Genomic DNA, 128,766 nt, shown 5'->3' with positions numbered 1-128,766 from the left:
ATGACTCAAAATATCTCGGCAGGACTCAAAGTTTCCAGGCATCTATATCATAATTTAAAAAAAAATAAAAAAGGTTTGGTTGTAAGAAAACAAACCCGTCGATTTTGCCGAAATTTTTACCAAAGCTTGTCCTTCGTCGAAGAAGATAATCTCTAAAAGGATTTTCTCCGAAAAAGTTTCGTTTGCAACCCAGCCCCCTTTAAAGTTAAAACAATATTATTAAATATCTCAGAAAATATTGATTTTAGAAAAAAAAGTTTTAAATAAAAAATGAATCTCAGAAAAAGCTCTACAAAAAATGTTTCGTAAGTTTTTTGAGTTGACCTATTCTTTTGGCTATTATGACTCAAAATATCTCGGCAGGACTCAAAGCTTCCAGGCATCTATATCATAATTTAAAAAAAAATAAAAAAGGTGTGGTTCTAAGAAGACAAACCCGTCGATTTTGCCGAAATTTTTGCCAAAGCTTGTCCTTCGTTGAAGAAGATAATCTCTAAAAGGATTTTTTCCGAAAAAGTTTCGTTTGCTCCCCAGCCCCCTTTAAAGTTAAAACAATATTATTAAATATCTCAGAAAATATTGATTTTAGAAAAAAAAATTTCAAGTAAAAAATGAATCTCAGAAAAAGCTCTACAAAAAATGTTTCGTAAGTTTTTTGAGTTAACCTATTCTTTTGGCTATTATGACTCAAAATATCTCGGCAGGACTCAAAGTTTCCAGGCATCTATATCATAATTTAAAAAAAAATAAAAAAGGTGTGGTTCTAAGAAGACAAACCCGTCGATTTTGCCGAAATTTTTGCCAAAGCTTGTCCTTCGTTGAAGAAGATAATCTCTAAAAGGATTTTTTCCGAAAAAGTTTCGTTTGCTCCCCAGCCCCCTTTAAAGTTAAAACAATATTATTAAATATCTCAGAAAATATTGATTTTAGAAAAATAAATTTCAAGTAAAAAATGAATCTCAGAAAAAGCTCTACAAAAAATGTTTCGTAAGTTTTTTGAGTTAACCTATTCTTTTGGCTATTATGACTCAAAATATCTCGGCAGGACTCAAAGTTTCCAGGCATCTATATCATAATTTAAAAAAAAATAAAAAAGGTGTGGTTCTAAGAAGACAAACCCGTCGATTTTGCCGAAATTTTTGCCAAAGCTTGTCCTTCGTCGAAGAAGATAATCTCTAAAAGGATTTTCTCCGAAAAAGTTTCGTTTGCAACCCAGCCCCCTTTAAAGTTAAAACAATATTATTAGATATCTCAGAAAATATTGATTTTAGAAAAAAAAGTTTTAAATAAAAAATGAAGCTCATAAAAAGCTCTACAAAAAATATTTCGTAAGTTTTTAGAGTTAACCTATTCTTTTGGCTATTATGACTCAAAATATCTCGGCAGAACTCAAAGTTTCCAGGCATCTATATCATAATTTAAAAAAAAATAAAAAAGGTGTGGTTCTAAGAAGAAAAACCCGTCGATTTTGCCGAAATTTCTGCCAAAGCTTGTCCTTCGTCGAAGAAGATAATCTCTAAAAGGATTTTCTCGGAAAAAGTTTCGTATGCAACCCAGCCCCCTTTAAAGTTAAAACAATATTATTAAATATCTCAGAAAATATTGATTTTAGAAAAAAAAGTTTCAAATAAAAAATAAAGCTCATAAAAAGCTCTACAAAAAATTTTTGATCTTCCTTTGGCTAGAATATCTAGGCAGAAGTGAAATTGACTATTTTTTCCGCACAGAACAATTAAAGGGAAAATTAAATAACATTTTTTTAGAAAATTTACATTTTAATTTCTCACAAAACGAATAGTCTACATGAAATCAATTCAAATGAAATATAAATAAGAATTTTACATTTCACCTGCAGCCGTAACTTGACCACCCTGTAATATATTCAACTTATTCAACGATATCTGGATAACTTACAAGGTGGGAACGTTAAATGATCCGAAACTTTTATGCTACCCAATGGCGCCTTACGTATTCGAACTTCCTTTATGAGAGGTCATAAAGTGTTAATAATAATGGTCATTACTGAGGTTTAAATTGCTTTTCTGTCACCTTATTCATTAAAAATAATGTGGTTACAAGAATTCGAGCACTTACAATATCCACACAAACTGAAACTAAATAAATTATCAACCAAAAAAACGCCATATACAGTAAATAAAAAGAAGAAATTTTTAGAACATTTTAGAAGTTTCTAGATCATTTTAGAAATTTCTAAAACGTTCTCGAACATTCTAAATCATTTTAGAAATTTCTAGAACGTTCTCTAACATTCTAAATCGACCATAATAAATTACACTCATTTTAGAAGTTTCTAGATCATTTTAGAAATTTCTAAAACGTTCTCGAACATTCTAAATATCTCTTAATAAATTGCACTCATTTTAGAAGTTTCTAGATCATTTTAGAAATTTCTAGAACGTTCTCTAACATTCTAAATCGACCATAATAAATTACACTCATTTTAGAAGTTTCTAGATCATTTTAGAAATTTCTAAAACGTTCTCGAACATTCTAAATATCTCTTAATAAATTGCACTCATTTTAGAAGTTTCTAGATCATTTTAGAAATTTCTAGAACGTTCTCTAACATTCTAAATCGACCATAATAAATTACACTCATTTTAGAAGTTTCTAGATCATTTTAGAAATTTCTAAAACGTTCTCGAACATTCTAAATCATTTTAGAAATTTCTAGAACGTTCTCTAACATTCTAAATCGACCATAATAAATTACACTCATTTTAGAAGTTTCTAGATCATTTTAGAAATTTCTAAAACGTTCTCGAACATTCTAAATATCTCTTAATAAATTGCACTCATTTTAGAAGTTTCTAGATCATTTTAGAAATTTCTAGAACGTTCTCTAACATTCTAAATCGACCATAATAAATTACACTCATTTTAGAAGTTTCTAGATCATTTTAGAAATTTCTAAAACGTTCTCGAACATTCTAAATCATTTTAGAAATTTCTAGAACGTTCTCTAACATTCTAAATCGACCATAATAAATTACACTCATTTTAGAAGTTTCTAGATCATTTTAGAAATTTCTAAAACGTTCTCGAACATTCTAAATATCTCTTAATAAATTGCACTCATTTTAGAAGTTTCTAGATCATTTTAGAAATTTCTAGAACGTTCTCTAACATTCTAAATCATTTTAGAAATTTCTAGAACGTTCTCTAACATTCTAAATCGACCATAATAAATTACACTCATTTTAGAAGTTTCTAGATCATTTTAGAAATTTCTAAAACGTTCTCGAACATTCTAAATCATTTTAGAAATTTCTAGAACGTTCTCTAACATTCTAAATCGACCATAATAAATTGCACTCATTTTAGAAGTTTCTAGATCATTTTAGAAATTTCTAAAACGTTTTCGAACATTCTAAATCATTTTAGAAATTTCTAGAACGTTCTCTAACATTCTAAATCGACCATAATAAATTACACTCATTTTAGAAGTTTCTAGATCATTTTAGAAATTTCTAGAACGTTCTCTAACATTCTAAATCGACCATAATAAATTACACTCATTTTAGAAGTTTCTAGATCATTTTAGAAATTTCTAAAACGTTTTCGAACATTCTAAATCATTTTAGAAATTTCTAGAACGTTCTCTAACATTCTAAATCGACCATAATAAATTACACTCATTTTAGAAGTTTCTAGATCATTTTAGAAATTTCTAGAACGTTCTCTAACATTCTAAATCGACCATAATAAATTGCACTCATTTTAGAAGTTTCTAGATCATTTTAGAAATTTCTAAAACGTTCTCGAACATTCTAAATCATTTTAGAAATTTCTAGAACGTTCTCTAACATTCTAAATCGACCATAATAAATTACACTCATTTTAGAAGTTTCTAGATCATTTTAGAAATTTCTAGAACGTTCTCTAACATTCTAAATCGACCATAATAAATTACACTCATTTTAGAAGTTTCTAGATCATTTTAGAAATTTCTAAAACGTTCTCGAACATTCTAAATCATTTTAGAAATTTCTAGAACGTTCTCTAACATTCTAAATCGACCATAATAAATTACACTCATTTTAGAAGTTTCTAGATCATTTTAGAAATTTCTAGAACGTTCTCTAACATTCTAAATCGACCATAATAAATTGCACTCATTTTAGAAGTTTCTAGATCATTTTAGAAATTTCTAAAACGTTTTCGAACATTCTAAATCATTTTAGAAATTTCTAGAACGTTCTCTAACATTCTAAATCGACCATAATAAATTACACTCATTTTAGAAGTTTCTAGATCATTTTAGAAATTTCTAGAACGTTCTCTAACATTCTAAATCGACCATAATAAATTGCACTCATTTTAGAAGTTTCTAGATCATTTTAGAAATTTCTAAAACGTTCTCGAACATTCTAAATCATTTTAGAAATTTCTAGAACGTTCTCTAACATTCTAAATCGACCATAATAAATTACACTCATTTTAGAAGTTTCTAGATCATTTTAGAAATTTCTAGAACGTTCTCTAACATTCTAAATCGACCATAATAAATTACACTCATTTTAGAAGTTTCTAGATCATTTTAGAAATTTCTAAAACGTTCTCGAACATTCTAAATCATTTTAGAAATTTCTAGAACGTTCTCTAACATTCTAAATCGACCATAATAAATTACACTCATTTTAGAAGTTTCTAGATCATTTTAGAAATTTCTAAAACGTTCTCGAACATTCTAAATCATTTTAGAAATTTCTAGAACGTTCTCTAACATTCTAAATCGACCATAATAAATTACACTCATTTTAGAAGTTTCTAGATCATTTTAGAAATTTCTAAAACGTTCTCGAACATTCTAAATCATTTTAGAAATTTCTAGAACGTTCTCTAACATTCTAAATCGACCATAATAAATTACACTCATTTTAGAAGTTTCTAGATCATTTTAGAAATTTCTAGAACGTTCTCTAACATTCTAAATCGACCATAATAAATTACACTCATTTTAGAAGTTTCTAGATCATTTTAGAAATTTCTAGAACGTTCTCTAACATTCTAAATCGACCATAATAAATTGCACTCATTTTAGAAGTTTCTAGATCATTTTAGAAATTTCTAAAACGTTTTCGAACATTCTAAATCATTTTAGAAATTTCTAGAACGTTCTCTAACATTCTAAATCGACCATAATAAATTACACTCATTTTAGAAGTTTCTAGATCATTTTAGAAATTTCTAGAACGTTCTCTAACATTCTAAATCGACCATAATAAATTACACTCATTTTAGAAGTTTCTAGATCATTTTAGAAATTTCTAAAACGTTTTCGAACATTCTAAATCATTTTAGAAATTTCTAGAACGTTCTCTAACATTCTAAATCGACCATAATAAATTACACTCATTTTAGAAGTTTCTAGATCATTTTAGAAATTTCTAGAACGTTCTCTAACATTCTAAATCGACCATAATAAATTGCACTCATTTTAGAAGTTTCTAGATCATTTTAGAAATTTCTAAAACGTTCTCGAACATTCTAAATCATTTTAGAAATTTCTAGAACGTTCTCTAACATTCTAAATCGACCATAATAAATTACACTCATTTTAGAAGTTTCTAGATCATTTTAGAAATTTCTAGAACGTTCTCTAACATTCTAAATCGACCATAATAAATTACACTCATTTTAGAAGTTTCTAGATCATTTTAGAAATTTCTAAAACGTTCTCGAACATTCTAAATCATTTTAGAAATTTCTAGAACGTTCTCTAACATTCTAAATCGACCATAATAAATTACACTCATTTTAGAAGTTTCTAGATCATTTTAGAAATTTCTAGAACGTTCTCTAACATTCTAAATCGACCATAATAAATTGCACTCATTTTAGAAGTTTCTAGATCATTTTAGAAATTTCTAAAACGTTTTCGAACATTCTAAATCATTTTAGAAATTTCTAGAACGTTCTCTAACATTCTAAATCGACCATAATAAATTACACTCATTTTAGAAGTTTCTAGATCATTTTAGAAATTTCTAGAACGTTCTCTAACATTCTAAATCGACCATAATAAATTGCACTCATTTTAGAAGTTTCTAGATCATTTTAGAAATTTCTAAAACGTTCTCGAACATTCTAAATCATTTTAGAAATTTCTAGAACGTTCTCTAACATTCTAAATCGACCATAATAAATTACACTCATTTTAGAAGTTTCTAGATCATTTTAGAAATTTCTAGAACGTTCTCTAACATTCTAAATCGACCATAATAAATTACACTCATTTTAGAAGTTTCTAGATCATTTTAGAAATTTCTAAAACGTTCTCGAACATTCTAAATCATTTTAGAAATTTCTAGAACGTTCTCTAACATTCTAAATCGACCATAATAAATTACACTCATTTTAGAAGTTTCTAGATCATTTTAGAAATTTCTAGAACGTTCTCTAACATTCTAAATCGACCATAATAAATTGCACTCATTTTAGAAGTTTCTAGATCATTTTAGAAATTTCTAAAACGTTTTCGAACATTCTAAATCATTTTAGAAATTTCTAGAACGTTCTCTAACATTCTAAATCGACCATAATAAATTACACTCATTTTAGAAGTTTCTAGATCATTTTAGAAATTTCTAGAACGTTCTCTAACATTCTAAATCGACCATAATAAATTGCACTCATTTTAGAAGTTTCTAGATCATTTTAGAAATTTCTAAAACGTTTTCGAACATTCTAAATCATTTTAGAAATTTCTAGAACGTTCTCTAACATTCTAAATCGACCATAATAAATTACACTCATTTTAGAAGTTTCTAGATCATTTTAGAAATTTCTAGAACGTTCTCTAACATTCTAAATCGACCATAATAAATTGCACTCATTTTAGAAGTTTCTAGATCATTTTAGAAATTTCTAAAACGTTTTCGAACATTCTAAATCATTTTAGAAATTTCTAGAACGTTCTCTAACATTCTAAATCGACCATAATAAATTACACTCATTTTAGAAGTTTCTAGATCATTTTAGAAATTTCTAGAACGTTCTCTAACATTCTAAATCGACCATAATAAATTGCACTCATTTTAGAAGTTTCTAGATCATTTTAGAAATTTCTAAAACGTTTTCGAACATTCTAAATCATTTTAGAAATTTCTAGAACGTTCTCTAACATTCTAAATCGACCATAATAAATTGCACTCATTTTAGAAGTTTCTAGATCATTTTAGAAATTTCTAAAACGTTCTCGAACATTCTAAATCATTTTAGAAATTTCTAGAACGTTCTCTAACATTCTAAATCGACCATAATAAATTACACTCATTTTAGAAGTTTCTAGATCATTTTAGAAATTTCTAGAACGTTCTCTAACATTCTAAATCGACCATAATAAATTACACTCATTTTAGAAGTTTCTAGATCATTTTAGAAATTTCTAAAACGTTCTCGAACATTCTAAATCATTTTAGAAATTTCTAGAACGTTCTCTAACATTCTAAATCGACCATAATAAATTACACTCATTTTAGAAGTTTCTAGATCATTTTAGAAATTTCTAGAACGTTCTCTAACATTCTAAATCGACCATAATAAATTGCACTCATTTTAGAAGTTTCTAGATCATTTTAGAAATTTCTAAAACGTTTTCGAACATTCTAAATCATTTTAGAAATTTCTAGAACGTTCTCTAACATTCTAAATCGACCATAATAAATTACACTCATTTTAGAAGTTTCTAGATCATTTTAGAAATTTCTAAAACGTTCTCGAACATTCTAAATATCTCTTAATAAATTGCACTCATTTTAGAAGTTTCTAGATCATTTTAGAAATTTCTAAAACGTTTTCGAACATTCTAAATCATTTTAGAAATTTCTAGAACGTTCTCTAACATTCTAAATCGACCATCATAAATTACACTCATTTTAGAAGTTTCTAGATCATTTTAGAAATTTCTAAAACGTTCTCTAACATTCTAAATCGACCATAATAAATTACACTCATTTTAAAAGTTTCTAGATCATTTTAGAAGTTTCTAGAACGCTCTCGAACAATGCATTCGTTTTGGAACTTTCCAGATAATTCGGGAAATTTATAGAATATTCTACATCGATTACAATATTTTGCACTTGTTTTATAACCTTCAAAATCATTCTAGAAAATCTTAGATCTTTCTAGAACATTCCAAATCGATTATAATAGTTAAACACACAAGTTCCCATGTGTTAGAAATATATGTTTCCATATTTTCACCACCCACTTCCGTGACCAAACTCCCTTACTATGACCTAGAGACCAAAGGGTATTTACCACCCCAACGGGAAGTTTATTGGCATTAATGTTGATAGACTATGTAAAATAGAATAGTGACTTTACATACAGTGTGTAAAATGCATATAACTAATATTAAAGATAGAAAGAACAAGGTATGGAAGCTTGTTAGTTCCAGTGGGTCTAAATTGCTGATGAAGAGACAACGAACATCGTCAGGTAATGGTGGGAACAGCAAGACTTTAAAAACGAGTAAAAATAGAAAGACACTGATACACCGATGCTCTTTCTTCTTCTTTTTATTCATTTTTAACATTTCATGATCTGTTAGTTTGGCAGCTTTCTCTGTATCATTTCCTGGGATCTGGACTGCCAGTTACCTCCAATGGAGTTCCCTCCATCTTTAATATTAACCGTAATATATCTTTCTCTTCGTTCTCCATTGTTTTGGAAGACGGATAACAAGTATGACGCCCTCAATATTTCTAGTGTTTTTCATAATGAGCGAAATACACGAAATTTTTGAAATCTTTGCAGGGAAATCAAATTTACAAGGTTGCCAAACAAATAATAAACATCGTGACGTCTTAAAACATATGCTGTATAAATTGTGTACTTTTTCAAGCAACTACCGCCATCTCTAGGTCAAGTAAGGTACTTCCGGGACCATCTTCATGAAGGACAACTCGAAAACTGAAGTATTAACATCAGTTTAAGTTTGCGCGAGCTCTAATTGTATTAATACAATAATAATTTTTATTTTCTATGTGCTAGTTTTTTCTTCATACTAAACTTCCCGTTATCTATAATCTGTTATTTGAAAAATCGTTTCCCAATACTAGCAAATTAGATTAGTTATATGTCCATTAAGAAATTAATTTTCAAATCGATAATTGAGGCGTTGAATAGGCTCGTACATACTTTTGTTATTTGCTATTCATACGCGGTGTCCTAATAAAAAATACCCGCTCTAAATAGATTAATAGAAGTATACAGGGTGTAAACATTAATGGAAAACCCGGAAACGCTATGAGGCAGAATCTTGGAATGCTCTTCCGAGTTCGAAGAATTTTGTATGAATGTTTCTCCTGACCATTTAGCTTTTCTCTTTTATCATTTGATCTAGAAAGATTGTCTCGTTGAATTTGGGGAGTTCCTCTTCAAGATATAAAAATCCATTGGCATCTTTTGGTATATCTTTTATAAAATGTCGAGTTTTGAAAGCAACGGTGGTAAAAAAGTCATCGGGGTTTATTAAAGTTAGTTAGAGTTAGTACAAGTTCAAAATGTCAATTTTAAATTAAAAAATGGGGCGCCATATGGAATTCTGTGTTTGGAATAACTTATCGCAATTATTTGTTGGTGCACGGTGGTTAGGCGCACCTACTTGTGATATAAAATATTTTATTCGAGATCGTAGTTGATTTCAAATCACTAAAAATCATCTATCATACATTGGAGACCAATTTCCATTGGTCGGTTTGGCTCAGCAGGATTAATAGTTGCATTGTCTCGGGCAAAAATAATTTTGAAGCGTTTTTTTTTTGGTCTTTCTCATGGAACTAATAAATGGGTCGGATGTTAATAGTAACCTATGATAAATATCTAAGTTGCATTCTTCCCTCGAAAACTTGTGAGCAAAGTTTAGGGCCTCTGCAGCTTCTTCCGAAAGTTGCCCTATCGGCAACAACGAATTTTCTATTATTGAAGACCTTATGCATCGTTGGAGTCATAGGGCGCTTGATATGGCTTCTAATATCACTTTTAATCTAATAATCAACTCATAACTTATCCCAGTGATTTCTGCAGCCAATTCGGGGTTCTCGAAGAATCTTCTGCTGGTATTTCCATCGTTTGTGTTTCCGAAGTTACTTTTTGGCATATCGACTAAGAGACCTGTCTCCTCTCTAAATATTTGCTGAATATCAAGTTTCTTCTGCTTTTTTAGATTTTTTCCTTCTTCGGTTCGTCTCTCGCGATATTTTTTCACGGGCAATTTATATGCTAAGGAGCTTCAGGGCATATATCATTTTTTTTTTGTTAAATCATCAAAATCTTTTGACGTAGCTCCACATAAATAACATCTGCTGGTCGATTTGGTGTCTGTAGCTGCATTGCAGACCTTTCCGTCAACCATAGTCATTTTAAAACTATGTTGAAAAAAATTGTGTGTGTGTGTGTGTGTGTCAGCTCCGACGCACGACTGGAGTTTACTCCTTAAGTTCGATAGTCTAACCAGACGCAAAAAGAGTTTATTCAGCTTGATAAAGATTGGTTGATTGCCAGAATATTTGGGGCTTCCTTCATTAATTTTTTTTTCAATTTGTAAGCTCGCTGTCTCTCGGCTGGAGTTTTTGGAGGTTTAGATTTTTTCCTAGTCAAAAAATATAAAAAAACAAATTAGAAAATTTATAAATGCATAATTATAAAAATTTTAACCGACTTTTTTATCATTGTGTTCCGCTAAAGTGAACTGAAAGTATTTTCAAATAACTATGGCGGAAAGAGGTGTAGATGATATTGCCGGAACATCTAACAAACACGTGGTTGCAAGGTACGTTATAATTCATGTATTATATGTATGAGCATGTGCAATTTGTATTTATTAAATATTTTAATAATTATCGATGTAGTTCATATAAATATATATATTTGAAAACGACACATAAAATTAGATAATCAACCCAATATGAATTATCGAGATTATTGACTATTGTAAAAAGTTTAATGTAAAATATTTCGTCGATTAGTTATAATAAATGTATATGAAATGAATAAATTGAATAAATATATATTTATATATGTATATTAATTCATTAATTAACAAATTTACCCTTTTATACAGTATCAATCTTTTTTAAGTTGAATAAACTCTTTTTGCATTTGGTTAGACTATCGAACTTAAGGAGTAAACTCCAGTCGTGCGTCGGAGCTGACACACAATTTTTTATAATTAATTTTTTATTTAAAATATAATATTATCTTGATAATTAACAAAAATGGTTATAAAAAGATAATTATGTCACTAAATCTTTTACATACAATAATAAATAGTACATGCAAATTATTTAAATAAGCTAAAAAACAACTTTTCGAAAGAAAATTATATAAAAACATTATTATAATGAAAAAATATTGTCGATTTTTCTGATAATATTATCGAATTATTGACTACAGACTATTTAAAAATTTTTTATAAAATAAATTATAATAACGTGGAAGAATTTATAGACATCGACAAAAAATTAATTTTTAGTTAGGTTACAAATTTTCTATTTTATATGGATGCGCTCGATAATTTATATTGGGTTGATTATCTAATTTTATGTGTCGTTTTCAAATATATATATTTATATGAACTATATCGATAATTATTAAAATATTTAATAAATACAAATTGCACATGCTCATACATATAATACATGAATTATAACGTACCTTGCAACCACGTGTTTGTTAGATGTTCCGGCAATATCATCTACACCTCTTTCTGCCATAGTTACTTGAAAATACTTTCAGTTCACTTTAGCGGAACACAATGATGATAAAACGTCACAATGACAGCAATATAAGTATGTCGACACTGACAAATTAGAAAGTTGCGCATCATAGGGTGCGCACCAAAAACGTAACGAGGTCATTCATCGATAGATTTTACTCCTCACATTTTTCTCATACCGGGCCCCTTATATATGCAAATCGATTCTTAAGGAGTAAACTCCAAAAGAAAATTCTCTCCATTGACGTCAACTTTCGTCAAGTTTAATGAGTTTACACTATTCTTTACATAATTGATTTTCTTCTTTTGTGTTGTCCGTAGATTCTTTTACGAATCTAAATCTTATTGGACGGCAATATCTAGGTGAAGATGGAGTTGGCTTTTGCCACACGATTTTACTTTTATCCTTACCACAAATAATGCGTAGAGGCACAAAATATAAAAATATTAGCATCAGATTCATCTTCGTTTGAGAGTCTTTGTTTAAACTGGGCTTGTTGAGAGCCGTCGTCACACGTCAAGATTAACAGTAACGAGTTCCTTTCAACGGCATCAAGTGTGAGAAAGACTTCTTCTAAGAAGAGGGATAATCTGGTTACAAAGATTGTAGGTTTCCTTCTGCGCAGGTAGACGTCACTCGTAATGACTCCTTGGGTGGGTATCAATCTTCTTTGGCATTCAATAATAATTCATGATGTGGATAGAATCTTTTGTTCGTTGCTCGAATAATTTCGTACTGTCTTCTGGTCAAATCGGCTTCAACAAACATTGTCAGTGCTTGCAGAGGAGTAAGGGGCTCTATTCCTTGAAAACTTTGAATGTCTGAATCACTGGCGGACGCAGAAGAATTTGTAATGTCTTTTTAAAACAGTAGACGCGTTTCTTTTTCCTTCTGTTTGTAAAATTACTTGTGCCGCGTGAACAATTACTTCTTCGTCGTAAGATGCGCGGACTCCTTCAGTTTTTCTTCTCTTTGTTCTTTCGCTAGATTCGGTAGGTCGTCCTGGCCTTTGATGCGTGTCTACGGGGATCTCAAATGTTCCTTCCAACCAAGAATTATTGGCCGCCAAAAAGTTTTCAAGTATTCTATGCCACCTCTTTATCAAGTCACATTTAAAATACGAAAACTTCTTTTTTATCACATTTTTATGTTCTTCTGTGTCCCCGTAACACACGAGTAAATAAATAAAATAAATAAGTTGACACGAGTCGGCCAGGTAAACCTATAACAATAAAAAAATAATATGAACACAAAAACATAAAATCCGATTTTTTCCTATTTTTGTCAAAAAAATTTCAAACTCTGTTATTTTTAAAACTAGCAAAAACTAGCAGCTGATTTTAAAGAGTTTTGTTTATAAGACTTTATTCTGTATGATGAAATCAAAAATGTAACTCGGAAAGGTGCGGAAGTAAAGTTTTTTTTCGATTGAAATTGAAAAATAAAGAAAAAACATTTCTAAAAAAGGGGTAGATATTATTGACGGCTCATCAAGTCATTTATTGACAATATATTTAATACAATTTCATATTAATTTAATAAAGGCTTACCTGTATTATTGGTATCCGTCACTTAAACAAGCAAATATGACACGACACATAAAATATTCACCGAAGAAAATGATATACGAAAAGGGCGTCAAGAACTTTCACGTGCGACAATCAATCGATTATTGGAATTTCGACTTATGGCCGCCTAATTCCTAGAAATCTACGTATGTGCGACGTTCGACAGTATGCAGTTCAATTAGAAACGTTTGATTGTGTTTCAATAAATAATTGTAATTTATGGTAATTTTTTTCAGAATGTCTTTTTATGGCACGTACAACGATTTAAAAATCCACATATCTCCTAAACCATAAATTTGATCGAGTTGAACAAAGAGTAACTTTTCGTTAAAAATCGATTTGAAAATTCATTTTTGCTACTTTCAGTTTGTACAGATTGTCCCTGCAAAAGTTACGGGTTGTTTTTTATGTCACGTCATCTAGTTATTCCCGATTTTTTTTCAATCAAGTCCCGGTATAACTTAGAGATTTTGAACATTTCTTATTTTCATATTTTGTTGAATTTTTCAATGGGATATACAAAAATATCTGGAATTCACATTTAAATAATGACTAATTTTGAGGATTTATAGAGAAAACATATTTATACTTTGTATTGTATATTTTTCTTACATTTGTATTCAAACATACACATTCTTTCAATTCAATAACTATTTACCAAAAAAAAATTTATGATAATTTTCTTCAGAATGTCTCTTTATAGCGAACGGTTTAATTGACATGTACAACGATCTAAAAATCTACGTATCTCCTAAACCATAAATTTGATCGAGTTGAACAAAGAGTAACTTTTCGTTAAAAATCGATTTGAAAATTCATTTTTGCTACTTTTAGTTTGTACAGATTGTCCCTGCAAAAGTTACGGGTGTGTTTTATGTCACGTCATCTAGTTATTCCCGAATTTTTTTTAATCAAGTCCCGGTATAACTTAGAGATTTTGAACATTTCTTATTTTCATATTTTGTTGAATTTTTCAATGGGATATACAAAAATATCTGGAATTCACATTTAAATAATGACTAATTTTGAGGATTTATAGAGAAAACATATTTATACTTTGTATTGTATATTTTTCTTACATTTGTATTCAAACATACACATTCTTTCAATTCAATAACTATTTACCAAAAAAAATTTATGATAATTTTCTTCAGAATGTCTCTTTATAGCGAACGGTTTAATTGACATGTACAACGATCTAAAAATCTACGTATCTCCTAAACCATAAATTTGATCGAGTTGAACAAAGAGTAACTTTTCGTTAAAAATCGATTTGAAAATTCATTTTTGCTACTTTTAGTTTGTACAGATTGTCCCTGCAAAAGTTACGGGTGTGTTTTATGTCACGTCCTCTAGTTATTCCCGATTTTTTTTCAATCAAGTCCCGGTATAACTTAGAGATTTTGAACATTTCTTATTTTCATATTTTGTTGAATTTTTCAATGGGATATGCAAAAATATCTGGAATTCACATTTAAATAATGACTAATTTTGAGGATTTATAGAGAAAACATATTTATACTTTGTATTGTATATTTTTCTTACATTTGTATTCAAACATACACATTCTTTCAATTCAATAACTATTTACCAAAAAAAAATTTATGATAATTTTCTTCAGAATGTCTCTTTATAGCGAACGGTTTAATTGACATGTACAACGATCTAAAAATCTACGTATCTCCTAAACCATAAATTTGATCGAGTTGAACAAAGAGTAACTTTTCGTTAAAAATCGATTTGAAAATTCATTTTTGCTACTTTCAGTTTGTACAGATTGTCCCTGCAAAAGTTACGGGTGTGTTTTATGTCACGTCCTCTAGTTATTCCCGATTTTTTTTCAATCAAGTCCCGGTATAACTTAGAGATTTTGAACATTTCTTATTTTCATATTTTGTTGAATTTTTCAATGGGATATGCAAAAATATCTGGAATTCACATTTAAATAATGACTAATTTTGAGGATTTATAGAGAAAACATATTTATACTTTGTATTGTATATTTTTCTTACATTTGTATTCAAACATACACATTCTTTCAATTCAATAACTATTTACCAAAAAAAATTTATGATAATTTTCTTCAGAATGTCTCTTTATAGCGAACGGTTTAATTGACATGTACAACGATCTAAAAATCTACGTATCTCCTAAACCATAAATTTGATCGAGTTGAACAAAGAGTAACTTTTCGTTAAAAATCGATTTGAAAATTCATTTTTGCTACTTTTAGTTTGTACAGATTGTCCCTGCAAAAGTTACGGGTGTGTTTTATGTCACGTCCTCTAGTTATTCCCGAATTTTTTTTAATCAAGTCCCGGTATAACTTAGAGATTTTGAACATTTCTTATTTTTATATTTTGGTCAATTTTTCAATGGGATATACAAAAATATCTGGAATTCACATTTAAATAATGACTAATTTTGAGGATTTATAGAGAAAACATATTTATACTTTGTATTGTATATTTTTCTTACATTTGTATTCAAACATACACATTCTTTCAATTCAATAACTATTTACCAAAAAAAAATTTATGATAATTTTCTTCAGAATGTCTCTTTATAGCGAACGGTTTAATTGACATGTACAACGATCTAAAAATCTACGTATCTCCTAAACCATAAATTTGATCGAGTTGAACAAAGAGTAACTTTTCGTTAAAAATCGATTTGAAAATTCATTTTTGCTACTTTTAGTTTGTACAGATTGTCCCTGCAAAAGTTACGGGTGTGTTTTATGTCACGTCCTCTAGTTATTCCCGAATTTTTTTTAATCAAGTCCCGGTATAACTTAGAGATTTTGAACATTTCTTATTTTTATATTTTGGTCAATTTTTCAATGGGATATACAAAAATATCTGGAATTCACATTTAAATAATGACTAATTTTGAGGATTTATAGAGAAAACATATTTATACTTTGTATTGTATATTTTTCTTACATTTGTATTCAAACATACACATTCTTTCAATTCAATAACTATTTACCAAAAAAAAATTTATGATAATTTTCTTCAGAATGTCTCTTTATAGCGAACGGTTTAATTGACATGTACAACGATCTAAAAATCTACGTATCTCCTAAACCATAAATTTGATCGAGTTGAACAAAGAGTAACTTTTCGTTAAAAATCGATTTGAAAATTCATTTTTGCTACTTTTAGTTTGTACAGATTGTCCCTGCAAAAGTTACGGGTGTGTTTTATGTCACGTCCTCTAGTTATTCCCGAATTTTTTTTAATCAAGTCCCGGTATAACTTAGAGATTTTGAACATTTCTTATTTTTATATTTTGGTCAATTTTTCAATGGGATATACAAAAATATCTGGAATTCACATTTAAATAATGACTAATTTTGAGGATTTATAGAGAAAACATATTTATACTTTGTATTGTATATTTTTCTTACATTTGTATTCAAACATACACATTCTTTCAATTCAATAACTATTTACCAAAAAAAAATTTATGATAATTTTCTTCAGAATGTCTCTTTATAGCGAACGGTTTAATTGACATGTACAACGATCTAAAAATCTACGTATCTCCTAAACCATAAATTTGATCGAGTTGAACAAAGAGTAACTTTTCGTTAAAAATCGATTTGAAAATTCATTTTTGCTACTTTTAGTTTGTACAGATTGTCCCTGCAAAAGTTACGGGTGTGTTTTATGTCACGTCCTCTAGTTATTCCCGATTTTTTTTCAATCAAGTCCCGGTATAACTTAGAGATTTTGAACATTTCTTATTTTCATATTTTGTTGAATTTTTCAATGGGATATGCAAAAATATCTGGAATTCACATTTAAATAATGACTAATTTTGAGGATTTATAGAGAAAACATATTTATACTTTGTATTGTATATTTTTCTTACATTTGTATTCAAACATACACATTCTTTCAATTCAATAACTATTTACCAAAAAAAATTTATGATAATTTTCTTCAGAATGTCTCTTTATAGCGAACGGTTTAATTGACATGTACAACGATCTAAAAATCTACGTATCTCCTAAACCATAAATTTGATCGAGTTGAACAAAGAGTAACTTTTCGTTAAAAATCGATTTGAAAATTCATTTTTGCTACTTTCAGTTTGTACAGATTGTCCCTGCAAAAGTTACGGGTGTGTTTTATGTCACGTCATCTAGTTATTCCCGAATTTTTTTTAATCAAGTCCCGGTATAACTTAGAGATTTTGAACATTTCTTATTTTCATATTTTGTTGAATTTTTCAATGGGATATACAAAAATATCTGGAATTCACATTTAAATAATGACTAATTTTGAGGATTTATAGAGAAAACATATTTATACTTTGTATTGTATATTTTTCTTACATTTGTATTCAAAGATACACATTCTTTCAATTCAATAACTATTTACCAAAAAAAAATTTATGATAATTTTCTTCAGAATGTCTCTTTATAGCGAACGGATTAATTGACATGTACAAAGATCTAAAAATCTACGTATCTCCTAAACCATAAATTTGATCGAGTTGAACAAAGAGTAACTTTTCGTTAAAAATCGATTTGAAAATTCATTTTTGCTACTTTTAGTTTGTACAGATTGTCCCTGCAAAAGTTACGGGTTGTTTTTTATGTCACGTCATCTAGTTATTCCCGAATTTTTTTTAATCAAGTCCCGGTATAACTTAGAGATTTTGAACATTTCTTATTTTCATATTTTGTTGAATTTTTCAATGGGATATACAAAAATATCTGGAATTCACATTTAAATAATGACTAATTTTGAGGATTTATAGAGAAAACATATTTATACTTTGTATTGTATATTTTTCTTACATTTGTATTCAAACATACACATTCTTTCAATTCAATAACTATTTACCAAAAAAAATTTATGATAATTTTCTTCAGAATGTCTCTTTATAGCGAACGGTTTAATTGACATGTACAACGATCTAAAAATCTACGTATCTCCTAAACCATAAATTTGATCGAGTTGAACAAAGAGTAACTTTTCGTTAAAAATCGATTTGAAAATTCATTTTTGCTACTTTCAGTTTGTACAGATTGTCCCTGCAAAAGTTACGGGTGTGTTTTATGTCACGTCATCTAGTTATTCCCGAATTTTTTTTAATCAAGTCCCGGTATAACTTAGAGATTTTGAACATTTCTTATTTTCATATTTTGTTGAATTTTTCAATGGGATATACAAAAATATCTGGAATTCACATTTAAATAATGACTAATTTTGAGGATTTATAGAGAAAACATATTTATACTTTGTATTGTATATTTTTCTTACATTTGTATTCAAACATACACATTCTTTCAATTCAATAACTATTTACCAAAAAAAAATTTATGATAATTTTCTTCAGAATGTCTCTTTATAGCGAACGGTTTAATTGACATGTACAACGATCTAAAAATCTACGTATCTCCTAAACCATAAATTTGATCGAGTTGAACAAAGAGTAACTTTTCGTTAAAAATCGATTTGAAAATTCATTTTTGCTACTTTTAGTTTGTACAGATTGTCCCTGCAAAAGTTACGGGTGTGTTTTATGTCACGTCCTCTAGTTATTCCCGATTTTTTTTCAATCAAGTCCCGGTATAACTTAGAGATTTTGAACATTTCTTATTTTCATATTTTGTTGAATTTTTCAATGGGATATACAAAAATATCTGGAATTCACATTTAAATAATGACTAATTTTGAGGATTTATAGAGAAAACATATTTATACTTTGTATTGTATATTTTTCTTACATTTGTATTCAAAGATACACATTCTTTCAATTCAATAACTATTTACCAAAAAAAAATTTATGATAATTTTCTTCAGAATGTCTCTTTATAGCGAACGGATTAATTGACATGTACAACGATCTAAAAATCTACGTATCTCCTAAACCATAAATTTGATCGAGTTGAACAAAGAGTAACTTTTCGTTAAAAATCGATTTGAAAATTCATTTTTGCTACTTTCAGTTTGTACAGATTGTCCCTGCAAAAGTTACGGGTGTGTTTTATGTCACGTCATCTAGTTATTCCCGAATTTTTTTTAATCAAGTCCCGGTATAACTTAGAGATTTTGAACATTTCTTATTTTCATATTTTGTTGAATTTTTCAATGGGATATACAAAAATATCTGGAATTCACATTTAAATAATGACTAATTTTGAGGATTTATAGAGAAAACATATTTATACTTTGTATTGTATATTTTTCTTACATTTGTATTCAAAGATACACATTCTTTCAATTCAATAACTATTTACCAAAAAAAAATTTATGATAATTTTCTTCAGAATGTCTCTTTATAGCGAACGGATTAATTGACATGTACAAAGATCTAAAAATCTACGTATCTCCTAAACCATAAATTTGATCGAGTTGAACAAAGAGTAACTTTTCGTTAAAAATCGATTTGAAAATTCATTTTTGCTACTTTTAGTTTGTACAGATTGTCCCTGCAAAAGTTACGGGTTGTTTTTTATGTCACGTCATCTAGTTATTCCCGAATTTTTTTTAATCAAGTCCCGGTATAACTTAGAGATTTTGAACATTTCTTATTTTCATATTTTGTTGAATTTTTCAATGGGATATACAAAAATATCTGGAATTCACATTTAAATAATGACTAATTTTGAGGATTTATAGAGAAAACATATTTATACTTTGTATTGTATATTTTTCTTACATTTGTATTCAAACATACACATTCTTTCAATTCAATAACTATTTACCAAAAAAAAAATTATGATAATTTTCTTCAGAATGTCTCTTTATAGCGAACGGTTTAATTGACATGTACAACGATCTAAAAATCTACGTATCTCCTAAACCATAAATTTGATCGAGTTGAACAAAGAGTAACTTTTCGTTAAAAATCGATTTGAAAATTCGTTTTTGCTACTTTCAGTTTGTACAGATTGTCCCTGCAAAAGTTACGGGTGTGTTTTATGTCACGTCATCTAGTTATTCCCGAATTTTTTTTAATCAAGTCCCGGTATAACTTAGAGATTTTGAACATTTCTTATTTTCATATTTTGTTGAATTTTTCAATGGGATATACAAAAATATCTGGAATTCACATTTAAATAATGACTAATTTTGAGGATTTATAGAGAAAACATATTTATACTTTGTATTGTATATTTTTCTTACATTTGTATTCAAACATACACATTCTTTCAATTCAATAACTATTTACCAAAAAAAAATTTATGATAATTTTCTTCAGAATGTCTCTTTATAGCGAACGGATTAATTGACATGTACAAAGATCTAAAAATCTACGTATCTCCTAAACCATAAATTTGATCGAGTTGAACAAAGAGTAACTTTTCGTTAAAAATCGATTTGAAAATTCATTTTTGCTACTTTCAGTTTGTACAGATTGTCCCTGCAAAAGTTACGGGTGTGTTTTATGTCACGTCATCTAGTTATTCCCGAATTTTTTTTAATCAAGTCCCGGTATAACTTAGAGATTTTGAACATTTCTTATTTTCATATTTTGTTGAATTTTTCAATGGGATATACAAAAATATCTGGAATTCACATTTAAATAATGACTAATTTTGAGGATTTATAGAGAAAACATATTTATACTTTGTATTGTATATTTTTCTTACATTTGTATTCAAAGATACACATTCTTTCAATTCAATAACTATTTACCAAAAAAAAATTTATGATAATTTTCTTCAGAATGTCTCTTTATAGCGAACGGATTAATTGACATGTACAAAGATCTAAAAATCTACGTATCTCCTAAACCATAAATTTGATCGAGTTGAACAAAGAGTAACTTTTCGTTAAAAATCGATTTGAAAATTCATTTTTGCTACTTTCAGTTTGTACAGATTGTCCCTGCAAAAGTTACGGGTGTGTTTTATGTCACGTCATCTAGTTATTCCCGAATTTTTTTTAATCAAGTCCCGGTATAACTTAGAGATTTTGAACATTTCTTATTTTCATATTTTGTTGAATTTTTCAATGGGATATACAAAAATATCTGGAATTCACATTTAAATAATGACTAATTTTGAGGATTTATAGAGAAAACATATTTATACTTTGTATTGTATATTTTTCTTACATTTGTATTCAAAGATACACATTCTTTCAATTCAATAACTATTTACCAAAAAAAAATTTATGATAATTTTCTTCAGAATGTCTCTTTATAGCGAACGGATTAATTGACATGTACAAAGATCTAAAAATCTACGTATCTCCTAAACCATAAATTTGATCGAGTTGAACAAAGAGTAACTTTTCGTTAAAAATCGATTTGAAAATTCATTTTTGCTACTTTTAGTTTGTACAGATTGTCCCTGCAAAAGTTACGGGTTGTTTTTTATGTCACGTCATCTAGTTATTCCCGAATTTTTTTTAATCAAGTCCCGGTATAACTTAGAGATTTTGAACATTTCTTATTTTCATATTTTGTTGAATTTTTCAATGGGATATACAAAAATATCTGGAATTCACATTTAAATAATGACTAATTTTGAGGATTTATAGAGAAAACATATTTATACTTTGTATTGTATATTTTTCTTACATTTGTATTCAAACATACACATTCTTTCAATTCAATAACTATTTACCAAAAAAAATTTATGATAATTTTCTTCAGAATGTCTCTTTATAGCGAACGGTTTAATTGACATGTACAACGATCTAAAAATCTACGTATCTCCTAAACCATAAATTTGATCGAGTTGAACAAAGAGTAACTTTTCGTTAAAAATCGATTTGAAAATTCATTTTTGCTACTTTCAGTTTGTACAGATTGTCCCTGCAAAAGTTACGGGTGTGTTTTATGTCACGTCATCTAGTTATTCCCGAATTTTTTTTAATCAAGTCCCGGTATAACTTAGAGATTTTGAACATTTCTTATTTTCATATTTTGTTGAATTTTTCAATGGGATATGCAAAAATATCTGGAATTCACATTTAAATAATGACTAATTTTGAGGATTTATAGAGAAAACATATTTATACTTTGTATTGTATATTTTTCTTACATTTGTATTCAAAGATACACATTCTTTCAATTCAATAACTATTTACCAAAAAAAAATTTATGATAATTTTCTTCAGAATGTCTCTTTATAGCGAACGGATTAATTGACATGTACAAAGATCTAAAAATCTACGTATCTCCTAAACCATAAATTTGATCGAGTTGAACAAAGAGTAACTTTTCGTTAAAAATCGATTTGAAAATTCATTTTTGCTACTTTTAGTTTGTACAGATTGTCCCTGCAAAAGTTACGGGTTGTTTTTTATGTCACGTCATCTAGTTATTCCCGAATTTTTTTTAATCAAGTCCCGGTATAACTTAGAGATTTTGAACATTTCTTATTTTCATATTTTGTTGAATTTTTCAATGGGATATACAAAAATATCTGGAATTCACATTTAAATAATGACTAATTTTGAGGATTTATAGAGAAAACATATTTATACTTTGTATTGTATATTTTTCTTACATTTGTATTCAAACATACACATTCTTTCAATTCAATAACTATTTACCAAAAAAAATTTATGATAATTTTCTTCAGAATGTCTCTTTATAGCGAACGGTTTAATTGACATGTACAACGATCTAAAAATCTACGTATCTCCTAAACCATAAATTTGATCGAGTTGAACAAAGAGTAACTTTTCGTTAAAAATCGATTTGAAAATTCGTTTTTGCTACTTTCAGTTTGTACAGATTGTCCCTGCAAAAGTTACGGGTGTGTTTTATGTCACGTCATCTAGTTATTCCCGAATTTTTTTTAATCAAGTCCCGGTATAACTTAGAGATTTTGAACATTTCTTATTTTCATATTTTGTTGAATTTTTCAATGGGATATACAAAAATATCTGGAATTCACATTTAAATAATGACTAATTTTGAGGATTTATAGAGAAAACATATTTATACTTTGTATTGTATATTTTTCTTACATTTGTATTCAAACATACACATTCTTTCAATTCAATAACTATTTACCAAAAAAAAATTTATGATAATTTTCTTCAGAATGTCTCTTTATAGCGAACGGTTTAATTGACATGTACAACGATCTAAAAATCTACGTATCTCCTAAACCATAAATTTGATCGAGTTGAACAAAGAGTAACTTTTCGTTAAAAATCGATTTGAAAATTCGTTTTTGCTACTTTCAGTTTGTACAGATTGTCCCTGCAAAAGTTACGGGTGTGTTTTATGTCACGTCATCTAGTTATTCCCGAATTTTTTCTAATCAAGTCCCGGTATAACTTAGAGATTTTGAACATTTCTTATTTTCATATTTTGTTGAATTTTTCAATGGGATATGCAAAAATATCTGGAATTCACATTTAAATAATGACTAATTTTGAGGATTTATAGAGAAAACATATTTATACTTTGTATTGTATATTTTTCTTACATTTGTATTCAAACATACACATTCTTTCAATTCAATAACTATTTACCAAAAAAAAATTTATGATAATTTTCTTCAGAATGTCTCTTTATAGCGAACGGTTTAATTGACATGTACAACGATCTAAAAATCTACGTATCTCCTAAACCATAAATTTGATCGAGTTGAACAAAGAGTAACTTTTCGTTAAAAATCGATTTGAAAATTCGTTTTTGCTACTTTCAGTTTGTACAGATTGTCCCTGCAAAAGTTACGGGTTGTTTTTTATGTCACGTCATCTAGTTATTCCCGATTTTTTTTCAATCAAGTCCCGGTATAACTTAGAGATTTTGAACATTTCTAATTTTCATATTTTGTTGAATTTTTCAATGGGATATACAAAAATATCTGGAATTCACATTTAAATAATGACTAATTTTGAGGATTTATAGAGAAAACATATTTATACTTTGTATTGTATATTTTTCTTACATTTGTATTCAAACATACACATTCTTTCAATTCAATAACTATTTACCAAAAAAAAATTTATGATAATTTTCTTCAGAATGTCTCTTTATAGCGAACGGTTTAATTGACATGTACAACGATCTAAAAATCTACGTATCTCCTAAACCATAAATTTGATCGAGTTGAACAAAGAGTAACTTTTCGTTAAAAATCGATTTGAAAATTCATTTTTGCTACTTTTAGTTTGTACAGATTGTCCCTGCAAAAGTTACGGGTGTGTTTTATGTCACGTCATCTAGTTATTCCCGAATTTTTTCTAATCAAGTCCCGGTATAATTTAGAGATTTTGAACATTTCTTATTTTCATAATTAGTGTAATTTATCAATGAAATATGCAAAAATTTTCACATTTAAATAATGACTAATCACTTCCTAATATTAAAAGATAGTAAAGTTATTATAAATATTTGGTATTTTCCAAAACGCAACACAAAATCGGTTGCAGTAGAATAAGTAGAAGGAAGTACAAACCGAATGATAACAGAATCGGTTACTTAAACGTAAAACTCGAATCATTATCATTAAAATGACTAAGTTTGCTTGTGTGAGTATCAAATTATTATTAGTGATATTGGTGAATAGTGAAAATTCTGGAGAATGGACTATTTTAACGATTAACGCCAAACCGTATCTTTTGAACTCAACTGGTAATGAAAGATTCCGAAATTCAAGTACTTCGACTATTGGTTATTGCAATATTATTGATTGTAATTTTAAAAAAGAAACAGCTCCGAAAATCACTAAATCGATCATGAATGACGTGCTAAGTCCAATCATATTGGAAAAAGGTGTTTTCGAAATATCCATAAATAAAATAGATAATTTCTGTTCTTCATACTACGAATTATTGAAATCGTCAAACTATTCTACGGGATTTTACTTTTTACGCCGTCTGAATTTACTTTATATTTGGGATACTCAACTGGATTCTTTACAAAGTTGCTACAAAGGATTCGCCAGAGAATCTAGAATGAATGATTCTAAGATATCAATCATATTCGAAAACGAAAACTCCAGTTATGCACTTGAACTTCAACATCGCTTAAGAGATAACTTGTGGTCTACAAATCAATCTGTCCTTTTTGTAACTAACGTTTCTACAGAATCTTATCATTCTTCTTCCAATTACTATTATGGTTGTGAAGGATTCTTCTACATAACTCATTTCAATTTCTTCACTGCTAAACCAAAACAACAATCAACTTATGTAACAAATATTATAACAGCAGTATGTATTTCTTTACTAATTATTATCATAATAACAATTATTTTATACGTATATAAGAGAAGAAGAAATACAGTTGAACAAGTCGAATATTTCGAATCACATCTTTATGAAACGCCAAAATTTATCGAGCCCGAAGATTCGAATCCAGAAACTTTGAAATACGATTACGTTTATGCTGATTCTAGACCTAGAAATTTATTAGGAGGTTTGAAAAAACCAATACCGCCAGCTAAACCTCTCAAATCAATACAAAAATGTGATGCAGTGAAGTTTGATATCAAGACAAAAGACGATTGTATTAATTTACAAACGCAAGCAGAAAGTTTAAAGTGAAAACCTAAATTTTGTGATATCGTTCAATTAAACACTTTATTGTTATTAATATGTGGAATTTTCTCGATTCTTTTTATGTTAAATTATAGTTATTGGTAATTACAAACTTTTTTCGTCACGTGAAAAATTTTCAATGTATACGACGACCAAACAATATTATGGGAATGACAAAAAATTGACGCTTCAAGAATTATTGTGACAAATATTTTTGGCTACATTTACAGATATTATTCTTCAAAATAGAATAAATGCTTATGATTTAATTATATTTGGCTTCTGCTAGCATTCCTGGACTCCTAGTGGAACCTCTAGTTTTGTTAGTCATTTTTCTTTTTTCTTTTCAGCGCCGTCTTCTTCCTCGCCATTGAGTTTTTTCTTAAAGCTCTTAATCTTTGCCTCGCTGAATTCTAGGAATTCCTCTTTAAGATATAAAAATATTTTGCATCTCGAGGTACATCTTTAAATGCCACGGTGGTAAAAAAAGTATTTGAAGATCAACTGTTGAATTTTTTAAAAGTAATCAAAGTATTCTAATATAATAATCTTATACGGTTAGTGCGGGTTTTTTTGTAAATAAATAAAACAATAAACCAAATCACCCTCTTTAGAAAAGTAAATTTTTATTTCAAATCGTTCAACTCATTATAGTCAATATTTGAAATTCTTTTCAAGATGATAACTTAGATCAGTATCTTCAGAGACCTTATCGTGCTGACTTAGAACAAGTTTTTGTTCGATTTGGGGGCTTTGCTCGGACGAAAACAAGTTTAGAAACAAAAATAACAATCCTTCGCTTCGATTCAAAATAAACAAAAATTCGTGTGACAAAAATAGTGTTTCAGAGCATTTCAAACGACTCTCAAATGGGTTAGTTTGAAACCAATACCTAATAAGTAAGATTTATACTTTTTAAAATATATTTAAATATTGATTTATAGAGAAAACATATTTATACTTTGTATTGTATATTTTTCTTACATTTGTATTCAAACATACACATTCTTTCAATTCAATAACTTGTCCGTTTGTTTAAATGGGATTTTCTAATCACATATTTACCAAAGTTTAATCAAGTTATTGAATTGAAACTTCGAATACTTTCTTTTAATGACGGCAATACATAATTCAAAAAAAATTTTTGATTATTTTCTTCAGAATGTTTCTTTATGGCGAATTTTTCCCTTGGTATCTACAACGACCTAAAAATCTACGTATCTCCTAAACCATAAATTTGATCGAGTTGAACAAAGAGTAACTTTTCGTTAAAAATCGATTTGAAAATTCATTTTTGCTACTTTTAGTTTGTACAGATTGTCCCTGCAAAAGTTACGGGTGTGTTTTATGTCACGTCATCTAGTTATTCCCGAATTTTTTTTAATCAAGTCCCGGTATAACTTAGAGATTTTGAACATTTCTTATTTTTATATTTTGATCAATTTTTCAATGGGATATACAAAAATATCTGGAATTCACATTTAAATAATGACTAATTTTGAGGATTTATAGAGAAAACATATTTATACTTTGTATTGTATATTTTTCTTACATTTGTATTCAAAGATACACATTCTTTCAATTCAATAACTATTTACCAAAAAAAAATTTATGATAATTTTCTTCAGAATGTCTCTTTATAGCGAACGGATTAATTGACATGTACAAAGATCTAAAAATCTACGTATCTCCTAAACCATAAATTTGATCGAGTTGAACAAAGAGTAACTTTTCGTTAAAAATCGATTTGAAAATTCATTTTTGCTACTTTCAGTTTGTACAGATTGTCCCTGCAAAAGTTACGGGTGTGTTTTATGTCACGTCATCTAGTTATTCCCGAATTTTTTTTAATCAAGTCCCGGTATAACTTAGAGATTTTGAACATTTCTTATTTTCATATTTTGTTGAATTTTTCAATGGGATATACAAAAATATCTGGAATTCACATTTAAATAATGACTAATTTTGAGGATTTATAGAGAAAACATATTTATACTTTGTATTGTATATTTTTCTTACATTTGTATTCAAACATACACATTCTTTCAATTCAATAACTATTTACCAAAAAAAAATTTATGATAATTTTCTTCAGAATGTCTCTTTATAGCGAACGGTTTAATTGACATGTACAACGATCTAAAAATCTACGTATCTCCTAAACCATAAATTTGATCGAGTTGAACAAAGAGTAACTTTTCGTTAAAAATCGATTTGAAAATTCATTTTTGCTACTTTTAGTTTGTACAGATTGTCCCTGCAAAAGTTACGGGTGTGTTTTATGTCACGTCCTCTAGTTATTCCCGATTTTTTTTCAATCAAGTCCCGGTATAACTTAGAGATTTTGAACATTTCTTATTTTCATATTTTGTTGAATTTTTCAATGGGATATACAAAAATATCTGGAATTCACATTTAAATAATGACTAATTTTGAGGATTTATAGAGAAAACATATTTATACTTTGTATTGTATATTTTTCTTACATTTGTATTCAAAGATACACATTCTTTCAATTCAATAACTATTTACCAAAAAAAAAATTATGATAATTTTCTTCAGAATGTCTCTTTATAGCGAACGGTTTAATTGACATGTACAACGATCTAAAAATCTACGTATCTCCTAAACCATAAATTTGATCGAGTTGAACAAAGAGTAACTTTTCGTTAAAAATCGATTTGAAAATTCATTTTTGCTACTTTCAGTTTGTACAGATTGTCCCTGCAAAAGTTACGGGTGTGTTTTATGTCACGTCATCTAGTTATTCCCGAATTTTTTTTAATCAAGTCCCGGTATAACTTAGAGATTTTGAACATTTCTTATTTTCATATTTTGTTGAATTTTTCAATGGGATATACAAAAATATCTGGAATTCACATTTAAATAATGACTAATTTTGAGGATTTATAGAGAAAACATATTTATACTTTGTATTGTATATTTTTCTTACATTTGTATTCAAACATACACATTCTTTCAATTCAATAACTATTTACCAAAAAAAATTTATGATAATTTTCTTCAGAATGTCTCTTTATAGCGAACGGTTTAATTGACATGTACAACGATCTAAAAATCTACGTATCTCCTAAACCATAAATTTGATCGAGTTGAACAAAGAGTAACTTTTCGTTAAAAATCGATTTGAAAATTCATTTTTGCTACTTTCAGTTTGTACAGATTGTCCCTGCAAAAGTTACGGGTGTGTTTTATGTCACGTCACCTAGTATTCCCGAATTTTTTTTAATCAAGTCCCGGTATAACTTAGAGATTTTGAACATTTCTTATTTTCATATTTTGTTGAATTTTTCAATGGGATATACAAAAATATCTGGAATTCACATTTAAATAATGACTAATTTTGAGGATTTATAGAGAAAACATATTTATACTTTGTATTGTATATTTTTCTTTCATTTGTATTCAAAGATACACTTTCTTACAATTGAATAACCCTTTAATATGGTTTTTATTACCACCCTTTATTTAATTTATTTGGTTAGATTGTTTAAATGGAATTTTCTAATCAAAGTTATTGAATTGAAATTTCGAATACTTTCTCACTTTTAATTACAATACGTAATTAAAAAAAAATAAAATGTCTTTATGTATTTTGTATTTATGTCATTATAAAATAGTATTTTCAATAAAAGTAACCTGATTTACAATATTCATAACGAGTTTTTCTGAATAAAACACTTTATATGAACCTTTTTTCCAAATGAGTTTTTCTGTGTAAAATAGCCTCGATAATTTAAAATTTGGTGAAGGCTACTTACAATTCCATGCTACCTAGATCGAATATCTATATAAAAGAGCGTTTACGTTGTGGGATTGTGGCAAAATTGAACACCAAAGTGTACTAACTCTAATATATTGACATAAAATTGAGATCGAATCGATATAAATCTAGATCTAGATATAAATATAGATCGAATATCTATATAAAAGAGCGTTTACGTTGTGGGATTGTGGCAAAATTAAACACCAAACTAGCTCTAATATATTCCGAGCTTTCAAATACTTATGTATTGATCGTCAGAGAATCAATTAGTTAAGAATTGCGGATAATTTTGTAATATCTTTCGAAAAATATTATGAATCTATCAACTTCAAAGTTTAATATTCAAACTAAAAAATACGTAGCAGCTATTAGTCAAATTATTCGTAGTTGTATTGAGATTTACAAAAAAGAGCTGAAAATTTCCAAAAATTCTCGTTTCAAGAACTTTTTTTAATCTTTATAATTGAATTTATGTTTTTTTTTTTGATTTTTAGTGGTTGGTTTTTTATCGTATTGATGACCTCTTAGTCTATTTTCTAAATACTAAGATGTCTGTCCTATGTAGACAGCATCACAATTAGTTTATACTTTTTTTAACTAAACAAGAAGTTTAGGAATTTTGGTATACATCGGTATTACCTTTTTAGGCTTAAAAGAAAACAGTTTTGTAGTGAAAAACTTTTTTACATACAAACAAACAAAAGTTTTTCATCACCGATCAATATTTACAGTTTTTCATTTCGAAAAATACAATTTATTATAATCAATTTTGAAAATACTCGATCTGAAAGGATACATAACTAAAAATCACAATGAAACTCGAGAATCCAATTCAAATAAGGTAAAAAGCTGCGCTCAGTTTATCCTGAAGCGTTGTTCTCCTCGGAAGTCCAGGCAACAGGATAACGTGCTCAAACGCTCCTTGAAATCCGAACAGACATGTTGTAATTGTCCATTCTGACGTGCTTTGTAGATTTGCGCAGGTAAGTTTTATAAACAATTAGAAGTTTATTTATTATAAATATTAATATAAACTAAAAATTTACATATAAAATGAAGTTTAAAAAAATGTTTCGCCGATTTATTTGCTTTTATTTAAATACATACACAAAGTTTTATTGTATTTTTATTAAAATTGATAAATTACATTCCATTTTGGGGATTAGTAAGATGGAGAAATTAGTTTTAAAAAGTCTTTTATTAACATAAAATCAGATATTAGTTGTAATTCAATAAATGTTATATTAAAATTCATTTATTTGAATTTTGAAAACATGACTTTATGACTAAAGGCATTTTAATTTAGGATTTTAAGTAAAATATAGTTTGGCTGAAGACCTTTAGGTTTTAAACCATAAAACTTGGTGTAATTTTATTTTGAACAAAGTTTTGAAGGAAATTCTACGTTTCGGATCCCATTTTATACAAAATTTAACATAGAAATTGTAAAACAAACATCGAAAACTACAGCAAAAAAGGAGATTTGTTCAAAGAAATTGATTTCGAGATACATCTCTGGAAATTTCTTCAATTTTCCATTTCTTATATATGTAATGTTAGACGTTTCGACCTTCATAAAAATATCTGTCGTTTCGAATCTAAGTATATGAATAAAGTAGTTAAATTAATTATTTTATATTGAATTATACATATTGCTTTTTTCTTAATACATTTGTCATTTTCCCTAACCAAACTCTTTTTATAATAAAAATCGTCAAGCTCCTCAAAATACTAATTTTTTTTCAAGTCTAGCAACAGAAAATAATCCGAGAGGGTTAAATCTGGCGAATAGGGTGTGTGAAGTAGCAATTCAAACTTTAATTCATTAATTTTGTCCATTGGAATATGAGCTGGTGCATTATCTTGATGAATCAACACTTTCTTCTTAGTCAAATGCGGTAGTTTTTGCTTGATTTCTTCGCTCGAACTTTGCAATAAATTCGCATTTAAGGGTTTTCTTCAACATTTCTAGACGTCTTCAACAACAACAGCCTCGTTCAAACTGTATGTTTTCTGCTATTTCATTGTACTGATGACTTCATATTCTATTTTATAAACATTCAGATGTCTGTCGTATGTAAACAGTTCCATTATTATAACAAGATATTTATCCAATTTTTTTTATATAGAAAATTATCAATTTTTTCACATTGAATTTGAAAAACTTGTCCAGGTGACTATGGGGAGTTTTAGCACCCCATATTTTTCAATTGTAGCATAACTGCCATCAAAAATACCGGCTTAATTCTTTCCATAGTGAACTGAAGAATTATTTGATATACTTCATGTTGCCCAGTTGCCCAGTTTTATACGTAATGGCGGAAGGATAATTTTGTCCCTTAAGGGCCAGTTTCTTCTTGCCCAACCCTTTTGTTTAGCTCCACTGTACCAAAGATATACGGAACAGGGAAACTTAGTGTAACAACTTTTTTGACCGAGAAGAATGTTTACCATTTTTGTATCCACACAATCTGCTACAAAAAAAGTTATTTCAGTGTCTGAGGAAAGCGATTGTTCTTCTTTCAGACTTGATAATAATTCGGGAACCTGTTTAGAAAGATTTAAATCTCTTAGGAGATTATCTAACACAGTTTGGTTCATTTTACTCACCTTCAAAATTTTTTTGTGATGAGCTTGGTATTCTAAGAGTTGCAGGCATTGAACAGTCATGTGAGGACTGCAGTAGATGTCGAAAAACCAACTGGATACTGCCATTTATCTATATTTTTAGCGTTTAAACCGTATACATAATCGGGAGCCAAAGACTTCTTATTTTTGTCCAAGAGCATCTCAAAATACTCCCCAACTTTTTTACAATACGAGGATGTATTGATATCTAGTTAGCTTAGACCAGTTCCATCTATAAACAAAATATTGCGTTACCATAACAACGAACAATAAATTATTAGAAGTGTAAGTGTAAATTTTGACGTCAAAATAGAAAAACAAAGTTACGCAATTAAAGGAAAAAATATGTCCACCGTAAGCAGATTTACGAAGATATTCTTAATACCCTTGGTGATCAATGTCCTTCGTATGCGACCGTGAAAAATTGGACTGCAAGCTTCAAAAGAGGTAAATTTTTCATTGAAGATAATGGCCGTTGAATAATGACCATCGCGTTCGATCTGTGCTCGATTTGAAAACGATGTAGACTTCTTAAACCGAATGGTTACTACGGATGAGACTTGCGTACATTTCTACAATCCAAAACCAAAGCAACAATCGATGGAATGGCGACACTCTGGTTCTCCAAGAGCTAAGAAGTTTCGTGTCCAAAAATCTGCTGGAAAGGTTCTTGCTTCAGTTTTTTGGGATTGCCATGGAGTAATCGTGGTTGATTTTGTGGATAAGGGTAGGAAAATAACTGGAGATTACTAATCGACATTACAACGGGAAAAATTAAAGATAAAAGACGCGGAAAAGTATCCAAAGGTATTTTGGTTTTGCAGGTCAACGCCCCTACACACAAATCTCATGCTGAAATGCAAAAAATTCATGATCTAGAGTTTGAATTCACCAGTTTTGGTTCCGTTAGACTATCATCTCTTTCCTCAACTGGAAACAAGTTTAAAAAGTCGTAAATTTTCTTCGGTAGCGAGGAGGTAATAAAAGCTGTGGAGGTCTGGTTTGCACAGCAAGAAAAAAGGTCTAGAGACGTTGCAGGTTCGCTGTAACAATTGTATCCAATTAAGAGGAGAATATATTGAGTAATAAAATATTTTGACATTGAAATTTTGTTTGGTTCTATAGTAAGCTAAGAATTTTTCATTTTATACACATATAACCCCCACATATATAGGAAAAATGATCTGGATTGTTTAAACAACGCCTCATTGAACTACTCATGACGGAAAAACTTTTGAGACTAACCTTAACACGGTTAAATACGCCTTTAAAGGCCCGTTTACACGAATTTAGTGAGCAAGTATTTAGTTAAGTGTTTAGTGTTTAGCACAGGTTCACACGGCTTAAAATTAACTAAATACTTGCTCACTAAACTCGTGTAAACGGGCCTTTATATTTGAAAGGTAGATTTGATAAAAAATAAATCATAAGTGAACATTATCAACTACAAAATTCGCGGCAACAGACAAAAATGAATTTCGTAAACTAGTTTCGTTTCAACTGTCCATTCTAAGTAATTGATCATTACGTTTAGTAAACAGAAGAGGCTGGGAATTAAAATGACTGTTCAACATGATAATTTACATATACTAGAAGATCGATGTAATACAAAACTTATATAACGTGAAATTAAACGGAAATCCAATTAAGAGTCCCTGAAAATTGATGTGGAGTAATTTGGAATTATCCAGGGGATTGGGTAATTAACTAATTTTCATTTCTGATTCATGTCAGGAATGTTATTGATGTAAATGTGTCTATGGGTGAACAAAAATCATCGAATTAACATTTTTTTGGCGCCTATCATGGAAATTGTTGATAATCACACCTGTCACGTTAGCGCTGTTGCCAAGTTAAAGAAGAATATTGAAAACTAAATACTAAATAACTTGATCACTAATCTTATCATACGAAATTTATAATCTTTGTGGTGAAAATTTAATAACTATTCGTTGCTTTTGATTTAATTTGTTTCGACATTCAATTATGGATTTACACCAGAGCAACGCTTGCAAATTATCGAAATGTTTCATCAAATTAATGATTCTGTTCGTCAAACTGAAGTAGTTGATCCATTTTATTTTAGTTTACTCCCAAGCATCAACTACACTACTCGCGGAGTTGTTCGAGGTTAACCGATAGTGTAGGTACGAACTTCATGCAACTTCGCCTCGCTTAACTTCCGATCGTTGTCGGTTTTTCGATTGTTTTCGGACCAAATTTAAGCCCATATCCAACCTCACTAGATCCAGACGTCCTAAATGATTCAGTAATTGAATTAAGTCAAGTGAAGAAGCTTAAGTTCTGACCATAGTCTTCAGAGTCAAAGGACTCGAACTGAAACGGAATTTCAGCTGATTTCTACTAGAGAAATCTGAGGAATTCTATCAATCTATCGCTGTACTTGGAGACTAGGATAGTGTCCTTTCACTTTATGGAAAATTAAATGAAAAGCTCTTGATTTAAATGCTTCCAAAATCCAAAATTTTGTACTCCGATTTTTTGTTTAATTGATTATGTTTCCAGAAACGATGATAGTTTGTCAAGATGTCCGCGTATTTTCGTGTACAAGATGGAGGAAAAGCATATAATTTCAAAAATACGAGCTCTATCGCCGGAAGTATCAATTTTTGAATACGATTCTTGATATTATATCCTCAATATTTAATTTTAAAGAATCGTAACCAAAGATTATTGATCTCGGTGATACCAATTGAACAGAAGCCTCCAATTACCAAAATAAAAAATAACAAGGTCCGAATAAACGGAAAAAACTGATGTTGTTTTGATTAAAATAGCAAGTGGTTGATTAACTCGATGCTGAGTAAATCGAAAATATGGTGACATAAAGAGCATGGGCGTGCAATTGAAAATTGAAAAGTCAATATTTGACTTAAGTTTTTTATCAAACTGAACATGGCATAATGGATATTTGATTAAATTCACGCTTGGAATGCCAAATTTCAAATTAAACTCCCAATTTTCAGTATATTATATTAAAAAAAATCAAATTAAACTTGAAAAAGCCAATTTGTGACATATTCGAATGCCACTTCGAAAAATTAATGCGATATTTGTAAATACCACTTTTTCAACAAAATCATTCTGAAAAGTGAATCAAAAGAGCCAATTTTTGAAATTAAACAAAAAATTGTAATTTATTAAGCGTATTAAACTTGGAGAAGCCAATTTGCGATGAAAATAAACAAAAAAGCTAATTTTTGAACTAATCAAATGTAAAAAATTGAATTTTGACTTAATTCAATTCGAAACAAGCCTCTTCTCAATTAAATTACATTTAAAAAAGCAAACTTCAGAGAAAAATAAAGCTAGAAAAGCCAATTCATCACATTAAACTCGAAAATGTCAATTTGTGATTTAATCAAATTTGTAAAAGCAAATATTTGACTTAGCTGAAGATGGAAAAGTCAATTCTTCATTGTATGACACTGAATCAAGCCAACTTTTGACAAAATGAATCATAAAAGAACGATTTTTGACAAAATGGAACCGAGAAAAAAGACTTGATCTGACTAAAGTTGTAAAATTCAGTTTTTGACAAAATTCGACCTCAAAAACCAAATTTTTGGTCAAATTAAACTTGATGAACTCTAACAAGGGCATTTGTGAATAAAATGAATTTTGAATCGCCACTTTTTGATTATACTAAATTGATATTTGAACAAATTAAATTTAAGGATGAAAATTAAATTATCGATAGAGTTGAATTTTATAAAAACCGATTTTTGAGCTTATCACAATTCAAAAAAAAATTTTTTGGTATAAATATGGCCAATTTTAGTCGTTGTTAAGATATACATCCAATTTAGAAACAAATTAATTTCGAAAAATCAATTTTTTCGTAAAATAAATTCAGAAAATCCAATTTTTCAACTTGTAGATCTCTTTAAACCCCATTTTCTACCAAATTTAACCTTAAAACGCAAAATTTTGAAAAAATCAACCCAAAAATGTGCACTTTTGGTAAAATTAAATTTGAAAATTTTGTCTTGATAGAAATATAAACAGGAAAATGCCAATTCCTAATTAAATTGAACTAGGAATATTTTTTTATTGATTTAGTCAAATTCATGACCAAATTTAACTTAAAAAAGTCAATTTTTGAGAAAGTTAAGCTCAAAAAAACTAAATTAAACCTATGAAAACCAATTTTGGACGTTGTTAAGATATAAATCCAATTTAGAAACAAATTAATTTCGAAAAATCAATTTTTTCGTAAAATAAATTCAGAAAATCCAATTTTTCAACTTGTAGATCTCTTTAAACCCCATTTTCTACCAAATTTAACCTTAAAACGCAAAATTTTGAAAAAATCAACCCAAAAATGTGCACTTTTGGTAAAATTAAATTTGAAAATTTTGTCTTGATAGAAATATAAACAGGAAAATGCCAATTCCTAATTAAATTGAACTAGGAATATTTTTTTATTGATTTAGTCAAATTCATGACCAAATTTAACTTAAAAAAGTCAATTTTTGAGAAAGTTAAGCTCAAAAAAACTAAATTAAACCTATGAAAACCAATTTTGGACGTTGTTAAGATATAAATCCAATTTAGAAACAAATTAATTTCGAAAAATCAATTTTTTCGTAAAATAAATTCAGAAAATCCAATTTTTCAACTTGTAGATCTCTTTAAACCCCATTTTCTACCAAATTTAACCTTAAAACGCAAAATTTTGAAAAAATCAACCCAAAAATGTGCACTTTTGGTAAAATTAAATTTGAAAATTTTGTCTTGATAGAAATATAAACAGGAAAATGCCAATTCCTAATTAAATTGAACTAGGAATATTTTTTTATTGATTTAGTCAAATTCATGACCAAATTTAACTTAAAAAAGTCAATTTTTGAGAAAGTTAAGCTCAAAAAAACTAAATTAAACCTATGAAAACCAATTTTGGACGTTGTTAAGATATAAATCCAATTTAGAAACAAATTAATTTCGAAAAATCAATTTTTTCGTAAAATAAATTCAGAAAATCCAATTTTTCAACTTGTAGATCTCTTTAAACCCCATTTTCTACCAAATTTAACCTTAAAACGCAAAATTTTGAAAAAATCAACCCAAAAATGTGCACTTTTGGTAAAATTAAATTTGAAAATTTTGTCTTGATAGAAATATAAACAGGAAAATGCCAATTCCTAATTAAATTGAACTAGGAATATTTTTTTATTGATTTAGTCAAATTCATGACCAAATTTAACTTAAAAAAGTCAATTTTTGAGAAAGTTAAGCCCAAAAAAACTAAATTAAACCTATGAAAACCAATTTTGGACGTTGTTAAGATATAAATCCAATTTAGAAACAAATTAATTTCGAAAAATCAATTTTTTCGTAAAATAAATTCAGAAAATCCAATTTTTCAACTTGTAGATCTCTTTAAACCCCATTTTCTACCAAATTTAACCTTAAAACGCAAAATTTTGAAAAAATCAACCCAAAAATGTGCACTTTTGGTAAAATTAAATTTGAAAATTTTGTCTTGATAGAAATATAAACAGGAAAATGCCAATTCCTAATTAAATTGAACTAGGAATATTTTTTTATTGATTTAGTCAAATTCATGACCAAATTTAACTTAAAAAAGTCAATTTTTGAGAAAGTTAAGCCCAAAAAAACTAAATTAAACCTATGAAAACCAATTTTGGACGTTGTTAAGATATAAATCCAATTTAGAAACAAATTAATTTCGAAAAATCAATTTTTTCGTAAAATAAATTCAGAAAATCCAATTTTTCAACTTGTAGATCTCTTTAAACCCCATTTTCTACCAAATTTAACCTTAAAACGCAAAATTTTGAAAAAATCAACCCAAAAATGTGCACTTTTGGTAAAATTAAATTTGAAAATTTTGTCTTGATAGAAATATAAACAGGAAAATGCCAATTCCTAATTAAATTGAACTAGGAATATTTTTTTATTGATTTAGTCAAATTCATGACCAAATTTAACTTAAAAAAGTCAATTTTTGAGAAAGTTAAGCCCAAAAAAACTAAATTAAACCTATGAAAACCAATTTTGGACGTTGTTAAGATATAAATCCAATTTAGAAACAAATTAATTTCGAAAAATCAATTTTTTCGTAAAATAAATTCAGAAAATCCAATTTTTCAACTTGTAGATCTCTTTAAACCCCATTTTCTACCAAATTTAACCTTAAAACGCAAAATTTTGAAAAAATCAACCCAAAAATGTGCACTTTTGGTAAAATTAAATTTGAAAATTTTGTCTTGATAGAAATATAAACAGGAAAATGCCAATTCCTAATTAAATTGAACTAGGAATATTTTTTTATTGATTTAGTCAAATTCATGACCAAATTTAACTTAAAAAAGTCAATTTTTGAGAAAGTTAAGCTCAAAAAAACTAAATTAAACCTATGAAAACCAATTTTGGACGTTGTTAAGATATAAATCCAATTTAGAAACAAATTAATTTCGAAAAATCAATTTTTTCGTAAAATAAATTCAGAAAATCCAATTTTTCAACTTGTAGATCTCTTTAAACCCCATTTTCTACCAAATTTAACCTTAAAACGCAAAATTTTGAAAAAATCAACCCAAAAATGTGCACTTTTGGTAAAATTAAATTTGAAAATTTTGTCTTGATAGAAATATAAACAGGAAAATGCCAATTCCTAATTAAATTGAACTAAGAATATTTTTTTATTGATTTAGTCAAATTCATGACCAAATTTAACTTAAAAAAGTCAATTTCTGAGAAAGTTAAGCTCAAAAAAACTAAATTAAACCTATGAAAACCAATTTTGGACGTTGTTAAGATATAAATCCAATTTAGAAACAAATTAATTTCGAAAAATCAATTTTTTCGTAAAATAAATTCAGAAAATCCAATTTTTCAACTTGTAGATCTCTTTAAACCCCATTTTCTACCAAATTTAACCTTAAAACGCAAAATTTTGAAAAAATCAACCCAAAAATGTGCACTTTTGGTAAAATTAAATTTGAAAATTTTGTCTTGATAGAAATATAAACAGGAAAATGCCAATTCCTAATTAAATTGAACTAGGAATATTTTTTTATTGATTTAGTCAAATTCATGACCAAATTTAACTTAAAAAAGTCAATTTTTGAGAAAGTTAAGCTCAAAAAAACTAAATTAAACCTATGAAAACCAATTTTGGACGTTGTTAAGATATAAATCCAATTTAGAAACAAATTAATTTCGAAAAATCAATTTTTTCGTAAAATAAATTCAGAAAATCCAATTTTTCAACTTGTAGATCTCTTTAAACCCCATTTTCTACCAAATTTAACCTTAAAACGCAAAATTTTGAAAAAATCAACCCAAAAATGTGCACTTTTGGTAAAATTAAATTTGAAAATTTTGTCTTGATAGAAATATAAACAGGAAAATGCCAATTCCTAATTAAATTGAACTAGGAATATTTTTTTATTGATTTAGTCAAATTCATGACCAAATTTAACTTAAAAAAGTCAATTTTTGAGAAAGTTAAGCTCAAAAAAACTAAATTAAACCTATGAAAACCAATTTTGGACGTTGTTAAGATATAAATCCAATTTAGAAACAAATTAATTTCGAAAAATCAATTTTTTCGTAAAATAAATTCAGAAAATCCAATTTTTCAACTTGTAGATCTCTTTAAACCCCATTTTCTACCAAATTTAACCTTAAAACGCAAAATTTTGAAAAAATCAACCCAAAAATGTGCACTTTTGGTAAAATTAAATTTGAAAATTTTGTCTTGATAGAAATATAAACAGGAAAATGCCAATTCCTAATTAAATTGAACTAAGAATATTTTTTTATTGATTTAGTCAAATTCATGACCAAATTTAACTTAAAAAAGTCAATTTCTGAGAAAGTTAAGCTCAAAAAAACTAAATTAAACCTATGAAAACCAATTTTGGACGTTGTTAAGATATAAATCCAATTTAGAAACAAATTAATTTCGAAAAATCAATTTTTTCGTAAAATAAATTCAGAAAATCCAATTTTTCAACTTGTAGATCTCTTTAAACCCCATTTTCTACCAAATTTAACCTTAAAACGCAAAATTTTGAAAAAATCAACCCAAAAATGTGCACTTTTGGTAAAATTAAATTTGAAAATTTTGTCTTGATAGAAATATAAACAGGAAAATGCCAATTCCTAATTAAATTGAACTAGGAATATTTTTTTATTGATTTAGTCAAATTCATGACCAAATTTAACTTAAAAAAGTCAATTTTTGAGAAAGTTAAGCTCAAAAAAACTAAATTAAACCTATGAAAACCAATTTTGGACGTTGTTAAGATATAAATCCAATTTAGAAACAAATTAATTTCGAAAAATCAATTTTTTCGTAAAATAAATTCAGAAAATCCAATTTTTCAACTTGTAGATCTCTTTAAACCCCATTTTCTACCAAATTTAACCTTAAAACGCAAAATTTTGAAAAAATCAACCCAAAAATGTGCACTTTTGGTAAAATTAAATTTGAAAATTTTGTCTTGATAGAAATATAAACAGGAAAATGCCAATTCCTAATTAAATTGAACTAGGAATATTTTTTTATTGATTTAGTCAAATTCATGACCAAATTTAACTTAAAAAAGTCAATTTTTGAGAAAGTTAAGCTCAAAAAAACTAAATTAAACCTATGAAAACCAATTTTGGACGTTGTTAAGATATAAATCCAATTTAGAAACAAATTAATTTCGAAAAATCAATTTTTTCGTAAAATAAATTCAGAAAATCCAATTTTTCAACTTGTAGATCTCTTTAAACCCCATTTTCTACCAAATTTAACCTTAAAACGCAAAATTTTGAAAAAATCAACCCAAAAATGTGCACTTTTGGTAAAATTAAATTTGAAAATTTTGTCTTGATAGAAATATAAACAGGAAAATGCCAATTCCTAATTAAATTGAACTAGGAATATTTTTTTATTGATTTAGTCAAATTCATGACCAAATTTAACTTAAAAAAGTCAATTTTTGAGAAAGTTAAGCCCAAAAAAACTAAATTAAACCTATGAAAACCAATTTTGGACGTTGTTAAGATATAAATCCAATTTAGAAACAAATTAATTTCGAAAAATCAATTTTTTCGTAAAATAAATTCAGAAAATCCAATTTTTCAACTTGTAGATCTCTTTAAACCCCATTTTCTACCAAATTTAACCTTAAAACGCAAAATTTTGAAAAAATCAACCCAAAAATGTGCACTTTTGGTAAAATTAAATTTGAAAATTTTGTCTTGATAGAAATATAAACAGGAAAATGCCAATTCCTAACTAAATTGAACTAGAAATATGTTTTTCTTGATTTTGTCAAATTTATGACCAAATTTAATTTAAAAAATTCAATTTTTGAGAAAGTTGAACCCAAAAAAACTAAACTAAACCTATGAAAACCAATTTTTTCTCACTACACCCATTTTCAACCAAACTAAACTTGAAAATGGTGATTTTAAGGAAAATTAAACAAAAAAGTGCATTTTTGACTAAAATAAGCTTAGAAAAATCATTTTTCTTTTTATTCAGCCAATTTTTAACCAAATTTTGAGAAAATTGACCCGCGCATTTTTGTCCAATTTATACTTTTTGAAGAATTTAAATTCTAAATACTCATTTACGATCAAATAAACTTAAAAAAGTCAATTTGCTTTTGATTACTTGAATCTATATGCTTATATCAAAGCTTATTACGAATTTCACAAAAATATATACAGGGCCACTTTATTTATCTAAATTTTGATTATCTGAATAGTATCAGTTTGTACTATTATTTATTTACGTAACTATAAAAATATTGAAACAAATAAGGAAGATTTAAAAAAAAGTACAAAATAATTTAAATGGAACGAATATCAAAGAAGTAGGAAGTAAATACTGGAAAAAGATGATTGGGAAGATAAAAACCAAAAACCTCGGAGGCTAATTACCTCATTTCAATGTCCTACTGTAAGATTAATCCTTCAACTAACATCTAAAACCCCCAATCCTGGGATTATTACATGACATGATTTATAGCTAAAACAACTTTTTATCCTTATTCTGATATTTCTCTTTTTCCGACAATTCAGTTTACGTGAAGACCAAATGAAAAAGCGGGATTTTAAGCCCAACGAAAGCCTTTTATTTTATTCAGTTAATATATCGCGCCACTGACAGGTTATTTATTGGTTTATCTGTAATATCACGCCTCACTAACCGTCACCTACATATTCATTGGAAAAATTTCTCGGATCAAATTTACCACAGTTATAGGAAATTGTATTAATTAAATATGCTAATAGGTAAAAATTGATAAATGACATCGTTAATCTCTTTTGATAGTGTTGATGCACAATAGAAAAATATTTTTCACTGGAAAAATTCCCCTCGTTTCGTCTAATATAATAAATTTTATCACAAAACAAAACGAATATAAAAAAAAACGTAAAATCCGCGAATCAAATGTTCAAATGTATGCAGGACAATGCCCGTCCGCCACTATAGTTTGGCCAGCGCGAGCTTTCAACGGGATTAACTCAAAAGAAAAGTTCTGGTTAAGAAATTTCAAAGATTTCTTCTGTATAATCATTGTAAAGCTTTGTTTTGACCGCTTGGGTCGATGTTTTTGCTCACGAGTGTATTCTATTTTCTAATTGATGAAATACGTTTCAAAATGAGCATTTTCATATTCTCACGCGCGTTTCAAATAAGACATTTTAATCAAGACAGAAATAAAAGGATTCTCGTGTTTCTAACGGGATTATCACGAAATAGATTTGAAATTATAATTTTCAGGATGTCAAAATATGGATATATACTAGATACAAATATGATATTTTATCACGTTATTATTATTATCTTTGTGAGCCAGTCACAAACAAAGAGATGAAATGGTTTTGAAGTAATTTGAAAACCATACACAAGGCGCTATTGAATAACAAGGTTTTTACGTACAAAAACGTCTGTAGTTCGTCAATAAATATCTAATGCAGGTTAAATACTATAATTTATTTATAACTATCGCATAATCTATGGAAACTGATAGAATATTGATAATTAATAACCAAAATCACGTCAAAATTCAATCATAATGCATTATGTTGATAAGAAGTTTATGTACAAACTATAATTGTGACATTCTGTAAATTTCTATCTTGAGTTTGAAAGTTTTTTAGGATGGGGTGAATTTATCTTATTTATTTACTCATTTTATTTATACACCAACACTAAATACAATAAATTGTACATTATCTACAAAACTATGCACTAAAATTTACCACTTATATAATTATTAACAAACTAATTTATTTAAAAACACCGTTTACTTTTTATAGAATTCTAGAATATAAACAAACAAAAAGCTCATTTTATACTAGTCAAAAAGAGGTCACAGAAGATGTAAACAGCTTATAAAAACAATACAAAGACTTGTCGCTTTGTGATTTGGATTTTGTACCCGGTGCGTCCACCAAATTTTAGATTCTATTAACATAATCCAACAAAAACCGGCTTCGCGGTCTATATTAGTGGACGAGTTCGTAACATTACAAAAAACTACATCAAATATTCACCATAACATCTACCTGTGAAATGATTTGAAGCTGCAAGCGTTCGAAAATTAGTTATTCATGTAACAAGTGTGTAAAATAGCCTTTTTTTCGACGAATATGATTATTGTTAAACACATGAGTCAATGAAAGACCTTTACATACGAATTGCATACAATATTTTTCCTACTACTATTTTTTTGTAGTAACACAAGAATGATTAGCATATTGTGATAAAATGGACCTTTAGAAATACGAAAATATGAAAAAAATTATCGTAATACGTGAGATTTTGATGTTTATTGAATCAGATTTATTAAAAAAATAATTTCACGTTTGTATTGACAATATATACAGTTTACATCTAATAAACTAATCTAATAACTTTAAATATCGATTATTTCTACTTTTTCACTTTATGAGGGGTTTCACTTTCTATTTTTGAAAACCATCACCTAACCTAACCTAACCATCCCAAATTTTCGGGAAAAAATGTCAGATGGGAATGAATTTTGAATGATATTCGAGCCCCAAAGGATTCGTAGGCTTCTAGAAGTTCATCAAGTAACTGTTGGTAATTTGGATCCATATTGTTGCCCAAAAATCCCCTCACTACACTAACAAATGCCTTCGACGCTCTAAGTACCTTTCTGGTGAGCTTTTTTGCAAAATTGTCATCGTCCAGCAATTTTCTTATTTGTAGCCGAAAGCCTTCTCTGAGGTATTTGAATCCATCACCTTCTTTATCCATAGTGTTTACAAGTTTTCCATCAATCCAAGTTTAATGCGAAGTTCCTTCATTAGACCATCAATACCCGTACACCCACTCAACGAATTTTCCATACTGTAGAATGCAGAAGCAAGACTGTTGCTTTGATAACCCCAGATGACGTGCTAAATCATTCAACTCACTTTGAGCGATCAAATAGGATCGATGCATTGTTCTTGGGAGCTTCCAGATGATATGTTGTCTCCAGTATCTTCTAAAACAATATTTTGCCGATCTAAAGGCCCAATCGGTACTGGTAAATCTTCGTTATGGAGAACAGGTCGTATAGCAAATTTGGAAACTCGATCTTGTGCTTTCCTTTCTTAGAATAACCTTCAGGCTTTGTTAGACAAAAATAGCAGTCGTCAAAATGGTTAGTAGGTTCCAGCCTTACCATTGGAATTGCAAAAAGCGTGTTTTTTTTTCTTCCCATTCATCCACTGCACCAATGATACGCTGCAACTAATACAGCGCGCGTGGGGGGCCCACTGCTAGTCTTGGTCTCCAATTAAACTACCAAAATATTTGAAATAGACTTTTCACATTTTCGGAAAATGCCCTGGCTTGCGATTTTACCATAAATTCTCCACAAACATAGCAAAATTTGTCAGGAGAAGTTTTGAAATTGGCGGTGCGTTTGATTCGACATTTTCATCTTTATAATTCAACGGAATACTAATTTTTAATTTTATTATTATGAATAGTACAGTTCAGGTCATAAAATTTACCGTTTTTAATCATCCCTTTATAAATCTACCTACCTGATAATGTAAACAGGGATTATTTAGCTATTGAAAAGTGGTACGTGTTAGGGCTTAATAAAGACATTGTTTACGTGACTATTTTCTTGTTAAGTAAAACTAGCTTTTACCTTCGGCTTTGCTCCCATCGAATCCATTAAATAAGTATCAGAAATCATTATAATAGAAAAGAACGAACTATGTAGCTATATTAGAACCTGAGATATAGATCTTTGAATGTAGAAAAATTGCCAAAAACCTACAAAAATCCATAACTCCACATTTAATGTCCGCGCCTAGCTCATCTCCATCTCAACCGATTTAAGTGTTCAAAAACTCAAAAGAACGAAAATGTTTCAGCGAGTGTTTTTAAACCAAAAAGAAATCTGTAGTTATATTAGAACCTGAGATTTAGATCTTTGAATGTAGAAAAATTGCCAAAAACCTACAAAAATCCATAACTCCACATTGAATGTCCGCGCCTAGCTCCTCTCCAACTCAACCGATTTAAGTGTTCAAAAACTCAAAAGAACGAAGGTGTTCCAGCGAGTGTTTTTAAACCAAAAAGAAATCTGTAGTTATATTAGAACCTGAGATTTAGATCTTTGAATGTAGAAAAATTGCCAAAAACCTACAAAAATCCATAACTCCACATTGAATGTCCGCGCCTAGCTCCTCTCCAACTCAACCGATTTAAGTGTTCAAAAACTCAAAAGAACGAAGGTGTTCCAGCGAGTGTTTTTAAACCAAAAAGAAATCTGTAGTTATATTAGAACCTGAGATTTAGATCTTTGAATGTAGAAAAATTGCCAAAAACCTACAAAAATCCATAACTCCACATTGAATGTCCGCGCCTAGCTCATCTCCATCTCAACCGATTTAAGTGTTCAAAAACTCAAAAGAACGAAGGTGTTCCAGCGAGTGTTTTTAAACCAAAAAGAAATCTGTAGTTATATTAGAACCTGAGATTTAGATCTTTGAATGTAGAAAAATTGCCAAAAACCTACAAAAATCCATAACTCCACATTGAATGTCCGCGCCTAGCTCATCTCCATCTCAACCGATTTAAGTGTTCAAAAACTCAAAAGAACGAAGGTGTTCCAGCGAGTGTTTTTAAACCAAAAAGAAATCTGTAGTTATATTAGAACCTGAGATTTAGATCTTTGAATGTAGAAAAATTGCCAAAAACCTACAAAAATCCATAACTCCACATTGAATGTCCGCGCCTAGCTCATCTCCATCTCAACCGATTTAAGTGTTCAAAAACTCAAAAGAACGAAGGTGTTCCAGCGAGTGTTTTTAAACCAAAAAGAAATCTGTAGTTATATTAGAACCTGAGATTTAGATCTTTGAATGTAGAAAAATTGCCAAAAACCTACAAAAATCCATAACTCCACATTGAATGTCCGCGCCTAGCTCATCTCCATCTCAACCGATTTAAGTGTTCAAAAACTCAAAAGAACGAAGGTGTTCCAGCGAGTGTTTTTAAACCAAAAAGAAATCTGTAGTTATATTAGAACCTGAGATTTAGATCTTTGAATGTAGAAAAATTGCCAAAAACCTACAAAAATCCATAACTCCACATTGAATGTCCGCGCCTAGCTCATCTCCATCTCAACCGATTTAAGTGTTCAAAAACTCAAAAGAACGAAGGTGTTCCAGCGAGTGTTTTTAAACCAAAAAGAAATCTGTAGTTATATTAGAACCTGAGATTTAGATCTTTGAATGTAGAAAAATTGCCAAAAACCTACAAAAATCCATAACTCCACATTGAATGTCCGCGCCTAGCTCATCTCCATCTCAACCGATTTAAGTGTTCAAAAACTCAAAAGAACGAAGGTGTTCCAGCGAGTGTTTTTAAACCAAAAAGAAATCTGTAGTTATATTAGAACCTGAGATTTAGATCTTTGAATGTAGAAAAATTGCCAAAAACCTACAAAAATCCATAACTCCACATTGAATGTCCGCGCCTAGCTCATCTCCATCTCAACCGATTTAAGTGTTCAAAAACTCAAAAGAACGAAGGTGTTCCAGCGAGTGTTTTTAAACCAAAAAGAAATCTGTAGTTATATTAGAACCTGAGATTTAGATCTTTGAATGTAGAAAAATTGCCAAAAACCTACAAAAATCCATAACTCCACATTGAATGTCCGCGCCTAGCTCATCTCCATCTCAACCGATTTAAGTGTTCAAAAACTCAAAAGAACGAAGGTGTTCCAGCGAGTGTTTTTAAACCAAAAAGAAATCTGTAGTTATATTAGAACCTGAGATTTAGATCTTTGAATGTAGAAAAATTGCCAAAAACCTACAAAAATCCATAACTCCACATTGAATGTCCGCACCTAGCTCATCTTCATCTCAACCGATTTAAGTGTTCAAAAACTCAAAAGAACGAAGGTGTTCCAGCGAGTGTTTTTAAACCAAAAAGAAATCTGTAGTTATATTAGAACCTGAGATTTAGATCTTTGAATGTAGAAAAATTGCCAAAAACCTACAAAAATCCATAACTCCACATTGAATGTCCGCGCCTAGCTCATCTCCATCTCAACCGATTTAAGTGTTCAAAAACTCAAAAGAACGAAGGTGTTCCAGCGAGTGTTTTTAAACCAAAAAGAAATCTGTAGTTATATTAGAACCTGAGATTTAGATCTTTGAATGTAGAAAAATTGCCAAAAACCTACAAAAATCCATAACTCCACATTGAATGTCCGCGCCTAGCTCCTCTCCATCTCAACCGATTTAAGTGTTCAAAAACTCAAAAGAAAGAAGGTGTTTCAGCGAGTGTTCTTAAATCAAAACGAACTCTGTAGCTATATTAGAACCTGAGATATAGATCTTTGAATGTAGAAAAATTGCCAAAAACCTACAAAAATCCATAACTCCACATTGAATGTCCGCGCCTAGCTCCTCTCCATCTCAACCGATTTAAGTGTTCAAAAACTCAAAAGAAAGAAGGTGTTTCAGCGAGTGTTCTTAAATCAAAACGAACTCTGTAGCTATATTAGAACCTGAGATATAGATCTTTGAATGTAGAAAAATTGCCAAAAACCTACAAAAATCCATAACTCCACATTGAATGTCCGCGCCTAGCTCCTCTCCATCTCAACCGATTTAAGTGTTCAAAAACTCAAAAGAAAGAAGGTGTTTCAGCGAGTGTTCTTAAATCAAAACGAACTCTGTAGCTATATTAGAACCTGAGATATAGATCTTTGAATGTAGAAAAATTGCCAAAAACCTACAAAAATCCATAACTCCACATTGAATGTCCGCACCTAGCTCATCTTCATCTCAACCGATTTAAGTGTTCAAAAACTCAAAAGAACGAAGGTGTTCCAGCGAGTGTTTTTAAACCAAAAAGAAATCTGTAGTTATATTAGAACCTGAGATGTAGATCTTTGAATGTAGAAAAATTGCCAACAACCTACAAAAATCCATAACTCCACATTGAATGTCCGCGCCTAGCTCCTCAACAACTCAACCGATTCAAGTGTTCAAAAACTCAAAAGAAAGAAGGTGTTTCAGCGAGTGTTTTTAAATCAAAACGAACTCTGTAGTTATATTAGAACCTGAGATATAGATCTTTGAATGTAGAAAAATTGCCAAAAACCTACAAAAATCCATAACTCCACATTGAATGTCCGCCCCTAGCTTCTCTCGAACTCAACCGATTTAAGTGTTCAAAAACTCAAAAGAACGAAAGTGTTTCAGCGAGTGTTCTTAAACCAAAACGAAGTCTCTATCTTGAATAGAACCTGAGATATTGAGAATAGAACGTGTGTATGTGAAAAACTTTCATAAGTAATGAATAGGTGGAAATCGCATTTGAGTATAACTTGAGAATGGTGAAAATTAGATGAAATCCGATGGTTGATGGCTGATCTGTGCATCAATACCTTTCATTGAAAAAAAAATTAAGCAAATCGGTTGGGTAGAACGCGTGAACGGACTCGGAATAGAAATTATCAATTTTTTCAATATATAAGATTTGGCTATTTTCACTCATTCATGAATAATTCTATTCGAATATCTCCAGAGGTACGAATACTCTCGGAAAACGAATGAAACTGGTCGATTTCCATGGGAGTTTCTTATTTACATGTAATAAAGTATGTGGGTAATTTACAATAACGAGCAAAGGCTTGCAACGTAAACAAAATGTAAATTGTAGTAAACATAAAATTCAGAAAGTTTTCCAATAACAATAATATTGAGATCATCACAGATCTTATTGTGGCAAAAAAATTTCGCTTTTGTCTATTTGGAGATACTTTATTATTCCAGATATGGCGATCCCGAATCCGAAACCGATTCAGAACAACATACAAGAAGGAGACGACGCTTCATTGCGATCCCTTAGTTCCGAAGATGTTTCACAAGCTCCTCGAGGATACTGCTGTGCTAAAAGTATTAACCCCGCTGACGGAAGAGGCAGGAAACTACATCTTTTACAAATGTTAGTACTGCCCTTCATCCCGATTTTAGCTTTAATAATTCAAACGTCAATTCTTTTACATGATATGATGGTCGCGAGAAACGAAGTCATGGAAATCAATAATCAGGTAAGTTGATGATACCAAATGTTAATTTGTTAATCTGAAAATATTAAACTTAGATTACAAGGGAGCCGAAACAAATAAGATAAACTCTCCAGAAGATTTCCACGATTCTATTTGTTTATTAGGATATTAAACGTTATTAAAAAGTGGTTTTTGAAACGTTTCTTCTTTCTAATTTAATTCAATAACGAATAAATCACAAACTAAAACTTCTTGTTTTTTCCTAAATTCCTGGACAAGGACGTCCTTCAGTTTTAACTCGTTTTTTGTAATTAAACTCATTAAGAAATCGGTCATTGACAAGTGTCGAGCTCTACAGCCTTTTTACGAGAAGTCCGAAATGTAAATAGCTCTGATAGATCAAAAAGAATGCTGGTCTACACAGCAGGCACTTTTGCTAACCAGACAGCATCGTGTTGCTAGACTAAGAGTTGCAAGGCAGAATTCAGAAGATTGGTGCCAAATTTTATTTACTGATGAGACAATAATCAATCTAAGAGGTCCAGATGGTCCAGATTGTATTGATGACCGCACAGAATTAGTGTCTCTTCCTAGACCCGCCCTTAACGCAGCAATATACATAACTGACTTTCTTGAAAATCACGTCGTTCCGTTTGGGCCGTTTATCGGTGATGATTTTAGTTTAATGGATGATAATGCTGGACCACACGTTGCGGCAGATGTTCTGAATTACCTAAACGATGTAGGAATTCATACCCTGGACTGGCCACCAAGAAGTCCTGATATGAATCCCATCGAGCATGTCTGGGAGATTTGAAAACGCCGCATTCGTCGTCGAAATCCATCTCCTCGATATTGAAAGCATGTCCAGGAGATTGTTAACAACAAATACAAATATACATAACTGACTTTCTTGAAAATCACGTCGTTCCGTTTGGGCCGTTTATCGGTGATGATTTTAGTTTAATGGATGATAATGCTGGACCACACGTTGCGGCAGATGTTCTGAATTACCTAAACGATGTAGGAATTCATACCCTGGACTGGCCACCAAGAAGTCATGATATGAATCCCATCGAGCATGTCTGGGAGATTTGAAAACGCCGCATTCGTCGTCGAAATCCATCTCCTCGATATTGAAAGCATGTCCAGGAGATTGTTAACAACAAATACAAATATACATAACTGACTTTCTTGAAAATCACGTCGTTCCTTTTGCGCCGTTTATTGGTGATGATTTTAGTTTAATGGATGATAATGCTGGACCACACGTTGCGGCAGATGTTCTGAATTACCTAAACGATGTAGGAATTCATACCCTGGACTGGCCACCAAGAAGTCCTGATATGAATCCCATCGAGCATGTCTGGGAGATTTGAAAACGCCGCATTCGTCGTCGAAATCCATCTCCTCGATATTGAAAGCATGTCCAGGAGATTGTTAACAACAAATACAAATATACATAACTGACTTTCTTGAAAATCACGTCGTTCCGTTTGGGCCGTTTATTGGTGATGATTTTAGTTTAATGGATGATAATGCTGGACCACACGTTGCGGCAGATGTTCTGAATTACCTAAACGAAGTAGGAATTCATACCCTGGACTGGCCACCAAGAAGTCCTGATATGAATCCCATCGAGCATGTCTGGGAGATTTGAAAACGCCGCATTCGTCGTCGAAATCCACTCCTCGATATTGAAAGCATGTCCAGGAAATTGTTAACAACAAATACACACTATTAGCGATTTATTTGTTGCGTCAAATTGATTGAAAAGAAGTTAAACAATAACAATATTAATTTAAATTTATTAAACAAAAAAATGTTTTCAGAAATCGGGGTGGTGCGTTATTTTTGACCACTAGTGTATTTGGTTTAAGAAGATCTATTTGTAACGGAAAGTTTTATTAATTTTCAAAGGAAAATGTTTTGTTTTAGATAGTCATTGGGTCCAAATCCAAATCACCAGTGCTCTCTCTGCATTTTGTACAATTAAACATCTTTCAGGCTCTAGAATATTCAATTTATTATAAATTTGGCAACAATCTACTTCAAACTTAACTATTTTCACAGCAAACGCTCAATCACCAAAATTTTTTTCAACCGAACACATTCCGGTTCGCTTCGAGCTTCGCGAGCCTGAGCCCATAACCTATAATAACAGTAAAACCCACGTTTCGGTTTCTAAACATAAACTAACTTTTATTATCTTCATTGTAAATGAATAAAGGGATAAAACAGCCCCTAGCAAGAAGAAAGAAAAGCAACGATGTGTCGCTGCTCAGAAACTCTTAGGTTTTGCTTTTTTAAAATGTAAAACATTGAGGTTATGTTATGTAATAATTAAGTTTTCGTTGATGGTTTTTTTATTGAAAGGATATTTACTGAAACTTTTATTTTGGAAATCAGAAAACAGAACAATAGAAATGGAAAAAACTATTTCTTGAACACAATCCAATTGATTGATCAATTGGTAAATATAAACCGTTGTCTTAACCTTCGCTTTCTACCCACACCAATACTATAATCGGAGAAACTGGAAAAGGATTATTTTATGACCTACATCTAAGAAAATCAGGATAAATCGATTTTTTATATATATACATAAATAAATTCAAAATTAGTGTAGGTAATATATAGGTCAAACATCATAAAAAATCGATTTTCTTTATCGTTTTCAAAATTGATTATCACATAGATAAATCAAAATTTTTTTGAAATTTTCATCAATTCTATAATACTTTTGAGTAGATTTTTTGTTTTGTGTCAATTAGAATCAATTAGAATAATGACTTGAGGGTTAAAAAAATTGATAATTAGATTATAAACGAAATTTGGTAACTTACTAGAATTGAATCACTTTTCACAAGTAAGTTTGTTTTTTCTTCCTTTATTTCAGCTACTATTAATTTTAAATACATAAAATATAAATAAAAATTTACATTTTGATAAGAATTGACACGATCAACACATAGGCGTGACATAAAAAAAATAGTTAAAGTTAAAATTAACTTTATGAAGATAATTTTTATAATCCTATAATAACTAGTTTTTTTTTCATATTTGACGACGTGTATTTGATATTTGCAGTTCAACTAACATCTATTGAGTCATCTGAAAACAAAGATAAGCTTCTAACAGTTCCAAGATTCAGGATAGAAACACATTTTGTGCCCCCTTTTCGTAAATCCATATAAAAATTTTAAAAATAATTAGAGCACAAAAAAATCACTTTAGTCAACGGCAAGTTTTTTAGTTTATGCAGGTAATCAGTAGATGACGTGAAAATAATGCTGTGACACAAAAAAAAATTCTCATACCACCCTTCGTTTCTGAGTTATAGGCCTTCAAAGTTTCTTATATTAGAATATAATTTTCTAAATTATTAATTCACAAACATAATGATATAAAATGGATGATTACGTATGTTCATTTAGTGTGTTTGACGGAAAAAATAACTACTTCAATATCTGAAGGCCAGGGGCGGCTCTTGCCCAATGGTTAACAATTCGTAACTTTTACAGGGACAACCTGTACAATCTAAGGATAACAAAACTGAATTTTTCATTTGATTTTTCAAAGGTACTCGATAAAATTTATGGTTAAAAATATATTTGTAGATTTTTAGATAGTTTTAAGTGTCATATAGAGACGTTCTAAAAAAATTGTAATTAATTCAAATTTTATGATAACGACTAGGGATTATTCAAAATAACAGTGAGAGAAAATTTTATCATAATCTTCCGATTCTTCTAATACATTTTTTGATATTTCCACCCCTACAAATATTATTATAATTGAAAATTAATATTTCTTAAAATAATTAAATCTAATATATAAAATTCTGGTGTCGAAACGGCTTAACCGATTCTCACGAAATTTTGTGTGCATATCGGGTAGGTCTGGGAATCGAACAACATCTATTTTTCATCCCCCTAAACGTTAAGGCTAGTCCACCCCTAAATTTTTTAATTTATTTCTTAGATAAAATTTTTATTTTAATTTTGTCATAACTTAGAATGAAACAATTCACATTATTCTCAATTTGTCACCCTTCTGCGATCAACCCCTATTTTTCCATCGCGATTTTTTCATTTTATAATTATAAGTATCATTTTATTCTAATATAACCATTAAATTCCAGTGCAATAATTATTTATTCACAATTTATTTATAACTGAAAAGACATTTTTTACTTTCATGTGAATAAACACCTCCCGCTAACAATGTCCATTATCGTACCTGTACATATTGTACTTAACACTTTTTGAAAATAATTTTTTATTTAGTTTTAGTTTTATTATTGTGAAAAGTAAGTTAATTAATAAACAAACCAATATAAAGTCACTGTTTTTCACGAATAAGTATCTTAACAATTCCAGCAAGATCTAAAGGGACCAATTTGAGTCGTCGATCAATCAAATGTAGAGTCATGCAAGATATGAGAGGCAGGTGATGAACGGAATCAACAGAGACGATTAGAACGAAGAGATTCAAAGTAAACAGACGTAGAGGAATTGATCAACAACACCAATAAGTTCCTGGAGCAGTTACATCAGATTTGTTTCTTTCTCGATCGATATCATTAAATAACCTCTAAAACTCCAGATTGATTTCGACTTTTCAATTGTTGAGAAACCTTATGAAACTGAAGATCGCGTCCAACGTATAAATTTATATTACTTAGAAGAGACAATATTATTCTATTTGCCTTTATTGTAATTGTTTGGGAAGCCGTATAATCGAACAATATATTTTAGTAGAGACAAGTCAACTTAATTACAAAGAATAAATTATCCAAACCGACTTTTGTAAGGGCACCAATAATAGTGAATTAGGGGTGACACGCCTTGTGCAAATATCCACTACGTTACATTGTCGTTCGCACCTTTTCAACAATTATACGGGGTATCATCGAATAATACTTATTTGTTTTTATTTTTTTTTATAAACTATTTATAGTTATAAATTACACATTTCTTGTTTTTATAATCTTATATTGGCCATCACCTTCGGTGTAGGTAACTAGACGTTCACGAGGTCCCAGAAGTACCTCGCCTGACCTAGAGATGGAGGTAGTTGCTTGAAAAATATCACCGTATTAGATGGTACATAATCTATACAGCGTATGTTCAAAATTTGAGGATGCAGCGTTGGTTGGTATTTGTTTAGCAAACATCAACGTGGAAAAAATTGCAGTGGTCAACCAAATGAGAAGACGACTCCAGAAAATCCATAAACCGGTACTGGATGAGTGTGCGAGCTAGCAGACATAGTAGGCATTTTAAAAAATGCGGTATTAACTAAAAATTTGGACATGGAAAGCTATGTGCGCGATATGGGTGTCGAATGAAACAAAAACAGCGTCCCGAAGATGTTTCCATCGAATTTTTGGCAGAAAATTTGATCCATTACCTCTAACTCGATAAAAAGAACAAAAAGAGCCGGCTCCAAAGAAGACAAAGACCGTTCCATCTGCAGGCAAGATCATGGCATCGATTTTTTGGGATGCGCGTGGGATAATTTTGATTGACTATCTTTAAAAAGTAAAAAACTATCCACGGAGAGTATTATGCAACGTTTGAGCGAAGAAATCAAGCAAAAATGTCCGCATTTGGCTAAGATGAAAGTGTTCTTTCATCATCCCACACATCCATTATTACAATGGCCAAAATTAATGAATTAAAGTTTGAATTGCTACGTCATGCACCCTATTCGCCAGATTTAGTCCTATCGCATTATTTTCTATGCCCAGACTTGAAATAATGGATCGCTAGTCAAAGATTTTCCAACAATGAATAAGTGATGTCGGAAGTTACTGGATATTTTGAGGAGCTTGACGATTCTTATAAAAAAGATACCGAACTTATTAAAAAGGTGTATGGAGCTAAAATAAATATATTTTGTGTGTTGTTTGTGGGACCAGGTACTTCTGGGACCATCCTCGTATCTATAAAAACACTTCCAATCAAGAAGTTGTGTGTTAGACGTTCCAATGTTGCCAAATGCACACTTGATTTTTTCGTGTGAAATTTACGAGCGAATTGAACTTATCAGTGAAGAAATAATTGGAAATTATGAGTACTAACTTTCCAAGGACTTTTCCGTAAAGATCTTCCAACGTCAAATGACATAATAGTAAATATTATAATCTCAACATTAGAAACGGGTCCGTTAAATTAAAGCGTTAAAGAATTCTTGAGAATTCTCAATCAACGATTTAACCAATCCATATTCCATCGTTTTCAATTTTTTAAATAGAAAATAAACATACAATTTCAATCGTAATTTAGGGAAACAGTTATTTGTTAATACTATGAAGGTTGTTTGAAAAATTTTCGACCTGATAAAGAAACAACAACGATTCAAACATCCAAAATAACTGCCTTTCTCTATCGATGAGCAAATGCAAGTCCAAGACCGCTTCGTAAGAATTAATTTGGAACATTATTGGGTCCTGCTGTTTGATCTTGGTCTTGCACAAGTCTTGCACAACTCGGTCTTGGTCTTGGTCTTGGTCTTGGTCTTGGTCTTGGTCTTGGTCTTGGTCTTGGTCGTGGTCTTGGTCGTGGTCTTGGTCTTGGTCTTGGTCTTGGTCTTGGTCTTGGTCTTGGTCTTGGTCTTGGTCTTGGTCTTGGTCTTGGTCTTGGTCTTGGTCTTGGTCTTGGTCTTGGTCTTGGTCTTGGTCTTGGTCTTGGTCTTGGTCTTGGTTTTGGTCTTGGTCTTGGTCTTGGTCTTGGTCTTGGTCTTGGTTTTGGTCTTGGTCTTGGTCTTGGTCTTGGTCTTGGTCTTGGTCTTGGTCTTGGTCTTGATCTTGGTCTTGGTCTTGGTCTTGGTCTTGGTCTTGGTCGTGGTCGTGGTCGTGGTCTTGGTCTTGCTCTTGCTCTTGCTCTTGCTCTTGCTCTTGCTCTTGCTCTTGCTCTTGCTCTTGCTCTTGCTCTTGTTCTTGGTCTTGGTCTTGGTCTTGGTCTTGGTCTTGCTCTTGCTCTTGTTCTTGGTCTTGCTCTTGCTCTTGTTCTTGCTCTTGCTCTTGCTCTTGCTCTTGCTCTTGGTTTTGGCCTTGGTCTTGGTCTTGGTCTTGCTCTTGCTCTTACATTTTTTGTAAGACCAAGACCCAGACCGCAAGACCAAGACCAGTCTGTCTCATCGCTAACTTTCTCATATATCTTACAATATGTATTAGCTTATGGCTCAATGAAATAAAGTGGAAATACAATATTAATCCAAGTTCTTTCTGTATTTCTTCAGGTTACTATAGCAACTGAATTAGGAAAAGTGGTGACGAGATTACAATTGGAACGTTCTGAAGTTGCTTTTTACGTATACACAAATGGTTCATTATTACGGTAAGTGGAAAAATTTGTCGGAAATTTGTGAAAAAATAAAATTTAAAAATGATGATTTGTCATATAGACATTCCCCTCTCTTTTTTATTTATAATTATATTGTTGTAGCTATGTCAAAGCCTTTTTCTAAATCATCAAATATGTTTTTATATCCCTATAACAGCTCCTACAGAATTTTAACCTGCAATCGAAGGTGCAAAAAAAACGTATCTATAGATTTGAATAACATGGTAGTGAGCTCCGCGGGAACGCCATTTTTAGTAGCGACGCCACTAGAAATTCATATTTTTTTTTCGTAATACTCATTGAATCGAAAATTTGAGGATGAAATACACAAAGAAGCTGCTGTCAAGTGACAAGACGTAACGACTTTTTAATGTGTAGGACGCCATCTCTCCGCCATTTTTAGTAGCGATGTTACTAGAAATTCAAATTTTATTTTCGTCATACTAAATTAACGGTGTGAGACGCCATCTTTCCTTTATTATTTAAACAAGATGGTGCTTTGAAATAATCCCAAAAAACTCACGCAGTCAATTCCTGTTAAATAAATATCATTCTAAACATAGTCGTATTCATATTATTATTTTTGCTAGTAGAATAGGTTAACTTCATTAATAGTTTACGCAACGTGATTTAGGTTATGTTAGGTTAGGTTTATATTATTATATTATAATTGATAGTCTAAATACTCTAAATTACAGTAGACTAACATATCACACGTTTTTTTATATATATTTTAGAACGAATCTATCGAAACGTTTCGAATTAACGGATGATGCTCTAAGAAATATGAGTAGCTGGCCACCAGTGTCTCTAACATTCGAAGGGCATACAATACCTTACATGGACAAAGAAAGTTTTCAAAGGAATCTAACACATTTCAGGTGATTTTTAGTATTAATCGAAGTATAAATGAAATAGATTGTTTTCTGTTATTCTTGTTGTTACTGCTTCGTGTTCATTTTGTGTTATATTTGAATTACGCGCCAAACACTTCCCCATAGATAGAAAGAGCGAAATGTAAACGAAACTACTATTGGAAGAGAGAGAAAGAGCATCAGTTTTGTTATTGCTGTCATTTGTCGTTCACAGCACTGTAAACTTGGACGTCATGACTATTCAATCATAATAGAGTTGACAGAGATAGAAAATATTGTCTATCAGTAGTTCGGACCTACTAGAACAAGCTCCCTCTATATTTAATATTAAATCTATGGTTCATACCGGAGATATAAATAGATAGGAATCGGAAATTTAACTAAAAAGATATTTAATTACGAAACAGTAGTTGTCTTGTCTTGGGCTTTATCGTAATAATTTAATTTACAGAGAAAACATTTTGAATTCCGAAGATAGTTCAATAAAAGATGTTGTTAGTTGGTATACGTCGCTTAATGCAGCTCTTCTTGAACATTTAACACAGCAAATTAAAGAAAATGACAACAGTGGAGTATGGAGGTAATATTTGTCTTGTCATTTTACAAAGTCAATCTTCAAAATTCATTTTAAGCCAATTTTATATTTATACACAAGGTTTTCCTTATTCACTTAATTTATTGATGCACTATACATTAAACTATGCACTAAACACTAAATTATTCACTAACTCAATACTAAGCACTTATATAATTTATGTAAACACACCGTTTACTTTTCTATTTCGATGCGTTCGAGATGACATTTAGATACTTTACATTTTTAGATATTTATTAGCATTCAAAAATTTACTAAAAAGTATAGAAAGCACAGGAATATCGATGGTTTACGGCGTAAATTATTTCGGACAGGGATATCTACAGAAACAGAATTACATAAATTATATAACCCACGATGCTATTGCAAAAGATTTGCTCAATACCTCGTTAAATTACGTGTCCCAAATGAAACAGGAATATCAAGAATCTACTATAATTATGAGAAATTATGGTGATATCAAAAGAAAGTAAGTTAATATTAAGTTAACGTTAGATGTCGCTTGTTTAGATATGATTCAGCTGTCACTTTTTGTTGCCTTAATCACAGATTGACAATCGGTTGATTGCAGACGAACCGACCCCAACCGTACGATTTTTCTGTAACTAATATGTGGGAAAAAACATTTGGAAAGTTGAAACATGTCTGCCCAACATGTGGGTAGTCACAAATCGATCCCAGGCGCAACTGGAACTTCATAAACATTCGGGTGGGCGAGCGCGAGAGAAATTCCGTTTCGTGCTTCTTCACGGGAGGTTCCGGAAGGTCTCTGATCCTAGATAAGATAAGCCACTATTTGCCCAGACTTGGTGGGGTGATAACAATGTCCGTCGCTTGGTTTGCAAGCCTGGACCAGGCCTGGTTGCTTAGATAAACCCAAGACTGGTCTGCAACCCTGGGCCAGGTTGTTTGCTAGAAGGACCGGGGCTAAGTTACCCAGATATCAACCAGGCTTGGAGGCTTGGGCCATTATTGGTTTGCCAAGGCCGGTTCTAGTCCAAGCTAAGCCCCGTCGTTCAAGTCTGGGGGCTCCTACATGGGCTAATCGGGTCGGAGGCTCGTGCTTTCTTTGTAGAGGACGTCTTGGCTATTCTCGCTGTTGAAGGATCGTTGGAATAGACTCCAAAATTATAGCAGATTGCAGGTTTCGAAGGTCAAAGTCTATAAACGAAACCACGGTGGTTGATACATCACAGAGTTACTAATCGTTGGTTCTAAACGCGTCTTAGAAAGAGTATCTCACTAAAGTTTCTTCTACAGCTCCACGGTTTGGAATTGTCTAAATTCCTCGAATTCTTCGCTCATTGATCAAAATTAAAATCATTTCCCCTCTTTCTGGAATACCAATGATTGAACGGGGATTAGAAAATAAAAAAGAAAATAATGAAACGTGCTTTTTACTTAACAAACTATTTCCGCTTGAAAAAAATTTTGGCATGTCTCAATCGCTTAGAAAACTAAATTTTCTTATGTTCTAATAAGGTTTCCAAAAGAGCTTTTCTTGTCATTTTAGAACCGATATAATTCTCAGGAATATCAACACGACAAAAAATTATTCGGAAGCTTTGGAATATTTCGATATGATGGCCACGTATACCGATCAATTGCGGAAAATTCAAAGATCCTTAAGAGTCCTTATACAGTAAGTATAAGTATTTTAAAATGTCGGGGAACTAAAGTAGTTAGAGCTGACAACACTGCATGTTTTAATACCGGCATCCTTAAGCATTAAGCTCTGACTGCAGTTGAGGAGCTGGTGTAACAAAGTAAATAAACGATTTGCTAGCTAAAAATGAATTCTTTAATGAAGATTCGTGATTTGCACCAAAGAATTCGATTTCTCACCCCAAAGATTCCTACTAAACTACCATTTATAAACAAAATTCCAAAGGGAGCTTCTTCTATTAGCCATGGGCTATGAGGGACACGGAAAATTCCCTTGAGTATTGCATTCTTTCTGCGGTTTCCTGTAAATCAGTTCATCAACCAAATGGTCGACTACAAGAAATAATACAACCACATCTACATACCACCCACATACACTTTCCATGAACCATTTGGTTCGTTTATCCGTTTTTCCATCTTATTTATAGTCTTTTCAAAATTTATCCCAACTTCAATAGTTAATAATAAATTAAACCCTGACCAAATAGTTGGGAAGGAATTTACGTAATAATAACAAATATTCCTTAGGGATTATGTCGACGAGAATATTCAAAGTTCCGCCAACACTGAAGCAGTCGGTATAGCAGTTTTAGTCCTAGTACTATCCGTATCGCCCGTTATAATTTGGTTGGTGAAAAACGCAGTGGCTACTATACAGGTTTGTAATTTGTTAATATATTTTGATATTTTCTTAACGAATCGATTAGTTATATGCTGCCAATCTTGCTAAAAAAGCAAAGGAATTGAAAAGGGAGAAAAAGAAGAGCGACTTGTTGCTATTTCAGATGTTACCGCCAAGTGTGGCAACTCAATTGAAACAAACAAGACAGGTAGGGTTAAATAATAAAATAACAGAATCAATTTTGTGAATCTACAAGATATCAGAATGCATCCGTTTGAATAAATTTATTTCCTCGCGCTCGTTAAATAGTTTTGCTAACGTCTTCTTCTTTTTTATAACGATCTAGTGAAATGTACAATCGTTTCAGGTACCTGCCGAGTATTACGCTTCTGTAACCGTTTATTTTAGCGATATTGTCGGGTTTACAGAAATAGCTGCTGTTAGTACACCTTTAGAAGTAAGTATTGATATTATTGGACGTTTCTAAGACTTAAAACTTCATTACACTAATTAGAACACTACAAACACTGTAATGACCAACAATGCACTGAGATATCACTTCTTTACCTTTCGGACTACATTACTCTATAGTGAGCTCCTACATTGGAATATTGTAGAAACTTCTGTTTCTATTTCCGTTTAGAAACATCTGGAACAATAGTTCAATGTCGGTTACACTATAATAGATGCCGTTAGTTGGCGTGCGGCTGTTCACCCGTCACAATGTTTTGAGATTTACGAAGAGTTGTGGAAAGTTGAAAAAAAACTTTCGAGAAGTTAAATTATTGGTCGAAAGATGTCGAAAAATTATTCAATTATCAACAACTGGCTCAAACATCTAGTAAAAATAAAAAATGAACTTGATAAAAATAGATAGATATCGAACTGAATTTTTGACGGAGATCCAATGAATTATGACAATAAATACGAGTTATTATTAATATATACATAATTTTCCATTAAAATTAGTTTGAAAAATGATATAGGGCAGTAGTATAGGCCAGTATGATGGAAGGAACTCGAAGAAATAAATATATGACAGAGCTATGGAGAATTGGGTAAAACTCACGGTTACAGTTGACTTATATGAATAAAAATGGAAAGATCTAAGCTCAAATCAAAATTAGAGACCACAAGCATTAAAGAAAGAGAAAAACTAGTATGAGTTAGAGGCAGGATATTGAATATTTGACAGGAATACATTGATTTAATGAGTGTATCAACATGACATTTTGCATTTTCTACCCATATTGTACACTTGGAAAAATCGATTCCTAATGAAATTTTTCTTTTTGTTTAGGTGGTAACATTTCTTAATAAAATTTATAAGCAATTTGATGCTAGAATTGAATGTTACGATGTTTATAAAGTGGAAACTATCGGTGATTCTTATATGGTTGCTTCGGGATTGCCAGTTAAAAATGGTAGGTCTTAAATTAGATCCTTTCGACATAAAGTTCAATTTCTCAAAATCGAACAGAAATGCTCTAACCTAAACTAGATCCTTGTAAATCATTATTCTCTTTCTCAAACTCATATTAAATGCTCTAACTTGAACCAAATCCTTTTGAAATCTTCATAAATGTTCAAACCCAAACTAGACACTTTAGAAATAAAGTTCAATTTCTCAAAATCGAACAGAAATGCTCTAATTTGAACTAGATCCTTGTAAATCATTATTCTCTTTCTCAAACTCATTCTAATTGCTCCAACTTGAACCAAATCCTTTTGAAATCTTCATAAATGTTCAAACCCAAACTAGACACTTTTGAAATAAAGTTCAATTTCTCAAAATCGAACAGAAATGCTCTAATTTGAACTAGATCCTTGTAAATCATTATTCTCTTTCTCAAACTCATTCTAATTGCTCCAACTTGAACCAAATCCTTTTGAAATCTTCATAAATGTTCAAACCCAAACTAGACACTTTTGAAATAAAGTTCAATTTCTCAAAATCGAACAGAAATGCTCTAATTTGAACTAGATCCTTGTAAATCATTATTCTCTTTCTCAAACTCATATTAAATGCTCTAACTTGAACCAAATCCTTTTGAAATCTTCATAAATGTTCAAACCCAAACTAGACACTTTTGAAATAAAGTTCAATTTCTCAAAATCGAACAGAAATGCTCTAACCTAAACTAGATCCTTGTAAATCATTATTCTCTTTCTCAAACTCATTCTAATTGCTCCAACTTGAACCAAATCCTTTTGAAATCTTCATAAATGTTCAAACCCAAACTAGACACTTTAGAAATAAAGTTCAATTTCTCAAAATCAAATAGAAATGCTCTAACCTAAACTAGATCCTTGTAAATCATTATTCTCTTTCTCAAACTCATATTAAATGCTCTAACTTGAACCAAATCCTTTTGAAATCTTCATAAATGTTCAAACCCAAACTAGACACTTTTGAAATAAAGTTCAATTTCTCAAAACCAAATAGAAATGCTCTAACTTAAACTAGATCCTTGTAAATCATTATTCTCTTTCTCAAACTCATTCTAATTGCTCCAACTTGAACCAAATCCTTTTGAAATCTTCATAAATGTTCAAACCCAAACTAGACACTTTTGAAATAAAGTTCAATTTCTCAAAACCAAATAGAAATGCTCTAACTTAAACTAGATCCTTGTAAATCATTATTCTCTTTCTCAAACTCATTCTAATTGCTCCAACTTGAACCAAATCCTTTTGAAATCTTCATAAATGTTCAAACCCAAACTAGACACTTTTGAAATAAAGTTCAATTTCTCAAAATCGAACAGAAATGCTCTAATTTGAACTAGATCCTTGTAAATCATTATTCTCTTTCTCAAACTCATATTAAATGCTCTAACTTGAACCAAATCCTTTTGAAATCTTCATAAATGTTCAAACCCAAACTAGACACTTTTGAAATAAAGTTCAATTTCTCAAAATCGAACAGAAATGCTCTAATTTGAACTAGATCCTTGTAAATCATTATTCTCTTTCTCAAACTCATATTAAATGCTCTAACTTGAACCAAATCCTTTTGAAATCTTCATAAATGTTCAAACCCAAACTAGACACTTTTGAAATAAAGTTCAATTTCTCAAAATCAAATAGAAATGCTCTAACCTAAACTAGATCCTTGTAAATCATTATTCTCTTTCTCAAACTCATATTAAATGCTGTAACTTGAACCAAATCCTTTTGAAATCTTCATAAATGTTCAAACCCAAACTAGACCCTTTTGAAATAAAGTTCAAATTCTCAAAATCGAACAGAAATGCTCTAATTTGAACTAGATCCTTGTAAATCATTATTCTCTTTCTCAAACTCATTCTAAATGCTCTAACTTGAACCAAATCCTTTTGAAATCTTCATAAAAGTTCAAACCCAAACTAGACACTTTTGAAATAAAGTTCAATTTCTCAAAATCAAATAGAAATGCTCTAACCTAAACTAGATCCTTGTAAATCATTATTCTCTTTCTCAAACTCATATTAAATGCTCTAACTTGAACCAAATCCTTTTGAAATCTTCATAAATGTTCAAACCCAAACTAGACACTTTTGAAATAAAGTTCAATTTCTCAAAACCAAATAGAAATGCTCTAACTTAAACTAGATCCTTGTAAATCATTATTCTCTTTCTCAAACTCATTCTAAATGCTCTAACTTGAACCAAATCCTTTTGAAATCTTCGTAAAAGTTCAAACCCAAACTAGACACTTTTGAAATAAAGTTCAATTTCTCAAAATCAAATAGAAATGCTCTAATCTAAACTAGATCCTTGTAAATCATTATTCTCTTTCTCAAACTCATATTAAATGCTCTAACTTGAACCAAATCCTTTTGAAATCTTCATAAATGTTCAAACCCAAACTAGACACTTTTGAAATAAAGTTCAATTTCTCAAAATCAAATAGAAATGCTCTAATCTAAACTAGATCCTTGTAAATCATTATTCTCTTTCTCAAACTCATATTAAATGCTGTAACTTGAACCAAATCCTTTTGAAATCTTCATAAATGTTCAAACCCAAACTAGACACTTTTGAAATAAAGTTCAATTTCTCAAAATCAAATAGAAATGCTCTAATCTAAACTAGATCCTTGTAAATCATTATTCTCTTTCTCAAACTCATATTAAATGCTCTAACTTGAACCAAATCCTTTTGAAATCTTCATAAATGTTCAAACCCAAACTAGACACTTTTGAAATAAAGTTCAATTTCTCAAAACCAAATAGAAATGCTCTAACTTAAACTAGATCCTTGTAAATCATTATTCTCTTTCTCAAACTCATTCTAAATGCTCTAACTTGAACCAAATCCTTTTGAAATCTTCGTAAAAGTTCAAACCCAAACTAGACACTTTTGAAATAAAGTTCAATTTCTCAAAATCAAATAGAAATGCTCTAATCTAAACTAGATCCTTGTAAATCATTATTCTCTTTCTCAAACTCATATTAAATGCTCTAACTTGAACCAAATCCTTTTGAAATCTTCATAAAAGTTCAAACCCAAACTAGACACTTTTGAAATAAAGTTCAATTTCTCAAAATCAAATAGAAATGCTCTAATCTAAACTAGATCCTTGTAAATCATTATTCTCTTTCTCAAACTCATATTAAATGCTGTAACTTGAACCAAATCCTTTTGAAATCTTCATAAATGTTCAAACCCAAACTAGACCCTTTTGAAATAAAGTTCAAATTCTCAAAATCGAACAGAAATGCTCTAATTTGAACTAGATCCTTGTAAATCATTATTCTCTTTCTCAAACTCATTCTAAATGCTCTAACTTGAACCAAATCCTTTTGAAATCTTCATAAAAGTTCAAACCCAAACTAGACACTTTTGAAATAAAGTTCAATTTCTCAAAATCAAATAGAAATGCTCTAACCTAAACTAGATCCTTGTAAATCATTATTCTCTTTCTCAAACTCATATTAAATGCTCTAACTTGAACCAAATCCTTTTGAAATCTTCATAAATGTTCAAACCCAAACTAGACACTTTTGAAATAAAGTTCAATTTCTCAAAACCAAATAGAAATGCTCTAACTTAAACTAGATCCTTGTAAATCATTATTCTCTTTCTCAAACTCATTCTAAATGCTCTAACTTGAACCAAATCCTTTTGAAATCTTCGTAAAAGTTCAAACCCAAACTAGACACTTTTGAAATAAAGTTCAATTTCTCAAAATCAAATAGAAATGCTCTAATCTAAACTAGATCCTTGTAAATCATTATTCTCTTTCTCAAACTCATATTAAATGCTCTAACTTGAACCAAATCCTTTTGAAATCTTCATAAATGTTCAAACCCAAACTAGACACTTTTGAAATAAAGTTCAATTTCTCAAAATCGAACAGAAATGCTCTAACCTAAACTAGATCCTTGCAAATCATTATTCTCTTTCTCAAACTCATTCTAAATGCTCTAACTTGAACCAAATCCTTTTGAAATCTTCATAAATGTTCAAACCCAAACTAGACCCTTTTGAAATAAAGTTCAAATTCTCAAAATCAAATAGAAATGCTCTAACCTAAACTAGATCCTTGTAAATCATTATTCTCTTTCTCAAACTCATTCTAAATGCTCTAACTTGAACCAAATCCTTTTGAAATCTTCATAAATGTTCAAACCCAAACTAGACCCTTTTGAAATAAAGTTCAAATTCTCAAAATCAAATAGAAATGCTCTAACCTAAACTAGATCCTTGTAAATCATTATTCTCTTTCTCAAACTCATATTAAATGCTCTAACTTGAACCAAATCCTTTTAAAATCTTCATAAATGTTCAAACCCAAACTAGACCCTTTTGAAATAAAGTTCAAATTCTCAAAATCAAATAGAAATGCTCTAACCTAAACTAGATCCTTGTAAATCATTATTCTCTTTCTCAAACTCATATTAAATGCTCTAACTTGAACCAAATCCTTTTGAAATCTTCATAAATGTTCGAACCCAAACTAGACCCTTTTGAAATAAAGTTCAAATTCTCAAAATCAAATAGAAATGCTCTAACCTAAACTAGATCCTTGTAAATCATTATTCTCTTTCTCAAACTCATTCTAATTGCTCTAACTTGAACCAAATCATTTTGAAATCTTCATAAATGTTCAAACCCAAACTAGACACTTTTGAAATAAAGTTCAATTTCTCAAAACCAAATAGAAATGCTCTAACCTAAACTAGATCCTTGTAAATCATTATTCTCTTTCTCAAACTCATATTAAATGCTCTAACTTGAACCAAATCCTTTTGAAATCTTCATAAATGTTCAAACCCAAACTAGACACTTTTGAAATAAAGTTCAATTTCTCAAAACCAAATAGAAATGCTCTAACTTAAACTAGATCCTTGTAAATCATTATTCTCTTTCTCAAACTCATATTAAATGCTCTAACTTGAACCAAATCCTTTTGAAATCTTCATAAATGTTCAAACCCAAACTAGACACTTTTGAAATAAAGTTCAATTTCTCAAAACCAAATAGAAATGCTCTAACTTAAACTAGATCCTTGTAAATCATTATTCTCTTTCTCAAACTCATATTAAATGCTCTAACTTGAACCAAATCCTTTTGAAATCTTCATAAATGTTCAAACCCAAACTAGACACTTTATAAATATAGTTCAATTTCTCAAAATCGAACAGAAATGCTCTAACTTAAACTAAACCCTTCGGAAATCCTGGTTCAGCTTCTCATAATCACTCCCAATGCTCTGACCTGAACTAAACTCCTTTGAAATGATGATGATTTGAATGATATTTCCATCCTTCAAAATATACAAAGTTCCATCCATTTAGAAGAAAAAATAACTCTAAGAAAATGTCCCAAAGTACCCAATAGTATCTTAACAGTTCTCGAAAAAACTTCTAAACTTCATTTATTCTAAATGTTTATTTTTATTTATCGTTACCTAAATTTAGAAAAATCGAGTGTAAGCTGTTATAAAACTGATAAAAGATTTGATAATAATTTTTAGGTAGTAAACATATAACCGAAATTGCAAGTATGGCATTGGATTTATTGGCGGGCTCGAGCCAATTCAAAATTCCGCATCGCAAATCAGAAAGACTTCAGATTAGATCAGGAGCTCATACGGGACCTGTAGTTGCTGGAATTGTCGGTTCCAAAATGCCTAGATACTGTCTTTTTGGAGATACTGTAAATACAGCTTCCAGAATGGAATCGACCGGAGAAGGTACGTATTTCAAATACGCCTACTTTGACATATTTATTTATTTTCAAAGTAATAAATCCAAAGTAGTTTGAAGAAGTTTACAGCATTGTTTCCAATCACCTTCAGTACATTAAATTCAACTGTCTGTTTGACATGAAGCCGATGTCATTTCGACGACACTTTAAATCTAGGAAAATGTTAAAAATTGCGAGAAACTACGTCGAGACTGTACGGGAACTGACGAAGCTGTACGACGCCAAGTTGGAATTTCAGAAACCTTTAGTCTCTGAAGATGGTAACTTCGTTATCGAAACGCGCGTCAGACAGTGTAATTGCGATTGTTTGAAATGTACGACTTGTTGCTTTATTAAATATCATTGTACAATGTTATAATGACAGTATATGTCGAATGAGAAAAGACACTGCATATAAATGCGTTCATGAAGACCTATGGGTGATTCCCATTCTCCATAGGGGTCGCTGCTCGGAAGTTTTGACGCGTAGATATGAAGATAAACACTGTACTTTTTGGACAAACCTTGTATTTTATCTTATTTTTCTATTTTCCACTTGTATTGTGCAATATTTCACGTTTTTCTTTTCAATTTTTTCATAATCTAATAAACTATAGATGAAATTAATCAGATACAACAACTGTCTAATTTCATGTTTAGTTTATTAGATTATATATCAATTTGATTTACAATTTTTTAACTTCAAGTCTTGAACTTTTGCAGATACTCCTTGAATTGAATTTTATTAAATTATTGTTAATTTTATATTAATTGAATTACCTACTTTCCAGCATCGAAAATTCACATTAGTTTAGAAATGAAAAAGGCGTTGGATCTGATTGGAGGATATAAAACCGAACACAGAGGTCTGGTGGACGTTAAAGTAATTATATTATTTCCTTTTCTAGAACTAATATTCTTTTTATATCACAAATACACATATTTTCATGTCAAAAGTGATATAAAGGGTTAAAAATGTCATTTAGCATTTGAGATCTGGATATTGTGAGCATATTTTTTCAAAATTTTCCTGCAAATGACGTTATTCGTATATATTCACTGTCTCTTATGTTCTTAATTCATTTACACACTACACAATACACTTAACTTATAATAATTTACTTATAAATATCGCTTAAACAATTTCCGCGATTACTTTCACTAATTCGTTTTTTTTTCACTACTATTCATTAAAAACTTTCTATCCCAAAAGAATTTTCTAGATTTAGAACAAAAAGAAGCAAAACCAATTAATTAAAAAGACCTTCCTGGAAATTATTCAAAAAAAAGCAATGTAAATAAACCGCTTATTATAAAAAATTGTTTACACTCAAACATCAAACGAATCCCGCCATATGCGCCTTCACCAAATTTCGAAATTCCATTGTAGCTGGACAGGGCCGGACTACGCGAACTTGCTCGGAACAATAGTCAGTCCGTAGAAATTTATTTATGCACTGAGATGTCAAAAGACTCGCTAATAGGTTATGTTCATTTCTATAGTAGGTAATTTCAATTTGGAAGACCTGTAAGAGTTGAAATGCTTATTTAACCGATTCGAAATATATGTATTACTACAAAATTTAATTTTTGCAAAATTAACTTGTAAATGAATTTGAAAAAATATTTTCTTATAGGGAAAAGGTCTAATGGATACTTACTGGCTAACTTGTAAAGAGGGAGGTCCTAATCGTACATTAGAGATGGAAGCACCGTCGTTTTTGGTAAATACTTTATATTATTTCAATTCTTGTTATCATTTCGTTGTTTTCTCCCTAAATTATTCTACCAACAACTATAATTTTTATTTATTTATCTATTGAACTCTATATGTGGCGCCATCTCACGGTTTGATTCGAAATATCAGTGTAAGTTTTCGAAAAAATGCTTCAATAAGAGAAATAAAAGGAAATTTGACCAGTGAAATTATTCATCGTTTTTGCTTGTTAAAAATACTACTAATAAATTAAAATATAATTTCGGGAAATACTTCCGGCTTAGAGACATAATAAAAACATGATAATTTGACGTTTTCAAAGTCACGGCATTTATTATCGAAATTAATACTTCCAGTTTAACCAATAATTCGATATATATTAACTATTATGATAGAATTTTGATCTATGAGTCACACGAAATTGATATTTGTTTATAAAAACGTCGCATTACATAGAAAAATATCATTTTCACGAGTTACCGGCAAATTAAAATAACCTAACCTAATTAGGAAACGGATACTTTCAGCTTAACAACAAGAGACAGCTACTAATAGACAACCGGGGCGTGACGTCACGGCAATCATATTCTTTCGTGTTCCTTTAACGTGTTTAATTAGTTTACTGTTGTATAAGAAGGTATTTTTTGCATAATTTATCAAAGAAAATACTCAATCACAAATAACGAAACATATATACGCGATCTCATCAACGTAGTTGTGATCCCTGACCTGTACAAACAATGGCGGTGTGTGACGTCATCATTCCTGTAGTCATTCGAATCGTAAATAAAAATTGAATAAACTATTCTTGAATTTTTCACTGTAGCCCCAATTTAAGCAAAAAATTGTAAAATATTAAGAAAATATCGCATTTAATTAATAAAAGTTACAACAGCCAAACCGGAAATCAACCAATCCTATTATTGGTACTAATTTTCGATCTAGAAAATATTCGATATCAGTTTTTTAGAAATTAAACAGTATTATCTTATACATAATATGGATTGAAATAATTTTAATACATCATAATTTATAAAATAAAAAAATTTAAACTATCTACCCTTAAATAACTTTCTTTTTAATGAGTTGGCTTGGATAGATTGGTAGTTAGTTACTTCTTCTTCTAGATAATAGGTGGCGCTAAAAAAAATAACTTTGTCCTAAAAAATACCATCCTTTTCTATGTTATTGTTCATTTAGATGTTTACAAGTCTTATTTGTAATAAGGATTTTTTAAAATACTTTTAGAACAAATCAATATATACTTCATATAGAAATATATCAAAAGATTCCTGTACTTAAGTTACTACCGATTAGTCAAGGTGGCGCCAGCGAATAATTTTCTCCATAAATGCAGTTATAGAAACCAATATTATTTATTATTATTATTATAACATTAAACTTAATTATTATTATTTAATTTTCAGGAGGAAGATGAGGATTTAGAGCCCGTTTTCATCAAGAGACTGAGAAATGAGAGTTATTTTTAAGATCTTCATAAAGTTAATTAAACATTTATAGCGTTTAATGTTAGTGGTAATATTTCAATATTATTGTAGTTTATAATAATAAATAAACGGCAGAAAGTGGTTCATTTAGTTTTTTATATTATCATTTCTTTCTAAAAAACCACTCAAATGGCATTATATCATCACCATTATAAATATAAAAGAAAAGTAAATAATTTGTCATAAAATAATCTCATCCATTTTCATATTGTAATTCCATCGAAAGTACATTTTTTTCTATACATATACATTGCAAAAACACTGTTTTAAAATGAAATTTAATAAAAATGTGGAATAGCATTTTTCAATCCATAAAACTGTTTCACACTATATCACATTTAGCAGTGGTTGTGCTTCTAAATGTTATGCATCCCCAATGCCTAGTCCCTAGTCGCAATTTTAAAATGTTTAGTGTCAGTGGTCGTGTTAAAAAATTTTTATACCCTTCGCAGTTTCCAAGAAACTTACTTCGTAGAGACACTAGCCACTATAATAACATTTTTCAATCCAAACAACTGTTCCACACTGTATAATATGTTTAAGGTAAGCTACCAAATTCGTTGGTAGCACTGCTCACGAATGAACATTTTGTTACTCAAAGGTGTAGCACTGATGATGACAGTTTGATGCATTAGCACAGCTTGCGTTGATTAAATTGTTATTTCAAAAATCTACTGACATAATATTCAGTGCAGCAAAGTCTTTTGTAATCCGAGGACTAATTACTTTGAAATTATCTAATTGAATTTAAATAAACATAAAACAAGTTTGAAATACAGTGAGTTTAGATACTTCTTAATACCTAGGTATGTACTTATAATATATTTTTTTGTAGATATACAATAGTATTTAGTATTTATTGTTCTAGTAACTAATTATTACAACTAATACTTATTTTTACAGTTCGTTTCTATAGTATTAACCCCAATGATACAGAACTAATAAAAAGTATTCAATTAATGTTGGAAAATTTCAAATTTATAGGTTATGTTACTGGATATACTAATTGCTTTCTTTATATTCTGTTTTTGGATAGTTTTTGATAGAAAAATATTAAATAAAAGCTCTTATATTAGTATATCAGTTGATATTTTATTATATTTGTGGTAATTTTGCTCTTTTTAAGTTATGTAAAATTGAAAATCTCTTTAGATTGAAATTATTGCTTCTTTGGCTTATTTTTTATAATTTTTAAGTTTAGTTTCATAAAATATTACTTGCACAACTTACAAAATTATAATCCAGTTTCAAAAATACAAAAAAACATGATAAGAAGCACAGGAAAAATTATTCTAATAAAAAAATATGTAACTGGTACTATAAGGACACTAACTGACGTCAAAAACATAACCTCTAAGTGAAAAACTTATATTGATTAGTTGCTATTAACTTAGATAGTACTGTTAGATGTATTCCTTTCTTCCTATTCTCATTATCAAAAGAAAAATGGCTAAACATCTATCAAGACTAACGTCAACCAGTTAGGTTGCGTTCAATTTTCCAAAAATCAATTTATTCTCGTGAGGCTGAGAAGTTAGACCTGACGTCTGTAGACACAAACTTTCAATAGTTTTTGATACTATGTGTCTCGTTTTGAAAACCGCTCCACCTCCTTTTAGTTGTCTTCTTCTGACTCCAATACATTCCTTGATGTTTAAAAGGGTTACTTCAATTTTCGTCACTTTTAGACCGATTCTTAAACACAACTTTTTGTTGTAACCGTTCAGGGAATAACGGAAATTAAGAACATCCTACCAAAATCACTAAAAACACGTTTAGTGTAGTATTCAGCGCCATCTAGTGACACGTTATTATCGCCAGTATTTTTTCGAAACGATTAGAAATAATTTTCGATTCCTCTAAAACAATTTAAATGGTTTTCAATTCTCGTAAAAAACTCTAAAACCCATTTTCGAAGTATAAAAGCTCCTCGATTCTTTCACCATCATTGAAAACGATCAAATTAATATCGGAATCGTACATTGTCGTGCAAGATCGTTTCGACGTTTGTCTTTTCAGATATTTTGCCACTTTTCAATCAATTAATTAGATAAAATGGGTTGTTTGTGATTTAAATGGGCAAATTATTCATGTGGGGTGAGGAATATATTAGGTTTGGCCCTGATATAGGAAATATTCGTCTGCATGGATGGACTTGTGGTGGATTTAGTATGATAGAGTTGTCCAACCGGTTTTTCGGGTAGCTGCGTCTGTATTATTCCCTGTCGTCGGCCATTTTACCGGTTCGCAAGAAGAAAGTTTTCGTAGGCCGTTCCTAGCTACCGAAGGGAGACATAGGGAAGTTTCCTCTTGCGATTTAAGAAAAGGGGCCCCCTAGTAGTGTTCAAGGTGTTTTGGTGAAGAAATAGTTTGATTAGATGGTACAAATCACGTATCTAGAAGTCATTTACACGACTCAGAATTGGTGTTATGCAATATCGACATAAACGGTACTTTTATTGGCACTACCTGAGAATGGACTGCTCGTCCTACACTTATCTGATTCAGGAGATTGTGGAATTCGACTTTGAGATGTCTAGAGCGAAAGTAACATAAAATTGAACGTTTTTTCATGGGGTAGTATCATACCTATAAATGAAGGGAGGCTAGTATTGAGCACCAGTAAGGGGAGTAAATAGTTCAGATAAGAAATAAACGACTTTGATACTAATGGAGCAATCAGTGATATATGAATTTATCAATTTTTTCATCAGATATGGCAGTCGGATAGTCCGAAGCTTCCTAACGAGTCCGACGCGCCAGAGCTGATCTAAAACCATCTGAGCATCCATGAAGATAGCGGCGGCGTTTTGTTAGTTTGAAGATTGGTAATAGTATTGTGGTTGGAGTGTTCGAATCTGGAAATATTTCCTCGGTAGAGAAGTTTCGAATTGTGTCTTTGATCATACGTTCAAAGACTTTACGCTGATGACCGATATAGAGCAGTAACATTCAGGCTTAGTAGAATCTTTGCCTGATTCACGCATGAGAACCGCGTTGGTTGATTTCTAATATCATACGAGTGTAGTTCATTCCACCTCGGCGAGACGACTGAATGACTTCGTTAATGAACTGGTGCGTTCCTCGTTTGAGGTTGTTGGGTTAGAAATTTGGTTTCAATGTCAAAGTCCGTAAGGAAATTTGGGTGGTTGGCAATTGTAGTGACACCAGTTTGCAAGCTACTTTTGAAAACGACATGGAATATCAACAAGAAATTAAATGTTGATGGGCGAAACTTTCAAGGTCGAGCTCATTACTCGAGTTTTTAAAACTGATTCGTTTATTTACAGATATATCTAATTGAAGAAAAATGTTGGAGGATTTCCCACTACACAAAGCCATAGTCGAAAATGACGACGACTCGGTCGAGTTATTGTTGAACTACGTAGACATAAATGAGAAAAATAAATGGGGTCATACTCCCGTATCTTTAGCAATAGTTAAAAAAAATTTGAAAATAGTTCGTTTACTGTTAGATAACGGGGCCAAAACTAGCATTTTGATAGAAAAATTTTACCCAATTCACTTGGCGGTAAAAATAGGATCGTTGCCTATATTCAAATTACTGCTAGAATACAAAGTTAACTTGCACGTAAATACAGCTTGTTTGAGTCATTGTATCCATTTAGCCGCGCGATACGGCAAATTAGAAATATTGGAATACATACTGGAATTAGGGGTGGACGTCGATCTTTTCGACGGATCCAAATACACCCCCTTACATAGAGCGATTTTCGCCGGAAAAACCGAAGCTGTGAAATTTCTTTTACAGCGTAACGCCGATATAAGCATCACTGATAATCATGGAAATACCGCCCTACATTTCGCCGTTATACTCGGTATGACAACGATAACGCAGGTACTTATCGCTCACGGCGCTAACATCGTCAAAAAAAACTATTCGCGATTAACGCCGTTAGATTTCGCTTCAATACACGGTCGATTCGACATTGTGAAATGTTTGTACGAAGCCGGCGCGGGGTGTAATACCAGCGGAAAATGTACCTACAGTCCACTACATCTAGCGACGCAATACGGTCATGTAGAAATCGTCGAATATTTCCTAAACAAAGGATTCGATATCAATTTCGCGACTAGAAACGGATATACGATGTTACACGCCGCGACTAGAAACAATCATCCTCGATTGGTTCTGTTATTAATAGATCGTGGTGCCGATTTGAGATGTACGACTAAAACAAAAAATTATAGTGCTTTGGATTTCGCGGCGCTTAGCGGTAATCCCAGTAGTATCAATATTCTGATACAAAATTGCGCAAATTTCGAAGTAAAATCTAACGGAGAATGTCGCTTGATAAATTTAATATCGAAAAATTTCGATGACACTCTTCCCCAAGTTCAACAACAAAAGTTTCGGGCGGCTACTGAGATTATTATTAAATTTCTCGTTTTGCGAAATCGACACGCGCCCGTCTATTTCCCCGAAAGAATCCCGTTTTTGAAAGAGCTGGAACAGTTTTGGTACGACTGTAAACAGGAAATGGAAATATTGGATAAAATTTATATTGGTAACACTACAATTTCGCAATACCAACTGTTAAAAGCTTTACTTTTCGATAAACAGTTGGAGAAATATATAAAAAACGAAGAATTATCTATAATATATAGTAATTTACAAGCTCATATCAAAATACCTTCGATATTTGAGAATATTAATAGATTAATAAGGGTCGGTGTATCTAGGGGTAAGACGAGAAATATTATAGCGAAATGCGCCCATTCTATAATTACCGAAAAAATAAAAAATAAGCTACCGCTCGAGATTGTAATGCAAATAATCGATTATCTTACTACAGAAGATATGGCTCATCTTGTAAAATTAGATATAAAATGTGCGTTTCAAATATAAATACACAAACGTCATAACAAAACGAACAATATCATATGAAAGTATGTGTGCTAAATGAACTCTCGATTTTGTACAAGATGGCTGTCATGTCAAGTGATTTTTCGATGTTGACAAGTTTATTAATTCACAGAACAATTGTTTGAAAAATTAGTGTTCCGTCGTTTATCTATGTAGTTATTTGTTAAAAATGTTGAATAGTTACCAATAAAAAGTTTAAAAGCAAAGCAATGTTATTTTTTTAAAGTGAAGAAACAACGTCAATAATTGAAAACATAATAAAATAGGACCTGTTTATAGTTTTTCAGTTTAATAATTATTTTCTATTATATATGCGATGAATGTTTTTACGTTAATTAAAGATTTGATTTATATATAAATTACTTTTTTATTTAAACTTTCTTGTTTGAAAATGGATATTATATTGACATATATTCCTTTTCTATATGTTTTAATATCACTTCTGGTAATCTACAAAAAAAAGAAATGTCGATTCGTTTCAATATCGGATATTTTAATCTGTAGAATCAAGTTCTGTCGGAAAACCCCAATGAATTTAATCATTTTCTAATTAATATTATGACACGACAAATAAAATCGTGTTGACATTTGCAATGTGGTCATTGTAAACAAGAAGAAATGAATGAAACACCAATAAGGATTAATTTATAAAACATGTAAAATTAACAAATTACAGTTATTTTCCTATACCAAGATATATTAGTTTAAACACTTTTAAATTAGTAAGTATTATACTTAACATATTTAATACAAGCTGTTAATTATTATGACGTGGCCTTTAAGTTAACCTAAAATATTTTCATTTTGCAGTTTTAATTTCCAATTAACAATGAATGTGACTGAACGGAAAAAAGGTAGAAATAAAAATAGCGTTTCTTCTCAGATGGAAAATAGGGAATTGCCCTTCATTTCATCGAAAACTAACATTAGAGGAGATGAAAAGAATATATTATTACTGTTTTTCTTATATACCCTTCAGGGAATTCCAATAGGATTATCGGCTGCAATTCCCATGATATTGCAGAATAGAGGAGTTAGTTATAAACAGCAGGTTCGTAAATTGTACAAAGATTCAATAGATCATAGAGCATTTCATGCTTGGTACCATATGTATTTATAAAAGTTGTAATACTAACAATAATTGTAGTATTAAGAAATATTTTGTTTTAGGCTGAATTCAGTTTTGTGACATGGCCTTTTAGTTTGAAACTATTATGGGCACCTATAGTGGACAGTATTTTTTCAACACGGATAGGACGTAGAAAAACCTGGCTTGTCCCCAGTCAATATTTAATAGGTGGATTTATGTTGCTACTCTCCAGTCACGTTAACCAATGGCTAGGAGAAGATGGCACTTCTCCAAATATAGAAGTTTTGACATTGTTGTTTTTTTCCTTAAACTTTTTAGCTGCTACCCAAGATATAGCTGTCGATGGATGGGCACTGACCATGCTCAAAAAACAAAACGTTGGGCATGCCTCAACTTGTAACAGTGTCGGTCAAACAACAGGGTTTTTTTTAAGTTATGTATTATTTATGGCACTAGAATCTTCCACATTTTGTAATCAGTATTTGAGGACAATACCCCAAAAAGAAGGTAAATAATTTGTTAGTATGCTACTTAATCTTCTTTTATGGTTCCACAGCCTTTAACCACTATTGAAAATTTCCTTGGTAATTTTACCAAAAATGTTTTAAGGAGAATGACCCCACTCAATCTTCATGGAAATTGTGTTCCTGCCAATTTTTCTGAAACTTGACACAATGATAGTTTGTATCAAATTGATTAAAATCTCATGAGTACGGAACACTAACCCCCCAACTCCGTCAAAACGACCCCTGAATTGTGCAAAGGTATCCTAGGAGGAAAAAAATTGGTGTTGGCCAATTTTTATGAACTTTAACTCAATAATAGTTTGAAGCAAGCTGATAAAAGTATTTATGGGCTTGAAACCTCATAAATCTTCCAAAAAAGGTTCAGAACAATTGGCTTGAACCAATTCCCTCCCCAGGGTACCTCAGAGCTTTCAAAGGTATTTACATATTTCTGCCCTTTTTGAATAAGAATCACAAGCTCTTCAATATTCTGCTTTATTGTTCATATATACTTCTATAGATCAAATATTGAGCTGAAAATTCTTTTTCAGGGATAGTTACGTTATCTGGTTTTTTATATTTCTGGGGTATAGTATTTCTAGTCACCACTACACTTGTATCCTTACTCAAAAACGAAATAGATGTTCCAAACGCTGATGGTACATCTCATGAAAGAGATATAAAATCAGCATATTTATCTCTAAAAAATATACTAAAATTGAAATCAGTTCAAACTTTAGTCGTGGTGCTTTTAACGTGTAAGGTAAGTGAAAATGTCGAAAATTATTTCAGTTTAAGTCTTGGTTTAATTAGATTCAGAAAATCAACAGTATTTTGTATTGTATTCTTTGAATTCATTTTATTTTATTGTAGTTCAATATAAAATGACTAATTATTCTTTTCGAGATAAAATTTTTTTCTCATAATAAATTTTGATTTGATACTATATTTGAACTACAGATTGGGTTTTCTTCAACTGACAGTATGATGGCGTTGAAGTTAGTAGAAGCTGGCGTACCGAAAGAGCGCTTAGGACTTATGGCAATACCGTTAATTCCGGTTCAATTGGCTATGCCTTTAGTCATCGCCAAATATACTACAGGTATGTGAAAAAAAAAACGTTAATTTAAGTACAAAATCAGGATAAATAAAAATAGAATCGAATTAATTTTAAAAAATTGAGACTCGGGACTTGAAATTAGTATATTTGATCATATAAATTGTTTTAAATTTTCATTTCAGGGCATTTTGATACTATCTGTACATTAATATTGAATTAAATTTGTTATTAATACATTAGTCAAGGGCTAAATGAACTTAATTTAATTTTAAAATGAAACTAGAATGGTGGAAATTTTCAAATTTTTTTATTTACTGTGTTCCGAAATGTCTTTTATCTGTCCAATTTACTTATAATAATGATATCAGTTGTAATTATATTCATTTTAAATGGACATATTTCATTTTATAGTGTTTTTCATTTTGATTCAACCGTATACTATAGTCCATTCATACAGTTAGTATACAAGGGATTAATTTTGTATTATATTTCCCTTTTAGATAATTTTGGTAGTCTATATATACAGAAATATTCAATAAACTTTATTATTAATACTCTATTCATATACTAAAGGAAAATAATTTGATTTCGAATTGATAAAAAACTAAAATTGTGGTAATTTTAAAATTTCTTGATTTATTGTGTTCCGAAATGTCTTCTATCTATCTAATCTTCTTATGATAATGGTATTAGTTGTAAATAAATTCATTTTTAATGGACATATTTCATTTTATAGTGATTTTCATCTTGATTCAACCGTATACTATAGTCCATTCATACAATTAGTATGCGAGGTATTAATTTTGTATTATATTTCCCTTTCAGATCATTTTGGTAGTCTATATATACAGAAATATTCGATAAACTTTATCATTAATACTCTATTCATATACTAAAGGAAAATAATTTTATTTCGAATTGATAAAAAACTAAAATTGTGGTAATTTTCAAATTTCTTGTTTTACTGTGTTCCGAAATGTCTTCTATCTATCTAATCTACTTATGATAATGGTATCAGTTGTAATTAAATTCATTTTAAATGGACATATTTCATTTTATAGTGATTTTCATCTTGATTCAACCGTATACTATAGTCCATTCATACAATTAGTATACAAGGGATTAATTTTGTATTATATTTCCCTTTTAGATAATTTTGGTAGTCTATATATACAGAAATATTCAATAAACTTTATTATTAATACTCTATTCATATACTAAAGGAAAATAATTTGATTTCGAATTGATAAAAAACTAAAATTGTGGTAATTTTCAAATTTCTTGTTTTACTGTGTTCCGAAATGTCTTCTATCTATCTAATCTACTTATGATAATGGTATCAGTTGTAATTAAATTCATTTTAAATGGACATATTTCATTTTATAGTGATTTTCATCTTGATTCAACCGTATACTATAGTCCATTCATACAATTAGTATACAAGGGATTAATTTTGTATTATATTTCCCTTTTAGATCATTTTGGTAGTCTATATATACAGAAATATTCGATAAACTTTATTATTAATACTCTATTCATATACTAAAGGAAAATAATTTGATTTCGAATTGATAAAAAACTAAAATTGTGGTAATTTTCAAATTTCTTGTTTTACTGTGTTCCGAAATGTCTTCTATCTATCTAATCTACTTATGATAATGGTATCAGTTGTAATTAAATTCATTTTAAATGGACATATTTCATTTTATAGTGATTTTCATCTTGATTCAACCGTATACTATAGTCCATTCATACAATTAGTATACAAGGGATTAATTTTGTATTATATTTCCCTTTTAGATCATTTTGGTAGTCTATATATACAGAAATATTCGATAAACTTTATTATTAATACTCTATTCATATACTAAAGGAAAATAATTTTATTTCGAATTGATAAAAAACTAAAATTGTGGTAATTTTCAAATTTCTTGTTTTACTGTGTTCCGAAATGTCTTCTATCTATCTAATCTACTTATGATAATGGTATCAGTTGTAATTAAATTCATTTTTAATGGACATATTTCATTTTATAGTGATTTTCATCTTGATTCAACCGTATACTATAGTCCATTCATACAATTAGTATGCGAGGTATTAATTTTGTATTATATTTCCCTTTCAGATCATTTTGGTAGTCTATATATACAGAAATATTCGATAAACTTTATCATTAATACTCTATTCATATACTAAAGGAAAATAATTTTATTTCGAATTGATAAAAAACTAAAATTGTGGTAATTTTCAAATTTCTTGTTTTACTGTGTTCCGAAATGTCTTCTATCTATCTAATCTACTTATGATAATGGTATCAGTTGTAATTAAATTCATTTTAAATGGACATATTTCATTTTATAGTGATTTTCATCTTGATTCAACCGTATACTATAGTCCATTCATACAATTAGTATACAAGGGATTAATTTTGTATTATATTTCCCTTTTAGATAATTTTGGTAGTCTATATATACAGAAATATTCAATAAACTTTATTATTAATACTCTATTCATATACTAAAGGAAAATAATTTGATTTCGAATTGATAAAAAACTAAAATTGTGGTAATTTTCAAATTTCTTGATTTATTGTGTTCCGAAATGTCTTCTATCTATCTAATCTTCTTATGATAATGGTATTAGTTGTAATTAAATTCATTTTAAATGGACATATTTCATTTTATAGTGATTTTCATCTTGATTCAACCGTATACTATAGTCCATTCATACAATTAGTATACAAGGGATTAATTTTGTATTATATTTCCCTTTTAGATAATTTTGGTAGTCTATATATACAGAAATATTCAATAAACTTTATTATTAATACTCTATTCATATACTAAAGGAAAATAATTTGATTTCGAATTGATAAAAAACTAAAATTGTGGTAATTTTCAAATTTCTTGATTTATTGTGTTCCGAAATGTCTTCTATCTATCTAATCTTCTTATGATAATGGTATCAGTTGTAATTAAATTCATTTTAAATGGACATATTTCATTTTATAGTGATTCTCATTTTGATTCAACCGCATACTATAGTCCCTTCATACAGTTGGAATTTTCTGTTATAAAAATACATATTTTGATAAAAATACTAAGAATATGTTATTTTTTCATTGTTTCTACTATTAAAACTCTCATTATATACTGGATAAATATTTATTCACATATACATTCTTTCGATCCAATTAATCCTGTTGGCGGTTTTCCTTTTTTTGTTTTCCTTTCGATAACCCTTAGATTTTCTTGTTGTTTTGCATATATGACATTTATACGCTTTGTACTTGTACCATTTATTGTAAATATGATAGTCTTCGGATAAATAGAGTATGTTAGTTCGCAAATTTACAATATTTAAATCTATTTTCGGACAAATGCTGTATACGATAACAGGAGGAAATTCGTTTCCATCCAAACGAAAAACTAATTTGAAATGATTTATATCGAATATTTGTGAGTGGGTGTAGTTTACCTAGAAAAATTGACTTTTGTAAAAGCAAATTTTTACTTGTTCTGAATCCCACGAAAAAATAGATTCGGAACAAAAAAATTCAAATTTAGTATCGTTCCCATATAATTTCAATATAAAATGAAAACAAATCGATTTGATGCCGTTTATGTCTTTTCCTCGATTTTGAAAAAGTTTCGATTTATTCAAAATTGTATTTTTAGGTTAGGTCATATCGAAAGAAAAGAAAATGCTACCAAAAAGTTTAGTGTCATTTTTTTACCATTAATTTCAATATAATATGAAAACAAATCGATTTGATGCTGTTTCTTATTTGTTTAATTTCAAATTCAACATAATTTCGGTGGCGGAAAAACCGTTAATTATTTAAAATTGATTTAGTTATGTGCAATTTCCTTCATTTCGTTACCCTGGTTAGAAATTTAGAGGTCGTAATCTGACAATGAATTAGGCCAAAATAAAAACGAAAATGAAGAAGAAAATTTCTCGATATCTCGCTTCGTTTTCGAGATATCGATACTTAAAGTCACGACCTAGTTCGCTTTATAGAATAGATGGCGTTTTATACGTGTAAAATAAAGATTTTATCGCTTTAAATTCAACACGATTCTTGTAATTTAACAAACAAAAGTTATTTTTTTTATTTTTACATAATTCGCCGTAATAATCCCATAGTGTATTTAAAAAAGAAGCACTGGTGGGGTTAGGTTAATAAAAAAGAAATAAAATAATTCTTGTTTAAACAATTTTGGTTGCAGAAAATGGCGATTTACGAATAATTTCCAAGTATCGATATCTCGAAAACTAAGCGAGATATCGAAAAATTTTATTCTTCATTTTCGATTCACAAAATGTTATTGTCAAATCCTGACGCCACGGAAATCGTATTCGTGTCGAAATTTTGTATAATTCTACTAAATAAAATCCAAGTAATTCTTTTTATAATTGATAAATACCTGCTTCAATACCACCACGGGGTGTTTATGTCTTAATTCAATCAAACGATTCTTCACCTCCTTAAATAATCGCCTATTTCTACAAGCGGTCAAAAATTCTTTTATAATTTTAACTGCTCCCTTACAGTCATCTTGATCAATATTTCTGGTATATAAATTACATATCGAAGTAATTTTTCTCGCTAGGTTATTACATTCCGCGGTTATTTCGTCAATTCGTTTATTATCACATTGTAAACTGTATGGTTGTAAATATTTCTGATGATCTTGATTTAATATTCGGAAAATGTCACTTTGATATATATTTGACATTTTGATTGCCCTCTAATTACCACATAACCAATGAAATTTAGAAAAATTATCAAAATTTCTAAACGCCGATGCTATAAGTATTCAAAACGTTAATTTTTCCCCATTAATTTTGTTGTAATTGATTAAATAAAGTGATTATCAAAATTTTGGTCGTCAACCCTCCCCTACAAAAGTTTGTAGTATACTATGGTAACAAACAATATACTAAAATACTAATTATATCAGGAGCAGTAAAAAAACGTATCCAATTTTATTCGGTAGTTGAATATTCTATTGTTTATAGACTGTATTTGATTTTTTTCACCTCCATTCCAAGTCTGCAACTTCTGGTATAACCTCATATATAATATCAACGTTCAGGCATAATCCCACCGATGGTAGCTTCGCACTATTTGGTGTCAACGGTAGTTTTCAGTTTATATCTTTTTCCTTCATCGGTTTTCATCACAACTAGGATAGTTTTTCATATTTTGCACCGTATGATCAACGGCCATATAGTTTTGTTTTGAGCCTTCCGACTCTAGGAACTCCAAGAGATTTCGTTGCCACTTTTGACTAGTTTTGGTAGTTGGTAGTTCATGGGTTGTAGATTGTTTTGCACTATGCACCTATACCTAGAAGATATTTTTTACATCTTTAGATAGACTCCTCCCAAAGTAGTTCTTGCGTCCCATTTCCCTATCGGGGTTTCGCTCTGAATCTGTAGTTGTCCTTCGTCATGCCCATCGTCTTGACGAGGCAATGATTGACCACCAGTTTCATGTTATGTCATGAATCTTTTGGATTGTGCTAGGCCTGCAATGAAGACTCTATTTGATTCTTTAGCCATTCGTTCAATTCGTTATTGATGTGGTATCTCGTGAGGCCACAAGTAGGGCTCTGGTCCTAGGTATGGATTCGTTGCCTCTTTTTGCTTCCCTGGTTACTTCGTTTTTATTGGTTAGTGTTTTTGAGGTTAACTTACACTCCCGCACTAGTTTGGACAAGCACTTAATAGCTTTCGGGAACTTCAAGGCCGCTTGGCTATCTGAGAGTAGTTTCTATCCAAACACTCCTGAACATTTTTGTTTATTACACGATTCTTGTAATTTAACAAACAAAAGTTTTTTTTATTTTCACATAATTCGCCGTAATAATCCCATAATGTATTAAAAAAAGAAGCCCCGATGGGGTTAGGTTAGGTTAGAAGAAGACGAGGGAGACAGAAATGCCCAGTCCAGCGCTAACTTCGAACCGTGTGTGTACCAGAGACATAACATTTTTGTTGACCCATATATAGGTTAGGTTAGTTTATTTATTTCAATTTAAGTCCATAATATGTTTTTTGTTGTACCTCATAATAATTAAGTCAACTTATTTTGTGAGTTTTTTTTACCTAAACTTGTTAAAAGCTTGTTCTACATCAGAATAAAACATTTATAAATAGAAAATGTATATCGGAATGTTCGAATCAGTTTTAATTGAAGCATTAGTGATATTATCAATTTTATGATATATATACAGTATGTCATAGAATTATTTTTATGTTGTAGGACCTAAACCTCTCAACATTTTTCTCAAAGCTATTCCTTACCGATTAGCCTTCGGTATTGTAGCTGCTTTTTTGGTATACGTAACACCGATTTTAGTACCAGATGCTTCGAACGGCTTACCTTTCATGTACGTCGTTTTTTTAATAAGCTGTTATGCACTTCACCAGGTAAAACTCAATATTTTTGTTTGTATAGAATAAACTTTGATTCTGATATTATTTTGTTCATTTCTATTAGCAATAATGTCAAATGGGTAGTTATAGTTATTTAAAAAATGATATTGTACAAGTTTGTAGATGATACCTTGTTTATTAGCCATCTGAAGCGAACCTTTGTGAATATATACAAAATTGGTTATCGTTATATGAAAAAATATCAGCTCCAATTATTTTGAGCGAAAAAATCAAGTAAAAACAAAGATTTAGTTTGAATAATGATGTTTTAAGAACAATGCACCAACTCATAAATCCTTTATACCACCTAATTCGCCAGATTCAGTCCTATTGGATTATTTATTGTTCCTAAATTTGAAAAAATTACTTAGTCATCAAATTTTTTCCAATAATTTAAGAGTTTTTGTCATCAGAAAGAAGATTAGTTGAAAAACTAATATCCTTTTGTTTTTTTTTTTATATTATCTGGTATTTTAGTGACCACCTCCTATATAATATATCCTAATAACAAAATGAGTGTTTAAAATTTATTTTTTTTAACAAATATTCAATGTCCTATTTAAATTTATGTAGATTATTATTTTTAGGTATGTGTATACTGTATGTTTGTGGCATTAATGGCTTTTTTCGCTAAAGTTAGTGACTCGTCAGTAGGTGGGACTTACATGACTTTATTGAATACTGTGACGAACCTAGGTGGTAATTGGCCGACTATTCTAGCTCTTTATTTCGTCGATCCTTTAACTTGGAAACAATGTCAAGGAGGAACTGAAAGTATAGATAATTCTTGTCGAACCAGCATTGAAAAGGATGTAAGTTATTAAATCTGAGAAAATATGAGATAACTCATGAAAAGTTGATCGAAATATGTTTGAATTTATAGTTTAATGACGAATTTTTGTTTCTACCCCCCTTTTATCATACTAAAGTAACAATATAAATTACTAAAAAAAATTATCAACTAGCTTCGATTGATACAATTACAAGCTATAACATATTTATCACTATTATCATCAATGGATACAAAATTATCTCAAATTTGATTTTTATATATTATAATATAACGAATGGTACTATTCAATTCATTTCCATTTCATTTTTTCAGCTTTGCACAAGTAAAGGTGGCAAATGTATAACTATTGTAGATGGTTTTTACATCGAAACTGTGATTTGTATTGCAATCGGTTGTTTATGGTACTGGCAAGGCGCAAAGAAAGTTGAACAGATTCAACAGTTGGATGAAAGTGCTTGGAAAATCAGAAATAAAAAAACTTTAATGCGATAGTTACTTTCAACAAATTGCTAGGAAAATTGTAATATATTATTTTAATTTATTAATTTTTACAGGCCATGAATCAAGATATTGAAAAAATATATTTAATTATTAATTTTCAGCATTCCTTCTATCTGATGCTTGGTCTGTAAGTGGTTTTGGTGACTATTTTGGAAATAGTTGGGTTATATGTAACAGAATTAAATTACAAATTAATTATTGACCACTCAGTATATTTATATACAAAATTTTTGCTAATACAAATTATAAACTAAAGTCTTCGATAAAATAATGAAGAATCAAATGAACTACCACTATATATTCTTCAATATCATCATTTTCATTATCAATATATTTGATCAGCGGTTAAGTATGATTCTATTTTAGTTTATATATGAATTCATCACAGTTTAATTTTATTTTTTGAGTAATTATATTTTAATCTAAATTATAATATTTGAAATTATTTAAAAATTAATTTTGTTTCTATATAATAAGTTGATGAAATTTTAATATAAATACCTAAAAACTGGTAAAATATATTAGTGGTATCAGAAAGTTCATTTTGTAACGCTTTAAAAGGTGATATAAATTTATTAAAATTTCAGTTTGTTATTGATAAATGTGATTATCAAAAATTTTAATTCAATGTTTGTGTGAATTATTTTGTTAATATATTTTTTTTAAAATCAAGTTGTACAATGTGTCACAGACTTTTATTTTTACCAATTCTTTCACAGGGTCTTGAATACTTTTACGGCTTGAATTGAAACAGATTCTCGATGATATTCATTTGGAGTTCAGTATCATTTTAAGGAAAATAAATTCAAAATTACCTTAAATCGGAGTTAAATTCATTTTTGCAACCTTTGCTTAAAAAAAATTGGTTACAGTTCATGAATTTTCTAGATTTAATACCAAAACGAAAGAAATCAAAGTATATGGACTATTTTACTCTATTACATGTTCCAAAAGGTGAAGATTTATAAAAAAACAGCACTTTTTCCAAACAAAAAACATACTTTGCTAAATATGAATAGTGACGATATCAAAAGTAGTTCATTTGTCACCTCTAACCAATACTTACTAAAGTCCAACAACAGTGAAAAACTATCAAAGAAATCCAAGTATTTTGACAATTTTCCTCTACTACATGTTCCAATGGATGAAGATTTTTTAGAAAACGGCATTTTTCCAAATTAAAATGATGCATTGCTGTATATGAATACTGAAGATATCAAAAGTAGTTCATTTGTCACCTACATCTAATACTTCAAAACAAACTTATTATATTGAATTTCCCAATATGATAAAGTTCAACAATATTTAAATACTATCAAAATTTCTTAGCAATGATGGTATTCAGCAGAATCCAACGAAATAGTGAAGATATTGGTGGAAATTACTGAAAACACCACAGTCAACAACTGTTTTCCTATAAATGATGTGAAAAACAAACAAGACATAAAGGAACTACAGATAATTCATAAAAAACTTTTGGAACAATTATGGAAACTTTTCATAATAAAATTCATTTCTAACTTGATAATCAAATGAAAAATTGTTTACCAATACAAGATATTAATTAAAAGCTCCATCCACAACTTTTTCCCAAATATCCACTCATTAAAACTCCATTACACCTTATCCACCAACCTAAGTCAGACGTAACAAGTATTTGAGTCTCCTCGCACACCAGAAGTCCCAGGAAACGAAAAAGTGCCAAAGAAACAGCAATTGTGCGTGAAGTGGAAGCCAATGACTGTGAAGCAATAATCAGAACAAAAATTCAGTATAAGTGGAACAGATCGCAGAGAATATTAATATCTACTAAACCATGTGTTCAGTTATAGAAAAACATTTTCACAAGTCGTACAGATCAAATAAAAATCCCATTCCTATTTAATCGAGAAAATCCACCAGCTTTTAATGTGAACCTAATTATGTAAAATTTATTTTTGAACTATTAGAATTATGAAAACGAAAGACTACTTAATAGCTCTCAAAACAATATAATCTCCCTAATAAACGAAAATTGTGATATTACAAAAATAATTAGATATCTGAAAGGCAATTGTATCACAAACTGTAAACTGACAGATTGCTAATAACTTTTGCAGTTGATACAAGGAATGAATATATTAAAAATAAAAACATCAATAGAAACATAACAATACAGTTATGTACTAGTCCTATTTAATTGACTGATTCAGAATGATTTTGAGGAATGAAGGAATAATTATCGTTACAATTCATATGAGCCTCACCCTCAATAAATCTCAAGGTTACTTTGAAAAAATAATGTGACTAAATATAATTATGAATAAATAGAACACAGTATTAAGAAATGTATTTAGAAAAATTTTATTTGTACTGTATATACATATAGAAAGTTGTCATATTAAAGTGTTGGCTACTTGGAATAATTAGCATTGATATAATGGTAAAGGACTACCAGAAGAAAAAGGACAATGCCAAGTGCATTAGAAAGTATTGCCAAATGAACGTCAGTGACCATTCTGGAAAAAATAAAACAGGTTTGTCAATACTACAATTCTATTCAAACAAAATATAAGCAACTACATAATAAGTTTTTTTAATGATTTTAGTTTAAACGACTTCAATTGATTTTATTCTAAAATTAAAATAACCTTACATGTTTAATTAATTATTATTTGAATTACACGACAAAATAATAATAGATGAGAGATAGAAATAATATATTTTTTTTTAAATTATAATGATCTTTTTATTCTTTTGGCATTAGTAATATTACTACATAATTGTATATTTTGAAATTTATCTTAGAAATTAATTATCAGTAAAAACACTCACTATATTAATTTTATTAAAATCAAACATTTGAAACTACGTCGATTATAAACATATTGATAATAGTGGTTATGCTGTCTGTCACTTGTCAAATGCGTCATCCAAAGTGGTTTTAAAAGGTATTTGTTGAACTATTTTATTATTAAAACTTGAAAAATTAATCGGAAAAACTATGAACAAGCTATAACCAGTTCAATGTGATTCTTTAAAAAACAACTTATGAGGTATGAATAATTGATATTAATATATAATCTCATTCAATAGAAAATAAAGTTCTTTAGCCAGTCCAAATTAACGGTCATTTAGAAAAAACAATGTCAAAGAATACTTTAATTTTAATAAAGTGTGATACACATTCTGATTTATTTATATAAAAAGGAAAAAATTTAAGGTATATATAATAATTTTAAAAATGAACCACTTTCAAAATGTAATACCAGACTATTATAACCACACTTCATTTTTATGGTATGTTTATAATACAAATTTTAATATATATGAAGTATACTTACTTTTATTGATTGATATTTATTTTTGTATAAATCCTAAATATGTTGTATCTATATTAATAACGTGGATTATTTGGAGAATCTTATAAATTTCTGACAACAAAGCAAACAGCCGGTAAACGTCATTTGTCAACCGTCTTAAGTTAATTTCACATACGTTTTTCCTAATTCGATAATATTAACCAATGAAAATGTGTATCGTGTCATTAGGAGTAAAATAAATGAATATAATATATAAATTTTTTAACGATTTAACTAATATTAATTAATAGTTCTCATGGAATAAATTTCATAAAAACCCTTAAAAAATGAAACATGTATTATTTTTTTTATTAAATATAAATAGCTATTCCCAAAAAAAGAAATTTTAGAAAAGTTGGTGTTATACACGAATCTGTGATTGATGTGATACAATTGAATATTTCAATCAAATTTTTTTTTCGAATAAAATTCACTATCAGACCACAGAGGGTCACTATCAGATATAAAGGAGACGAAAGATATAGCAATACAACAGTAAAACAGCTGTAATAGTATTAAAAATGTTAAAATCAAAAGATGTTTTAGGAACATTTAAAATAATAACTACTCGCTGGTATTATCTTGTTCTTACGCCTCTCTGATGAGAAGCAATATCGTCGAAACTAGTCAGCGGTTACAACACTCTCTTTGCAATTAAGATTCGTTATGGATGTTGATATCGACACTAAGGTCCATGTGCATCATGTAATTCTTTGAGGGATTAGACGGGAAAGTAATTGTTTTTTCCTTTGGAACACGGCAGACTATATTTTCAAAGGTTAATAATAGAAATCATTTGATATATTGTACACACCTCACATACAATCAAAATATAATATATTTATTACTGTGGGACTGTAGCAATCAAACACCACAGTGTATTTTTATTCTCAAGGTTTCGAATATGTGCTTAATCATTATCAGGGAATTAAGTGAACTAGAATTGCGGTTAAATACATAAATTAAAAGTTTTTAAAATGTATTCTATCGCCATTCTCGTTTAATTAAATCCGTGATGATGAATAGGTAGTTATTTTGAAAGCGTTGAGTATCTAGTAAAATATAGTTTGGTGTTTGATTACCACAGTCCCACAATTATAACGTTTATGCTTCAAGATTGTCGGGTTGTAGATATACTGATGAGGTATAAATTCGGGATTAACTAATAAAATAAGATTTGTATGATTTTTTGTTTTTATTTTTTATTTCAGATATGTATATTGCATCAGTTTCAACGACCATTAAATTCCACGAATTTCCTAACGGCAATGTTATCCACAATTACCAACCCGGAAAGGTGGAAGGGCCGGTCAGAAGTTTATCGTGGAGTAGAGACGGCAATTGGTTAGTAGTCGTTCCGCATTCAGGTCAAACTGAAATTGTTGGTACTAAAGATCAGCTCAGACTACTGAAAACTATCCACGAAGTAGACGAGCCGACTGCAGCTTGCTTCCAGAACACTACAAAAAAGAATATTGGTATAGGAACCAAAAGCGGTTTGGTTCTAATTTACGATATCAAATCGAGGAACGTTAAAAAGAGATTTCCCAGGGCTTCTACGCAAATTACTCACGTGGCTTTCACCGCCAAAGATAGTCATTGCATAACCGGTTGTAAAAACGGTGAAGTTTTGGTTTATAACAACGTCACGAATAGCCCCCCATCGAATCTTCGTGTACCGAAATCAAATTCTATTACTTGTTTAAAAACGAACCAATTGAAAAGGAATTTGGTACTAGGGGGTAGTAACGAAGGTATAATCGTCGTATGGGATATCAATATCAACAGAAGTAAATTTTGTACGGAAGCGCACAAAGCTCCTGTCAATGCAATCGCTATATCGCCCGTAAACGTTGATTTAATAGTAACCGCAGGGGCTGATAGACAGTTTTGTTTCTACGATATAGCCGACCATAAATGCATAGCCAATATATCCGTAGAGAATTGCATAACCGCCGTCGATTTTTCTCCAGACGGTACTCATTTTGTGATGGGTTCCCAAAATGGTAGAGTCTACATCTACGATTCAAGAAACATTCAACAGCCAGTTAATTCGTTTCTTGCTCATACGAGTGCTGTAAGACATATAGCCTTCCAAAACAGACACGAATCTAGCGATTCGAGTGTTTGTAGTTTATCGAAATCATTCGATAACGTAGCGATCACTCAAGAAGAAAAGAGACGAAATAAATCCGTTAGGACTAGTGATTTTTTCGGAATGCATTTATATACAGTTGATGCTGGTTTAGATAGGAAATCTATTGCTTCAGTAGGAGGTGAAGATTCTTTTATAGTAGCACTCGGTTTAGATAAAGACAACACAACTGAGTCTATAAATAATGATGTTTTCGTAGAAGATATCAGTAGTAAACCTAATAACAACGATTTAGATTTGCCTTGTTCTATTTCGCTTCAATTAAATAAACCGGAAGCTGGGGATCTCAAAATGAAACAGTTTTCTTCCACCCCGATATTTAATATTCATCACAGTTTATCCGAGTTATCACAAACTTCCAATGTTATGCATAAATCTACTACTAACGCAACTAATTCCGATGAAATCAAAACTTTGGTCAAAGAATGTTTTAGTGAGGAATTTAAAACTGTTATTGATGATCTGAAAAACGATATTAAATATGAATCTACTCATACTACTCACCAGATGAGGATAATGTTTTTGGAAATGCACATGGCGATGGTTAAAATGGCGTTGAAGTTGGAAGATTTCTCTAAGAGGATAAGATATGATCCACATCCTACTTCTAATTATGAAAATAGCTTGGTTGATGAAATTGAAAGGCTAAGAAAAAGAAACGACTTTTTAGAAGAACAGCTGAAGAATTTAACAGTTGCTAAAAGTGTAAATGGAGAGTGAGATTTTTTACTTGTATAAATAAATAATAAAATCTATTTTGTAATTTTTAATATTTTTGGAATAGTTTTATACAAATAAATATTTACTTTTTTTTATGGTCTCATTAAAATCGATAACTAATAGAATGCTAATAGAAGAAATTGCACCCTGTATTTCTCACCATAATGACGAACCAGATGATGTGTCTTTAGTACAGCTTTTTAATAGGTTGAAGGGATCAAATGATCCTCAAATAAGCGAGGCAGAAGCTCAAGAATGGGTTGCTGGTGATGCCAAAAGTGAGTTACAAAGTTATGAATTGTTAACTAATAAGGAGATTGTGCGAGCGGCAATATGTGAGGACAATAGTGTTGAAGTTTTGACTTCCAAAAAAGTTGGTAATTCAGAGGCAGTAGGAGCTTTAAAGATTGCTTTGAAATGGGCTGAAGATAACAAATAGAGTATTACTGACTTTTCCAAAAAGAATAAACTAATGTTTCATTTTAACTTACTATTTTGCCTCTCCGGATTACCGAGGCTCTAGTGTACTTGGAGTTTCAATTAAACTCAACAACTTAAGAAATATTTTATTATAATAACCGCAAGGCGTTTAACAATAATGTCCATGATGTTTGGAGTTAATCCGAACGCGTGTCAAAAAATATAAAAACTACAACAAGACACTTGGTTAACAAATATTGATGTCGACGTCTAAAAAAGAAGAATAATATATAATTAGCTGACGCTCGAACTTGAAATATCCCCCGAGTATGTTCCAATAAAACACACACAGAGAAAAAAGCAGTTTCCTCAATATGATGTTAATCGACTGGAATTATTTCTTCTTTTATAAAGAATTCCACTACTTCTTCTTCTACGTTTTCAGTATCTGCATCTAATTCGTCGGTATCAATATCTAGAACAAAATAAAATTGTTGGGAATCAATTTGATTTTATAAAAAACTATTTTAATATGGATATCAATGTCACAGAACCAACGCTAAAAACAGCAACTAATTAACACTCTGTTCAATTCCCTACTGCAAAGAAAAATACTAAAAAGATCAGAATCTGTGATATAAACTCACAAAAATGGGGTATGAAAAACTTACTGTTTCTAAGTTGTAAACGCCTTGCTTTGTGTTCCAAATATTCTTGAATTCTCTCTTCCCTATAACTCTGGAACTTCTCCATTAGAGCGGCTCTCTTCTCTATGAGTTCCTTAGAAGCTTTAGACTGTCTCATCCTATCCTTACTCTCAAATTGTGGATAATACTTCTTAAGATTCTTCTTAATTTCCTTCTGTTTTTCTTCACTTAATAATGAGGGAGGTCTAGGCCTCCACAATATTTGCGCGAATTTTTCCAAATTGACACGCTTGAGGATTTTACCTTGGAACGACCAAATCCAATAACCTGAAATGATAAAATAATCATTGAGTAATTAAAAAATTTTGTTGATTAATTATTTTGATAGAGAAAAAATGTACACTCTGATTTTCATGAAAAATATATCAAAATATATTTTTCATACACCCCAAGTGCTAGATAATAATCTATCCTGCGTGACTCCCTGTTATAATAATTAACTTATAACAGAAATAAAGCAGGAAATATAAAAACTAGGTTAGATAATATTACAAAAAAAAATCTTACCTGTATCTACTTTAGTCTTCCAAAATGATACACCAGTAACCACATATCTACCGGTCGGATCCCACTCAACATCAGACATCTGATAGTGATCTGTAGTATTCATGACCAAAAATTCATGTGTATCTACAAATTCCAATGATCCACCTCCGTTGGATCCCAATCCGGCAAGCACAATAAACTGTCCGCTGGGGGACCAAAATAAATGGTTACATGCTCTCTTTTCGAATCTCTTCAATAAAATAGGAGCTTGTCCCACTCTTACTTCATAAAAACTGACGTTAATGTTAGGGGATTCGCCGTGTATCATGGCGAATTTTGATCCAACAGGTTCCCAAGCAAAAGCTTGAATTGGCTCTTTACATTCAACGCTATCAACTGGGATTTGCTTCTCTTTCATGTGGAAGATTTCGAAATTGCAGTACATACCTAAAATGTATTATATATTTAACACTGAAAATATATTAAAACTACAGCAAAATTAAAAAAAAAACATACTGAATATTAACAAGTAATTTGTTTTTGTATAAAATTTTGCTGATTTAGTTTTTTGAATAAATAATGTCAAATAAGAATTTTAATCTAAAATTTAATTAAAATCCAATAAATAAGATGAATTTTTAGTTTAAAATCTGAAATAATTGAAATATTTTACAGTATATATTACAACTACCGTACATACCTGAATATTTCATTTCATTCTTCTCCTTACGAACCTTGGAATATCTGTCTACCTTAACGCAAAGGTAATCGCCGGATTTTTGCCAATGTATCTTACAATCAGCCACATTAAACAAATTTTTCTTCCTAATTTCATTTCTATTAGGCAATTCAAGTAAAGTAACACTAGCAGGAACATCTTTATCTTCGGCTACCCAATATGCAACAACATTATCAGTTGGAGACCAATTGAAATCTCTAATTCCATTAATTTTGATAGATTTTTTGTCTAACAATCCAAAAGATGGTGTTTCATATACTTGAAGCGCATCATTATTTTGTCCAATTCTTGCGAAATATTTGTCATCGTGGGACCATCTGAAAATTGGCCAAGCTGTCGGCCCTTCTGGATTGAAAGAACGTTTCTCAATACCGGTCCTAATAAATATGATCATATTTATTTAAATACTTCATTTTCATTAATAATTCTTACCTAATGTCCCAAATTATTATTCTTTTTTGTTCTGGATAATGAGGATCTCCTTGTGGAGAATATGTTACTATATATTTCTCACAAGGTGAAAAATCTATGAATTGAACATTAGCGTGTGAAAACTTTTTGTATTGAGAAAATGAAGGTCCTGCCCATAAAGCTATACCCAACTTGTGAAAAGTTGCCAAAAACGTCCCCACTGGAGACCATTTAATATAAGTTTGACCCCAATTCTACAAAATATCAAAATTGTTTGAATTACACTATATTCCAATGTTTGTTTTTCACATTAGTAAACAGAGTTTCATGATTGATCTAACATTCGTTTGCATAATAGGGTTTCCTTAGTCATAATTATACTAATTATTTAAATTAGGTTTTGAACAATTTTATTCTTCATATAAAGACTTGAATTAATTAGATACTTACATTTCTAGCTTCCACAATAGTAGGATCTGGTTGGGTATTTTGCCAAATTTGTACAGATTGCCCTTGTGCAGTCACAACTGCAAACTGATCATATGCATCAGGTTCAAGCAGGTAGAAATGAAGATCAGCTTGTCCCTGATAAGGTTGAGGTTCTGGTGGTTCCCATTTATTTGGAATTTGTTCATATTTATTAAAATCAGTGAAAATATTAACTTGAAACGTATGTTGTTTATCCAATTTGAAATTGTTTGTGTGTTTAACAGCTTCAGCTGCATGGTTAGGTGAAGAATATTCTATAAAAATGTATCCCTTCGTATGCCCTTCACTATTAACAGGATAAAACTCGTTAATTATCGGTCCAAATTTCACAAAAATTTTATTAATAACCGATTTTAATTTGTCAATACGATTGGGCCCGACTTGTGGTACTCCATCTACTACTATTACACTTTCAACTCCATCAGTCTCTTTGGGCTTTTCTTTTAAAATATCCCCCAGTAGTTCTGAAAAATAATATTAATAAAGAAAACTAAGCGAAATTTAAAAAAAAACAAATTATATCAACAAATATTCCTGTAAATAACCATATTTCAAGAAACCCATTTGGCACACCTTTCTTACCCCGATCTAACCTAAGTTTTAAATAACATATGTTTATTGGTAAACATCATTTTTCCATTATCATAGAGTTAATTATAGTATTTACGCTCATTAGATCTGACTATCGGAGTCTAAATTAATTTAAAACTCCGAATATTTAAAAAAATAAATCTATAAACGGCATGGATATGACGGAAGTTTATTGTCCAATTTTAGGTAAATACCTTCATCTGAAATGTCGTCTTCGTATCCCTCGGGATCACTAAAGTCTGGCTCTTCGCCGTTTGATGAATAATCACTTTCGTTTTTTGTATTATCATCGTTTTGATTACTTTTATCCTCTGGTTTCTTTTTCGCCATTTTGACACGCGTGGTGAAAAATTGAAGGATTAAAAAACCACAAACGCTTGCGTATAACAGCAATGTCAAAAAATAAAGCTACGTTCACTCGTTGCAACGCAAACATCATTATCTGATTATAGATTTGTTCTTGGTTGCTGCACCGGTAGAACCAGCTCAGGAAGTGTACACTAATGCGCTCTTTGTAACAGAACCAACGCTAGTGTCACTGTTCTTAGTAGCAATGCAAGAGAACTATCAAAATATCAAAAAGTACTAAATAGTTTTCCATTATTGTTAATACTACAAGGCCTGAATCCCATTAAATAACCTCAAATACAAGAATTAACAAATGCTCCATTGATCTCTGCACTATATCGTTCTTTGTATCCTATAGAACTAATTATATACACTCATAAACTGCCCTGCACTGATCCATTTGAATACAGTTCCAGTGCAGCTACCAAGAACAGACCTTATGTTGCTCAATAGTACTACTAAAAATTTTTTCTGTTATAATATTGACATAAAATTAGGTTATTAATTTGTATAAATGAATGTAGTATATGCATATATGTTATATGCAGTATAGAAAATACTTGAACATCAGAATATTGTCTCTAATTGTGAAATACGGTATCGAATTTCATTCATTTCTAACAAGAAACAAACTTTCTAATTGATAAACAATTTAAAATCGTGTCATCGCTGCGTGATACGACACCATGATTATATCCCAAATGATTATCTTTTCTCTATAGTAAATAATCATATTTGAAGCTTTATAATGGTGATTTTACTAAGAAAATATTACGATTTAATATCTATTAGTTTTTAACGAGGTGCTTTCTATATTGAAAAGCCTCTTAGGAGTGGTTTCTTTCGGAACAAAATTAGTGTATCCATTTAAGATATTAGTTTTATGTTTAAAATAGAACGGAAAATGAGCATCAATCATTTATGTCCGGCATATTATTTTTTCTATTTTTATGATTCTTCTTTCTTCTAAAAACTGCAATACTGGTAATGAATTAGCATAAAACCAAGAAAATTAATATGGAACTTTATACGTAACTAATACCCGAAGCGTATGTCGGTAAAGAAGTTTCCTGTGTTTAAGGATTGTTTTTGATAATTTGGTTGCCTAGTATACAGCTAAAATGTCAGAGATTATAATTTTAGAAAATATGAAATTATTTGTTAATATCGAGATTTTGGTTGAAAAAACCTGCTTAAAAAAATATTTTTTTGATTACAATGTCTTTTTATTCAATCTGCAGAGGCAGATTAGCCTCAAGGGAAACTAGGCACCTTATTAGGAGCATAGGTTTTGAAAAAAATAAAAATGTTATGTTTTATTATTTTAAAAAATATACATAAACAATTGAAAAATAAAAACAAATATAATGTAGCAGTTCTACACGCAATGTACCGATATATTCCAGTGAATAAATGATTTTGATTTTACTTCTCTTTCAATAAACAACAATTTTATTTAATAAACACAAAATAGTCCTCAATATTTTATTATTACATTTTATAAAACATCATTCTTTATTCGATTATTCCAACTAATTAACGTTAATGATACCTGGTAACAAAAATTTATCGTGTTGGTAGAACAGTTCACAACGTTGCCAAGTTATTAAATACTTTTAAATAATCAGATTTAGTTTGAAAATCGACAGGTTTTCAGTTACTTCTTTCAACTTCTTATTTTTAGACCTTGTTATATATTATTGTTGCTAAATCATCTTGATTTGAGGTCTCTTTGTTGAAAATATTTTGATAGATACCGAAAAAAGTCGAAACGTCAATATTAATCTTATTCTCACTCACTAATTTGGCATCAATGCAATTGAAGTTCTAAACGCCGCCATATTGCGCGCGAATCATAAATATGTTATGATGTAGTTATAAATAACTTTCTTCATAAAGCATGACAATATTTTACTTTCATCGTAACAAATTATATAAATAATATTTTACATGTATTATAATTAGTACCCACTGTTAATTATTTGTCGAAATTAAGTGAAGTACTTATGTGTTTGTTACATTATGTTAAAGTGCTCTTTGTACGTTTGATTTCGGTCGCGTTTTCTTGTTTTCAATATCTAAATATGGCGCCGTATTAGTCGTGAGTGTCTTTACATCATTATTATAGAGACAATCCCTTGATAACTTGACTTATTAATTTTAATTATCACATTCTTTTGATTCATATGCTACATATGTAAAGTAAAACGGGTTAACCTATTAAGTACAATCCTGTGAAATAATAATATATGGAATTATCTTTCTTCAATTATTAAGAATGTGTTTCATAACATACTGTATAAAATAACATTACGTAAAAAATACGTTTGTTTTATTTATTAAATGGTATATAAGCAACGACAATAATATTATTGATACCAACAAATTGAGAAGTACCTCACGTATACTCATTAGAATGAAAAACAAGAGATATCTGCGCAACGTAGGTAAAATCCAGTTGTGGGATAGAAAATGCTCTTGGCGTCCAAACCAGTAACTTAGCCATCATCACTGAAGTTCTGTCTACATCACAAACCAGTGCACGTAGAAATTTTACCATCATACATACCATCTCACCGTGGGTGTGTTAATTTAAGAATTCAAAATTACTTTTAGTGACTAAACGGATAAGTGAATACTACATACCGGTGTTTAGTTACAGTATTTTTTTTCTATCGCTCAGGTAAGTGTGCTACTTTTACTAGTTGGTTTCTTAATACTTCAGAATTGTTTTTGTAAATAAATTAATTTGGTAACGGTGCTTTTACCGTGCCACTTTTGATTTATGGTAGTAATTCAATCTTATATTTAATTTTATTGAATACTTTCGTGAAATTTTATTTAAATTTAAATAGCAAAATTACAATATGATATTTAAAAAAATAAGTATCGTAGAAATTTACAGGTTATAGGGCATTCAATTGAAGCTTTTAGTCTTCAAAGTTTAATTGAATTATTTTTGAGTCATTCTTGAACCGCACCTTTGTTCAAAAGGCAAATTGACAATAATTAAATTAGGAAAACTGTAATTTTAGAATGTTTTATAAAGAATGTTAATTTTTATAACTTCTCACCTTTTTATGTAGTTAAATTCATAATTTTTAAGTATATAGTAAAGATTTAATACCAATAATTTCAAAATGTTTACATTTACGCTACATCGTCTATACTGAAATATATTTGTGGACTATACAATACATATACAGGGTCATGCAGTATACAATTGATGCAAGTCATAGACTACGAGATTTTAACAACCGTATGGAAACAAAGAAAATATAAAACAATGAGGTTATGTTGTATTAAAATGAAAATAATTGTCATTCGTTTTAGTTATAGTTTGTTCAAAGTTAGTTGAGAAAACTCCATGTACGAGACCGTTATTTCTAGTAATTTCACGCAATACAATTACCGAAAAGAATAAAATTTTTGTCAATCCTGCAAATCGATATTTAGCTATTATATACACTTTTCTTAATGACAAATAGCTTTTGCAATTGTATGTGTCAGCACATAATTCATTTTTGATGATATTCATGTGTAATAAAAACGTGTGTTTGTTAATTTATTTTTTGTAATGGTTATTCAATTATAATTATGGCATATTAGAGACCTTTTGAAGAATTCCACAACGACGTGCGAAAATTTGAGAATTATAATTTTCAAGTAAAAAATCAAATATTAATTTTGACTATTTTTGTTATATGTAATAATAATTACCAGAAGTAAAATTTTGAAAGAAAAGACTCGAATTAATGAACAGCACCAATTTGACAACGTTTTACAAAATTGCAAACTTATGAATCTAACTGTCAGCTGTCATTAATATATCTTCAACTGGAACAAATGTTATTAATCATAGAGTTAATATTAAAGATGAGGAGAATGAGTTTTTGAAGCTTATTGCTAATAGGGATAGCATACCACACTCTATTATGATTGGATCGCCATGACTCGAAGTGATAGAAACGGCAAAGGAATCAGAAGCGAGTAGAAAGAGATAGAGAGTGGTGAATCTATGCTCTTTTTCTCTTTCCCAATAATACAATTCGACTTATATGTCGCTATCTCTATCCTTAATATGAACTCTATGGTATTAATAAATATGAAAATTGAATTGATTATAGAATTCCATGTTAATTGTTGGTATTTAGTTTAGAAATGAATTGATGACGTGTTTTAATTTTTATATCGTATGCACTTTATCGGATGCAAAAACATTTAGAGAAAAACCAAGGTTGATACATTATTGTTAATATTGTTTTACCTCATACCAATTACAAAAATTATTATTATTATACTTGACGATAGCTTTTTTTGTAGCGTTTTACCGCAAAGGTCGAAAAATACAAAAGGTGTGACCGAATTTAAACACTAATTTTGAATGTAGAATTTCTAGGGAACTTTTTTCATTAAACTCATGTAGTAACTAAGATAGGATGTACCGAGACACGTTCTGTCGTATATTTCAACCACGGACAAGCATCTAGTTTCGGATGAATTGGTTTATTTCAATTTTTGTTACAATTACATAACATTTTGTGTTTTTTCTAAGCTCCCTGTAACTATTTCCGTTGATATTTTTTGTACTATACAAAATCTATTTCGACCATGTCATGAATTGAGGTTAGGTTAAAAACTTAAGGGTAGTCCTGACGATTAAGCGTCGTTTCGTAGGATACGGCATCAAGGAACTGGAATGTAAACTAATTTGAAACGAAAATCGAGTCCTTCTTGATATAAATGAATCAGTCGGATTTAGAAATAATCTTTTATTAATTGAAATCGAAGTGAGTCATTAGTTCATTATAAACAATCACGTATTCGTCATTTCCTTATTATTTATTTCGAGAAATTATTGTCCATGTGTAATGGATACAATGAGTAATCATCAAGGATTGTTACAAGTATATATTATTATTAAAAAATTGTTGTATCATATGAAATATTTTTTCACTAACTACTGTGTCATACTGTATATTTCCTCAGGTACATGTAGTACGTTTAGAAATATTTGTTTTTACACCTAAATACATTACGTAACGCATATTTATAACGTTAAAATAATAATTATTCATTCTTATATACGTGTAAATCATTTAAAATGACTCAATAAGCGCAAAAAGTTTATGTAAATACCTTTCTATAAACACTGTCATACTAAATGGGTGATAAATTAAAGAACCACATTATTTAATTTATCTAAAATAATGTACAGTCAAATATTAAAATATATTTTTATACATAATTTGTGCTTCTTAAACATTGATATAATAATATGAAATCTAACTTACATCCGAAATAACCTTTCTAAAATAAAACATCTTCTTTTCCGAAATTAGAAATGCCTGATCTGCCAGGGCTATTCGCTATGATTTGATTAGATTGTTTAAGACTTTACAATAAGATAGGTTAGGATTTATAAATGTCTAAATATAAAAATGGAACCGACTAAGTAATTGTAAACTCACCAGGTACATTTCCTGAAAGTATTATTCAACAATCAAGAATGCAGAAGTGAGTTCGATGTTTTCACTGATTGAAAATTGAAAAATGTGATACCGCACAATTTTAGAGCTGTTTTAAGTTACATTTATCAAATAATTACGCGTTCTCATCACTGTACTATTACTAAATAATATCTACATTCATATCATAACTATAACAGAACAAACGCCATTTGTTCTCTAACCGAATAATATTGTAAAATATTTTTAAGCTTTGAAACTATATATTCGCGTGTGTTGTGTGTGATAAAATTTTATCTGATTTCACCTGGTAAAACCGATGTTGCCAGTTCTCAATATATATTATTTTATTTATTACAAAACATTTGAAATTTATTATAAATAGATGTATACAAATCTATACATTTTATTTGATTTCATGGATTCAAAGAAATTCTGTTTATCGCTGATTATAAATTGAGTATTCGAGTTAAAACTAAAGAATTTTTTAGTTTCACGGTCTTTGACGGTGATTGTCGTCGATTGTTACAATGTTACGGTTTTCGCCTAGACAAACAATAGTTTGTGTTATTTAAGCATAATTGTATTTGATTCGATTTTCGATGTTTTGTTTCTGAACACATAAATTTGTTAAGGATTTTAAACTGTTACAATAAACTGAAATTGAGTGCATTACTGTATAAAAGCTAGAACATAATGTTTCCAATAGTTATCTAACATTGAGTGATGTAATATACGATATTTAGAAAATTCGAAGATTGAACACCATTTACAATAAAATCAATAAAGGTTGAATTTAAAGTTCAAATTGAACCATATTTATTTGTTATTAGAACATAAATTCTATGCCACGTGATTTTAACTAACGGCAACACGGTAACAGTAACCTATTTTTAGTATATTTCCAACTATTTAAATATAAAATGTAAAGAATACTATTAAAACACGTACTAACGTGACTTATATTACCCTAGAATTGGTAAAGATACTAACCCTGTTAGAATTCTTTCGTATTAACTGATCCTTATCGCGTTTAATTTATAAAATTTGAGGTTATGTAAAAAAAAAATGAAACGTAAATTGTTGATTTCAAAATTTTCTATAATTTTTACCTGCCATATTTTTTTAAAAATTTCGTTTCACTATTTCACTTAAAATCTTTCCTCAACCCCACCAACTCTATTCCAATCTAAAATTACCAACGATACAAAATGTATAATAAATAATAAGCATAAAATTGGATTTCAATACAGAATTTTATTAATACATTATAACATTACATTAAATACATATTGTTTATAAAAACCTGCATATTCAATAATAGAATTTGTCAGCTATAAACTTGAATTTTAGATAAAATAAGATAAAAAGCAGTTTTTTTCATAATAAATTTCATTTTTTTATTTAAAACAGCAAATAACATTACGTATAATTATGCTAGAAAATAAAAAACGTTTTCTTAGTACAACAACAATAAATACCTATAAAAAACTTTATTTGATAAATATGTTTGTAAAAATGAGGTTAATTACATATAAAATTCAGTAACATCCAGGTACATTCTAAATTAGAAACTATCAACAAAACTTGTCCATTTTTTTTGTTTATTTAAGTTACTGCTTATTAGTTTAATTTATATTCTTATTAAATATAAGTTTAATTGCCACATATAAACGGCATTTTTAATAAATTAATTATCAGTTAGAAAACTCGAAAATATACTAAAAATGGAATCGCCACTGTAACCACATGCTCAGAACGTGATAGCCACCTGCGACAAAGATATCTGATTGGTCAATCAGTAATAAAATATGGAGTTTGAGAGCATCATTTCGTTTAAGCGCGAGATGACTACGCCGCTATTTTCTGTTAAAAAGTATTATTTTCGTATTATATCGTGATATATAATAGTTTAGTGGCTTGTACTAAAGTTTTAACATTGTTTTGTGTCAAAATAGTTTAGTTTTAAGATGTTTAATTGTGTAATGTAACGAATGTGTCGGGATGGTTTGTCTCCTGCCAGATTAAGAGCTAGAAATTTACTTTCGAATAGGAAATAGTGGAACCGTGCATAATAAATAATGAAACCGATATCTTATGTGATGATGAGAGTAGAAGTGAAATTTTGTAGCATGCATATTATAGAGGTATTTATATTTATTTCTTGCCTTTTTTCCATCATAAGTTCGTACACCACAAAATTTTGATATCTCTGGTATGTACATATTACAAACATTAAGATATTTTATCAAAAAGTGTGAAATACGTCACTTCTAGGAGTCAATATTATTTTTAATTAAAAAAAATACGAAAATTATTTAGTGACGTAGTTTGGGTTAAACATGGCGGCCGCTCTCATGTGACCCTACTGTCTATCAAGCCACTGTAGCTTTCTACGCCATCTAATGGCAACTAAAACATTCAAAATTTCTAAATATTATTGAACCAAGAGCTTTTACGTGACTGATTTTTTTTAATTTAATTTAATTACTAAAAAGTAATAGCAGTTTGCTTAAAAAAATCACTTGCCTCGCGTGTTTGTTTGGATTTGGGGACTATAGATTTTTATCGGTTAATGCCACGTAAAGCTGTTTTCTAAATTTTGGTTTAGTCATCACATTTAGCTTCTGTAATGAGCAACTTAAAAATAAAAAGCTTAGAGAACAACACAGTTTTTAGCTGCCAACAGCTAAAATATGTTATTCATAATCACGTAACCAAAAGACAAGGTGGACAACAATTCAAAAATCGGTTTAATGCAAGTAGTGAACCTTTGGTATGTCAGAACCCAGCAGAAAATTGGACCAGAAGAAAAAGAACAAATAAAAAGGGGGACCAAGTATTAGAAGACCTGTTAAATCGTAAAAATGTGCAAGTCTCGATTAGGGGTAGTTTTTGCAATGTTAAAAATGAGTAGCTGCAAAAAGTACACACAGCACATTGAAGTAAAAAGGTGTATTTACTACCCTAAAGAAGAGGGTATATAGACATGTCTACCAAACTTCTGGAAGTAGAAAGGAGAGCGAATTACAATGACTACTCCTCATCGGATGAGATTTAGAGTACATAGAACTCGAAGGAAGAGACAAGTTTGGATATGTGCCTATAATAGACAAATTTTTAACTGAACGTGGACTAAATTTTGTTGATATCTTGTTTGAAAAAAAAAACAATTTAAACGTATCTTTAAATATCTAAATGAACACTTTATTAATCGTATAAACAAATATTTTTCCATTTCCGCCATTACTTGTACTTCTCTCTTAACCTAAGGGCGCTCCATTTACCATTTTTTCTGCACAATAATGTGGAAACTGTACCGCGGAAAGCAGTATATCAGCAAATCCCTAGAACACATCAAAAGTAAAATACAAATTTATTCAATTTAGAGTTCTATCCGTTTGATTTAGTACTCACCGATAACGGCGGTATGCATACGCTGAGAGGATGAACTAAAATGTAAATGCCTGCGCAAAATCCTGCTATCCAAAACGAAATGAATATTAAAATCAACAGCCAGATGATTGAGTATATCACATTACCCATCTAAAAATGATATAAATGTATAGAGCAAATGCAAAGAGCAAAAAAATGGTTTTGGCAATATGTTTTGTGGTAAAATGCAATTTGTGGGCAAAAGAGCACCGAACCCGGTTTTAACGTCAACGGGATACAGTTATCTTAAAGGATATAGAGGAAATATTAGATCTGGGTGGTCGATACACTAAGTATAGTTACATAAATTCCAGGAGAATAATACCACAAATATTTATCAAAAAAAAGTCAAGTTCTTGGTATTTGTGATGGTTTGGAACTGTTTATCTTCATATTTTTAATGATGGAAGCGTCAATGTCCCGAATTACAAGAGTAGTTTACAGAAGAAATTAATGCCTTCCATTAATGAAATTTAACTGTCAAATTGGTGCAATCTGTCGTATAACGAACGAGTATTCTGTACTTTATATCTTTATTAGAAAATCTAAATGATTTTGTACAAATTTTTTTATATCTCTTGCCAATTACAAAATTAACGGTTAGTTCGAGTGATAGCGGTACCTATCATAAGCCTTGCGAATTTTCTGAGCGTGTAGAATCGGCCTTAGCGTTTATTAAACCACTTAAAAATACTGAAAATATTAAAAAGAAAAAAATCGTTTTTGCAATGTAATCAATTTGTAATAAAAATCCGCTTGCCCGACGTGTTTAATTGGTTAAATATTTGAGATTAAATTTTTTTACGAGGACTCTATATATACAGTACCTACCTGTAGATATTAATTACTAATTATATATACATATGACGAATATTATATCCGGTAATACTATATGCATATTAAGTATTATAATGTTTGAAAAATTGTCGGTTCCATAAATACAAGCATAATACGATTTTTACAAAAGAAGAAGACATAACTGTCACTTGTCAATGAATAGGTAGCTTGTCATTTTACGTTTGAAAAATATGATTGTAGTTATTTTAAACTAAATGATTATTTTAATGAATTAATTCTAGATTAAAAAAAATACCCCTTTATAAGAACATCTTAAAATTCTATTTTTGTTAATTACTCCATATATTTCCCTCTTACAAAGTTGAATACACTTAGATTATACTTATTAAGACCGCGTCCATTAAACAAGGTGAATATGAAATGTCACCCATCAGGCTTGTTGACAAGGTTTCACCCACTCAACTCGTGACTGTTCCTGTGAAGCTCATTCGATAAACGAATCGACCAATAGCAGTTTCGTTTTCGGTACACGTGAGACGTCGATCTTTATGTAGAATCATTTTTCAAAATAAAGTTTTATGTTTATTTAAAAATCGTAAAAACATATGTACGTAAAAAGGAATTCATAGTTGTCCAAAAAGTTTCATTTGTTGGTTTTTTTATTTATTTTAGTAGAATTTGTGATTTTTCGTGATGCATGGTTTTTATTTCTTATTATTATAAAAATTGAGGCACGTGTTAGAGCCATGTATAATTTGAGATGTTGCCAGACATTCCATGAATTTCAATTCCATTTTTTTAGTTAGTAAGAAACTTACTTCTATATAAGGACGACTTAATTTTTGATAACAATAATCACCTATGCTATGAATTTACCATTAATGATATTTTGATAAAAAACCCAAATTTTTTTACGCTTGATAAAGTAAAAGTAAAATTAACTATTGACATTCACCTACATCGTATAATATTATTAAATATATCATTTATTTTAAAGAAAAATAAATGAAATTACAGTTATTCGGTTAAAAACCATTAAAATGTTTTCTAAGATTTCTTGAAAAGTAGGTCATTAACCTAGTAACTAGTTTTGAAACACAATTAACGTTAAATTCGTGAAAAGAAAAGTTTAAGCGAAAAATTCACGTAAAACTATAAACTTACCTTGAAATTAAAATTGAATAACTGCAATGAAAACAAAAATCGAGTTACAAAAAAAAACGTTCTTAATGTTTGCACATGCGTTTCTTGTCACAGTAATACTGGAAATTATGGGTGTAACCAATGATGAGAAACCGGTCTACCTACTACAATCTATTCCGTTGGTAGTGTGGAATTTTATTTTTATGTTTACGTTCCGTCAAATAGTTTTAATTGTTTATAACCAATGATGCACTTTGAATCGATAATTGCGATCGATACGATCCGAATTAATTCAGTGATAATATCACGAATTATCATATGATCAAAATGATAATAACGTTGAAATGAACGTAAAGTTTTATCACACTGATAAGATATATTGAGTAAATTTATCTTTTTGGATACACACAGTGGTGTAGACAAATAAATTTCGAATAAAATTTAACGACCACAACTTTCTGATATTTCATTTCGATTTTAAAGAGTACATCCACTAGATAAAGTTGTGCATTCTAGAAATCCTGCTAATCTTCATGAATTACCACGTATTCTAATAGTTGGTCACTCTTCTTTTTTGTTGTTCTTCTTCTAAGTGTCAGACTTTACTTCAACTGTTTTCTCGACTTTGGATGACTTTCTTAGATTTCCCATGTCTAGTTCATCAGCTTTCTAGCTCAAAAAAGTATATTTCACAATAATTTTGGGCAAATATGTGACCATACAATTTATTATGATTGATACTATTAACCAAAACTTAAATTTCGACATAACCTCATTGTTTCACATTTCCTCAATATCGCTACGATTTAAAAATGTGGCAACGTTGTCCAACCGGGTTTTATGACGTGTATTATTTATTCTTATGATGTGAATTACATTTTTCGTTCTAGAAAAGCTTTAAAAAAACTAAAATAATAAAATCAAAAATAGAATTTTTACGATGAATGAATCAAGTTATTTCAGCGATTGAATTAACATACGAGGATGGTCCCAAAAGTACCACCGCCACGTTGTTTAGTATTTTTTTGGCAGCCATTAATAATGAACGTTTGTAAACATGGAAAAAATTGTTAATCGTTTTGTGATAGAATACTTTTATTTGAAAGGAACTAATATGAAAGCTAAACTGTATAAAATTCGTAATTGCTGAATTACCTTGACATAAAACCGTTCTTAGAGAAAAAAAAAACATGAAAATTGTCGCGCCACTGATTCTAATTTAGAGGCATGACTGATTTTTAATATATTGGGAGCTGTACACACAATATGATCTAATAATTCAAAGAATTAGTCGTTTCTCCTATAAATCATACTTAAAAAAATTTAGTGTTCAAATATTGCTAATCTTATGATATCGAATGTCGCTATAATTTACAACTATACAGGATGGCTCAAACTAAAATCCAATCGCGTAGATAATATTTTAGATATCGCTGTGGTTGTATCCAACTCGATTGTAAAAACATTTAAACTTTCCAAATCGCAATATCACTCAACCAATGTGGTTAGTCATCATAAATATTTAGTAAAAAAAAGTAGAAAATAAGAAAAAGTTTATTGAACTACTTCTGTGGGGGCCCTCTTCTAAAAAAAAGTTGGCGTTAACCCCAACAAAGTAATTTCTGCCTCTGGCCCTTCTTATCAGCGTCTGAGAGTCTGTACCGGTCCACTGGCGAATATTTTTCAGCCTGTCATCTGCCAGGACCACGTTTTTTCCTCGATTTTCCCTTCGAACAGAAATTGCAAAAGTCATTTTTATATATGTGTCCCAGATACGAGGTTTTTATTAATTTTATAAGTTCCCCGTCGGTGCCGGTGTGTGCTCGATGCTTATTTTTATATCTGGGTCTATATCTTTCGTTATTTACCACCCAAAATATTTAAATATTTAAATGGTTGGATGTTTTGGGGACAATCATGATTTTGTTCTTTTTGATGTTGATGTTAAGGCCATAATCTTCACATTTCTGGTGGTCTGTCTTCAAGTTTCTCATCGATTCCTCGATCTCCTGACAGATTTCCGTCATCCAGTTTTCTTTTGCGTTTTTCCTTCCTTATTTGTCGATTTATTTTCTTATATATCGTTTATTGAAGATTAGAACGATTTAGATACGCAAAAAACATCTTACGTCAGTTTAGAATCACCCTGTATAACAGAAATTTCGAAGGAAATATATTTAGAGCACGTACTAATTACATGATCTCTTTAAATATTTATAGACGGTGTGTAATTCGAAACTGCCATCTAATTTGATTAGTTATCAGTTAAATTTTTCAAAAACAGTAAAAAAGTTTTAAATATTTATTATATAAATCACCGAATTTAGTTATTACTAATATTTTAACAAATTAACAGCCAATACAGATATCCAAACTTGATGTTAAGCAGGTTTACACTTAAAGGCGACGATAATTAAATTTGCAGATTTATTTTCGTTTAATTTAAATCGCCGACGATTTAATACTGTTAGAAAATAGAAAAAAAAAAATTGCATGCGTCCGGAATGCTGTCGGAAAAGATTAAAACGTTTTATGATAAAGTTAAGCGATCCAAAACAACCCTTTCCACAGAGGCGCATCATCATCAATTGCTTATTTATTATTATAAACTCTAACCTCGTTAAGTTATCGTTACTATAAATTGTCCGTGTTTAGTATTTCTGTCAGTTTCATAGATTCGACCCCATTAAGGTATCGTCTTCAATTATGTGATTATAATGAACCAAAAATTTATCTAAGCAAGTTGGTGAATTGAGTTATTTAATTATAACACGTTCTCGTCGAGTAGACGCGTTTTCAGAATGAACAGCCGTTACAAGATCACGCGTTTTTTTTTTGTTACGACGTATCTGCATACAAACAACAACAATTTCCGTACTCGCCGCTATGAAATCGTTCAGGTATGGAAGACGTACTAGAAATTCTTAAAAACGGGCTCTGTTGCCGACGCGCCGCTTTCCGGACGATGGCGCTGGCACATATCGTTCGTAAAAACTAAATATAGTTATAGATACTATTAACATTACATATTAAACTATGAAATTTTGATTTTTTTTTTATCTTAGTATCGACAAATTTGTTTGATTAACCTTATTTTGTTTTACAGTATGATTCAGTTGAAGATATTAACATGTCTTCTGTTGCCGATAGTATTTGGACAAGAAAACTACAGTCCTCAAAATAACTACAATAACCCCCCGAATAACTACAATAACCCCCCAAATAACTACAATAACCCCCCGAATAACTACAATAACCCCCCGAATAACTACAATAACCCCCCAAATAACTACAATAACCCCCAAAACAATTTCAACAAACCATCTGATAATTATAATCCCGAAATTAGCGGCAATCAGAACACGAACAATTTCAACAGAAACAGCTACAACATACAACAAGCCGATCAAGGAGATTGTTGTGAAGATTATTGTTATGTTGAAGATCATGAACCTTATCTTAATTTTGGTACGAAAACAGCCTACGAGAGTTTGAACCGAAGAACTAATAGTGATCAACACATTATACCAGGTAAATAAATACTTTACATCATCCGATGTATTAAAAAAATTGTTTTCGTTGTCGGGTAAATACAAGAAACCGAGGAAAAGTCACTTAAATATCATGCCGAAAAGAATAAATATGAACTAGCTGACAGATACTGATAAATAGAGGAAATAAACCGTTTGTAGGGCCTAAATTCTTTTGTGGTATCACTAGAAAAGGAGGTAGATAAGAATTACCGAAGAAAATCTATTATGAAACTAAGTAAAAACGAATATTAACAGGTATTTCTTCTCGATTTAACAGAAAATGCAACGTACACCTACAGAAATCCCACATCCCGATTTCTGAAAGGAAATACTAGATGTAAATACTCCAGTAGGGACACAAATGGCATAATATCAAATGATCTTGAAATATTTGCATCCAACCATACGCATTTAATAAAAAACGAATGCGTTCCTAGTTCCTAGCGTCGTGATCCATTCGAAAATACCAAAGGCCGATCAGACGCTTTGGTTTGAACCTTTTGGCGTCATTAGGAAAGTTGACGGCGTCCGTGTGAGTGCTGGGAGTTCACAAATGACTTGTGTCTCCTCCACGCACCACCAAAAGTAAAGGCAGAACGCCCATCTATCTATCCATCTCCCCAAACTTGCAAATAGACGGTTGAGAGACATACTAACAATTGAATACAACAAGAATCGACTCTGCACCCATTGGTGACTTTGCCTTTGTTGTCTGAGTGACCTGAACGAGGCGAATGTTGCATCCATTTTCCTCCGCGATCAAGCTATTCATCCTGAAACCATTCGTGTTCCTTGTGGCTCTATTATTTAATATTGTGGACTTGGAGCAGTTTTCTATTATTGATGTGTGCCTCCAAGTCCTTATTATTAACTTATTATTGACGCTATTGGGTCACTGCCCGTCAAAATGATAGAACAATCACTCGCGGCCTGGTTCAGCCATGTAGCTCTGTATATAAAGGTAGAAGACCGATTAGGTCCTCAAGGATCCGTATGCACGACCCTGTGAGGACGTATATTGTAAATAATTTTGATTAACCAGTTATAAATGTAACAGAATGTAAACCGGTGAAATTCTGGAGCATCAATAGACACGGGACAACGTTACCGGACGCTGATACAATCAGGATGATGCGAAACATCAACAGGCTTCACGAAGACATTATAAGAAATCATGAACAAAGAAGAACGTATCCCGATAAAGGCAGATTATGTCCAAGCGATTACGATTTATTCAAACGGTAAATATTTTTTGCTATTTAACTATTTGCTATCCTTATTTTCGTGATTTTTTTTGTATTTCGCCTTACCACGTGTCTACCAAAGCTCCGCAGTGGATTTGCTGATTCTATTCTGGCGAGCGAGTCCGCTAAATGGTTGCCTTTGTTGCCCGAGTGACCGGACACCCAAAGGAGCTGAATTTTACAGCCATGACTCATCAGGTTCTTGTAGGACTGTGTTTTGCCTTGACACAGTTCCAGAAGAAACAACTACAAATTGTACTATAACTTTTGTCGAACGATGTATGGAAAAAGAGTTTTTCACTCGCCAGATTTAGTCTCACGCGATTTCTGGTTCTACTTGAAAATTCCCTTTAAAAGAACACGTTTTGTTACTACCTAATACTGTAAACTAATTTACAAAACACCCTATATACATATCGTGGAATTCTTTATTATTTGAGGTACATTGAAGAAAATCATTTGTCACTTTTCCCCAATTGGCATTTATACGAAAGAAGTTGGAAAATTATACCTCAACCTTTACAATTAATTTATAAGGACGATTCAAATATCAAGGGTTCGTTCCAACAAAGTTTCTAACTGAATAAATTCAATTTCTTAACCTAAATGTTTTTCTTGGTTTTCCATTTTATTTATAGAGGTAAAAATAAAGAGCACGTAATTGTTTGCTAGGATCTCTAAAGGTTTAAAATGTCTTGTTTGATTTATTCTTAATCATCAATTATAACCCATTTAATAATTTATTGAATCATTTGTTCTGATAATCTAATAAACTCTTAGACCCATTACGTTCCCAGCGAAAGGAAAGTGGCAATTATTAGGACTAACTCGAAGTAGCACGATCTCAATATGGTCATGACCAACATTTTGATTCCCATATGGCGTCTGTGGGCAAACAAAATTCTGATCCCATATGAAAGGGATTGAATTGATAATTTTGATTGATGGTACAAACAATATTTTACTGCTTCAATACTCTCAAATGAGTTGTGTATGAAAAAAAATTGGAATTAATAACTTTTTTTATAAATCCATTAATATTCACTCTGCATTTCGAAAAGTATTTTATATCAAAATACGATAAACTCAAAAATAAAGACTAAAACATCCACAATCTTGTTGCGTATCTAGGAATTGTTTGCCCACAAACGCCATATTAGATCACGTGGTTTGGATAGCTTAATAATCAACTTATAGGTTATGTTTATCTTTGGGATTCCCAATGGCGGCTGTGGGCAACGAGTTTTCTATATTTTTTCAAGTTTCACGCTTTCAAATAAAATAAATATGGGAAATAGCCATTTTGAAGATTTATTTAAATGCATCGATATCTTTAAATGTTCACTCTGCATTTCGAAAAGTATTTTATATCAACATTGAGTCGATTGACCCAAAAATAAACACACAAACGTCCACTACCTTGATATATACCTTGAAATTGTTTGCCCACAACCTCCATATTAGATCACATGGCGTGGGTAGTCTAATGATCAACATATAGGTTATGTTCTTCATATGGATCCTAATTGCGACTGTGGGCAAGAATGTTTTATATTTTCAATACTGTCAAATGAAATAAACACGGGAAATGACGGCTCTGATTTTTTTAAATGCCCCAATGTCTTTAAATATTCACTCTGCATTTCGAAAACTATTTAGTATCAAAATAAAATCGATTAACTGGAAAATAATCACAAAAACGTCCACAATCTTTACACACATCTTGGAATAGTTTGCCCACAAACGCCATATTAGATCACGTAGTTTGGATAGCTTAATAATCAACTTATGGGTTATGTTTATCTTTGGGATTCCCAATGGCGGCTGTGGGCAACGAGTTTTCTATATTTTTTCAAGTTTCACGCTTTCAAATAAAATAAATATGGGAAATAGCCATTTTGAAGATTTATTTAAATGCATCGATATCTTTAAATGTTCACTCTGCATTTCGAAAAGTATTTTATATCAACATTGAGTCGATTGACCCAAAAATAAACACACAAACGTTCACTACCTTGATATTTACCTTGAAATTGTTTGCCCACAACCTCCATATTAGATCACATGGCGTGGGTAGTCTAATGATCAACTTATAGGTTATGTTCTTCATATGGATCCTAATTGCGACGTGGGCAAGAATGTTTTATATTTTCAATACTGTTAAATGAAATAAACACGGGAAATGACGGCTCTGATTTTTTTAAATGTCTCAATGTCTTTAAATATTTCTTTCTTATTTCTTTAACTCTGCATTTCGAAAAGTATTTTATATCAACATTGAATCGATTGACCCAAAAATAAACACACAAACGTCCACTACCTTGATATATACCTTGAAATTGTTTGCCCACAACCTCCATATTAGATCACATGGCGTGGGTAGTCTAATGATCAACTTATAGGTTATGTTCTTCATATGGATCCTAATTGCGACTGTGGGCAAGAATGTTTTATATTTTCAATACTGTCAAATGAAATAAACACGGGAAATGACGGCTCTGATTTTTTTAAATGTCTCAATGTCTTTAAATATTTCTTTCTTATTTCTTTAACTCTGCATTTCGAAAAGTATTTTATATCAACATTGAATCGATTGACCCAAAAATAAACACACAAACGTCCACTACCTTGATATATACCTTGAAATTGTTTGCCCACAACCTCCATATTAGATCACATGGCGTGGGTAGTCTAATGATCAACTTATAGGTTATGTTCTTCATATGGATCCTAATTGCGACGTGGGCAAGAATGTTTTATATTTTCAATACTGTTAAATGAAATAAACACGGGAAATGACGGCTCTGATTTTTTTAAATGTCTCAATGTCTTTAAATATTTCTTTCTTATTTCTTTAACTCTGCATTTCGAAAAGTATTTTATATCAACATTGAATCGATTGACCCAAAAATAAACACACAAACGTCCACTACCTTGATATATACCTTGAAATTGTTTGCCCACAACCTCCATATTAGATCACATGGCGTGGGTAGTCTAATGATCAACTTATAGGTTATGTTCTTCATATGGATCCTAATTGCGACTGTGGGCAAGAATGTTTTATATTTTCAATACTGTCAAATGAAATAAACACGGGAAATGACGGCTCTGATTTTTTTAAATGTCCCAATGTCTTTAAATATTCACTCTGCATTTCGAAAACTATTTAGTATCAAAATAAAATCGATTAACTGGAAAATAATCACAAAAACGTCCACAATCTTTACACACATCTTGGAATAGTTTGCCCACAAACGCCATATCAGATCACGTAGTTTGGAGCTTAATAATCAACTTATGGGCTATGTTCATCATCAGGAACCCTAATAGCATTGTTTACATTTAGTTTTTATATAGTTTTCTATGGGAAAAGTTTTTGATCGTTTAATTTCATTCAACATTTTTAGTTGGAGATTTAACGAAAGTATCAGTGAAAGAAACGCCAATACCTTGGCGAGACAAGGCGTGGAAGATTTGCGCATGTTGGCTAGAAGATATAAAGGAAAATATCCCGAACTATTACAAAACTACGACGAAAGATCTTATACTGTAAGTAACTTGACATGACTAGAATTTCATAATTTAATTTTTGTGTTTTTCAGTTCGAGTATTCTCCGGAAAATCACGACAGTTTCCAAGGTTACATTGACGGGCTGTTTGAACAAGACGCGTATAGAGTACATGCAAATATTATAAACGGCGATAGATTAACTAAAGTAAGTATAACAGATAAAAAAATCTCTTCAATTTTCTATTCATGCCACAGCTTATGTTTCATATTTCACGTAATTTGGAACGAAATAAAATCTGGACAACCGGTATATTTCATTATATTGTTCAATATAATATCTAGGATTGTTTTTTTTTTAATGTGTGTGGTTCAAATGCGGCTCGAAGGACCAGAAAGTGAAACTAATTGAATCGTGAATAAAAAATTTTAATTTTCTGCTTACAGCCTACTCAAAATTGTCCCAAATGGCAAGAATTGGAAAATAATCAATTCGCAAGTATGTCGGAAGTTATGAGATTCAAGGAAACGCCATATTATAAAAAAATGGTAGTAGACGTTTTCCGAAGATTGGGATATAGATTTTCACCCAACGCTTCTGTTATCGAAGAAATATACGATTTATGTAGATATGAGAAAGCCTGGTACGTTCAATTACATTCTATTTTCATTTATACCCACATTTTTTTTTTATTTCACACAGCGTGTCCAGGAATCAATAAAAATTTTTATTTTGATTGTTTTCCCTGTGTAACTCGAGTACATAAAACAAAGTACCAAAAAAACAATAAAGTATACCCCCTATTTCTGAGACGAATCGTTTTTATTTTTTGTTTTGGACTCTTATTTACTAAATAAACAAAGAAAAAAATAAAAAAAAAAACAAAAAGATACTAAACAACAACAAAAAACAAAAAGATACTAAACAACAACAAAAAACAAAACAAAATATATCACCCATACCTGAAAAGAACCATTTTTCTTTATTGTATAAGACTTTCATTTCTTTTCCTTTTCTTTCTGAGAAGATTTGTTTCTCTTCTTTGTATCTTATTCTTATTTCCTTTTTCTAAGTAAACAAAGAAACAAAAAAAATATAAAAACAAATATATTAAAAAAAATACAAATAACAAAACTAAATACATCCCAAATATCTGAGAAGAACCGTTTTTCTTTTTTGTACCGTACTCTCATTATACAAAAAACAAAATACATTCCCAATATGTGAGAAGAATAGTTTCTCTTTTTTGTATCCAATTCTTATTTCCTTTCCCAAAGGAACAAAAAAAGTAAAAAAGCAAAGAGATACCAAAAACCAACTCAAAAAAGACAAAATACACACAAAAACAATTAAAAAACATACATCCCCAATATCTATCATACATCCTTTTTTGTATCATCACACTACCATCATCACATTATTTGTATCTCCCTGGATCAGTAGCTCTACTATGTAAGTACTTAGTCCACCTTTCAATTATTTTCTTTTCTTCATCTAATCTTTCTTTATTCCTACTTTACAAATTTTTTTTAAGATAATATCGTCTTCCGCTAGTATCCCATATTTCTGATAGGTTTTCCACTTCCTGTATTATGCTATTTATATTTTTGACAATAACTTCCTTATTCAAGACCATTTTCATCACAAAATTTATTTTTTACAGGAATCCCCAGCCAAAAGCACCTTGGTGTATAGCTTTCAATAAAAATCAACTCAAATTGTTGGAGTACGCCGAAGATTTAAAATCTTACTACAAATCAGGTTACGGAAACAGAATGTCGGAAAGAATAGGATGCAGTCCTTTAAAGGATTTATATGAAAAATTCAATCGGTTCGTTAATGGTAAGCTTGTTCAAATAAGACCACATACACAGTTACGTGTTCCTATTGAAAGCATATGGCAACAAAGCAGTCATTTGAGTCAATGTTTATTTGAACAATTATCTAATGTTTGGAATAATTTTTAGGTAATTCAGATGGAACTAAAGCCTCATTCATATTCAGCGATACGAATACGTTCCAATCAACTCTTGCAGCACTAGGAATTGCTAAGGATTATATGTCTTTAAAAGCTGACAACTACTATGAACAATCGAAGAGAAATTGGAAATCATCAGTGATCAGTCCTTTCGCGGCTAACTTAGTAGCAACATTATACGAGTAAGGGCCAATTTTACAACTTAGGGTAAAACTAGAGATTAAACTATGGTTTCAACCCTACAGGTCACAACTAAACAGACATTTTTCTGTCAATTGTCACTAATATAACTAATCGTGTTCCTATATTTCTTTTGAAGTTGAATTGTTTAAGAAAGTTTTATACACAAAAAGAACAAAAAAATCTTGCATCATCATAATCGACGAGATCATCAAATATAACATGTAAATGTTCAATCACCTTACCAAAACCCTTTATAATATTGTAAAAATGTGAACAATTTGAAAAAGTTAGGTTCGGATCATCCGTTTCATGTTAAACTCAAGTTTTAACCAACCTCAGACCGCCGGTAGCGTGTAAACCGTAGTTTGTCGGTAAACGCCATATATAAAAGGTGAAATAGTCGATATCTGTAGTTTAAACTGACGTTCAAGGTTTAACTTGCAAAATTTGGCTTTAGAACAATTCATTTTCTTTTCTCGGCGCGTCGACAATGTTGATAATTTCTTCATCATCGTCGTCGAGTTAATCAAATATTCAATCATTCCATCGAAACCTTTAATAATATTGTAAAAATGTAAACAATTAGAAAAAGTTAGATTCGGATCATTCGTTTTATGTTAAACTGAAGTTTAAACGCCATCTATAAAACGGAAAAAGAAACGATCTGTGGATCAAACCGACGTTTGAGGTTTAAACTTCACTTGTAAAAATTCAAGTTCAAGCTTATTTGTTGTTATACCTAGAACTGATCTAAATTATTGTTTACAGATGCAATCGTGATGAGAAATATAGAGTGATGTTTTTCTTGAACGAAAATCCTGTGGAATTCCCCGATTGTTCGGTTGGTCTGTGTAATTGGTCGGTGGTTCAACGAAAGTATCAAAGAATCGTAGAAAATTGCAACATCGAGAATTTCTGCGGCGGTAGAGGAGCGGCTGTTAAAAATTACGTGTCACTGGTGGCGGTTCTGTTAACGATTTTTGTTTTCAAGTTCTAATCGGTGCTTTTAGGTAGAATTTTATTAATATAAAAGTTGAAAGTATTCTTTCAGTATATATTTGTTGTTTTAGATTTTTTTTGTAGTACAAAAATAGAACTTTTAAGTTTTAAGACAAATATTGAAACCAAATGCCATCTGTAATTGTATCTGTTTTTGTTGAATACTGATGTAGTTGTATATTTTTGATTTTTACAAATGACTTGATAATAAATATTTTTAGAATTGGAAGTGTTTCATTTTTTAGTAGAAAAAATTATTGGGATAGGTAATCATGATATATGACAAAAATTTAGTTGTCTATTACAATCACTATATAAATACGTATGAAAAGACCTTTTTGATCAAATTTAAATTGGAATAGTCAATTTTTGTCCAAACTAAACTCAATAAAGTGAAATTTCATCCAAACTTAAATTGGAAAATAAAATTTTTGACCTTATTGAAATTAGAAAGCTGCTTTTGAAAAAATTGAACTAAAATGACCATTTTTTGATCTGAATAAATTAGGAAACGCTATTTTTGCATGAAATTGAACGAAGAAAAACCAATTTTTCTCCATAGTTAATCTATAAAAACATTTTTTTTTTTCAAATCAAAAATCCGAAAGATCATTTTTAGACAAAAACTGAAAAAAGCTAAAAAACTTGAAAAACCCAATTTTTGAACAAATAAAAGTGAGTAAAGACATTTTTTAATCGAAATAAACTAATAAAGCCATTTTTGCAGAATATTGAACCAAGAAAATCCAATTTTTCTTCTAAATAAACTTTTAATGAAATAAAAATATCCGAAAGACTATCTGAATCAAACTTGAACAAATTGTTTTTTGTCCAATTAAATTTAGAAAAGCTATTTTAGATCAAATTAAACTAAGAAAACTCATTTTTTATTAAATTAAGATGAAAAAAAGCCATTGATTGGCCAAATAAAATTTAGAGAAGGTTTTTTGGAAGCCAATTTATTAATAAAGTAAATTCCTGTTCAACAGAAAGAAGGATTTTTTATCAAATTAAGGTTTGAAAGGTCATTTTTGACAAAGTAATTGTATAAATAACATTTTTATCAAATCAAGTAAACTAACAGAAAATTTACTTGCGCTCCGAGGAATAATGGAAATTTAAAAGTCATAAAATGCTACAAATTCACTATTTATATCGACTAACATTGAATCAGTAATATTTTTAATTAGAGCCATGTACATATCAAGAAGATTTAATGTTAAAGTTAAGGGCTAAGGTTTTAAACCATTCTTTTGCGAAAACAGAGCTGATAAAAAATCAATCAACAATTAAAAAAAAATATTCGAAGGCATCAGATTTAAGAAAATATGTTGTATTTATATACTAGTTATACCCAAATTTATTACTGAAAAATGCAAAAGAATTGTGAGAAATATACAAAAATTTGAAAAAAAAACATTTTGAATGCTAAGTCACAGACTACATATATAGTTATTGTCCGAGCCGACGCCATCTAAAGTTAAAAACCATAACTTCTAAATTCACATCTGTTCGAAAATAATAACAAATGCAATTTATACTTTAATTTGTATAAAATAAAAATTTTAAATATTCCTTTCTATATTAATTAATAAAACTAATCGGTTTGTTTGTACAATAACTAACAAAATTACACCATTGACTTTTCCAGTAGATACCGTGTTAATAAAATAGAGGACTCTAGTACAGTAGAAAAACAGCCACCAATTCTCGTTTCAGGAATTTGTTTGTTTTTAAAAATTTCATAAATTATTTATTTCCACTAAGGCGACTGAGGGCACATACATTTTATCAGTTTTCGTTAATCGAATAATTACTGTTATGAACTCTATTTACAGGTGTTTGTATACTACACATGTTTGGTAGTGTAGATACGTGACGGATGTCAAGTTCCTGTCACATTCCTAACTCTGGACATGTCCTCGGTCGATGAGTCATCAAAAACTTTCGTTGCGTCAGTGGCGTAACATAATTGTTTTTTCTTAATTAATAATAAAGATTAGATTCTAAGATATGATACAAATTAAAAACCTCTAAAAAAATAACACATATTAAAGTTATAACAAAGGAATTAAAGTAGTTTTAATAGTTAACTACATCACAAAGATTTTTAAATGTTCTGAATCTGCTAATAAAGATGAATAAAAAATATATTGTCAATTGTTACAGTTTTCTGTCTGTAAAAAATAAACATCCAATTCTATGGAGGGATGAGAGAAGGAGAACAATCTTTGCATATGAAAAAATGTCCGTCGAAATGTGTTATATAAGGGTGGCGCGATATTAGCATCAGGGAAAATTTATATTTATATTTACGCATTGGACAACTTTTCACACTTTTGTACAACGTAAATTGTTGAAATTTTCAATAACGAACTGTAATAATAAATTTTTTAACTCGGAATACTTCAATGCATCTACAATTGCCACAATTATACCATACGCCTTGTCTATATCAGCGCTATTTTGGAAGGTTTTCGAACTATTGTTGCCGTTTGACGTTGCTTTCTGCCGTTGGTGACTATTAACATAAACGAATTTTATCTTTTCCCTTCGGCCGTACGTAGTAGATTTCGTAGCAATAGAAAAGAGTCAATCACATTTATTTACGTTTGTCACGTGATTTTGGCAGCAACGTCAAGTTTATGAATAGGGTCAATAGACGTAAAACGGCAAACGTCGTACGACAAACGGATAGTCAAGTTTATGAATCGGCCTTTAACTCAGTCATAACCGAATAAAAAAATATATAAAATTCTGAAATATTTTTACAATTTATTAATAGGCAACCTAGTAAAATATCGAAAGTTACGCTTATGGAAAATTTAAAAGGATCATAAAGTAGAATCCTATACGAAAATTACCTGTATATGTGGCCGTCTGCGCGGAAGTAAACGTCAATCAGGATTGGCGTTTGTGTCTGTTTATTCATTTTACTGCTGCATAAGTCTCGTCCAAATATAAGTAATCTATATAAGGCAGAGTAAACGTCAGATTTAATTAAATGTAAACAAGACGTAAAGTATTATCATCAGATGTAAAAAGGGAGGTACACCAATGAAATCAACATTATTGCTTACAAAACTGCAATCTGTTAATTATCATCTGAAACTGAAACCTTGAATAGGAACGAAACTTGTTTAGTTGTATCGGTTTCTTGTATATTTATGGATAAAAAATAAGAAAAATAAGATTACTTAGTGAATGTCATCAAGAAAAAAAATCGATGAGTGAGTAATAGGTAAATAATTTATTTTACTGTTTTATTTTAATGTAACTTGATAATAAAAACTCGTTCTAACTTCTAATCTAATATTTGATATGGTAAATAATGCTAGATGACTAATTGAATTTTTAATTTCAAAAAGTAATCAGTAAACCTGTTTTTAAACGCCATATCCGATTTATCAACATTGCGTGTGTGTTTTTGGGATAATTTTCAGTTACTTAAGTATAAAAAAAACAACTCGGAAAATGTCTGGAGCAGTTTATCAACCTACAACTATAACATATGAATCGAATGGCCCTCAAGACAGATGGCAAGATAGACCAATAAGTTTTTTAGCTTCTTCAGTTTCACAAAATGCTAGGAGACCATGTGGGATAAGTTGTTTGCCCTCTCGAAATGTATTACCTATAATTCTTGTTTCATCATGCGTAGCTTGTTTCATTGTTGGGTAAGTAAGTGTTATTTAAAAATGTTATTAATTTAAATAAATAGTAAAGAACGATAATACTACAAAAGTAATGTTCTCAGAAGGATTTTCAATCTTATAATATAATAAATTTCATTTTTTCTAGAGATTTTTTAGTAAATTGTTTTGATTTAAATTTAATTTTGATGTAAAAATTGGAATATCTTATATTTTAGCCTTGTGATGCTTGTGCAAGGTGCATTGGGATATTCTGATACCTCAGAAAATAAGGAGGATTTATTTTTGCTGATCACAATCTTTGGAGCTATATTCTTCGCACTTTCCATACTATTATTTGGTAAGAATAACTTTATATCAAATTTTAATCATATATCTATAGTTTTGAAAAACTGTTTCAACTATTTGGTCATATTTTCCACTCGAATTTATAAATGAACCATTTAATTAGGGTAATAATTTTATTTAATACACAATTGCTAAAACCACTCAATTGTGCCAAATAATTTGATTTTCTAACAAAATCTGTAACAATTCAAGGATCGCAAACAAAAATCTTGGTATTTGGTGCATTTTTGGTTTAGTTAGAAGAACAAAAATTAAACTCAAAACGTGTTGGTTTAAACCCCAAAAAATTTACTTCTAGAGTATGTTTACTGTATCACATAAGTGCAAATTTTTCAAAATAACAGTTGCTAATCATGTTAAATGTAACTGTACAACTTTTAACAAGTTTATAATACAGATACTAATTTTAACAATAAATGTAAAAATAGTTGAATCTATTTGTGTTATCAGTAATATTTATAACATTTGACGCACATACAAATAGAATAATTAGGTGTCTATAATTTTTATTTATTTGTTATCTGTATTTGAGACATGTCTCCTTATTTATTGTCATTTACAAACATTCATTATCTATATAATTAATTATATACACTTGATAATAAATTATCAAAGTACAAAAAAATTAATTATACCCAAAAAAACTTAATTGTTGTTGTTTTTAATATATTTGAACAAGATGTTTGTTAATGTTACATTTTCAATTCACTAAATATTATTAAAACAAATTATAAAACCGATACTGGTCCTGTTTTTCAGTTTTCTTTGTCCGTATAACGAGGAGGATGTGTTGGAGACATACTAAAGACCATTTAGATACTTCAGGTGGACAAGCTTTAACAGTAAACCCTTCTACGGATCTTCTTGTAACAGCACAATATGCCCCAGTATCTGAGGTAGCTTATCAACCAGCACAACAAGAAGATACTGAACAGAGCAAATTGATGTCACAGGAAAATAAGGATCTTGTGTGAGTTTAATTGCATTTCCGTTGTTTGAAAAAATCATTCTTATTGACAAGAAATTATCAACGATTTTTTCATATCTACAGTGTGATAATTTATTGTTTCAAGGGAAACATTTTATTTTACATTGTTATCACGTCTAATCCTAAATATGAAATTTTTGTTGCAATTAACACTACCAGTTTCGAAATTTCAAAACTTGTGAGGAAAACGGAAGTGGAAATGTATTTTATATAGTGTGTATCATGAGTTAGGATAGGTCAAGGTTATTCTAGACTAATGCATTTACAGAAAAAATTCAAAAAAGTTTGATTACTACACATACTAATGTATAAAAAACAAATAATTAACAGTAAATAGATTTTTTACTTATATTTATGTGACAGTAGCATAAAGGATAAGCCCTTCGCACATAACGTTACATGTACTGATACTTTGGGAACGAAAGTAACAAAATACCTAAAAGGGCTAACGTTAAAATGATCTTCATATTCTCTAGCGAATCACCTCTTCATTGATTTCCTCCAGGCATTCGACAGTATCCTCAGAGACTGAGAACCTGGTGGGATAGAATGACAATTAGGAACACTTTTAGCAGAGTGGAGGTATTGGAGTCTCTAAGAACAGTTTTTATTGTGAACACTAGCGACTAAAATGTTCAATTTCTCACTGGAAGGTACCGCAAGGAGCATCCGAACGAATCTCGGAGGAACTATTTGCAATAGGCTTACACAGCACCTATACAGATGATGTTGATTCACTTCGGCTCTTTCAGGAGCGATTGAGGAGTTCGAAAACTAGCAGAGCCAAGTATGGAGTACCTGGAGGACGGCGACTGAGAGGAAGATCGCGACTTCGCCGTTGAGGCGGACCTGATCCAGCTAGTGGTTCGACGTTAGAGAAGGTACTCAAAGGACAGTAGCGTTGGTTGAAGAAAGGAAGAAGAATCACCAGTTAACGTTAGTCCTAATAGACGTTTTGCTACTTTTCATTTGCTGGGAAGAATTGGAGAAATGGCAGTCCATTTAACTGTATAGATTAAGGTCAAGTAACATATTATGACAAAAATGTAAGGAGAGAGGAAGGAAAGGTTCGTTGCATTGTTTGTGAATTGGGTGGGGTGAGGTTTGGCCCTGATATAGGAAAAAAATGAGAAATCTTTTATATTGAAAATATAAAAAAGTTTCTTTTACTAGAATTGAAATTTATTTTCTGTACAAAGTTCTTTACTACTATACACTATTGAATATTTAAAGTCTTAACATAAATTTAATTATGATGTATATATAATATAATATAATGATAAATATTTGCTGCAGATAATTACTTTGTGATTAAAAAATGAAGTAATTAGTATCAATTGTTGTTTCGGTAGCTGTGTTTTATACATATTTAACTTGTTTAATTTAGCAATGAAGATACCGATCGCATGGTGGAGAGAGATCCGAGGATTGTACTTCGTCCACTAAATACACATGAAGAAACATAGAGATACATCACCGAAAATCAACTGCAACCGAACTAATTTAGTACTTAGCTTATTCATTGAAGACTTAACAATAATTTGCTTTGTTGGAACTGATACTTATTTACTTAATATTAGAATAGTCAGCTGTTAGTTATTCTGACACTAAATTTGTTAACCTAAATTTTTTATCATTTATTTAATTTAAAAAAGTTGAGTATTATATCGTTAATTTTTAGAAAAATGAGTTAATTGTAAAGAAATTAAATTGATTTCTTTGTTATATTAGTAATATCGCCATACTGACCACATTTTTCGATTTGGATATGAACAAACAACCTTATTAGGCTCCGAAGACCTGATCCTAGTTGTAGTAAACAGTATTCAGTATAAATATAACCAACTATTCCATTAAATTCAACTTAATATTCAATTAAATTGACAGGTTTGTGATATTTACAACGAGAAATTAGAATAGTAACACATCTAGTAAATTTACTCTAGTTTCAATATATTTACAATTACGAAAAATAACAGTATTTACATTACAGAACACATTACATCGATTTACACTATATGGCCCGTCCAGTTTTTCATAGATTCATATCCGGCTCGAAGGACCAGATAAGGTAATTGTTAGTATCAGGGGCGCAACAACCTAACAACTCTCAAAGGGGATGTCAAGAGAATTCTTTATAATGACTGCATTGACTTATCAAGATGATTATAAGAAATATTTTGTTTTGAGTGGACATATACATTTATAAATGATTGAGTTAGTGCTGCTAAATCTAAGAAATCTAATATGCGTTTATGAACGTGGCATATTGTTAAATTACTTGATATTTTTTCACTTGTGGTACATTTTGAACCCACGCAATGCACTGAAACTGCGTTTCAGCTTCACAAGATGAAGCAGGACATGTAGTTAAAACTTCAACTCTGATATCTGACCTGAAAAAAATTTTCTCAATTTAGTTAAATGATATTTCATTTGTGTTGTGTCACACAATTTTGATTTTACTTACACTTACGTCTTGCATCGTTGTCTCGACACAATCTACTCGAACTTGCAACGCGTTTCGACTTGCGACCTAAGACGCATATAGAATTGTGTTAGGACCTTGGAAGTTTATAAAGGACCATCAAAATATAAAATAACTCATATATTAGGGTTTTGAATGTTGTGAATATTCGAAGGACCACTAGAATTATGAAAATGCTTTAATTTTTTATGTGTAATCAGTATTAACAAAAACCGGTTCGAAATTCACTTGTCACATTGTAAGGTTGGTTGCCTAATGTATCGAAACAGTTGCGGACGGATTGCAACTTGCTGTTTAGCGTGAGTTCAAAATATTTTATATATACATAATACTTTTTTAAATCTATGAATATGTAAACAATCAATTGATTGAATCACTAACGGTACATTTGTAACATTATAGTAAAAACACTCTAAGTTAAATGAGTTTTGTTTTAAGGAAAAATTGGATTGACACCCCTCATTGTTGCGCCTCTGTTCACTATAACTTACCTTTTATATTAAAATTTTGTGTAAAGTTTCTTTATAGTCATGTATGTTAAGTATTAATTCGTATTTAATTGAATTTTGTTATAAAACGAAAGTTTCTAAAATTAGGGATATTATATTCAATAATTTATTAATTATTGGTTGTGTTTCATCTATTTTCATATATATTTATGAATCTCAAAAGACTATTTTTTAAATCGACTGGAAAAATATTTTGTCATTCCACGATTTGTAGCAGTAGTTTCACAAAAATAAACTATTTTCAATCGTTATTTATAATTATGATACGAAGAAATTAATTGCAGTATATGTGACAAGTTATACCTCTTATTTATAAAAAAACCAACTTTTGAAACAGAAATTAAAAATGGTTTTAACACGATAAGTTTGCAAAGTCATATTCCTTCTATTGTCCCATGCTGCACCCGGTAAAGACCCTACCAAACCTGAATCTTAACACCCTATTTGGGTAAAGTCTTTGGACGTTTGATCAAGGACAGAATCTAGAACTTCTGTACCTATAATTCCAAAGCAATGTGTGCCTCTGCCATCTTCATGGATATCCAGAAGGATTTCGATCAGGTCTGACGTGCTGGACTAGTTTGAGCTTGAGATTGGACTACAGACTTCCGAAGTGTTGTTGAGGGCTACTTTACTACAGTGATCTGCAGTTTAGTTTTCATTGTAAGATGGAAGACTTGCATTAAAACTAAAGTTTGATGGATGTCAAGAATGCTTCTGACTATTGGGTATTTGGGTGAAGAGGTTTTAATTAACTGCATGTATAGAAGGGAAACTGTACTTATGCGATATTAGAAGGTAGGGAAGAGAGGATGTCGGACGAAGTATTGTATTTTTGATTGTACCCCCTTAATTTATGGACAAAACTACCTACTACTTTAGTATTTGGATCGTTAAGCATGACTTGTTTCGATAAAAATCCACCCCAACTCAAGTATAGGTACGATTTGGATATTTAAATTTTGTTCGGTGTAATTGGCTATACAAATTTCAAAATTGCAAACTTACTGTTAAAGTCTTTTTTATCTAATGGTGTTGTATGGAATATTTTCTGCATTTATCTACATAATCATCAGTATAATCCCAAATCCGTTTCTCAATTAAATATTTCATAGTTAATATTGTGAAAAATAATATTTTAATAGAAAATTTAATATTTCTAAGTGAAGTATCCACAAGTAACTAATTTTGTTAAATTATTAACATTTTTTAGTGCAAAAAATATAAATCCAGATAATGTAATGAATCATTGCTTGGTTTTTATAACTGTGTTTCAGTATCTTCCAAATGGATAGGAATCTCACTATAATTCTTATATTTTCATGATCTTGTTCAATTAGGTCTCATTTTTAAACAAAACAAGGCCATATTTTTACACTAAATTGTTTTAAAATTTTTTGCATTCCAAAACTTGTTGCTTCTAATCACATTTCCAACCATCACTGATGTAAAAATATGGTCCGAATCAATTGTATAAATGAGATTTGATTTATTGTTCCGATGCTGTATTTAATTTTT

At 30.0% G+C, this 128,766-nt stretch overlaps 8 protein-coding genes across 12 annotated transcripts; 6 read left to right on the top strand and 2 right to left on the bottom strand.

Annotated features, from left to right (window-relative positions):
- The first annotated feature begins 30,438 nt into the window (after window positions 1–30,438).
- LOC130450286 (receptor-type guanylate cyclase gcy-8) lies at window positions 30,439–71,363 on the top strand. Of its 2 annotated transcripts, none has more exons than XM_056788612.1 (15): window positions 30,439–30,564; window positions 49,532–49,809; window positions 57,016–57,113; window positions 57,857–58,000; window positions 58,446–58,574; window positions 58,819–59,058; window positions 60,103–60,231; window positions 60,783–60,912; window positions 60,962–61,084; window positions 61,244–61,333; window positions 62,177–62,300; window positions 67,841–68,059; window positions 68,844–68,935; window positions 69,690–69,776; window positions 71,197–71,363. In XM_056788612.1, the coding sequence occupies exons 2-15, from the start codon at window positions 49,534–49,536 to the stop codon at window positions 71,257–71,259; spliced, it is 1,944 nt and encodes a 647-aa protein (XP_056644590.1). In that variant the 5' UTR covers window positions 30,439–30,564; window positions 49,532–49,533; the 3' UTR covers window positions 71,260–71,363. The 2 variants fall into 2 exon arrangements, with proteins under 2 accessions (XP_056644590.1, XP_056644589.1); XM_056788611.1 differs by having other exon boundaries at window positions 30,477–30,564; window positions 62,177–62,304; window positions 67,845–68,059; window positions 71,197–71,346.
- Window positions 71,364–71,891: 528 nt separating this feature from the next.
- On the top strand, window positions 71,892–76,368 carry LOC130450285 (poly [ADP-ribose] polymerase tankyrase-1-like). The gene is made up of 2 exons (XM_056788610.1): window positions 71,892–72,083; window positions 74,568–76,368. Exon 2 carries the CDS (start codon window positions 74,588–74,590, stop codon window positions 76,145–76,147), a length of 1,560 nt encoding a protein of 519 aa, XP_056644588.1. The 5' UTR covers window positions 71,892–72,083; window positions 74,568–74,587; the 3' UTR covers window positions 76,148–76,368.
- A 229-nt stretch (window positions 76,369–76,597) lies between these two features.
- Window positions 76,598–87,242, top strand: LOC130450283 (acetyl-coenzyme A transporter 1). Its single transcript, XM_056788608.1, has 8 exons — window positions 76,598–76,887; window positions 76,976–77,216; window positions 77,336–77,762; window positions 78,313–78,524; window positions 78,722–78,863; window positions 85,096–85,262; window positions 85,856–86,080; window positions 86,374–87,242. The coding sequence occupies exons 2-8, from the start codon at window positions 76,995–76,997 to the stop codon at window positions 86,551–86,553; spliced, it is 1,575 nt and encodes a 524-aa protein (XP_056644586.1). The 5' UTR covers window positions 76,598–76,887; window positions 76,976–76,994; the 3' UTR covers window positions 86,554–87,242.
- A 1,634-nt stretch (window positions 87,243–88,876) lies between these two features.
- LOC130450284 (dolichyl-diphosphooligosaccharide--protein glycosyltransferase subunit 4) lies at window positions 88,877–89,059 on the bottom strand. Its single transcript, XM_056788609.1, has one exon. The coding sequence runs from the start codon at window positions 89,057–89,059 to the stop codon at window positions 88,955–88,957; it is 105 nt and encodes a 34-aa protein (XP_056644587.1). The 3' UTR covers window positions 88,877–88,954.
- Window positions 89,060–89,333: 274 nt separating this feature from the next.
- On the top strand, window positions 89,334–92,867 carry LOC130450282 (protein NEDD1-like). 3 transcript variants are annotated; one of them, XM_056788604.1, is made up of 2 exons: window positions 89,334–89,597; window positions 91,115–92,867. In XM_056788604.1, the coding sequence occupies exon 2, from the start codon at window positions 91,117–91,119 to the stop codon at window positions 92,776–92,778; it is 1,662 nt and encodes a 553-aa protein (XP_056644582.1). In that variant the 5' UTR covers window positions 89,334–89,597; window positions 91,115–91,116; the 3' UTR covers window positions 92,779–92,867. The 3 variants fall into 3 exon arrangements, with proteins under 3 accessions (XP_056644582.1, XP_056644584.1, XP_056644585.1); XM_056788606.1 differs by having other exon boundaries at window positions 89,334–89,492; window positions 91,115–92,866; XM_056788607.1 differs by lacking the exon at window positions 89,334–89,597 and adding an exon at window positions 90,450–90,681 and having other exon boundaries at window positions 91,115–92,866.
- Window positions 92,868–93,331: 464 nt separating this feature from the next.
- Window positions 93,332–97,026, bottom strand: LOC130450281 (eukaryotic translation initiation factor 3 subunit B). Its single transcript, XM_056788603.1, has 7 exons — window positions 96,816–97,026; window positions 95,992–96,494; window positions 95,563–95,795; window positions 95,092–95,507; window positions 94,413–94,838; window positions 93,870–94,172; window positions 93,332–93,673 (listed from the first exon to the last, which is right to left on the bottom strand). Exons 1-7 carry the CDS (start codon window positions 96,949–96,951, stop codon window positions 93,579–93,581), a joined length of 2,112 nt encoding a protein of 703 aa, XP_056644581.1. The 5' UTR covers window positions 96,952–97,026; the 3' UTR covers window positions 93,332–93,578.
- A 1,816-nt stretch (window positions 97,027–98,842) lies between these two features.
- Window positions 98,843–119,491, top strand: LOC130450280 (multiple inositol polyphosphate phosphatase 1-like). Of its 2 annotated transcripts, none has more exons than XM_056788602.1 (9): window positions 98,843–99,652; window positions 110,920–111,344; window positions 112,404–112,587; window positions 116,001–116,142; window positions 116,196–116,309; window positions 116,549–116,745; window positions 117,766–117,944; window positions 118,070–118,262; window positions 119,032–119,491. In XM_056788602.1, exons 2-9 carry the CDS (start codon window positions 110,921–110,923, stop codon window positions 119,258–119,260), a joined length of 1,662 nt encoding a protein of 553 aa, XP_056644580.1. In that variant the 5' UTR covers window positions 98,843–99,652; window position 110,920; the 3' UTR covers window positions 119,261–119,491. The 2 variants fall into 2 exon arrangements, with proteins under 2 accessions (XP_056644580.1, XP_056644579.1); XM_056788601.1 differs by lacking the exon at window positions 98,843–99,652 and adding an exon at window positions 103,761–104,584.
- Window positions 119,492–122,153: 2,662 nt separating this feature from the next.
- LOC130450279 (uncharacterized) lies at window positions 122,154–128,184 on the top strand. Its single transcript, XM_056788600.1, has 5 exons — window positions 122,154–122,492; window positions 122,706–122,939; window positions 123,134–123,255; window positions 124,023–124,233; window positions 125,639–128,184. Exons 1-5 carry the CDS (start codon window positions 122,467–122,469, stop codon window positions 125,715–125,717), a joined length of 672 nt encoding a protein of 223 aa, XP_056644578.1. The 5' UTR covers window positions 122,154–122,466; the 3' UTR covers window positions 125,718–128,184.
- Window positions 128,185–128,766: the final 582 nt, after the last annotated feature.

This window comes from Diorhabda sublineata, chromosome 11, assembly GCF_026230105.1.
Source record: "Diorhabda sublineata isolate icDioSubl1.1 chromosome 11, icDioSubl1.1, whole genome shotgun sequence".
Classification (NCBI taxonomy): domain Eukaryota; kingdom Metazoa; phylum Arthropoda; class Insecta; order Coleoptera; family Chrysomelidae; genus Diorhabda; species Diorhabda sublineata.
Note: the sequence above shows the minus strand (reverse complement) of the source record. Positions and strands in the feature narration are given on the sequence as shown.

Coding starts and splice junctions, on each gene's coding strand:
- LOC130450285 (XM_056788610.1), top strand. CDS start 74,588: ATGTTGGAGGATTTCCCACTACACAAAGCCATAGTCGAAAATGACGAC.
- LOC130450279 (XM_056788600.1), top strand. CDS start 122,467: ATGTCATCAAGAAAAAAAATCGATGA. Junction 123,256..124,022: donor ACTTTCCATACTATTATTTG/GTAAGAATAACT, acceptor CCTGTTTTTCAG/TTTTCTTTGTCCGTATAACG. Junction 124,234..125,638: donor CAGGAAAATAAGGATCTTGT/GTGAGTTTAATT, acceptor TGTTTAATTTAG/CAATGAAGATACCGATCGCA.
- LOC130450281 (XM_056788603.1), bottom strand. CDS start 96,951: ATGGCGAAAAAGAAACCAGAGGATAAAAGTAATCAAAACGATGATAAT. Junction 95,796..95,991: donor CTATTGTGGAAGCTAGAAAT/GTAAGTATCTAA, acceptor GATATTTTGTAG/AATTGGGGTCAAACTTATAT. Junction 94,839..95,091: donor GAATGAAATGAAATATTCAG/GTATGTACGGTA, acceptor AATACATTTTAG/GTATGTACTGCAATTTCGAA.
- LOC130450280 (XM_056788602.1), top strand. CDS start 110,921: ATGATTCAGTTGAAGATATTAACATGTCTTCTGTTGCCGATAGTATTT. Junction 112,588..116,000: donor GATTACGATTTATTCAAACG/GTAAATATTTTT, acceptor CAACATTTTTAG/TTGGAGATTTAACGAAAGTA. Junction 116,143..116,195: donor ACGACGAAAGATCTTATACT/GTAAGTAACTTG, acceptor TGTGTTTTTCAG/TTCGAGTATTCTCCGGAAAA.
- LOC130450286 (XM_056788612.1), top strand. CDS start 49,534: ATGGCGATCCCGAATCCGAAACCGATTCAGAACAACATACAAGAAGGA. Junction 57,114..57,856: donor ACAAATGGTTCATTATTACG/GTAAGTGGAAAA, acceptor TATATATTTTAG/AACGAATCTATCGAAACGTT. Junction 62,301..67,840: donor GGGATTGCCAGTTAAAAATG/GTAGGTCTTAAA, acceptor AATAATTTTTAG/GTAGTAAACATATAACCGAA.
- LOC130450282 (XM_056788604.1), top strand. CDS start 91,117: ATGTATATTGCATCAGTTTCAACGACCATTAAATTCCACGAATTTCCT.
- LOC130450283 (XM_056788608.1), top strand. CDS start 76,995: ATGAATGTGACTGAACGGAAAAAAGGTAGAAATAAAAATAGCGTTTCT. Junction 85,263..85,855: donor GCTGTTATGCACTTCACCAG/GTAAAACTCAAT, acceptor TATTATTTTTAG/GTATGTGTATACTGTATGTT. Junction 86,081..86,373: donor GAACCAGCATTGAAAAGGAT/GTAAGTTATTAA, acceptor TCATTTTTTCAG/CTTTGCACAAGTAAAGGTGG.
- LOC130450284 (XM_056788609.1), bottom strand. CDS start 89,059: ATGGTCACTGACGTTCATTTGGCAATACTTTCTAATGCACTTGGCATT.